Below are 106,947 nucleotides of genomic sequence, written 5' to 3' on the forward strand. Positions count from 1 at the left end.
TGTCCCAGATGGTGTAGTTTTGCTCCGACTTGCTGAGCTTCCTAGAGTAGAAGGCACACGGTCTCCAGTCCCCATGCGGGTCCTCCTGCAACAGTACGGCGCCCACGGCTCTGTCTGAGGCGTCTGTTTCAACCCTCATCGGTTTGCTGGGATTCACATGCAGTAGCTGCCCTTCGGACGAGAAGAGACGCTTAAGGTTCTGAAAGGACTGCTCCGCTTGCTCCGTCCAGATGAACTTCTTCTTCTTAGAGCTGAGCGTGTCAGTAATGGCCGCCGTCTGCATCGCGAACCCCTTGATGAACTTGCGGTAAAAGTTGGCGAACCCCACAAACCGCTGGACCTCCTTCCGATTGCGCGGGCTCTTCCAGTCCAACACTGCGCGAACCTTGGCGCTGTCCATGGCAAGCCCCTTGTCCGACAGCTTGTAGCCCAGGAAATCCACCTCCGTCCTGTCGAACTGGCACTTCTCCAGCTTGGCATACAGCCGATGCTCCTGCAGTCTCTGCAGAACTTCCTTGACGTCACCTTCGTGGGCCTCCTCAGATTCTGAGAATATCAGGATGTCATCCAAGAAGCAGACGCATGTCTTGTAGAGGAGACCCGCCAGGACGTGATGCATGAAAGCTTGAAAACAGTGGGCGCCATTTTGTAAACCGAAGGGCATAACTCTGTATTCATATGTGCCCAGGGGCGTGAACATGGCAGTCTTCCACTCGTCTCCTTCCCGTATGCGAATCAGGTTGTACGCCCCTCGCAGATCCAACTTTGTAAAAACGCGTCCTTTCCTCGCCGTCGCCAGCAGGTCATCTATCTTGGGCATGGGAAAGGCCGCGGGCTTGGTTCTGGAATTTAAAATTCTGAAGTCTACCACCAGTCTTTTTTGGGGCGTGTCCCTCTTCTTCACAAAGAATACAGGACTGCCCCCCGCTGCCTTCGACTCCCGGATGAAACCGCGCTTCAAGTTGAGGTCTATGAACTCCTTGAGCTCCTGCAGCTCATCCTCAGACATGGAATACAGTTTCCCGGCTGGCAGCGTCGCTCCTGGCAGGAGGTCAATCTTGCAGTCATAGGACCTGTGGGGGGGCAGCTTGTCCGCTTCCTTCTCGCAGAAAACCTCCAAAAACGCTGCATACTTGCGAGGCACTGCTTGCAGCGTGCCTAATTGTAGCTGCGGGTCGTCCCCTCCGTCTTCCGGGCTAGGAAGGATGCAATGTTCCGCGCAATAGGAGGAGCCGAAGGTCAGTTGGCGTTGGTACCACGCCAATGCTGGGCTGTGCCTGTGCAGCCAACTCATGCCGAGGACTACAGGCGTGTCCGACAGGTGTGTGACATTAAAGCTGATGACTTCTCGGTGATTTCCAATCCGCATCACCATTGGTTGCGTTTGTTGCACCACCTGCCCCCCTAACAAGTCTCTGCCATCCACCGTGACAACGTTCAGGGGCAGCGTGGCTGGTAGCAGTGGTATATTGTGCTGCTGAATGAATTCCAGTCCTATAAAGTCAGCGTTGCTGCCGGAGTCAATGGTGATCGGCACCTCCAGAGTGCGTCCATTGGGCAGTTGGAGAGACGCTGTAAGCTGCACCACTGGTTTGGGTGGGAGGGGGTCTGTGGGTTGCAAAAGTGCTGGGGATTGTTTCATTGACTTGTCTGACTGGACCCCAGTGCCTCTTCCTCCAGCCAGACTCCGTCGTTTAACTGTTGCTGCGTTTTCAATTGAGCTGCTTCAGCGACTGTTGCGGAGGCTGCAGTGTGCTTGTGGAGCCTCTGGGGACACTCTTTCGCCATGTGTTGAGCACTGTCGCAGATGTAGCACTTCCTGTTCCCTCTAGGAGGCTTCGTTTTGGCTGCTCCCGGTGTTAGGGCTCTGTTAGCTGACTGAGCCCTGGCACCTCCTATCTCCATCGGCTCTTCTCCCCCTCCCTGCGAGGGTGTGGAGTGCGCACGCGCTGCTTCTCTGGGCAAGAAGGGAGGTGCTCTGGCTGGTGCCCTTCCCCAACGCCCTTCTTCCCTGTTGCAAGGACGTTCTTCCAGATGCACCCCGATCTCCAGAGCCCTCTGGACTACCTGCTGGGTGCTCCTTGGTCTCTCCCCTCTTCCAATCTCCGCTTTTACATCTGCATTCAACCCCTCCCAAAAGAGGTCTCTGACTGGCGCAGAATCTTTTTCCCACCCTAGGGCATGAACCAGTCCGAAAAATCGAGTATGGTACTGCCGCACGCTGGCTTTGCCTTGTTTAAGTCCATGTATGTCCCTCCTGGCAATATCGACGTCTACCTTTGATAAAAAGCATGAGTCCATTGCTTTAATAAAAGCCTTCGCATCTTGGAGCGCTGGATCATTGTCCCTCCATAGATTCCGCAGCCACGTTTTGGCTTCCCCATGCAAATGGGACAAGATAAACCCCACTCTCTCTCTCTCATCTCTAAAGTCTTTGTCAAGTAAATCCAGCGCAAACAGCAGGTCTGCTCTGAAGTTGGGGTACTGCTGCAAACTCCCGTCGAAATGCGATACAAGGCTTCCTCCCCTTCTCCCCAAACCTATGCCTTCTGCCTTGGCTCCCGTTTGCCCCTCTTTGGAAAGCACGTCCAACCTGGCCTGGAGATCCCGGCAGGAGGTAACCATCTCCTCCTCTCTCTTCCTGGATGCAATTACCTCAGTGCTGAGTTGTGTCACCGCTTCTTGCAGGGCTTTTATCTTCTCTTCCGTCGTCATCTTGCCTGAGTTTTGTGAGCTCTGTAAGCACCCCTCCTCTGTCCTCGCTGCGCCGACTCACGTGGCGAGGTTCTTGGTGCCAAAACTTTAAAATTATGAGACAGAGCTTACTGTCAGGGCTGGCTCCGGGTCCCAGCTCACCAAGGACCAACGCTAGCCGATAGTACAGTATCAAAGTCTTTATTGAAGAATAGTCTCCATTTACAAGTCTCAGCGTCCCAGCCCTACGTCTGGACTTTAGACCGGCGAAGCTCTGTCTGGATCTCCACCCCCCGTGCACCAGTTCAAGACTCTAATCTTACTCCACCTCTTCCTTCTTTCTCTCTTCCTCTGGGTCTTACTACCCCCCGGGGTCTCATTCCTCCTGGACTCTTCCGACGCGGAGCTAGACCCCTCTGACTCCTCCCCCTCTCTTCGGCGGGCTTTAGGACCTGGCTCCTTACCCGGGCTGCCCACCTTGCCGCCCTCCTGTACATTTGAACTTGGCGCGCGCGCGCGTTTTACTTTCCGGATGACCGTTTCCTCGTTCCCTGACGAGGGTGTGGCCACTCCTGCCTCACGTTCTCCCTCTGCCTGCGCGCTCCCTGATCCCGATGCCTTAGACTCCTCCCCCCTACTGCACTCTGGGGGGGACGCTGGTCCGGATTTCCAGCTGCTACTCTCTGAGTCCCCTTCTTCCCGAGGTGTCCCCCTGGGCACTCCCCTTGCCCTGACCATGGGGGCCCCTTTCTGTGAATCCTCCGAGTCACTGGAGAGACTCAGAGATCTTGGACTACTGTCGCCGCTGACATTTCCTTCCGACTCCTCCCCCTCGCTCTCTGTTTCTTCCCTCTCCAGTGACTCTGCTCCTGAACCCCTGACAATATTAATTTCGTGACCATTTGTTAGAAATGATGGGAAATCCAAAATAATTGGCAACAAAGAAACCTCATGCAGGTAAAATTCGTTTCCTGCAAATGAGACCTGCAAGTTTTGCCAGCTGCACGGGGTTTTCCCACAAGGGCAGCCTTTACTGCCCTTGGGGGTTTGGGGGTTTATGGCTCTTGGTTGGCCTGGAGCAAGGCCAAAGACAAGTCTAGGTTTAGATGACTAGTAAGCCATGATCTCTTCTCCATTGTTGGCTTAATCTTAAGTGCAAACCGGGCCATTGTCTTAGTTCTGTGGTTGGAACAATTTCCTCTTTTCCAGTTCTAGAAACCCCCAAATTCTATACATCTATCCGAAGGAGAGAAAATAGCTTTTGATTCTGAAGGTATGGCAGGGTGCCAGCAGCCAGCCTCTTCTTCAAACAATTTTTGTTTCATTATTTGTGCATACTGAATGCCTGACAAGGCCTATAGCGAATCGCTGGGCTTAACAGTCTAGCTATTTTAAAAATCACAAAGAGATTTACCCTCACTGACAATCTGAGAGGCCCTTTATATGGGGGCTGAAAGGTAGTCTATTAACATTTTAATCAATGCATATGGAAAATGCTGCAGGTAAATCCATCTCTACTTTTGATATACATTGCAAACTGTGGCTGCAAAAATAAAATGTTAAGCAATCACTCCCGGAGATTCTGCAAGAAATATGTACTCCTAGGGTTGCCATATTTCAAAAAACCACAAAAAACCCCACGATTTTTCGATTGATTTGCCTAAAATCCAGGACAAAAAAGTGCCACCTTTTGGAAATCCCCCCGGATGTCCATTCTGCTTTTAAAATCCCGGTAAATGGATGCCAAATAATTTTTATTCGTTTCCCAAGTTTTTAACCAACAAATAGCATCAATGCAAGAGTGAACGTGTCATTTGCCAGCCTTCTAACTCGCCAAAACTTGGATCTCCAGGTAAAACGGATGCAGTCTCACGCAAGTGCCTGCCAACACAACCTGTTTCCCCCCCAGTTCCCCAGAAGAAGGCAAGTATATTTAGCAAGCAATCAACAGTCTGCAATGTACATGTGTGGCGGGCCATGTTGTTGTTTTTGGGGTGGGGTGAGTTGCGCTCCTCTGACCTGCATTGACAGCAACCAGAGCACTCCTTGCGCAGCTTGTTTGCTCTAAACAGAGAGAGACTATTGCTCCTTTCCTTCGCAGCGTAGTTCTTACAAATCTCTTTTAAATCAGAATAAAGGTGCTTTCTCAAAGCACTTCATCGCTCCCCAAGAGATGGCGCAAATCGATAACCTGTGTAAAGCACCCCACCTGCTGAACCGATAAAGAATTGCAATTCCATCATACTGAAATAATGCTCAAGGACCATCACCGTTAGTTTGTTACTTAAAAGAAGAATTTCCCCTCCTGTTTCCAGCCAAGCAGGGAGAGGGAGTAGCCTCAGCGCTGTAGGTGAATAATACTTGTGCCTGATTTTCTTTTTAACATAGGGGGAAAGTGACCTCAGGACGGACTGATCTCCTGAAACAGGTATTGCTGCAACTGGTATTTTGTGGGCAAGTCCCTGATGTTTGCCTCCAGACCTGCATGCAAAGGAAGGGTTTAGAGGTACAGTATGTGATTTCCACGAGAAATCCTCAAATTCGGCCTCCAGCCAAGGCTGGGAAAGATTCCCATTTGAAACCACGGAGAACCAGAGCCAATCTGGCTTAGGACTGCAAAACCTCAAGGATCACCTCTCTCTTTATGAACCAACCCAAACACTGCAACCATCATTGGAGGTCCTCCTTTATGAGAAGACTACGTATCCATAACCACACCTTGATTACTGAGATGACAAAGTGCTTTTGAGTTCTTCCAAGCTTCATGATAAACGCCAAACATCCATCTTAATGCGGCTGCTCTGTCTCTGACAATTGGAGAATCTTTGGACGCAAAGTTCCTAGAAGATCATGAATGATGTATTTTTTAATTTTCATGTATTTTACTTTTAGGGAAGTTTTTAATAGTTAATGCTGCATTGTTTTTAACACTCAATTGGGAGCCACCCAGATTGGCTGGGGAAGCTCAGCCAGATGCGTGGGGTATAAATAATAAATTATTATTATTATTATTATTATTATTATTATTATTATTATTATTATTAATCTTTTGCTGGAAGCCACCCAGAGGGGCTGGGGAAACCCAGCCAGATGGGCAGGGTATAAATAATAAATTACTATTATTATCCAATGCTCGGGAGAGAATCACTCTCTCAAAGAAATATAATTGAGCAGTTGCAGAAGCGAGGAAAAAGCAGCAGCAACTTGGCCTGGCACTTAATCTAGAGTTGTTTTGATGTCAAGGAAAGATGCCAATGAGCCTTATCTGCCTGCTAGACTGAGAGAGCAGCAGCTTGGCTTTTTATTTACCCGTTTTTAAAAAATTAAAACTTCAGTGTTATTTTTGGGTTCTTTTTTGTAGTTGTAACTTTTTGATGATACTGTAAGCCATCCAGAGAATATTACTGGGCAGCCTATATATGTGGTAAACAAATAAATTAATGATACAGGAGTAGCAACTTTTTAAAAAACATGTTCTATAATATAAATAAGAGGCACTTGCCTGTTGGCATCTTTTACACTTCTAAAATTAAACCATACGTATTCGCCACAAATAATAGCAGTTTACTGCCACACTTTGCAACCTGCCCTCAACATATTTAGGAACAAAGCCTTGCCTCCTAGCATGAATGCTTAGGTAAAGGTAAAGGGACCCCTGACCAATAGGTCCAGTCGTGACCGACTCTGGGGTTGTGGCGCTCATCTCACTTTATTGGCCGAGGGAGCCGGCGTACAGCATCCGGGTCATGTGGCCAGCATGACTAAGCCACTTCTGGCGAACCAGAGCAGCGCACAGAAACGCCATTTACCTTCCTGCCGGAGCGGTACCTATTTATCTACTTGCACTTTGATGTACTTTCGAACTGCTAGGTGGGCAGGAGCAGGGACCGAGCAACGGGAGCTCACCCCATCGCGGGGATTCGAACCGCCGACCTTGTGATCGGCAAGTCCTAAGCTCTGTGGTTTAACCCACAGCGCCACCCATGTCCCTAGCATGAATGCTTAGGGTTCCAGAAAACATAGATGCCAAAAAACTTGAATGTGTCAGATGTGAACCAGTGTGGCAAAGAGGATGGGATGTTACACTTAAGACATTTGGATTTAAATCCTGTTCAACTGGGTGCTCTCTGACAATATATTATTTCAGCTTGACCTACACCACAGGGCTGTTGTTCGCAGAGTAACATGAAGGCCAGGCCAAGATCCTTTGAAAAAGCGTGGGAAGGAAATATGAAACTATGTTAAGTTATTCTAACGGGAACAGAGGCACACAGCCAGGATAGTCACCGCTTCCAAACAAACGGCAATTTATCTTGAAGCAGTATTTTCAGTTACAACTGACTGGGAAAATGAATTCAACTTATGTTAAAGCAAAATCTCTTCCTCAAACGCTAGGCTGGCTTAGTCCGGAGAGACTCCTACAGGAATATCGGAAGAGCCATTTCCCAGTCATTTTTCTTCTTCTAGGCAAACCCAAAAGGCATTGACGCGAGGATAGCAGCAGAAAATTGTATTGAGAAAAAACAAAACAAAACAAAATGATCTGCGTGGAGATTATCACAAGCGCAACTCAACCTCACAAGCAATCCTTTGTCTGCTTCCAACCGGATCCCATGGCGCAGAGAGAGAAACTATTTCGGTTGTTTTTGCTTCAACCGATCACGCTGTTCCAGCGGGACAGGGATTTTCCAAGTACTCTAAATGAACTTCCAGGTTGCCATATGCCAGGCGAAGAACATTCAAGACCTTTTCTTGGATGAGCTGAACTTGTTCTGCGGGGCAGTAGTCATCTAAGCTAGACCTGCAATAATAAAAAAGGAGGGATTGCATGGCACAATGTTGTCGTTTAATCATCCCATTCTCATCGGTCTCTTTTCCAAGTCAGAATTTCAACGCTCGCACTAACGTTCCTTGCTCCCCAAGGTGACTTGGACCATAACCCCAACACATGCTTTTCTGGGCGTGCACCCCAGTGAACTCTGTGGCCCATACTTCTGGGCACACATGCAGTAAGACTGCGCATTTGGGAACCAACGATCATTACAAAAGAATAGGGCCCTGCGGGGCTTGACATCTTTCCGCAGGGCCTGCAAGACAGAGCTGTTCCACCAGGCCTTTGGCCAGGGCACAGCCTGACCCCCCTCCTTCTGTGATCCTCATAGAATTCTAGCCCAATGGTTGCCATTAATTTGATTCTGAATTGATTTTAGAATGAATTGATTTTAGAATGTATTTCAATTAATTGATTGTGATTTTATGTAAACTGTGCTATTTTTACTGTTGTTAGCCGCTCTGAGCCCGGCTTTGGCTGGGGAGGGCGGGCTATAAATACATTTATTATTATTATTATTATTATTATTATTATTAGGGGCTGGACTGAGGAGGAATGGTGAGGGCTGCCCCCCTTCTCCCAAACCCTCCTGAGGAGGAAAGTACAGTGGTACCTCGGGTTAAGTACTTAATTTGTTCCAGAGGTCCGTTCTTAACCTGGAACTGTTCTTAACCTGAAGCACCACTTTAGCTAATGGGGCCTCCTGCTGCCACTGCGCCGCCGGAGCACAATTTCAGTTCTCATCCGGAAGCAAAGTTCTTAACCCGAGGTACTATTTCTGGGTTAACTGAGTCTCTAACCTGAAGCGTATGTAACCCGAGGTACCACTGTATAGATTTAGAAGAGTGGTTTGCAGAAGGACATAGTTCAGAGGCGGCAGAGGGGAGAAGCTGGGAAATATTGGGAGAGAGGCAGCAAGCAGCAGCAGCAGGGGGGAGACAGTTGAAAAGACTCAGTGTCTTTGGAAAGCATTCCTGACCCCCTCTCTCCCAGAACCAGGCAGGCGTTGAAGGTGATAGAGCAGAAAGCTCAGAGGCAGAAAACTCAGCTTAGCCGATGCAGGGATGACAAAGAAGAGAAGTTATGGAGGGGCTTTACTCAGAGCAACCACCATTATTCAGGGAAGTCGACCTTCCTTCGTCTCTCTCTGTGAATGCTAATTATGTGGTAGGGACTATTGTTTCTCTGCTTCTTGGCTGCTACTGTGGGAGGGATCAGATTCCCTGAAGCTTGACAATTATGGGACCTGACACAACTCATTCTTTGAAATTGAATTGAAATACTTTATTGTCCCTTGTATAACTTGTATACAGTGAGATTACACAAGCACCCCCCACTCAGCTCTCTTAGTCTTAATTCCCCTCGTTTACTGACGCACACCCACCAAACCTGAAAGTCAGTTGCCCTGTTGTTATCTTTTCCTTCAGCAGTCTAACAGCCCACGGATAGAAGCTGTTCTTTACCCTGTTGGCGCGACTAATCCTGCTTCTCTATCTTCTGCCCGAGGGCAGGAGATCAAGAAAGTGCCGGCCAGGGTGTGACTCATCCCTGAGAATTTTCCTCACTCTCCTGAGGCACCGTTCTTCCGCTATTTCATCTAGCGGATCCACAGGACAGCCCATAATATCTTGTGCTGTATTCACCACCCTCTGTAGGCATTTCCTATCAGATGATGTCAAACCAGCATACCACACCATGATGCAGTATGAAAGGACGAATAGCAAACTAATATTCTAATAGCAAACTACTCCAGTGGGCGAGGGTCAACAGGATTCGGGCCAAAACAGTACCCCCACCGTATCTTACCGGGCTATCGTCACAAGCGTGGGCTTCGGCAAGTTCCTCAAGAGTCGTTCGACAGCCTGCACCAGACTCTCAATTTCTTGCTCTGTGCTGACGTGGTGAGGAAGTTCGGAGTAATCGCACGTGAGCCCAGCCTGGTGGACCTGAAAGGTGGATTGCACAAAGGGGCTCAGCGCAGTCTCCCTGAGCTGGCCTGTGGCACTAGTTCTGATACCAACGCAAACGGAAGACTTGGTTTGCAAATTCGGGCAAAGGGGCTGCATGCCCAGGCAGTGTGGTATAGTGGTTAGCGTGTCGGACTAGGATCTGGGAGATTAGGGGTGAAATCCCCACTTGGCCACAAAGCTCACTGGGCCAGTCGCTGCCTCTTAGCTTAACCTACCTCGCAGGGTTGGTGTGTGGGGTTAAATAAAGAGGAGAAGAACTGTATATGCCACCCAGAGCTCATTGTGGAGAAAAGGGTGGGGTAAAAATGCAATAAATGAACGAATGAAACACAGTTCAAAGTGTTGGTGCTGACCTTTAAAGCCCTAAATGGCCTCGGTCCAGTATACCTGAAGGAGCATCTCCACCCTAATCGTTCAGCCTGGACACTGAGGTCCAGCACCGAGGGCCTTCTGGCGGTTCCCTCACTGCGAGAAGCCAAGTTACAGGGAACCAAGCAGAGGGCCTTCTCGGTAGTGGCACCTACCCTGTGGAATGCCCTCCCACCAGATGTCAAAGAAAACAACTACTACCAGACTTTTAGAAGGCATCTGAAGGCAGCCCTGTTTAGGGAAGCTTTTTATGTTTGATGCATTACTGTATTTTAATATTTTGTTGGAAGCTGCCCAGAGTGACTAGGGAAGCCCAGCCAGATGGGCGGGATAATAATAATAATAATAATAATAATAATAATTTATTATTATTATTATTATTATTATTATTAACAAAAAAGCTAAGATTTTCAGGTTGGGGCCCCTATCTGGTTCCATGGGCCCAAAGTACAGCCCTGAAATTTGATAAAACAGACTTACCATTTCATAATCGGGCGTTTCCATTCGATTTTTCAAACTATGCACAAGCTGGACTAGAAGTTTCATCCTGTGATAACAAAACACACATGCACCATATTCTGCAAATGTTATGAACGAGACTAAGAATGAGCCATTATACAAATGAAGGTTGTTAGATTTCAGGGGTATTTCCACCCCCAGAATCTGGATAACTATTGCTGAATTCACCCATATATCTGTGTCAAGAACCAGGCAACAGCACACACACAAAAATCACTCAAGCACAATAATGTAATTTAAGTGGGTGTAAAATTGTTGTTACCCAGGACTCGAAGCCCATCTCTGCAGGTTCTCCTCCGTGTCATCGTCGCACAGGTCAGCAAAAGCTGCTTCGAGGTCTTCCAGCTGGTGGACGCGATTCTCGACACAGTCTAGCAAGTCCTCCTTTAAATATAGAAACAGAACACGCTTGGGCGACAGAGGCTCTTCACCGGCGACTCAACTTCAGGGCCAGTTTGATGGTTCAGCAAAGTGTAATCTTGTTTGGATCTGGTGTAAATTTATGCTGGCTTGCTTTCTGCCACCTTCTTACATGTAGGATTACTCCCCTAGTTACCAACCACCTGCCAGGCGTGAAGTGATAACTGGCTTCCCTGGTGCAGAGATTGAAAATTAAATCAGAAATTACCGTATATTTTGCTCTATAAGACTCACTTTTCCCCTCCTAAAAAGTAAGGGGAAATGTGTGTGCATCTTATGGAGTGAATGCAAGTTGCGCAGCTATCCCAGAAGCCAAAACAGCAAGAGGCATCGCTGCTTTCGCTGCGCAGCGATCCCTCTTGCTGTTCTGGCTTCTGGGATTCAGAATATTTTTTTTCTTGTTTTCCTCCTCCAAAAACTAAGTGCGTCTTGTGGTCTGGTGTGTCTTATAGAGCGAAAAATACGGTAAATTATCGAGGGGGCAGGGCCGCGAGTGGCCTATAAATGCTCCTGAAACAGGAATGCCCTAAAACAAACGACTACCCGATTGAGCATAAACCTTACACAAATAAATAAAAATGCCTCAAAATCCAAAGCAATTCGGGTGAGAAATTGCCTTGCGGGAATTAAAAAGGCGCCTCTTTATCTGTTTCCCCTTGGCAAACGGACTTTGGCAGATTAAACTCACAGCCGCGGCAAAACTCTGTGAAAACTGAATAAACATTTTGCGAGGAAAATGTTTCCTAGGCCCCACTTCACAGCTGTCAGCTTGGCATAATCGCAGTCCGAGTTTGCCAAGTAATTTCCCCTCCTGTCTCTCTCCCTTCTCAAACACGTAGCTTATAAACTGAGGTAAAACGATACAAACTGCCTTTCACCCCTCCTCCTCCTTGAATGCATTGGATAGAACCACACATAGAATCACAGAATGATAGAACTGGAAGGGAACATGAGGTTCATGTAGACCAGCAGTTCTCAACCTGTGGGTCCCCAGACGTTGTTGGACTACAACTCCCATCATCCCTGAGCTCTGGCCTTGCTAGCTAGGGGTGATGGGAGTTGTAGTTCAACCCACAGGTTGAGAAAGGCTGATTTAGTCCAACCAACTGCAATGTAGGAATCTTGCTCAAATCCACAACCCTGAGATTCAGAGTCTCCAGCCACTGAGCTATCGCAGGCCCATACCTCTGACAAATTGCTGTTAGGCTTCTTAAAACTGTACAGTTCTTGTAAGATCTTGTATTCCTCCTATTTAAAAAAGGAAAGGAAAGGGGGGAAAACAAGAGCGGGGGGATTATTCATAGCACCAGTCTGCTGTTATTGCTGTAATGTGAAGAGCAGTTTTGCCTTTAGCACCTTCCTTTCACACCTTAAACATTTCTACGTCCTGAGGAGAAAGCACAACAATCAAGCAAGTGAAACTCTTTTGGCTAATGTCTGCTTCCCAGATATGAAGCGAATATTAAGACAGCACTTAGGATTTCTTTCTGTGGATGCTGCTACAAATCCCTACATACAAACGAGATGAGATCTAGTCTTTCAAACACTATTATCTATTTTCTGCTTGTTTTTCTTCCTGGCTGTATTTCGCCTGCCAGTTCACCCATGCTTTTCCAGGAGCTGTGGTTTAAACTACCAAGCCTCTTGGGCTTGCCAATCAGAAGGTCGGCAGTTCGAATCCAGGCAATGGTGGGGAGCTCTCGTTGCTCTGTCCCAGCTCCTGCCAACCTAGCAGTTCAAAAGCATGCTGGTGGAAGTAGATAATTAGGTATTGCTGTGGTGGGAAGGTAAACGGCATTTCCGTGCACTCTGGTTTCCGTCAAGGTGTCCCATTGTACCAAAAGCGGTTTAGTCATGCTGGCCACATGACCTGGAAAGCTGTCTGCGGACAAACGCCAGCTCCCTCGGCCTGAAAAGTGAGATGAGTGCTGCACCCCACAGTCAAATGTGACTGGACTTAACCGTCCAGGGGTCCTTTACCTTTTCCCAGGAGTCTTATCTGAGCATTCATTGAATCATGAGTTGGAAGCGACCCTGAGGAGGATCTCGTCCAACTCACTGCAGTGCAGGAATTGTTACAAGACTGTAAACTGTGAGGGAGGGAAGCATCTTTTGGTCTCACCCAGACCATCCCACTGTCCTTAGCTTTAACCCCACCCACTCCAGGTTCTAAATCACCGCATTTTTCGCTCTATAAGACGCACCAGACCACAAGACGCACCTAGTTTTTGGAGGGGGAAAACAAGAAAAAAAAGATTCTGAATCTCAGAAGCCAGAACAGCAAGAGGGATCGCTGCGCAGTGAAAGCAGCAATCCCTCTTGCTGTTCTGGCTTCTGGGATAGCTGAGCAGCCTGCATTCGCTCCATAAGACGCACACACATTTCCCCTTACTTTTTAGGAGGGAAAAAGTGAGTCTTACAGAGCAAAAAATATGGTATATATAGTCGTAATTTGATTCTCGAACGCCTTGCGACTCGAACATTTTGGCTCCCAAACGCTGCAAACCTGGAAGCAAGTGCTCTGGTTTGTGAATGTTTTTCGGAAACCAAACGTCCGACGCAGCTTCTGCTTGAGTGCAGGAAGCTCCTGCAGCCAAACGGAAGCTGCGCCTTGGTTTTTGAACAGTATCAGGAGTCAAATGGACTCCTGGAAAGGAGTAAGTTTGAGAACCAAGGCACCACTGTACGAGCAAGGATGGCTGAGGAGAGGAGCCAAGAAGCAAGAGACAAGGGTTGGGTGACGTTCGACTTTTGAAGTCACCAGATGAACCTCGCAATCCGGTGATACAGTACAATGTTGAAGCAAGCTGCCTTGGCCCAACCCATGGGGAGTGGGGAGAAACTGCTCCAGCTCTCTCTCCCGACCCCCCCATCACAGTGAGCCCTATTTCTCCATTGAGGGGCAGGCATCTGCGGACCCCTGAACAGATAAGTTTAAAGGAGCCCCCAACCCACAAGCCAGAAGCGATCGGGCGGCTGTGTTTCACTAGAGGGAGCCCTGCGAACGGAACAGGTCAGGCTCCATCTGCAAGGACCCCTCCATCTTTTTTTGGGGGGAGCGGGTGAGTGGGATGTCTCTTTCTCCTGGAAGAAAGAGGCAACTCGTCCGCCCCCTGTACTGGCGAAGGCGGAGAAAGCCCTGCAAATAGAGCCCCTCCAAAATACTCTACTGTTGCCCCCCTCGGCGGTCACCCCCGAACACAATTCAGGAGGGTTTTAGGGGGGTTACCTTTCCCCCTCCCCCTTCTGCTGATGTTCAGGACTTCGGCAAACTCAGGCGTCTCCCAGAGTTTGCCAACCCGCCCCTCTTGCGTACTGCTTTGCCCCCACAATTAGTGGTACCTGAGCAGCAAAAATAAGGTAAAGGTTAAGGTAAAGGTAAAGGTAAAGGGGCCCCTGACCATTAGATCCAGTCATGGCCGACTCTGGGGTTGCGGGCTCATCTCGCTTTATTGGCCGAGGGAGCCGGCGTACAGCTTCCGGGTCATGTGGCCAGCATGAGTAAGCCGTTTCTGGCGAACCAGAGCAGCGCATGGAAACGCCGTTTACCTTCCCGCCAAAGTGGTACCTATTTATCTACTTGACGTGCTTTCGAACTGCTAGGTTGGCAGGAGCAGGGACCGAACAACGGGAGCTCACCCCGTCGCAGGGATTCGAACCGCCGACCTTCTGATCTGATCGGCAAGTCCTAGGCTCCGTGGTTTAACCCACAGCACCACCCGCGTCCCAGCAAAACTAAGAGGGAACCATAATTGAACACTGGGTGCTTTTAAAGGTATTTCCTCCATCGTTCTAACAAGGTTAATTGACCAAAGGCTGCAGTCTGGTAGTTTTACCTGCGTGTACATTTCTTTGAAAGGGTTCTTGACGGAAAAGAAATCCAAGTCAATATCGAGAACATAAGCAGAGCCCTTCTGTATCGCTTGGAGGATGTCTTCAAGGAGCTCTGGCACTGGGTGGCCATCCTTTCGACCCGGGAGGCTGTCCGTTGTCTCCCGCACAGGGGTTCTGTTTTTGAATCCTCCAGCCTCTTCGCCTGTGCAGCTGTGGGCGAGGGGAGGAACGTCCTTCGACGAAGAGGCTGCTGCATCGCCCCCGCTCAACCTGAGCTTCTTAGCAGAAGGCACAGCTCGGCTTTCCTCCCGGGTGCCGGCAGCTTCCAAAGGATCCACGAGGCAGACGCTGAGCTGCAAAGACTTCTCGCCTTCTAGCTGGCCGGCAGGGACGTACAGACCATCGGAAAGGAAGTAATCGTCTGGGCAAGTAACCCTGGAATAGCGACGACAGCGATTCTTAGCAAGGATGAGGATGCAAGAATGCGAGAAATACTTTGCTGGAACAGGGGGGCTTTCCCTTTCCCAAAGTAGCCAAAAAACTGTGAAATTGCTTCAAGATGTTTCATAGGAAGCAATTCATAAATGGAATTCAATAAACAAGTGAAATAATAATAATAATAATAATAATAATAATAAAAAAAAAAAAAAACAGGTCTGGAATGCGCCTGAGAATGAAATTATTTCCATACATAACCCTTCCATACATAACCCAACTCCCATCTCTTGCGGGGGCGCAATTAGTGCCAGCACCGTCCGTTAAGAGTTTGGGTGTAATCTTCGACACCTCCCTTTCCATGGCGGCGCAGATTGCAGCTATAACAAAGGCGGCAATTTTTCATCTCCGCCAAGCTAAGCAGTTGGCTCCTTACCTCTCTCGCCCTGACCTAGCCACTGTGATCCACGCGACGGTCACCTCCAGACTGGATTATTGTAACTTGCTCTACATGGAGCTGCCCTTGAGACTGACCCAGAAACTCCAGCGGGTGCAGAATGCCGCAGCGAGACTCCTTACGGGGTCCTCGCTGCGATATCACATTCACCCGGTGCTATACCAGCTGCACTGGCTCCCAGTGGAGTACAGGATCAGGTTTAAGGTGCTGGTTTTAACCTTTAAAGCCCTATACGGCCTAGGACCCTCGTACCTACGGGACCGCCTCTCCTGGTATGTCCCACGGAGGAACTTACGATCTTCAAACAAAAAAATCTTGGAGGTCCCAGGCCACAGAGAGGTTAGGCTGGCCTCAACCAGAGCCAGGGCTTTTTCGGCTGTGGCTCTGATCTGGTGGAACGCTCCGTCACAAGACACTAGGGCCCTGCAGGACTTGACATCTTTCTGCAGGGCCTGCAAGACAGAGCTGTTCCACCAGGCCTTTGGCCAGGGCACAGCCTGACTCATAGAATCATAGAGTTGGAAGAGACCCTATGACTCCCTCCTTTGGCAATCTTCACAGAACTCCACCTGACTCCCTCCCAATGGTTGCCATCAATTTGATTTGAATTAATTTAGAATTAAATGATTTTAGAATGTTGTATTATTTTATTGTTGTTAGCCACCCTGAGCCCGGCTTTGGCTGGGGAGGGTGGGATATAAATAAATTATTATTATTATTATTATTCCAATGGCACAGCAATAAACTGCTGGCACATTTACAAAGCTAAGCAGGGTCTGGTATGGTTTCAAATTGGATGGGAGACCGCGTGCAGAGATTCCCACATCCCTGCCAATTCTATAATAATTCTATAATTCCATACCAGCAGTGAAGGCTGATCTGGTGGGGCAAATGGGGCACTGCCCCATCACATTCAGTCAGCCCTCAGCCAGTTCCCAACTCCCTGACTTCCAAACTTCTTGCAACCAAATCAGAGTGCGGATCTGCCTGTCACTGGCTCTAACGCGAGACCATTAAGATGGAACCACATAACAGCAGCCTCTGTATCTAACACAGCTTTAGAGAGGCGCCGGCAATAGTTACCTTATGGTCGTCGTGGAGGTGTCTTTACCTACTAAGAAACGATGGGTGCCTTCTTCAATTTGCTGAGCCCAAGGCGGGTGCAGCCACAGGACGTGCGAAAAGTGCCCAGCATAGACGGCAGGCATAATCCAGTTTTCAATGCTTAGCTCACTGCAAGATGGGGAGAAAGATGGATTGAGAAGATAAATTATAGAACAAAAAATTGAGAAAGATGGAAAGGATTTGCTGAAATAGCTAATTGAACTAGAATACAAAAAAGGGAGGTGTGAGGAGGTCGATGAAACAAGTAAATGAAAGGTAAAGATATGGAAATATTGGATGTGTTTTTAAATGTTTTTGTTTTTCTTGTTGTTCTGATGTATTTTTTTATGTTCATTTTTGATGTATTGTTTGTTAAATTTTATTGTTTCTTTTCCTTTTTTTCTGTAACTATTAAACTTCTAATAAATATTATTTTTTAAAAAAGAGAAATCTGCTGCTCTTTGAAAAGGTTGCGTACAAATGCCGTTGTAATAAAGGTGAGACACAGCCTGTGTTCAGAAGCAAACATTACTTAAAATGCTTCCTTATATAATTTTTATCAAGCTTTCAATTTTACATTTCAAAATAAACATTTCCCATACTTTAAAATATCCAATGACTTCCCTTCTCCTCCTCTCTCAGCCGCCGTGCTCACTGGGTGGGCTTGTTCTCGTGTTATATTTCCTGCCCCACCAAGACAAAAGCATCCCAAAGTTCAGGAAGCAGCTGGACAACACTCCGGCTCCCATGCAAAATGAAAACCGCATTTCCTCAAGGAGATGGATTGTGCGAACCTACCTAAACAGAGACTCTTTATCGAATACTGTATCCGCAGGCATGTTCACGGGTATAAGGAGGTCTGGATGAGAATCCAAATGGACAAAGCAGACGTCACTGGCAGGAAGATGCTTCGAACCGATGGCTCGGTAGATGAAAGGAAGAACCTGGAACAACAGGAATAGAAGCATCTGCAGGAAAGCAAGACTGGGGTGCAGAGTTATTGCAAAACACCCAGACGTTGTCGTTCCGCAAGCATGCAGAAAATTCTATTTGGCCTTCTTTTTAAAAAAAGGATAGCTGGAACTTGTGGCTAACTCATTTGCCTTTATCGCAACCACAGAGTTACTCAAAAGGCATTTTCCACAAGTTTAACAGCTCTTATTTCTAGGTAAGGCTGGCACTGCAGTAATAACCACAATTTACATGCCACCCATCTGACTGGGTTGCTCAAGCACCAGACCTCTTAATGGACCTAATGCTTAGGATTGCTATAGGGGCAGAAAGGGCCCTATGGGGATAGTCTCTGCAACAGAACCGCTAACACATTTACACAGCTAAGCAGGGTCAGGTGTGGTTTCACACTGGATGGGGGCCCGTGTGTTGAGATTTTCTGCATTGAGGCGAGCTGGACTCCATGACCCTCCTTGTCCCTTCCAACTCTACCATCCTGTGATTTTATGGACTCCATAGTGCACCGCATGCAGGATTATTCAACCCCCGGCACGCAGGATTGTCTCCACGTAGAGCTTGCCTGTCAGTACAAATAACTAGATGGACCAAAAACTTATACGCGGGACGGCATAGGTGTAGCCAATGTTTTTGTTGGGGGGCAGTCCTGGGGGGGGGGGGGACAGAACCTGTTAGCTTTATATTTTGTTACTGATTTTTCGGAGGCGGGAGCTCCCTTGACTCTCCCCGATTAATTGCGCCTCTTCAGATCGCACCATCAGCAGTGAAAGCTACGCATCGGATTTCCCCTTTCGCCCGCTAACCGCTTACTTCGTGATGATCCTCCACCACCCAGACAGGCAGCGCCGCGTACGCACGGAGGAGTCCGGCGGTCCCGCCGCCGCCGCGCTCTGCATCCCCGCCGTCGCTGCTCATTGCTTGAGCGGCACCGAACGTTCAGGCGCGCAGGATTCCGAAAGCGAACGCGAAGACTTTCGCAACGTTCGGGCCTCCGAACTCCGGCAGGCGCGACGTTCCAAAGGCCGAACTCGGGCGACCGCGGCGTTCCAAAGCGAGAGGGAGAGCGCGCGCGCGGGGCGGGGGGGACACATCTCGACGTGACACGCGCGAGCATGGCGGGAAAGGGAGGAGGAGCAGAGTCCACCGGCGTCGCAAGCAACCCCGATAGCGAGAGCATTGGCCGGCCGGGAAAAATCTCCGGGATGCTCTCGCCAGTCCGTGCACAGGACCACCCACCGCGTCCCCAACCAGCCGAGTTTCCTCCCCTGGTCGCCAGCAGGCATCTCTGCGAAACTGCCTTTCCGGCTTCGCTTTTGCTCCTCCTCTTAACTTTTCTCTTCCGGTGCGCGTGGTTTCCCACAATTTCCCCCCCACCCGTCTAGATCTGGGCTGCTCAGCCGGTGCCTGAAGTCTTGGAGCGAGGAAGCGACTATTTCCAGGTAAGCATCACGCTTTTGTTTGCAAAGAAGAGACGTGCATATCAGGGGCGGACTCAAACGGGGGGCGGCGGCAGGGCGAGGCAGCTAAATCAATAAAAGCTAAATCAATAAAAGTCAATAAAAATACATAGCTAACGGAGGTTCTACCCTCCCCGCGCAACAAAAGGCCAGCACCTTCCCCCACCCCCAACAAAAACCCTGGCTGCGCCCCTGATGGATATGCGGTGCTCTCGGATCTCGGCTGCGGTCTACCTGCTTTCTGCTTGGAAAGAGGCGACCCATGCATTTCATAGACGGGTTTCTTTTCTTGCTCCCTGGAATGCTTTAGGAATAGAGCCGCTCAGCTCATAGTTAAGGATTTTGGTCCTGCTCATCCCCTCCCCTGCTGCGGATTGAGGCCAGAAGCACATTCAGACGTGCATGGGGGTGACCTGTAAACTACAACTAATCCAGAATGTGGCAGCTAGACTGGTGACTGGGGGCGGCTGCCGAGACCATATAACACCGGTCTTGAAAGACTTACATTGGCTCCCAGTACGTTTCCGAGCACAATTCAAAGTGTTGGTGTTGACCTTTAAAGCCCTAAATGGCCTCGGCCCAGTATACCTGAAGGAGCGTCTCCACCCCCATCGTTCTGCCCGGACGCTGAGGTCAAGCACCGAGGGCCTTCTGGCGGTTCCCTCACTGCGAGAAGCAAAGCTACAGGGAACCAGGCAGAGGGCCTTCTTGGTAGTGGCGCCCGCCTTGTGGAAAGCCCTCCCATCAGATGGCAAAGAGATAAACAACTACCTGACATTTAGAAGACATCTGAAGGCAGCCCTGTTTAGGGAAGTTTTTAATGTGTGACATTTTAATGTATTCTTAATCTTTGTTGGAAGCCACACAGAGTGGCTGGGGAAACCCAGCCAGATGGGCAGGGTACAAATAATAAATTCTTCTTCTTATTATTATTAATTTATCTGAAATAACTGGGAATGAAAAGCCCTTCCCTGGGAAGTTGACGCGGAATGATGGTGCTGTGGTAAGAATTCTTTGGGACATCCGTGGTGCACAGTCATTTAATTTCCCTTTTTGGTTTCTTTTCAGAGCTAGACAATGTCTTTCCATTCCGGGCGAGGGGGCTGCCCCCGAACCCGAGGAGGAGCCACGGCGCGAACTTCGACTCCGACTTTCCGCCCCCAGAATTTGAGGCAGCTCCATCCTCAGCAGCAGCCTTCAGCTCAGTATCAGTACGACCAGCCGACGGTGACCACGACGGCTTACGCAAGCCCTCCCACCACGAGCTACATGCCTTCCAGGCCCGATTTTGTCCCATACCCGCCGCCTATGCCCCCGTCGCCGCAGAGCGCCATCTCCCAGTGTCCCCTGAGGCCGCCTTTTGCAGGCCACCAGGTCAAGCAGACCTTCCCTCTCCCTCCTTGCTTTCCGCCGACTCCGCCCCCCGCCCCCAATCCCGGAAACCCTTCCGTTTCGACCGGCGCGGCGGGACAAAACGCGTTTCCTTACATGATGCCTCCTCCGTCGGTTCCACATCCTATGCCGCCTCCGATCATGCCTCAGCCGATTAATTACCAGCCTATGTACTCCCCTTCCTACTCGCAGCAGTCCTTCCCCCCTCCGAATTTCAACAGCTACCCACACAATGCAAACTCTTACCAGGGTGGCGGTGGCGGCAACAATGCCAACAGTGGCGGCGGCAGCAACAACAACAGTGGCAATTTCCGCAACCCTAGTCAGTATCCGATAGAGAAGTCCCAGCCTGAACGGAGGTCTCCGGAGCGAAGTAAACACTATGAGGAGCATCGGCACCGGGACCACGGGCATGGGGAGAGGCACCGCTCCACCAATCACGGCGATCGGCGGGATCGAGGGAGGAGCCCCGATAGGCGGCGGCAAGAAAGCAGTCGGCATCGGTCGGATTATGTCCGGGGGCGGACGCCCCCTCGTCACAGAAGTTATGAATGGTACAGGTCAGCCAGTTTGACTCTTGCCAGGAGGCCAGGTTTGGTAGGGTGTGTTCGGCTGTGGAGACACTTCTTTCAATGGGAAATGGTTGGCCCGCAGTTGTGCGCCGAGCTTCGTTGCTTAGCCGAAATTGCGCTCAAGGCTTCCCCCTCCAAGTCCCAACATTCACTTCCGGCACACCCCTCTCGTGTACATATAGAGAAGGGCCCCAAAAATTATTGTCACGAGTAAGAAGAGTGGTCTGTCTATAGCAGGGGTGCCCAAACTTTTTTCAAAGATTTGATGAAATGAATGTGCATGAGAGCTGACCAAAGTTGTCAAGCTTTTTTCAGGATTGAACTTGTTGAGCTTTTGTTAGGGTTAGGCTGGGGGCCCGAATTAGGCCCCCAAAACGGACTTTGGACATGCCTGGTCTATAGGTTTACTCATGGTTTGTATGTATTGCACAGTCCAATTGGTGTATTATATGGTTGGAAATCAGAAGTCAAGAGATTGCCTTCCCTTTGGAAAAATAATAATAGTCGTGCTTCCAGCCAGTGCTTTTTTCTACAGAAAGAGGTGTGGGGAACTCCCCCTTTTTTTGACAGACAACCCTAAGTTGTTGACATTTTTTATGGGGCAGCCAAAGTTGTTTTTTTTGGGGGGACAACACTTTTTTGGGGGGTGGGACAATGCTTCTCTGCCTGAACGGCATGCGGTTGCTATACGCCGCAGGTACACTACAAAGAGGTCCTGGAACGCACCAAAGAGATAATGGAACTCAGTTTCGGTGAGTTATGGCTGAAAAAAAGCCCTGCTTCCAGCTACCATGATTTTGGCTGTTGGATATAAAATGCTTAGCCGGAATTTTGTGCTATATGTAGCATCACTTGACTAGAATTGAGCTACAGCGTTCTTTTGGGCTTAATATTTTTATTGAAAAGGTTTCAGTTATAAAGAAATAAAGGGATGCAAAGAAAAAGATTTTAAAAATAAAAAGGCATAAAAATGTGTAGAAGGATGTGTATAGGCAATAGATGAAAAATGCCCCACCTCATACATTCTTCGATAAATTTGATTATATTATCATAATACATATGTAAATACGAATAGTCTACTGCATTTTGTATAAACCCATTCCAAATATGGTCATATGTGTCCAAACAAAGTCTTCGTTTGCAAGCAGTCTGTTCATAAGTTGCAAATGCTATCATATTGCTAATCTATTTATTAAAGGGGATCATATCTTTATTCTTCCTGTTCATCAATAGAGCATGTAGAATCCCATTTTTGTTGTCCCGTTGTTAACTTCCAACACAATAGGTATATAGTTCAGAAGAATATTCTCCGCTGAAAATTTTCGCTTTTTTAGGATGCTCATACTTGGGAAAGAAGAGTTCGTTTCACATGTTTGCCTTAAGTCTCCTGCCTTCTTCTGTGGTCTCTTTCAAATGTGAGCATGTTTGAAGGAGCTTAGTTTACCTGTGGGAAATCCTTTGATGATCCCTTGTGACTGGCTTGAGAAATAAAACCACTTTTCAGCTTGTTTCATTATAAACATCACTTGTCCAGGGCCAGCCCTACTATTAAACAGACTGAGGAGGCCTCCTCAACTCGCCCTTTACCTCGGGCAGCAAAATGCCTTGAACGGGCCTGACCTTGTCTGAGTCAAATGCGTTGATTGTTGCATCTTGTAAAATTGTTTCATTGATTTTTATTTTTTTTAAAAAAAGGTGAGTTGAGAGAAATAATTGAGAACATTCTTTTCTGGAGAAAATGTAGCAGGAGAGGAAGACAGGTTGCATAACATTTGCTGATGTACTTTCTATCTCCTGGTCTCCCTGTCTCCTAGTATCGCTTGCCCCTTTTATTATTATTATTATTATTATTATTATTATTATTATTTTATTTTCATGGAGAAAATAGCCAGAATAAAGAATGAAGCCACTATTTGTTATTCAGCTGATCCTTGGAGAACACCACTAACCAGATACGTCCCAGTGGGCAGTCTGGGGGGAAATCTGTGCTCAGAGATAGGCAGAGCAGCTGAGTAGCTAAGCCTGTACTTGAGTTACGAATGCTGAGACTGAAAACCTAAGCCAGAGTCAGGTTTATAAGAGCAGATGGAACCCTATTGGCTAGGCAGGTCACCTGGTTCCTCCTGGCCTGGCAGCGGCAATATTGTCCTCTGACTGCAACCACATGGTAGAGAATATGGCGGCACTTCCTTCCTCTTCCGTAATGGAGGTTAAGGGGTGATATGATAGCCATGTTCAAATATATAAAAGGATGTCACATAGAGGAGGGAGAAAGGTTGTTTTCTGCTGCTCCAGAGAAGCGGACACGGAGCAATGGATCCAAACTACAAGAAAGAAGATTCCACCTAAACATTAGAAAGAACTTCCTGACAGTAAGAGCTGTTCGACAGTGGAATTTGCTGCCAAGGAATGTGGTGGAGTCTCCTTCTTTGGAGGTCTTTAAGCAGAGGCTTGACAACCATATGTCAGGAATGCTCTGATGGTGTTTCCTGCTTGGCAGGGGGTTGGACTCGATGGCCCTTGTGGTCTATTCCAATTCTATGATTCTATGACTCTCAGGGCTCTTGGCAGTTTATTCAGCTTTCTGGTTCTATTGTTTTGGAACTAGAATTTACTCTTGGCCTAAATCTTCTTTAATTTTTTTAAGGGAACGACAACGAGAAAGACACAGGCACCGCGACAGCCGGCGATCACCATCCACTGAGAGATCTTACAGAAAGGATCACAAGAGGACAGGAAGGTAAGATGAGGGAGTTGATTATTGCTGGGTAGCTGCTGTTAGGCCTGCGTTTCTCAGACTCTGGTTCCCAGCTGCTGTTGGACTACAACTCCCCTCATCCCTAGCTAGCAGGACCAGTGGTCAACGATCATGGGAGCTGTAGTTCAGTGACAGCTGGAGACCCAAGTTTGAGAAACCCTCTGTTAGACTGCGCCTTCCGACCTGGGGCATGGCATAAAGAGAAGGTAAGGCAAGATTTGGTTGGATACGAAGCCAGATTTCAGCACGACCTCATGCATGAGCTGCAGCAAACTTTTGATGAGTATCTCTCCTCCTCGTTCACATGTACCAATTGAGCCCAGCCTTGCTGCCCAAGATGAATTGTTTATTCCCTTGTCTTCTTCTGAGAGCCAGTGTGGTGTAGTGGTTAAGAGCGATAGACTCGTAATCTGGGGAACCCAGTTCGTGTCTCCGCTCCTCCACATGCAGCTGCTGGGTGACCTTGGGCTAGTCACACTTCTTTGAAGTCTCTCAGCCCCACTCACCTCACAGAGTGTTTGTTGTGGGGGAGGAAGGGAAAGGAGAATGTTAGCCGCTTTGAGACTCCTTCGGGTAGTGATAAAGCAGGATATCAAATCCAAACTCTTCTTCTTCTTGTGCAGTCAGTCTCCCGGTCAAGACCGGAAGAGAACCCGCTGGGAAGACGACCGGGATAGGTGGTCAGAAAACGCCGGCAGGGAGAAGAGCTATACTTCCATCAAAGACAAAGAGCCGGATGAGGCCGTCGTCGAAAAGAACGAGGAAGATGACGAGGACCTGCTGAAGCCTGTGTGGGTCCGCTGCACCCACTCGGAAAGCTACTACTCAAACGACCCCATGGATCAAGTGGTACGTTGAGGAACTGTTTATAGAGTTGGAAGGGACCAGAAGGGCCACCTTTTGCCCAAGGTGGGGCTCAAACTCTTGAGATTAAAAGTCTCATGCTCTACCGGCTGAGCTATCCCAAGATCACTTAATAAAGTTCACCTCCTCCCTCCTTTCGCCTTGTAAGACCCTTCTAGGGGGAAGGGGTTGGTTTCTTGCATCATGTAGTGCCTGGGGAGAATTGCCCCAAATTGCGTAGGCTTCCACCCAATTTAAGTTAACTTACCTTGGGACCCAATCTATTCCCGCCCCCCCATCCCGAAACCTCTAGTCAACATTCTGTGGCCAATGTGTATGCTCATTTCTTAGTTAACTGGGTGGGGGTGTTTTTTGGGGGGTGGGGTGGGGCATTATCTATCAATATTTTTGGGTACTTCAAACCTTGTAGTTCCTCTAAAGCTGTTGATGCCTCTGGTATATGGATGATACTGTTTTGGCGACATAAGCACTGACACGTGAAGAATTATGATCACTATGTGATCTAGGTTTGTGTGTATCACACACTGTCTCATTTTCTGAATGTCCAGAAGGAACTAAAGCTTGTTATATCGTCTCTGGTTAAATCATCCCACGAGATCGACGTGTTGCATTTGTGAGTGTGTGTGTGTGTTGCGTCGTGTGTGCAACACACTTCCGAGGGTCAGCATGACTGCAAATTGACGTTGCAAAATATTTTCAATTCAGAATATCCTTTTGACTTTCTTTTTTTAAAAATAAAATTATTTATTTAGTTTTTCAGCTTAAAAATTTACAGAGATATGTCAAACATCGACAATAACAACAAGACTCCAAGGAATTTCCTGGACTTCCACCCTCCTCTTTGTGGGTCCTCTTATTAATCATTTCCTCCCACATCTTTTATGATAATCCAAATCCTTTACCTCTTCCATTATGTCTGGAATTCAACCTTAAACTACAAGTGATATTCCAATCTGACTAAACATTTTAACTGTTTGCAATGCTCTTTAAGATAAGTTATAATTTTTTCCCATTCCTTGTTAAAATGTACACCTTCCTGATTTGGTATCTGAAGAAGTGTGCATGCACACAAAAGCTCACACCAGTAACAAACTTAGTTGGTCTCTAAGGTGCTACTGGAAGGAATTTTTAAATTTTGGTTCGACTACGGCAGACCAACATAGCTACCTACCTGTTCCTGATTTCTGAAATCCTTTTCACTTTTGTTTGGTTGCAATGGCAAGGGCGATTCCACTGTCGTCGGAACGAGCCGGCTCCGAGATTTGTATGAGAAGTTTGAGGAAGAGCTGGGCAAGCGGCAAGCAAAAGCCAAAGCTGCCAGGCCCCCCTGGGAGCCCCCCAAGACCAAACTGGACGAGGATGTCGGTAAGGACTTCTCTGACCCACGCGACACACCCCAGAGATAAATGCTTGCCACTATCCAGGAGGGATCAGCTACTGGAGGCCCAATGGCCAAATCTGGCCCTCAAATATGCCCCGCAGAGGACCTTAAGGTTCATTAATAATCATAGTTTAGAGGTCCCGGGCCCTAAGGAAGTCAGATTATCCTCCACCAGGGCCAGGGCCTTCTCAGTGATGGCTCCGACCTAGTGGAATGCTCTGTCCCATGAGACCAGGGCCCTGCAGGATTCAGCTTCCTTCCGCAGGGCCTGTAAGACAGAGCTATTCCGCCTGGCTTTGAATTTGAACTTAGCCTGATCTTTTATTCCCCTTCCTTCCCTCCCCCTCCCCTTTTTATGAAGATTACCCGGTCTGGGATCCCACAGCTAATTCTCCCCTGGTCTCCTCACTGACCCAAATAGGACTAATCTAGCCAGCTAGCCCTGGTGATCATCTAATGTTTATTGGATGGATTTCCCCCCTAAATTGATTTTTGAATTCTGAATTCATTGTTATTCACGTTTTATACTGTATTTTACGCGATTTTTTGTTGCATCAATTAAGTGTTTTAAATTTGCTGTTAGCCGCCCTGAGCCCAGTTTTCTGAACCGGGAAGGGCGGGGTATGAATAAAAAATTATTATTATATTTATTATAAATGCCATTTGTCCCTTGAAAGATTCCCTGCCACTCTCCTGATCCTTTTCGTGCACCACTGTCTTCTAAGATGAGGCATAGGCAAAGTACTCTTTATCTGTTTCCCCTGTGGCCTAACCTTCCCTTTTTATGTGCCACCTCTGTTCTCTTCTCTGTGAAAGCCCCCTCTGAGATGGAACTTGTGTGCCTGAAGAAAAAGCTTGATTTTGGGGAAGCAGCGGGGTTAGTTAGAAACTTATATCTTGCATGCCAGTGACCAGCACACTGTATTCTTGAGGTGTTGCCAGGAATAAGGAGAGAAACTTTGCTCTTTGCCGTGCCCCTGGGGCATTCGCCGCTCCAGTCTCAGGTCAGAGGTGAATGCGCAGTTTTATGGGAGATTGGGAAAAGGGCAGGTTGGTATCACGTTTTCTCGGGAACGCAGGGAGTTCCAGCGACTCGGAGTGTGACTCGGATGACGACAGCTGCTCCAGCAGTTCGGATTCGGAGGTGTTTGACGTCATCGCTGAAATTAAGCGGAAGAAGGCTCACCCAGACCGGCTGCACGAGGAGTTGTGGTACAACGACCCCGGACAGGTAGTACATGCCAAAAAAAGCTCAGTCTTAAACATTTGCGTTGCGGCTATGCAGCTGGTGACTTAACAGTTCAGGACTGCCTCTTTCCATATAAACCTGCCCGGATCCTGAGATCTTCTGAGGCCCTTCTTCATGTGCCTCCTCCTTGAGAGGTCTGGAGGGTGGCAACATGAGACAGGGCCTTCTCTGTAGTGGCTCCCCATCTATGGAATGTTCTCGCCAGGGAAGTTTACCCGGCACCTTCATTATACACCTTTAGGCGCCAGGCGAAAGCGTTCCTTTTTTAACCAGGCCTTTGTTTGATTTGATTGACACCCTATGCCCTTTTAAAATGTGGGGGTGTTATTGGGTTGTTGTTTTTATTTTGATTGTATATTTTGTGGTTTTATATTTTGATTTTGTTCTGTGAACCGCCCTGAGACCTCTGTTACAGGGTGGTATATAAATTCATTAAATAATAATAATTGGTTATTCCGTATTGAAGATCAAGTCACTTTGCCAAAACCAGTGACCACCAACCCAGTGCTTTACACAAACCAATCTCCTCTCAATCCTGTTCTTGTGGCCGTGTACGCGCACACCTGAAGTTGCCAAAACACAACCACCAAAATTCAGGAGACGGCTCCAATACTATGCATATGTACTTTTTCACAAGCCCCATTAAATCTGGTGGGGTTTACATATGAGTAGACACACAGAGGGCTGCACTGTACATTTCAAAAAGTCTTGGTGTATGGCTGGTGATAGGCTGGTGAAACCTAGGCAGAAATTATTTCTCCCGGCAGAATACTTTCCATTGGTAAAGAATATTTGACTCAGGCCGCATTCAGAGATACTCTTTTGAAGTACTGTGGTCTGTTAAGGTGCTTCAGTCCATGTGCTTTAATTTTTTTAAAAAATGGACTCTTAACTTGTGTATGCTAATTTGCTTTTAAATAACCAAACAAACCCCTGTGTTGCAAAGAGAATGTCGGCAATGTCTAGGCAACACAATGACCATGTACATACGTAATAGACAATCTTTATAGAATTCCTTCAAACCATAACAAGTACAAAATGAAATCTTTAGTCTCAAAGTCTCTGAAAATCTTTAAATAAGGTCTCTGAAAATCTTTAAATGAAGCGAGGTACCAGACTTTGTACGATGAAAGACAAGCTGTGAAGCTTTGTGTATTCAGCAAATATGATGTCCAACACTGGACAGTGATTCTGGATATTGACTACTGTTTCATTGAATTCTTTGTCAGCATGGTGGGAGGATATAGAATTGCTTCATAAACTGAAAATATATTTCAGTTTATATTTCAGCTTCATAAACTGAAAATAGATAATTTTTTTGGGTAAAATTTTGTATGATTGTCTATTTCGTATGTACATGATCATCGTGTTGCCTAGAATTTGCTTTTAAAGGCATTACCTTTCAGGCACTGAACCAGACTGCCTCTTCCTGTTTTTAAGCATCTCGACTCAATAGCCTCCTTTAACATTTTTGACAGATGAACGACGGACCTCTGTGCAAATGCAGTGCGAAAGCCAGACGAACGGGAATAAGACATGGAATCTATCCCGGGGAAGAGGTAATCTTTCTTTAAAATGTTTTTAGGACGGTTGAAGGGATCTCAAAGCATCTTATCAGGTAAAATACAATATGATGGGGGGAGGGGTGGGAAACCCACTTAATAATAAACAAGCTCAGAAATAAACTATAAAACAATCTGCCCCAAAAGATTAAAATCCAATAACAAGCTATGACTAAAACCAGTGTTCAGTAACCAGGTGCATTTTGCGACAGTATTTCATTGGTGCGAGTGATTTTTGAGTTCTGGGCGCAGTACTGTGCCTAAATTTCAGATTAAAACTGAAGGAAATGAGGGTCTTTTTTATGCCTCCCCACTTCCAGCTACTTTCCAAAGATGGGAGAAGAGACTCTCTTAAGAATATTAGGGGGGGTGGTCAGGGGAAGGACTAGACCATGTGAAAAATGAGCATAATAGTTCAGCTGCAGTCCATTTTCAGCTTTGTATAAAAAAGCGCGCCGAGATGTTGTGCCCATAACCTCTGTTTAAGATGCCGTTTAGCTCCTAGCTTTCATATCTCGGTTTCTAATGCTGACTAAAACCCTAAGTCCAATAAGCACACTTCAAGGGAACAGCAAGGAAAATAAGAGTTTTCATAAGGCCTTTAATGAGGAGGGACACCAGCCTTCCCTGGCAGGGTTTGGTCCAAAACATCAGGAAAACATTAGGTTGCTGAAGACTGCTTTCTGTCACCTTTCCTAATCACCTGCCCCTCTTATTTCCTCTCTCGTTTCTTAAAGCCTATTAAGCCCTGCCGACCCATGACCAACAATGCCGGGAAATTATTCCACTACCGCATTACAGTGTCACCACCTACAAACTTTTTAGTAAGTATCATATGAAGCAGGGGAAGCAGCAGACCTGTTTGCTTTGATTTGAAGCTCTTTTTTTTAAGCCCTTACATAGGTGACATAGCTGGATATATTTATTTGTGGTTATTATTTATTGATTCAGTTTATATGCTGCCTTTTACCCAAAGATCTCAGGGTAGTGTACTATATTACAAACGTGATTTACGTAGCATCATCATAATAAAAGCAATAACGCGATCGCAGGAAATGTAATAACAGTCCCCACGCTTCTAAAAGGTGGTAAGGTTGTTCAGTAGCCAAAGGCCTGGGTAGAGAGGAGTGTTTTTGTTTGACATGTAATGAACGTGCCCAGCGAGCCTCTCCAGGGAGAGCATTGCACAGATAGGGAGCCACCACAGACAAGACCACTTCTCCTGTTGTCATCTTCCAGACCTCTTGTGGAGGAGGAACATGAAGAAAAGTCTCAGATAATGATCGCAGGGTCTGGGTCAGTTCACATAGAGGGAGGTGGTCCTTGAGTAATAGTCATTATTATTACAGTGGACACTCGGGTTGCGGACGTGATCCATGCGGGAGGCACGTTCGCAACCCACAGCATTCGCAACCTGCAGCGCCACATCTGTGCACACGCGGGTTGTGATTTGGTGCACCTACGCAAAGCGCGATTTAGCGCTTCTGCGCATGCGCGACTGCCGAAACCCGGAAGTAACCCATTCTGGTACTTCCAGGTTTCAGCACATCCGTAACCCAAAAAAACGCAACCTGAGGCGTCTGTAACCTGAGCTATGGCTGTACAGTGGAACCTCGGTTTTCAAGATGGGTGACACCTGGCTTGAGAGCAGTACATGTGAAAAGGATCTAGGAGTCTTGGTTGACCACAAACTTGACAAGCCAATGCAATTCTGGGCTGCATCAATAGGAGTATAGCATCTAGATCAAGGGAAGTAATAGTGCCACTGTATTCTGCTCTGGTCAGACCTCACCTGGAGTACTGTGTCCAGTTCTGGGCACCACAGTTCAAGAAGGACACTGACAAACTGGAACGTGTCCAGAGGAGGGCAACCAAAATGGTCAAAGGCCTGGAAACGATGCCTTATGAGGAACGGCTAAGGGAGCTGGGCATGTTTAGCCTGGAGAAGAGGAGGTTAAGGGGTGATATGATAGCCATGTTCAAATATATAAAAGGATGTCACATAGAGGAGGGAGAAAGGTTGTTTTCTGCTGCTCCAGAGAAGCGGACACGGAGCAATGGATCCAAACTACAAGAAAGAAGATTCCACCTAAACATTAGGAAGAACTTCCTGACAGAGCTGTTCGACAGTGGAATTTGCTGCCAAGGAGTGTGGTGGAGTCTCCTTCTTTGGAGGTCTTTAAGCAGAGGCTTGACAACCATATGTCAGGAGTGCTCTGATGGTGTTTCCTGCTTGGCAGGGGGTTGGACTCGATGGCCCTTGTGGTCTCTTCCAACTCTATGATTCTATAATTCTATGATTCCATGTAATCCATTCCGGAGGACCGTTCGACTTCCGAATCGTTTGAAAACCGAGGATCAATGGGCGGTCAGCAAAATCCATTGAAAAAATGGGAGAAATGTGGCTTGGAAGCCATTCAACTTCCAAGGCACGTTTGAAAATGGAAGCAATTACTTCGAGGTTTTTGGCCTTCGGGTTCCGAATCGTTTGGCTTCTGAGACGTTCAAAAACCAAGGTTCCACTGTATTATTATTACCCTGCCCAACTGTTTGGGTTTCCCCAGCCACTCTGGGCAACTTCCAATAAACATAAAAATAATAATATTGCGACCCTGAGCCATTTAAGGCTTTATAGCCAGCTCTTTGAATCGGGCCTGGAAACTAATTGGCAGTCAGAGCAGTTGAGCCAGAATCCGTGTAATATGCTCAGTGTGTCCTTCCCCAGTGAGCAACCTGGCCGTCCAATTTTGTGACACCGATGGATCCAGCAGCTGTATATTCAGAGAAAGTGTGAGCCCATAAACAGGGCCTCAGCCTTATCTGGATTGAGTTTCCGTTTATTGGCTTCCAGCCAGCCCATCACCAAGGCCAGACACTGGTCCATCCCTCCTCTGCCCCTAGCATGGAAACTATGGGCTACCAGGGGTGGGAAGCCCAGGTGCAGTCACCAAGGTGCTTACCTGATCTCCCGGCTGCGTTTCACCAGCAGCTCAATGTCTCCTCGCACACCCCACCTCACAACCTCGTGGTAAATCATGGTGACCCCTGTGTCGGCAGGTCTGTGCTGTCCCACCCTGCTGACCGCGATGGGGCTAGCCCCATTGTCCAGCATAGAAATGCAACAAGCTATTGGAGGAGGAATAGAAGTTTGGGTTGCTGCTCTGCTCGTCCCCAGAACACTGGCAAGAATTTCTGCTGGCTACTAGCTTCAATAATGATAATAATAATAATAATAATAATAATAATAATAATAATAATTTATTATTTATACCCCACCCATCTGGCTGGGTTTTCCCAGCCACTCTGGGCGGCTTCCAACAGAATATTAAAAAAACCATAGTCTATTAAACATTAAAAGCTTCCCTAAACAGGGCTGCCTTCAGATGTCTTCTAAAAGTCTGGTAGGTGTTTTTCTCTTTGACATCTGGTGGGAGGGTGTTCCACAGGGCGGGTGCCACTACTGAGAAGGCCCTCTGCCTGATTCCCTGTAACTTGGCTTTTCACAGCGAGGGAACTGCCAGAAGGCCCTCGGTGCTGGACCTCAGTGTCCGGGCTGAACAATGGGGGTGGAGATGCTCCTTCAGGTATACAGGACTGAGGCCGTTTATGGCTTTAAAGGTCAGCAACAACACTTTGAATTGTGCTCGGAAACGTACTGGGAGCCAGTGTAGGTCTTTCAAGAGCTTAGCCTTCTTTGCAAGGCTAGTCTGACCTGCGGCTTTTGCCCTTTTCTCTTTAGACAGACAGGCCAACTGTGATCGAGTACGATGACCATGAGTACATCTTCGAAGGCTTTTCCATGTTTGCCCATGCTCCCCTCACCAATGTAAGTCGCCTTTCTTTCGTGGCCCAGCTAGTTTTAAGGATGGCTGCTGGGGTCTTTAAATTTTCTGTGTATGCTAGCTTTCTTCTCCGTAGTAAAAATCAAACCAATAGCAGCCCTACCATGAAATCTTTGTCCCTTTAAACATTTTTTGTCATCTGTTTTTGGAGATGAGGTGTCCCTGCCTTTTAACTTTGCTTTAAAAATGTTTCCTAACACAAGGCAAATCCACCAGTGGCATAGCTGATCCCGGCTTGTTCAGTCTCTGCATAGTCTTATCTTGACAATAATATACCTATTCAGATGGTCTGTCCCAGGGTGGATTTGATTTAAATCAAATCGATTTTAAATCACCATTTAAATCATTAGTCAGTAAGACTTGATTCAAATTAATTTTTTTACAGAAAGACTCATTCTTGCTGGTATAATCTTAATATTTATAGCCAGATGAAGGTTTCATTTTTGGAATAATAAATTTTCAAAGTAGTTTTTGCAGTTATACCAAAAATTACCCATTTGGTTATGCTATTAGAAATAGACTGATAATTATGAAATTATTGTGAGGTTTAATAAGTTAACTGTTTATATTTGATCAACTTTTCTGCTGTTCTTTATTGGAAGGAGAAAACTAATAACCATTTCCTTAATAACAATTTAAACAATTTGTATAACTAAAACAATAACATTATAGCATATGTATCCATTGTTTGTTAACTGATGTGGTTAAACAATTTTTAAAAAACAAACCTTAAGACTGAGTTTTACCACACATGAAAAACTTTAAACAAATCCTTATTTCCTGATGAATAGCCCTTGGACTATAATGTAAATTACCGTATTTTTTGCTCTATAAGATGCACCAGACCACAAGATGCACCTAGTTTTTGGAGGAGGAAAACAAGAAAAAAATATTCTGAATCTCAGAAGCCAGAACAGTAAGAGGGATCGCTGCGCAGTGAAAGCAGCGGTCCCTCTTGCTGTTCTGGCTTCTGGGATAGCTGTGCAGCCTACATTCGCTCCATAGGACGCACACACATTTCCCCTTACTTTTTAGGAGGGAAAAATTGAGTCGTATAGAGCAAAAAATACGGTAAATAGAAAACTATCTTTAGAAAGATTTTTCCTCCAAAAGCATTTTATTTTAAAAATCCAATTTAAATTTTAAAAAAAATCAATTTAAATTTTAAAAAACCATTGATTTTTATCCACCCTAGTTTGTCCCAAAGAGGTTTAAGCCTTCCCCTTGTAGCCATTGATGCACTGCTTTTTGTGAAATCTGTGCTTGATGCAGTCGGGCCTCCAGCAGATGGCAGTCTCTACCAGCAGATGTCATACGTGCCTTGCTTGTCATGCTATTTCCTAGCTGGCTGTCTCAAGGTTTATGTATTTCAACCCCCCTTTTAATTTTGGATCAGAAGAAAGCAAGAAAATGCAGGGAGGGTGCTGCCTGCATCGCTCTTTGAGACTCAACCTCTCTCGTGCCTGTGTTTCTTCTCGTCTCTCCAGATTCCTCTGTGCAAAGTCATCCGATTTAACATCGATTATACAATTCATTTCATTGAGGAGATGATACCCGAAGTAAGTTATGGGAACGATGATGCACGGCATCTGTTTGCTTTGTGGCTCGTCGAGAAAGTTTAGCTCTTTGGTTCATGCATATTCCGAAGAAGTTCGTACTGTATGGCTGGATGAGCGCTTCTGATTAAAGGTGTACAGTCCTGGAATATCAATATGAAAACATACTATTGAAAGGTGTAAAACAAGTTAAGCAAATGTTCTCGTGAAAGTAAACTTTATTGCCATCTGTCTATTAGTGCCACTAAGTGAATATTGCTGTGGGGGAGAGTAGCATTTAGTTAAAACTGTCCAACAATATTGTTGTTGTCGTTGCTGATTAAATTTATATACAGTGGTACCTCGGTTTACGAACTTAATCCTTTCTGGAAGTCCGTTCTTAAACCAAAACCGTTTTTAAACCGAGGCACGCTTTCCCTAATGCGGCCTTCCGCTGCTGGTGCCCTTCCACTGTTTGGATTCCGCTCTTACACTGAGGTAAAGTTCTCAAACCGGGACACTATTTCTGGTTTTGTGGAGTTTGTAAACCAAATCGTTCTTAAACCGGACTGTTCTTAAACCGAGGTACCACTGTACTGCCCTGTACCCGGGGGTCTCAGGGCGGTTCACAGAATAAAATCAATATATAAAACCACAAAATACATAATAAAAATAAAAACAATAACCCAATAGCCCCCCCCCCCAGGTTCTCGCCCCTGCCTCGCATCTTTAAATCATGCGCATACCCTCTGAGACCACCTCTTCTCCAAACTTTCAGGACTGCGGCCTTTGGATATGTGCGTGTTATCTGTAACCCTCCCTCTGTTCGTATTTTTGCTTCGGAGTGGCACACCCGTTGCATCTAGAGGGGAAAGACACCCTTTTAATGAAGAACGCTTTACTTCTAGATCGGTGCATGGGTTTTTGCTTTTATTTATTTCCTTCCCCGGCCCGTTCATAAGGACAATAATCCCCAGTTTGTGAGGTGCTGATTAGTGACTGCGAAAACGCCTTGTTACAATGCCAGCAGTGATTTATCGGCTTTTTAGCTAGAACGTGGCAGCCTCCGAGAATTATGGGAGAGGCTCTCCTTTCCACATATATCATCTCTTCTGCTTATTCAAGTGAAAGGATGTTGGCACTCTGTAAGTTATGGCGTAGCCCTGAGCTTGTAATTTTTGCTTCCGGTCTAGATTTAGGCTTTAAATAAGGAACACCCAACCCCCCCCAATGTATAATAATAATAATAATAATAATAATAATAATAATAATAATAATAATTTATTATTTATACCCCGCCCATCTGGCTGGGTTTCCCCAGCCACTCTGGGCGTCTCCCAATCGAATAATAAAAACACAATACAGCATTAAACATTAATTTTCCTAAACAGGGCTGTCTTCAGATGTCTTTTAAAAGTAGGATAGTTGCTTATTTCCTTGACATCTGATAGGAGGATGTTCCACAGGGCGGGTGCCACTACTGAGAAGGCCCTCTGCCTGGTTCCCTGTAACCTCACTTCTCGCAGCAAGGCAACCGCCAGAAGGCCCTCGGTGCTGGATCTCAGTATCCGGGCAGAACGATGGGGCTGGAGACACTCCTTCAGGTATACATTATATTGGCAGTGGGGTTTTTCTTCCTGGCAAATTTGCCCTTTTGCAGCAGATTCCATTGCCAGCGACTTCAAAATGTACTCGCCTGTCAGTGGCCAGCTGCTGGAAAAACAGGTGGTCGCTGAAAAGCCCTCGGTTGTACTGCTCACCCGCCTATGGCGAGTGATGCTTGAATTATGCAGTGCTAACATGGCTTTTCTGCGGCAACGGCTAACGCTGGCGTACACACGTAACATAGGAAGCAGCCTTACGCGAAGTCAAACTGTCGGTCCGACTCAATATTATTGACCCCCGAGACATCAAGGGGCGGGGGGGGGGCTCCAGATGATGTCTATTGCATCTCCCGTATGACTCAGCCGCATTGCCGGTGTTCAAGGATCATGGGTGTGGTATTCCCAACAGGCAGGGCCGGATTTAGGTTTGATGGGGCCCTAAGCTACTGAAGATAATGGGGCCCTTTCTATGTCCAGCTGTCCTTTGTCAACAACAAATTGTCGCTTTTTTGTGTTGAATATGCTACATGGTAATTTATGGACCAAAGGTAAAGGGAACTCTGACTGTTAATTCAAGTCGTGGACGACTCTGGGGTTGCGGCACTCATCTCGCTCTATAGGCTGAGGGAGCCAGCGTTTGTCCACAAGACAGCTTCCGGGTCATGTGGCCAGCATGACTAAGCCGCTTCTGGCGAACCATAGCAGCGCACGGAAACTCCATTTACCTTCCCGCCGGAGTGGTACCTATTTATCTACTTGCACTTTGGCGTGCTTTCGAACTGCTAGGTTGGCAGGAACAGGGACCCAGCAACAGGAACCCACCCCGTCACGGGGATTTGAACCGCCGATCTTCTGATCGGCAAGCACTAGGCTCTGTGGTTTTACCCACAGCGCCACCTGCGTCCCTCAATTTATGGACCTAATAGGTATCTAAAGCCATTTGCCCCTTCGCTGTATGTAGGTTTTTTTTTTTTCTTATATTTTGGAAATGTACATCCAGTTTTTTTTTTCCTTTAAATTTTTTTGGGGGCCCCCAAGAGGTTGGGACCCTAAGCTATAGCTTGTTTAGCTTATGCGTAAACCTGGCACTGCCAACAGGTTATATATATATGGGCCAGATGGGCGGGATATAAATAAATTAAGAAGAAGAAGAAGAAGAAGTTAAGTTACACATTAAAATCCTGTGCTTTAGATTCTTTCCACCATAATGGGACTTGCGGGTCTCCCCCCCACCCTGGCCCAGGTTTCTTTTTACTACTGTATGTGCTATAATTTACGTATTATAATAATATGTAATAACATCCCGTCATCTGAACACAATGCGTTCCCTCGTCTGTTAGGCAAGCGTCAAGCAAAACAAACCAGCAATTTCCATTGATTCCTATGGGGAAATTTCTAATGCATTCTCAACCACGGAATTTGGAGCCCAGAAAGCAAGACCTTCTGAAAACCCTCAGCCAACCAGCAAAAAGCAAACCAGGAAGTTAAAAAAAGAAAAAGCTCTCTGTTACAGATACCTGAGTGTGTAGTTTGCATAGCGAGGTTTGGGTACTAATTTGTCGCGTTTGGATAAATGAATTTCTGCATAACGAGTGTTCAGAACGCAGGACCTGTGTGTATTTTATGAACCTGATTGGCATTAACTTGTCAAGTATGCCTAAAGCAGCAACCGTAGGAACTATTGCCAAATTATATCCTGTAATCTCGCCAACCACGTTGTTGGGGTTTAGGTATGTTGCTCATACATTGATCACTGACATTAACATTGACTCATTTTCCTTTTCCAGAATTTTTGCGTACGAGGACTGGAGCTGTTCTCTTCCTATCTGTTTAAAGATATCCTGGAACTCTATGACTGGAATCTTACCGGTAACTTTTGAGTTTGAGAATGTGTTTGTGGATGAGAGCAGGGTATAAAATGAAAATCCAAAAGGTATTTCAGAGCGTCCTTTCAGTACTTGTCCCAGTGGTCAGAATCTCACACACCATTGGGTCTGACTGAGCGACACACAAATCTCATTGCCCATATTTACTGAAACATAAAGGTACCCCCTGCCCGTACGGGCCAGTCGTGTCCGACTCTAGGGTTGTGTGCCCATCTCACTTAAGAGGCTGGGGGCCAGCGCTGTCCAGAGACACCTCCGGGTCACGTGGCCAGCGTGACAAAGCTGCTCTGGCGAGCCGGCACCAGCGCAGCACATGGAAACGCCGTTTACCTTCCTGCTATAAAGTGGTACCTATTTATCTACTTGCACTTAGGGGTGCTTTTGAACTGCTAGGTGGGCAGGAGCTGGGACCGAAAGACGGATTCGAACCGCCGACCATGCGATCGGCAAGCCCTAGGCGCTGAGGTTTTACCCACAGCGCCACCCGCGTCCCATTTTTGAAACATATGCCAGGACATTTCTTTGATGTACGAGAGAATGTTGTACTTAACAAGCTGGGCTTATGAAGTTAAAGAGCAACAACGGTCGCCTGTCTTTTGTTAATCATCGTATGTCCTGATAGTGAACTCAACCGATGAGTTAGGATGGCTTTGTTGCCAAATCGGAGCTACCGAGAGACTGCATGGAGGTACGGGCATGTCTGGTAGATTCTCACGGCTTGCAGAAGCAGGAAAAAAGACAGGCGTCTCTCCAAAGGAAAAGTCAGCTTAATGGAAACTGGGCATGCTTGTTGTTGTTGTTGTTTAGTCGTTTAGTCGTGTCCGACTCTTTGTGACCCCATGGACCAGAGCACGCCAGGCACTCCTGTCTTCCACTGCCTCCCGCAGTTTGGTCAAGAACTGGTAGCTTCGAGAACACTATCCAACCATCTTGTCCTCTGTCGTCCCCTTCTCCTTGTGCCCTCAATCTTTCCCAACATCAGGGTCTTTTCCAGGGAGTCTTCTCTGCTCATGAGGTGGCCAAAGTATTGGAGCCTCAGCTTCCCGATCTGTCCTTCCCGTGAGCACTCAGGGCTGATTTCCTTAAGAATGGATAGGTTTGATCTTCTTGCAGTCCATGGGAATCCCAAGAGTCTCCTCCAGCACCATAATGTTTCTTTGGGGTTGGAGTATGAAATGGCATAACCTGAGAGAAGGCACAGGTTGGCTGGAGCACTGAGCACTGCAACAAATTTATTGTAAATCTCGCTTGTTCTCCGTGACTTTGTTTCGTGGGGGATGCGTGCGTCTGAGATTTTAATTACCGTAAGGTGTGCACAATGAGTTGTGATCGTAGCACCAGACAAAAACGTTGGCACCGTGTAGCTTATAGGAGACAGGAGCATGTGGCTGTGGCGCAATGCAATAAAAATTGTAGCAAACGTCGCAGGTGGCAAGCTGTCCTTTTTGGGGGGTTGGAAATCATCCTCGGATTGTGGCGCGGTCAAAATGAAAGCATCCATGCTCTCTCTCTTTCTCTCCCCCCCCCCCATTGAGCCTTGAGGAAGAATTTGTTTTAAAAAGCCAAGGGCCTCCGAAGACTTGGTTTAAGGAAATGCAGGCTTTGTAATGGAGAAAAGCTGATGAGTTTGAGGGTTCTGCTTGTATGCTTCCCTTGGTTTTCTAGCTCCGAGTGAGAATGAATGATGAGATTTATTTGCATTCTTCTTTTTTACAAAATCGGTAAGGCACATTCCGACGGTGCTATCTTGTACGCTCATTATAATAGCGTAATACAGTGGTACCTCAGGTTACATACGCTTCAGGTTACATACGCTTCAGGTTACATACGCTTCAGGTTACAGACTCTGCTAACCCAGAAATAGTACCTCGGGTTAAGAACTTTGCTTCAGGATGAGAACAGAAATCGTGCTCCGGTGGCGCAGCGGCAGTGGGAGGCCCCATTAGCTAAAGTGGTGCTTCAGGTTAAGAACAGTTTCAGGTTAAGAACGGACCTCCAGAACGAATTAAGTACTTAACCCAAGGTACCACTGTATAATGAAAAACCACCAGTGGCATCCAATCTGGGGCTGCTGGCGATAATACCCATATGCCACCAAAACATGGAGGAAGGCTGTGAACAAATAAATATTCCTGACTCTAGTCGGTTCCAGCCTTCCCACCAGCGTGTCTTCCTTGACACAAGGCTCCTCTGGTGTATTTCAGGTGTTTGATTGGTGTATCTGTCATTGAGGATCTGCAGTTGAGGATTGTGCCTTACATATCCTGGGTGGCGGAGGAGGATGGAGATTTTAATGAGAATTATAACATAGGAAGACAGCAGGTATATGCCTTGCGTTGTGTGTACTGCACCAGGCCAGCCAATTCTGCACTGAGAAAAATCCTCCTGACCTGCAGAAATTAAGCAAAGTTGCATGCATAAAGTAAATATGGGAAGGAGCCTGTGCCACAGCCTCAGTAAATACCGCTGAGCCATGTGCTGGATTTTAAGGCAAACAGGAATCCCACCCACTTTTAATCCTATCTTAACATATGAGGCCTAGAAGTTGTTTTTTTTTTTTAAATAATGAACTATCCACCCTAAATACCAAACCGTTGCATTTGCACAGTCATGGAATATGCCCAGCTCTGTATAAACTTTTATGTTTTTTAAGAATACCAACGTCTATAAGGATTGAGGAATTTTTAAAGAATATTTAGAAAACTATGGAATAAAAGGAAACATCTTGGCAGAATTAGACTGATCCCTGTATTGTATAAATATAAGTTTGTAGGGAGGTAAAAAGAAATTATATAAGAAATATGTAACTGTGCGGTATAAAGTAATGGATAGATAAAATATAGTGAGATTAATGGGAAGTCAGTTTTGAATTTCTTCTCTATAAGTTTTATAATTGTGTTCAGTATCAGGAGCGTACATGATGATAATTATATTAATCTTCTTGTATTTTATAGTGTGGTGGTTTGTTTGATTTTTCTCTTGTTTGTTTGTTTGATTGTATGTTTGTTTACTTGTATGTACGTCTGTTTTTTCATCAATGTATTTATTTTAAATTAATAAAAATATTTTTTTTTAAAAAAATAGAATACCAAAGATGGAGACTTGTGAAATGTGTTGCTTGTGTTTTGAATTGCTTCTAATTTCTCGTTGAAGGTCCTTCGTTAGAAAACAACGACGCTTCCTGCCCCCGGTTTCATTTCATGCCTCGTTTTGTCAGGTTTCTTCCAGGTAAGTTTTTTGTTGTTACTGGTACGGCAGCCAGGTACTGGCCCAGCTCTTGTTGAGATGGTCAGACCTGTGTACCTGGACTGTATCATGTCATCAGATTGCAGGCAGGAAGTTGGCACAATTGAATGTTCCTTCATACCAACAAATAAAAAGGAAATGTCTTCACTTAGGTCCGTGGATTGCTTTGGTACCACTCTCAGTTTGACCAGTGTTGCACATCCCCAATACAGTCGTACCTTGGAAGTCGAACGGAATCCATTCTGGAAGTCCATTCGCTCTACGTGGGGCTACCTTTGAAGGTGACCCGGAAACTACAACTAATCCAGAATGCGGCAGCTAGACTGGTGACTGGGAGCGGCCGGCGAGACCATATAACACCGGTCTTGAAAGACCTACATTGGCTCCCAGTACGTTTCCGAGCACAATTCAAAGTGTTGGTGCTGACCTTTAAAGCCCTAAATGGCCTCAGTCCAGTATATCTGAAGGAGCGTCTCCACCCCCATCGTTCTGCCCGGACACTGAGGTCCAGCTCCAAGGGCCTTCTGGCGGTTCCCTCACTGCGAGAGGCCAAGTTACAGGGAACCAGGCAGAGGGCCTTCTTGGTAGTGGCACCCGCCCTGTGGAACGCCCTCCCATCAGATGTCAAAGCGATAAACAACTACCTGACATTCAGAAGACATCTGAAGGCAGCCCTGTTCAGGGAAGTTTTTAATATGTGACATTTTAGTGTATTTTTCATCTTTGTTGGAAGCCGCCCAGAGTGGCTGGGGAAACCCAGCCAGATGGGTGGGGTACAAATAATAAATTATTATTATTATTATTATTATTATTATTATTATTATTATTATTATTATTCCGAAACGTTCAGAAACCAAAGCGCAGCTTCTGATTGGCTGCAGGAAGCTCCTGCAACCAATCGGAAGCAGCGGAACCCTGTCGGATGTTCGGGTTCCAAAGAACATTCGCAAACTGGAACACTTTGCGGCATTTGGGAGCCAAAATGTCTGAGTACCAAGCTATGTCTGGGATCCAAGCTATGACTGTAATCAAGTTTTGTTTCCGCCCTTAGATGTTGTCTTCAAATATTGGGTAGACTCCTTTTTCCTTTTTAAATGGAGCTGCCTTTAGTTTGCATTTTTCTCCCAACATGTGCTCATGCCGTAGTTAGAAAGTACTCTTAAAATTGGGCTGATTTAACACAGTAGCTCCTTGACCCTTGGTTTTGTGAACTAGTGTGTTGGTGATGTGTCGCAAAGTGATACCGCCAACCTTGAAAGCAAAATTTCAAGCTGGCAGCCGGCACATTTCTCTTTGTACTTCCTGCGCATTTTAAGTCGAAAGTGGCCATCCGTGCCACGTCCAGCTGAGCAGTGTGAAAGAATTTGCACCAAACTTATAATAATGCATGGTGGTCAGTTTGACAGTCTCACCTGAAGTTCAAACTGCTGGTAGCCCCCACAAAATGGCATTTGGGAGCGTGCAAGGACTCTGGTAAGTTTGTGAGTCTGCTGAGATCTAGGAAAAAAAGTGTCTGTCAGACCAGAGCCTCCAGTTAATTCCCACCAATTTCTGAACGTGCCGGTGGCCTTGAACCATCCACAGTCTGCAATCCTAACCCCGCCAACCTCGGAATAAATCCCAATGAATAGGACATGTTTGGGATCGCAGCCGTTGCCTTTCGTTAGAGCCGTTTGCGACCTTGACTGCTGTTGCTTCCTTTTGACGCCTACTTTGCTTCCTCTAGAAACAGTGTTTGGGATCAGAGCCAGTGTGGTGTAGTGGTTAAGAGCGGCAGTGTCGTAATCTGGTGAACCGGGTTCGCTTCCCTGCTCCTCCACATGCAGCTGCTGGGTGACCTTGGGCCAGTCACCCTTCTCTGAAGTCTCTCAGCCTCACTCACCTCACAGAGTGTTTGTTGTGGAGGAGGAAGGGAAAGGAGAATGTTAACCGCTTTGAGACTCCTTCGGGTAATGATAAAGCGGGATATCAAATCCAAACTCTTCTTCTTCTTCTTTTTTCTATGAAGATGGAGGGAAAGAAGTGCTGTCCATGCACCAGATTCTGCTGTATTTGTTACGCTGCAATAAGCCGCTGGTGCCGGAAGAGGAAATTGCCAATATGCTACAATGGGAGGAGCTGGAGTGGCAGAAATATGCAGAGGAGTGCAAGGGGATGATCGTCACCAGTCCTGGCATGGTACTGCAAATGTTCTCAGACTGAGTTTTCTTGTGCTGTGCCCAAATCCTGAACCACAATCAATTCCATCTCTCCCAATCTATTGATTTATTTTGTTTGCGGCCTAGGCCAGCTGCCCGAAAGCAGTGCATTGTTTGGCCATCTTAATGTTGGCTTTTCGCAGTGTAGTAACGCTGCAGAGAGCTTGCTGGGGAGACCTTGCATTAAAAAAAAAGGGACTCAAAAATAACTTAAACAAGGTTTTAATAAGAAAAACAAAAACTCCTTATACACTATATACAACTACAAACAAACACGACCCAACCACCAACCCATCCCCAGGGTAAATGGCAGAGCTAGGTGCTGCTCCTTATATACTGCAGCCAATTCCCAACACAGCTTAATCAATGCAACTCAGCAGCACCTGCTATGCTTCACAGCTGTAAAGCTGGATCTCGTTAGTTTACTCTGGCCCTTGCTCTGGCCCCTTAAAGGTATACACATTGGGTGAAACAATGATGAACGTTTAAAGAAACAATTCAACACTTAGGGACAACAAAACATTAAGATGCAGTGATGATTGTAATCTAGGTAATAATCTAGGTAGATTATTAGGTAGTAATCTAGGGTCGTAAGGCATCTGTGGGTGCAAATAATAATAATAATATTTCTTTCTTTATTATTCCCCCACCCATCTGGCTGGGTTTCCCAAGCCACTCTGTGCGGCTCCCAACAGAACATTGAAAGCACGATAAAAGATCAAACATTAAAAACTTCCCTAAACAGGGCTGCCTTCTAAAAGTGAGATAGTTGTTTATTTCTTTGACATCTGACGGGAGGGCGTTCCACAGGGCGGGCGCCACTACCGAGAAGGCCCTCTGCCTGGTTCCCTTATCACAGTGAGGGAAAACCGGAACACTCACTTCCAGGTTTTGATCGTTCAGGAGCCGATTTGTTCGGGAGCCAAGGCGTTTGGGATCTAAGGCACGACTGTATTATTATTATTATTATTAATTGAATTTATATACCGCCCTATACCTGGAGATTTCAGGGCAGTTCACAGAACAAAATCAAAATACAAAACCACAAAATATATAATCTAAATAAAAACAACAACCCAATATCCCCCCCCAAAAAACCCCCACATTTTAGGCATAGGATGTCAAATCAAATCAACCAAAGGCCTGGTTATAAAGGAACGTTTTTGCCTGGCACCTAAGGTTTTAGTGTCTTGGGTGTCACTAAGGTTGCCCACACTGTCGTCTTCCCCATCTCCTTCTCCAACGACACTGCATAGGGATGCCACAAGTCCTCCAGGAAGCAGATGTACACGCAGATGTACACACAATTCTGCTCGCTTTATTCTGTGGAGATTGGGCTTGGTGTCCATTGTAACGCTGCACAATAGCCGCATATTTTTTCTTTCTTTTTTTTGGAATGATAGGAATGTCCTGGGTTTTGCCGTTGAAAGTTTCACCTTGCGATTGTTGAGCTCAGCAGTAACGCTCTCGTTTGGCACAATAGGGAAAGATCAGGAGAGGCTTATGAGAGAGCTGTTTTATTGGTGTGTTTTGTAGTTACAGCTTTCTTTGTCAGTAATAAGGAGGAAGGAAAAGAATGGCCACACTTTGCTTGTTCCCCCTCTTTCTCATTCCTTCCGTGACAAGGGCACATTTTAATTCCTGCTGGTAATAAATAGCAAGAGAGATATTTGTGTGTGGGGGGGGGTTTCTGTTTCTTTATATCTGAGCGAAGGCTCGGGAAGGAGAAGGGACGTCTTGCAGTACCTAACCTTTTAAATGCTTTTAGAATACCTTTAAATTCTGTGAAGTCCTTCTTCGAACTTCGAACAGTGCTTCTGCGCGCACCCCTTTCGTTGGCTACCTTGTCGCTCTAGAGTTTGGGTTGGTGGCGCGAGGAAAAGCTGAATGGAGCGTGGTATTTTTGTGTGACTGATTTATTTCCTCAGTTATATTCCTCCTTTTAGCCGTAACGAACCCTTAGCAATTCACTCTCGCTTTAAACACTTAGATGTGCAGCGTAGACAGTGGAATCAATCATTGGTAGACAGTTTTCCTGTTGTCTCTCGACTTTGCTTTTAACTCCAGGGAAGTTCTAAGTGGGAAAATCGTCGTCTGTGGTGTGCGTCTTATTGTATCCCATGCAGAGCGAGATAGTCTTTCAATTTGCGCACCCGTCCTCTTGATTTGGGAAGGATGTAGTACATATGGGGCGGAAGGAGGCAGGGGGAAACATTGGCGTAATGTGGGGAGGGGCAGAGCGGTGGTTGCCTTGGGCGCAAAATTCTTAGGGCTGCAAAATTCCAACCCCCGGTGCTGCCTCGATAGAGCTGCACACTTTGCGTTGCTGGGCTCCCTTGAAAACGGCTTCTTCCTGAGAACCAGGGAGTGACCTCTTGACAACGGAACAACTCTTCTTATCTCTGCGGCTGTGATCTCCTGGGTGACACGGTCATCATTAGGCAGTTGAATGTGCATGCGTTCCCCTCCCTCCCACCACCTCGCTCTGTGCAGCCCCGGGCTCCGGCAACCCACGCTACGTCACTGGAGGAAAGTCCTGTTGCATGCACAGAAATCCTTCAGCTAGCAAGGGGGCTGCATTTCGTACGAGCCTAGGTGTGGTCATTCAACTCTCTCTTCCCCGCTAGTCCATAACAGGTCCGTTCAGTGGTTAACGAATCAGGAGCCAGTCTCCGGAACACGTGCTCCCTCCTCCCTTAGCCACAGCTGGCTTGACTTCTCGTTTCACGAGGATTTGAAACCACGGTTGGGTTTCAGATTCGTTTGCCGAGTGGAAACGAGACAGTGGAAGCTGGAATGGGCCCTGCTGTCTCCGGGGCCTGCACTTCCTCTACGGAGAGTCCATTTCCGGAAAGTTATATATGCCTGCGATAGAGCCACTGTTACCTAAATTTAATTGTTTGATCTTTTCCCTCCGCTTGCTCCAGAAGCCCAGCTCGGTTCGCATTGATCAATTGGATCGTGAGCAGTTCAACGCTGATGTGATTACTTTCCCCATTATTGTCCACTTTGGAATACGACCTGCTCAACTCAGTTACGCTGGAGACCCACAGTAAGCAATTATTGTCAAGCCTGGGGCTGAATGCAGTCTTAACAGCCTTGCTCTTGATGGGCAGGTGCTGAAGCAACTGCTTCTGTTAAAGCAGTTACGAACACCCACTGCGATAGTACTCTGGAGAATAGAGGGAAAGGGTGGGGGAGCAAAAAATCAGTCATTGTTCTGTGCTGCACAGTAAAATTCTGGACTCTGAAATGCTTTCTTCCCCCCCTTAAGTGAAAAGGTTTTCCCTTCTGCATTCCTTTAATTTTGTTTCAAAAGCGTGCATGCCTTTTAAAATGAAATCCTTATATTGTAAACCGTAGACCATTTATCTTGAACCAGCGCCAATTTCCCCTCTCTTAATTTCTGTGGGTTCCCTAAAGACTCAATTCCCTTATGTTTTGTGCATTGCATGGTGGATCATTAACATTGTTTTGTTCCCTGGGGAGTAATCTGCGAAATGTTTGGCTGTCCATTCACTATTATTGGCTTAAGAACCATTTTCTTCTGCTTTCGCATGGGCCAAGCAGTTGCCTTTGGCATGTCCATGACTGGGACATGAGCACTCTCTTTCCATTGTGTTCCCCAGAAACTGGTATACCAAGTAGGGCTGGTCAAGATCTGGTTTTCAACTGTGAGATATCACCAGCTAAACATATATCAAAATGTCTGAAATAAGGATGGAGCTGGTTTTCAGCTTTGTGAGATATCACCAGCCAAACATTGCAATATGCTGATATATCACAATATTTGAAATAAGGAGCTGGTTTTCAACTTCGTGACATATCCCCAGCTAAACATTGTGATATACTGATATATCACATTGTCTAAAATAAGGATGGAGTTATGCAGAGGCATTGGCTGGCTTCACCTTTTTTCCCACATTGTGATTTTTGCATAGCGCACACACATCCTGATTCACAATATATTGCCAGGTCAAAAACTACGAAACTGATATCATGATAGGGACTTCAACCTGGTTTGAGGTGATATATCGCCCAGTCCTAATACTGAGGCCATCCTGGTAGCCATGGATAGCCTTATCCTCTGTAAAATTTTCTAATGGCTGCCCAATTTTTTACCCATTACCATTCAAGCTTTTACTCATCACTGCTGCATTTTGTTATAGCAGATCTCCCACCACCTTGATACTTTCTGCAACTCCTCGTAGTTCGCCTCACATAGACACTGTCTCACGTAAAGGAAAAAAAACCTGGTATTGGGAGCATTCCACAGGCCCGAGTCCATAGGCTGTGGTCCAAGCAATGCTGCACTCTTCCAATTGTAAAGAAACAAGGCCCGTCAGCCTTTGTTTAGCTGCAAAATGTTGGCTATGCTCTCTTTTCAAGATAATGCCAGTTTCCATATAAGGATAGGAAGGATTTGTTTCCAGTATGAACCTGAGAATTATTAGGCAGCCGTCTTAACTAAAAACAAAAAGGAAACGGATCAAGACTGATTTATCTCCCATCCAACTTTCTTTTTATTTTAATTTTCAGATACCAAAAACTCTGGAAGAGTTATGTGAAATTGCGCCACCTGCTGGCTAACAGCCCCAAAGTGAAACAAGCGGATAAGCAGAAACTTGTGCAAAGAGAAGTATGCTGCTATTTTATTTTATTTATTTTATTTCATACCCGTCCTAATTTCTCTGTGTGTCTATATACCATGTTTTGTTTCTTTACGTTGCTGTTGCCATTACTCAGACTTGAACCCTGAAGAGGGTGTTGGAAAATATCGCCATTTGCAAATAGCACAGTTCTTGTTTCCAAAGCAATTTAGACCTTTGGCATTTTAATTTATTCCTTTCCTCTGCCTCATGCTCTCTGCCACAGATTTCCAGATACAGGTTTTCCTTTTTTTCAACAACAACAACAGACTAGGGCTGGGCGATATCTGGTTTTCGACATTGTGATATATCAGCAGCTTAATAGTGCAATATGCTGATATATCACGATGCCTGGAATGTATCCTGGCTGCCTCTTCTTCCCCACTTTAGGGGAGCAAGAAGCAACCGAAATACATTGCCCACCCCTACCAAGGCCCGATATTGCTCTGGCTCATGCAAACTGGAGGGGCACAGGGGCTTCATTAAACTCCTCAGTTGTGGGGGCGGTCTTCAGCTGAGCAAGCCCCATACTGCCCCGTCTCATGCAAGGAGCATATGGGGCTTCCTCAAAGGTGCAGGCAGCGTTTGCAGGCCAGTCCCTGCTCCTGCCAACCTAGCAGTTCGAAAGCACGTCAAAGTGCAAGTAGATAAATAGGTACCACTCAGGCGGGAAGGTAAACGGCGTTTCCGTGTGCTGCTCTGGTTCGCCAGAAGCGGTTTTGTCATGCTGGCCACATGACCCGGAAGCTGTACGCTGGCTCCCTCGGCCTTTAGAGCGAGATGAGCACCGCAACCCCAGAGTCGGCCACGACTGGACCTAATGGTCAGGGGTCCCTTTACCTTTACCTTTAATGTATTGCCAGCTCAAATGGCCCGAAACAGGTGTCCCAATCTGAATGCCAATTTATCAGTATATCAGCCAGCTCTACAGAAGGCTGAGCTTCTGGACCAATGGTCAGTTTCTGGCGCATTGCCCTGGGTCTGACAGAAGCAAAAGAAGAGGCCTGCTGGATCAGGCCAAAGCCCGCCAGAGTCAGCGTCCGGTTATCGCAGTAGCCAAACAGATGCCTCTGAGAGCATCAGATTCTGGGGTTTTTGAAAAGAATGCCGGACTTAGTGAAACTTGATCTGACACACCATGGCGCTTTCTGTGTTGGTATGATCTTAAGCCTTTGAGGAACTGCTCAGGTGCTGCGTGTGGCTCCTGTCCACGCCTCCAGTGTGTTATTTGCACAAACCTGGTAGTCATTTTCCCAGAACATGCCTTATAGCAAGCCGGATCATCGGTCCATCTTAGCACTGTCTACATTGATCATCAGCAGCTTTCTAGGTTTGATACAAACCCAGGTTGGGAGTGGAAGAGCAGATTGATGTGGTATTATTTAAGTGTGAGAATGACGTTGGAACTCTAAGGCCAAGCACTAGGGCCCAAAGGCCATTGAACTATCCTAGCGCATAGGGCATGGGTAGGCAAACTAAGGCCCGGGGGCCAGATCCGGCCTAGTTGCCTTCTAAATCCGGCCCGTGGACGGTCTGGGAATCAGCATGTTTTTACATGAGTAGAATGTGTCCTTTTATTTAAAATGCACCTCTGGGTTATTTGTGGAGCCTGCCTGGTGTTTTTACATGAGTAGAATGTGTGCTTTTATTTAGAATGGGTTATTTGTGGGGCATAGGAATTCATTCATTATTATTTTTCAAAATATAGTCCAGCCCCCCACAAGGTCTGAGGAACAGCGGACTGGCCCCCTGCTGAAAATGTTTGCTGACCCTTGGCATAGGGGGTAGGGGGGAGTGGCTATTCTAGTTTTCTTATGGCGTGTTTTGCTCCAGTGTTCCAAGCAGCGAGTGAAAGATGCCCCATTGACTGAAGACTGAATGCACGTAGGGGCAGTTTAGGTTGCTCTGCTGAGCTATCCCAGGTCAGGTCCTACAGAGATAACCCCCCCCCCTTTTGTTTTTTTGCTTTAAAGGAAGCACTCCAGAAGATTAGGCAGAAAAACACCATGCGTCGTGAGGTGACCGTCGAGCTGAGCAGCCAAGGCTTCTGGAAAACGGGCATCCGCTCCGATGTCTGTCAGGTGAGTGGATACCCTTCCGTATCCCTAGCGAACGAAGCATATGCATTTTATTTATGTGTGTAAAATCTGAGGCATGTGGATGAGGCGGCTGGGATAGGGGTGGCGAGGGAGGGCCCCCCACAGGCGTTGCTGCCATCTTCCAAGCCAAGGGCCTTCAACTCTCTCTCAAGAACCTCTGTTATATTCCCTTAAAACTCCACAGTGCAGAAGATGGCAGTGGGAGGGGGAAGGGACATGCCCTGCTCTTTTAGAAATGGTGGCCATTTTGCATTGCGCCACACCCCTCAGTTGTGTTATAGCCCCCTACCCCTTTTGCCTGCTGAATGGTTGGGCAGGAAAAAACTGCCATTGGCAGCAACCAGGGCATTCTGGGGAGCACTGGTTTGGGCCCCTTGAATTTGAATCCAGCCTTGCTGATGGCATCAGGCTCGAGGGCACAATAATCTGTCTGCCCTCTTCCCTTTCTGAGCTGGCCAGCCTGCTCAGCAGGGCTGGAGTTATGGCTCTAGCCCAGGCATCCCCAACCTTCGGCCCTCCAGATGTTTTGGACTACAATTCCCATCATCCCTGAGCACTGGTCCTGTTAGCTGGGGATCATGGGAGTTGTAGGCCAAAACATCTGCAGGGCCACCGGTTAAGGATGCTTGCTCTAGCCCCACAGGGGAGCAGCAGATTCCTGGGGCGTGATCAGGGCCAGATTTAGGTTTGATGAGGCCCTAAGCTACTGAAGGTAATGGGGCCCTTTATATGTCCAGCTGTCCTTTGTCAACAACAAATTGTTGCTCTTTTGTGTTGAATATATGCTACATGGTAATTTATGGACTTAATATGTATCGAAAGCCATTTGCACATGTTGCCTTGCAACTAGTCCATGCAGAATGTTGGCACCCTATATATAGAAATGAGCAAACCAATGATATTTTAGGGAGCAGGCGGGGCCCATTACTTACATCATAGGGGCCCACACAACACAAAACACTGTTGCTGTATGTAGGTTTTATTTTATTTGTTTTTTATCTTATATTTTGGAAATGTACATCCGGGTTTTTTTCCTTTAACATTTTTGGGCCCGCCAAGAGAGTGGGGCCCTAAACTGTAGCTTGTTTAGCTTATACGTAAATCCGGCACTGGGCATGATCTGCATACGGGATGGATGCACAGCCTTGTGCATGAAGAATCTCCCTGTTTTCTACTACCCACATGTGTTTGCGAGCGCATGTGTGTCTCCCCCAAATCCTCCCCCAACCTTTCTTCTCCATGCTTTCGAGTTAACCATCGCATCTCACACAGTAGGGGTTGACCACTTCCCTGCTATTGTCCAAACAGAAGCATTGTACGGGCAGGACGCTGTGAAGCAATCCTGAACCCCAAAAAGTTCTAATGAATTTGAAAACCTGCTTGGCGCAGTAATAATGCACATGGCCTCAGTGGTCCGGAGTGCCTTCTGTCAGCTTCGACTGGTGGCCCAGCTACGCCCCCAACTGGACAGGGATAGCCTTACTGCTGTTGTCTATGCTCTGGTGACCTCAAGTTTAGATGACTGCAATGCATTATACGTAGGGCTGCCTCTGAAGGCGGTTCGGAAACTTCAGCTGGTGCAGAATTCAGTGGCCAGGTTGCTCAAGACGCTTTGAGCATATTACTCTGATCCTGGTCCAACTGCACTGACTGCCGATTAGTTTCTGGGCCCAATTCAAGGTACTGGCTTTGACCTGTAAAGCCTTAAACGGCTCAGGACTGCAGTACCTCAAGGACTGCCGCTTTCCATATGAATCTACCCAGACCCAGAGATCATCTTCTGAGGCCCTTCTTCATGTGCCAGTGTGGTGTAGTGGTTAAGAGCGGTAGTCTCGTAATCTGGGGAACCGGGTTCGCTTCCCCGCTCCTCCACATGCAGCTGCTGGGTGACCTTGGGCCAGTCACACTTCTCTGAAGTCTCTCAGCCCCACTCACCTCACAGAGTGATTGTTGTGGGGGAGGAAGGGAAAGGAGAATGTTAGCCGCTTTGAGACTCCTTAAAGGGAGTGAAAGGCGGGATATCAAATCCAAACTCCTCTTCTTCTTCTTCTTCTTCTTCTTCTTCTTCTTCTTCTTCTTCCTTGAGAGGTCCAGAGGGTGGCAACATGAAAACAGACTTCTCTGTTGTGGCTCCCCATTTATGGAACACTCTTCCCAAGGAAGTTCGCCTGGCACCTTCATTCTATACCTTTAAGCTCCAGGCAAAAACATTCCTTTATAACCAGACCTTTGGTTGATTTCATTGACATCCTATGCCCTTTTGAAAATGTAGGGATTTTTTTTTTGGGGGGGGGGAGTGTTATTGGGTTGTTGTTTTTATTTTGATTATGCATTTTGTGGTTTTACATTTTGATTTTATTCTGTGAACTGCCCTGAGACCTCTGGTATAGGGTGGTATATAAATTCTATTAATAGCAATAATAATAATAATCTGCAGCAGTGTCTCATACCGAATGTAAGCAAGTTGCCAAAAAGACTCCATGAATTGAAAGTGGAGACACTGTGTGCACTTTTCTTTGCTTGCTTGTTGCTTGTTTAAATCATCATCATCATCTACATCATCAAAGAATTAGCTGGGCAGATCCAATCTTATTGCATGACCTGCTGCGTAAACCTAAAAATCAATCTACTGTTCTTGTAGACCATTCTTACAGTGGCTCATGTGCAATGTGGCTGATTTGAACCCTGGTCTCCTAGGGACTAGTCCAGCACTTCAACCACTTCTTGAATACAGTGGTGCCTCGCAAGACGAAATTAATTCGTTCTGCGAGTTTTTTCATAGAGCGAGTTTTTTCGTCTTGCGAAGCACCACGGCAGGGAGGGGTGGGGAGAAGCAGGGCAGCTGCCGCAGCCGGTCCTTGGACTCACCCGCGCCTTGTGGACACCGCGAAATGCGGCTGCTGGAGGGCGGCGGGGCTCAGGAGCGCGACTCCGGCTGCAGCGCTGGCTGCTGGCGGCAACGGCTCCTGAGGGGAGCGCGCGAGGGCGGTGGGCAGCGGCACGAGGCAGCCGGAAGGTCGGAAGGTCGGCCGGAAGGTGGGAGGGAGCCGGAGGAGCCATCAGCAGGAAGGTGGGAGGGAGCCGGAGGAGCGGGGAAGCGAGCGTGCGACCGTCGCCATGACAGGAGAGGCAGGGCTGTTTCGTCTAGCGAAGCAAGCCCTTTGGAAAATCCGTCTTGCGAAGCACCTCAGAAAATGAAAAACCCTTTCGTCTAGCGGGTTTTTCGTCTTCCGAGGCATTCGTCTTGCGGGGTACCACTGTACTTGAAAAAATATAGGGCTAAAAGTTCCAGGTAAATAAATAATGGCAATTCTTTCTCCTAGCATGCCATGATGCTCCCTGTTCTGACTCATCACATCCGCTACCATCAATGTCTGATGCATCTGGATAAACTGATAGGCTACACTTTTAAAGATCGCTGCTTATTGCAGGTAAGGACATAGACCGAAATGCGCTCCCTCCCATGTGTTTGAAGTTGCAATGTGGCTGGGGAAAAAGGAGCAGGGAATAGATGTGCTGGTAAGCTTGCATTAGCTTGTGGGCGGCAGAGCCAGAGAACTGACCAGGCCGACCTGGAGATGGGGTCTGATGGAGACAGCCAATCAGGGAGCCAAAGAATGAGTCGGAAGCACCGGCCATTGGCAGCACATGGTGCTCAGAGAACCTTGTTGGGGCTGGAGCAGAGAGAGGCGCTGGATCTGTACTGATCTGTAAAAACACTTTTTTTTTTTGCTGTCACAAAACGCACCTGGAAGAATGGGAGTTTCGAATTCTGCTCATGTTCCTGGACTATAAGTTGTCTTTGGAACTGAGTTGCAATGTTTAGCTATTGGCTAAACTGAGGATTTGAACAACCAAAACTTCTGAAGTTGCTTGATCGGTTGTGAAAACTGGGGGTGGTTCTGCGCTGCTGAAATTTCACGGCAGCCATCCGTTTTAAAGATTTGCAGCGATTGGAATGAGCAGTGCAGGCTTACAGGGCTGTTTTGTCTTTGCTTTGGGATTCTGCCGCCTTTACAGCTGGCCATGACTCACCCAAGTCATCACCTAAACTTCGGGATGAATCCAGACCATGCCAGAAATTCTTTGTCCAACTGCGGCATCCGGCAGCCCAAATATGGAGATAGGAAAGTCCACCATATGCATATGAGGAAAAAAGGTACGTTTTGCATTCCACAGGGCGGGCACCGCTACCAAGAAGGCCCACTGCCTGATTCCCTGATTAGCCTCACTTTTCGCATAAGGTATACTTATGTGTCATTGCCAGGTGGCCGTGCATCCTGGTGCTGACCAGAGCCAGCCTGCCTTCTCATAAGACCGTTTCACATGTTGCGTTCTCCTCGCCCGAATGTCAATTGCTGTTCTGCAACGAGGTGGCAAAAGCAGGCAGAGTTCTTGTGCTGCTTGCATGTAGAAATCTAGGTTCACAAGCCAAACTTATTTTACTAGCTGCAGGGTGGTTGTGTAAAGTAAATCCCATTGAATTCAATGGGGCACATTCCCAAGTTTGTGGAGTTAAGATGGTCATCTGAGTTGAATGGATAGTTTGCGGGGGGAAAAGGGAGACTTTCCAGACTAAGGTGTGGAGAGGATGGGCTTTACACGTGGTGAATGCCCAAAGCCAAAAAGGTTGGGCAGTGGTCAAAAAGGGTTGGGACTGGAGAAATTGCAGGTGGATTTTGATTCTACAGAGGTACTTGGCTATTGTGATACAGAGGTAGCTATTGCTATACAAACCTATGTTATAAGCTTTTTCCCCTTCAAATTTTATTTATTTTTTTCAGGTTTATACATTTCACTAATTTCACAATCATTTTAACAATTCAAAACGACTTCCTCCTCTTTCTGTGGTTCTTTAAATTTATTTTTAATATCTTCTGCATATCCTGATTAATTTAATTTACTCATTTATTCATCTACTTTAAATATATACTCTTATGAAACTGCAGGTTATTACAATAATCCTGCCAATGCTCTTATCTGTTTACAATTTATCTGCAAATATTCAATAAACCATTTCCGTTCTTTTATTAAAAGTTTGTTATCTTGATTTCTTATTCTTCTGGTAAGTTTCAGCATTTCTGCGTATTCCATAAGTTTTTGTATCCATTCTTCCTTTGCTGGGACTTATTCTTCTTTCCATTTTGGGGCGAGTAACATTATTGCCGCTGTGGTCACATAAGTGAATGTTTCCATATGGTTTAGGTAATTCTGTCCCTATCGTTCCCAATAGAAGAGCTGCTGGGTTTTTTTTTTAAACAAACGTTATTTTCAACATCCTTTTCAATTCATTATATATCATTTCTCAATAAGCTCTAACCTTACTACAAACGTATGTCATAAGCTTAATCATTTACTGTTCAGATAGGGTAAAGGTACCCCTGACCATTAGGTCCAGTCGCGAACGACTCTGGGGTTGCGGCGATCATCTCGCTTTACTGGCCGAGGGAGCCGGCGTACAGCTTCCGGGTCATGTGGCCAGCATGACTAAGCCGCTTCTGGCAAACCAGAGCAGCGCATGGAAACGCCGTTTACCTTCCTGCCGGAGCGGTACCTATTTATCTACTTGCACTTTGATGTGCTTTCAAACTGCTAGGTGGGCAGGAGCTGGGACCGAGCAACGGGAGCTCCCCCCACCGTGGGGATTCAAACCGCTGACCTTCTGATCGGCAAGTCCTAGGCCAGGGGTCAGCAAACTTTTTCAGCAGGGAGCCAGTCCACTGTCCCTCAGACCTTGTGGGGGGCCGGACTATATTTTTTGGGGGTGGGGGGAAATGAATGAATTCCTATGCCCAACAAATAGCCCAGAGATGCATTTTAAATAAAAGGACACATTCTACTCCTGTAAAAACATGCTGATTCCCGGATCGTCCGCGGGCCGGATATAGAAAGTGATTGGGCGAGATCTGGCCCCCGGGCCTTAGTTTGCCTACCCATGCCCTAGGCTCTTTGGTTTAGACCACAGCACCACCCTTTTACTGTTCCGATGACAATACATAATTCAAATTACTGGAAGGTTACTTTTGTGCTGAACCCTTAAAAGAAAACGTGCCTGTTTAAATGGGGTTACCTTCTAAATATCACGTGGTCTGTATTTTTTCCCTCCCAGGCATAAACACCTTGATCAATATCATGTCACGTCTTGGGCAAGATGATCCAACTCCTTCCAGGTACGCAAACAACATAATTTCTGGGTGGTAGTTGTTGCAGTTACGAGCTCGCTGGTCCATTGCAGTAAGTGGGATCAGAACAGAACTGTTAATGACAACAACAACAACAACAACAACAACAACAACAACAACAACAACAACATAATAATAATAATAATAATAATAATTGTATTTATACTCCACCCATCTGGCTGGGTTTCCCCAGTGTGATGAGAGCCAGTGTGGTGTAGTGGTTAAGAGCGGTAGTCTCGTAATCTGGGGAACCGGGTTCGATTCCCCGCTCCTCCACATGCAGCTGCTGGGTGACCTTGAGCTAGTCACACTTCTTTGAAGCCTCTCAGCCCCACTCACTTCACAGAGTGTTTGTTGTGGGGGAGGAAGGGAAAGGAGAATGTTAGCCGCTTTGAGACTCCTTAAAGGGAGTGAAAGGCGGGATATCAAATCCAAACTCTTCTCTTCTTCTTTCAGTTAGGGGAAACACTGCATTTCCAGTGCAGAGCTGCTCCCAGTAAACCTATTTGTGGCCTTTGCACCTTTCGCCTCTTTGCAGTAACCACCTGGAATTCTGCTGATTGTTAGTGATTTCTTTCTAGCCTTAAAAACACACTCGGCTTACCTGCTTTCTGGCAAATGACCAAGCGCTCCCGGCAAGCCTCTTTCCGTGCCAGTGCTGAAAGAGCACGCAGGAAAAGAGCAGGAGGGGTTGCGATGCTGTACCAAACAGAGGATTTTGAACCCCCTGCAAGATGCTTTCTTTTTCATCTTGCATGGCACCGTTCCAAAAGCCTGTAGATGGCCTAGGAGGAGGCTTCTCTTTAAATCATCCAGGGCGATGGCAGGGCACGCGGAAGCTGGTCTCAGCATGCCATTGAACATCATTATCTTTTCCTTTGGTTAATAAGTTGACACAACATTAAGATCAGCCTTATTACCTTTCTGGCTGCCTGTGGTTTTTTTGTGCCGCGCAGAAGAAACCCAAATATCCACTGTTGGGCATCGGAGGCTGGTGTGTTGAAAACCGAAAGCAGTGGGAGCCTAACTCTTTTTTGCTCTATCGCCCCAAGGAATTGGCCGGCTGTTGTTTATCCATCGCTAATTACTCATACACGTAGGGGTCACGTGTAATGATCCTTGCATTTGTCTGTTTGCAGGATCAACCACAACGAGCGCTTGGAATTTTTGGGAGATGCCGTGGTTGAATTTTTAACTAGGTGAGTATTCGGTTCACTCCTAATGCACTTTCTGCTATAAAATCATACCTTACTCATTAAAATAAAACATTTAAAAATATCCTGATTTGTTTTGGGCTATCATGCAGTTGAAAGGGTATTCTGCCAATTAAAACTCCGATGTCATTTATTTATTTTTCTTCCGGAACACCAAAGACCTCTGCTGCTTTTAAAAAAAAATCAAAATCAAAAGTAGACATTTATGTGTCGCTTCCAGTGTGCTAAACATGCCGAAATCTGTAATTCTTCCATCTCCCTCTTTTCTTGCAAGCTAAATTGGCGTCATTCCTGCTTTACAGATGCAGAAGAGAGGCCCTTAGAGAATGAAGTCTTTTTTCGTTTCTTTTTTTTTTTTTAAACTAATTTATTGGCTTTGTTGTTATTCAAATAGGCCACACAAAAGTCTTTTTTTAAAAAGAAAAAGAAACAAGAAGTAATTTAGATGGTGCTTAAAATGCTTCAAGCACGTTCCTGTCTGTATCTCAGTTTGCTTAGGACTAAGCTCAGAATTGGGACGCGGGTGGTGCTGTGGGTTAAACCACAAAGCCTAGGGCTTGCTGATCAGAAGGTCGGCGGTTCGAATCCCCGCGACTGGGTGAGCTCCCGTTGCTCAGTCCCTGCTCCTGCCAACCTAGCAGTTCGAAAGCACGAAGTGCAAGTAGATAAATAGGTACCGCTCTGGCGGGAAGGTAAACAGCGTTTCTGTGCGCTGCTCTTGTTCGCCAGAAGCGGATTAGTCATGCTGGCCTCATGACCCGGAAACTGTACGCCGGCTCCCTCGGCCAGTAAAGCGAGATGAGCGCCGCAACCCCAGAGTCGGTCACGACTAGACCTATTGGTCAGGGGTCTCTTTACCTTCAAGCTCAGAATTGAACCCAGATCCAATTCTAGATATTCTTTCATCAACTGGTACCTTTTGCTCTCTAGTTTGTCAGCAGCCCCAAAAGGTTCCACTGTAGATGCCAAAGGTTTTTGGTCTGCCAAGTCCGTTTCCCCTGCCTCGTGTCTTCATTTGAAGTTTCATTCCAAGCCGAGGGCCTAAAGTGTAATTCTCTGAGATGAAAAGCTGATGACTGTGTCCTGTCAGATGTAATTGAGAGTTGCTCATAACAGCTCTGGAGAATGGCTAGTCTAGGACCAAACCCTTCAAAGTTTATAGCCGGCAAATAAAAGGAATACATCATTTTGGAACGTGTCATCTTCCTGTCACGGAGCTCCTTCATCTTTCTGGCTATAATCTCAAGCAAAAAGTGTGTTTGCAAATAAACTTTGAATCCCACCCCCCACCCCCACCCAATTCTCTCTCCCAAGTGTGGGGTTATTACTCATTAATCCCGACTTCATAATGGCGCACTTGGCGTTCTGCCTTCCGGTAGTTTGCAGTTTCGTGCTCGTGTATTTGGAATAAATCACTAACATATTCCCGGTTAATGGAAGGTGGCTTTCATTTTTCCTGCATAGGCTCTTCTCAGAAAGAAACAAAAAAAAACCCTGGCAAAAATAATGTAAAATTGACATTTTATAGCCTAGTGAAAACAGCAGCCATTTCCTTGGTAAGTGTCATTTGTGACAGCAGGTAGCTCCCAAAACTCCAGGGTGGGAGATTTGAAGCTCATTTCCAGATCTCAGGTGTGTCCGTTTCTAATGGGAAAAGTGGTCTACTTATGTAGAGAGAGGCTCCAAAAGTGTTAAGATGTTACAGAAGAAGAAAAGGAAAATGCCATCGGTGCCTTCCAACAACTACTTTGAGATGAGCGGCTTTTTGCATTGTTTGGTTTGCATAAAACCATATGTGGGCTTTTATCTCTGAAAATAGCAGGGGCTGAAGGAGGACAGATTTATTTAATGCTCAAAAACAAGCTCTCTGAGTACTTCTATTTACGTAAACCTCCGCAGTGCATTTTTACAGGTAATCTTTCCGAGGCTCGAAAATTGGCACCCTGAGCATAGAACTTTCTTCGTAGGGGCAGTTCTGGCAGCCAAAACGCTTTGGTCTTTGTGCAAGTTTGCACAAAAGAGATAGTCTGTCTCGTTGAAGTCAGTGGGGCCTGTATAGGATTGCGCCGTGCGGCTGCAATCCTTTGCACAGTTATCTAGGAGGAAGCCTCGTTGTACTTAGTTGGATTTACTTCTGGGTAAATCTAGGATGAAGGGACACGCCAATCGGAAGGTCGGCGGTTCGAATCCCCATGACGGGGTGAGCTCCCGTTGCTCAATCCCTGCTCCTGCCAACCTAGCAGTTCGAAAGCACGTCAAAGTGCAAGTAGATAAATAGGTACTGCTCCGGCGGGAAGGTAAACGGCGTTTCCGTGCGCTGCTCTGGTTCACCAGAAGTGGCTTGGTCATGCTGGCCACATGAACCGGAAGCTGTATGCCGGCTCCCTCGGCCAATAAAGCGAGATGAGCGCCGCAACCCCAGAGTTGGTCACGACTGGACCTAATGGTCAGGGGTCCCTTTACCTTTACCTTTAAATCTAGGATGAACTCAGCAGATCTTGCTTTCCAGTGAAACTTGCTGCCTTTCTTCCATGGAAGTGCAGCCAAAACAACCAACTTAAAGGATGAACACAAAAAGGAGGCGGCCGACCTAGCTTTGTCTTCAACTACACCTTACTCAGAGTAGACCCGTTGAAGTTAATGAAGCTAAATGAATCATGTCTCTTAATTTCGCTCAATCTGCCCTAAACATGACCAATATGACCAATAACTTACCGTATTTTTCCGTGTATAAGATGCCCTGTGTATAAGACGCCCCCTATTTTGGGGGACTCCAATTTAAGAAAATGACCCAGAATTGTGCAGCTTTTTTAGGGATGCAGTAATTCACCAACCCAACAAATCACCCGTCACCCCACCCACTACCCATGTATAAGACGCCCCTGGTTTTTAAACCTTATTTTATAGTAAAAAAACCCCCACCCTCGTCTTATACACGGAAAGGTACGGTAAGTATCCTCTACATCAGATGTGGGGAACCTTTTGCCCACATTCCCTGCCTATCACCCTTGCTTGCAGGAGCAGATGAGAGTTGTAGTTCAGTAACAACTGGAGGACCAAAGCTTCCCCCACTCCTGTGCCGTATTAAGGACCAAACGCCTAGGTTCATGAGAACGTTTTTGCCTCGTGCATAAGAGCAGACGATGATGGTTTCTTGCGGGAAGAGGCAGCTGCTGAAATAACCTGTTAAGTGTCTCTGCCGTTGAGAGATTTACGGCTTTTGATGTGCCTTTTCTCCTTTCTTTCCAGTGTTCATTTATACTACCTGTTTCCAAGTCTAGAGGAAGGGGGCTTAGCCACATACCGCACTGCCATCGTTCAGAATCAACATCTTGCTATGCTGGCCAAGGTAACTTAACAAATTTTGTCCCCCGCAGTTTGAATTGGCTTTGAATTGCCAAGATAGATTCATTAAGTGAAGGTGGGCGATCCACACTTGTGTTTTTCTTGGGGCCGCACTGCAATCTCCTTGTAGGCAGAAGAGCTTTTGAAGTTTTATATCTTATTAGAAACAGGACCCAACTGGGCGCGCCTTGGAGTCAAGATATTTTGAGAAGCAGCCTCCAAATGAGGGGCCATAATTTGGGTTGGGGGCAGAAAACGCCGCTTAGTGCTTCTGAGGCCTTGCAATGTACTACAAAGGTCTGTCTGGGTGGTGACCAATATGCTTTAGATGTTTTCTTTTCTTTTCTTTTTAAAGGTACTTAAATTAGGAGTTTAATTAGGAGCTTTCAGTGGGAGATGACTATGCTTCGGAATATACATGGAGCGTTTTCTTTTCAGCACAATTCACTTTATGTATGTCCCCTTTTAAACCCAACTTACGAAAGGGGCATTAACAACTAAATTGTTCCGTCTATGTAACATGGTAGAGAAAGTGGAGCGGGGCAGATAATAATAATAATAATATATAATAATAATAATAATTTATTGTTTATACCCCACCCATCTGGCTGAGTTTCCCCAACCACTCTGGGCGGCTCCCAATCAAGTGTTAAAAACAGTACAGCGTTAAATATTAAAAACTTCCCTGAACAGGGCTGCCTTAAGATGTCTTCTGAATGTCAGGTATTTGTTTATCTCTTTGACATCTGATGGGAGGGCGTTCCACAGGGCAGGCGCCACTACCAAGAAGGCCCTCTGTCTAGTTCCCTGTAGCCTCACTTCTCGCAATGAGGGAACCGTCAGAAGGCCCTCGGTGCTGGATCCCAGTGTCTGGGCTGAACGATGGGGGTGGAGACACTCCTTCAGGTATACAGGACTGAGGCCGTTTATGGCTTTAAAGGTCAGCACCAACACTTTGAATTGTGCTTGGAAACGTACTGGGAGCCAATGCAGATCTCTCAGAACCGGTGTTATGTGGTCCTGGCGGCCACTCCCAGTCATCAGTCTAGCTGCCACATTCTGGATTAATTGCAGTTTCCGGGTCACCTTCAAAGGTAACCCCACGTAGAGCGCGTTGCAGTGGTCCATAGACAATGGAGGGCAAAAAAAGGGGGGGAGCATTTGGCCCAGAATTATGTGTCTGCTTAACACGGGTGGCACTGTGGGTTAAACCACAGAGCCTAGGGCTTGGCAATCAGAAGGTCGGCGGTTTGAATCCCGGTGATGGGGTGAGCTCCTGTTGCTCGGTCCCTGCTCCTGCCAACCTAGCAGCTCGAAAGCACGTCAAAGTGCAAGTATATAAATAGGTACCGCTCCGGCGGGAAGGTAAACGGCGTTTCCGTGCGCTGCTCTGGTTCACCTGAAGCGGCTTAGTCATGCTGGCCACATGACCCGGAAGCTGTACACCGGCTCCCTCGGCCAATAAAGCGAGATGAGCGCTGCACCCCCAGAGTCGGCTACAACTGGACCTGATGGTCAGGGGTCCCTTTACCTTTACCTTTTTATGCCACATATATAGCCGCCCAGAGTGGCTGGGGAAACCCAGCCAGATGGGCGGGATATTATTATTGTTGTTGTTGTTGTTGTTGTTATTTAGAGTCATAGAGCTGCAGAGTTGGAAGGAACCAGTAGGATTGTCTAATCCAATCCCCTGCAATGCTGGAATCTTTTGCCCAACATGGGGCTCGAACCCACAACCTTGAGATTGAGTCTTTCATGCTCTGCCACCTCAGCTATGCCAAAATGGGATGCGTAACTCGGTCTGAGTTAATAGTTTAAAGAGGCTTCTAATAAAAAAAAAAATGGAGAGTGCAGAAAGTGGGAGAAAGACAAAAACAGCCATTGCACATTAAAAGAATGTCAATGTGGTTACAGGTAGGTCCTTGTTTCAAAAAAGGCTACCTGCAACCTGCTTTTATCACAGGCTCATAAAAGTAAACGATGGTTTTAAAGAACATTGCAGTCGTGGCACGTAGGAAGGGAAGACCTGTTCGAAGCAGATCAGGTTGAGAAGGTCAGAACCGTCACAATGGGTTTCGGCAATAGGAAAGTCATCCCTAATGGTGACAATGACTAATATTTCAGGCTTCAGAGGAAGCATACAAAGAGACTTTTCTTACCTATTAGCTGCCACAAGTTGACTCTTTTGCTGGTTTTGCACACTTTAGTTGGTGGCATAATAATTTAGCCAGTGCTTTCTGTCTTTCTTCCATGCTTCTCAATTTTAGATCTTTTTTTCACCTTATGCAATGACGTTGTGTGTCCTCCCCAGCCAGCCAATTCAGATCAGCTTTATCTGGAGTTTAGCAGGGAATTTTTTCCCCATCACCACGTTAGGCAAAGCTCCACTTATCTAAATAAGAGCTCTGCTCCCCAGATAGTTTGAGATGTATGTCCCTATTTTTCTTCATTTATGAATTTAGTTTTGTTTTTTGAAAAATAGAATCCAGACCTCTGTTTGTAACCCTCTCTTTTGTACAGTGGTACCTTGGGTTACAGACGCTTCAGGTTACCGATGCTTCAGGTTACACTCTCTGCTAACCCAGAAATAGTACCCTGGGTTAAGAACTTTGCTTCAGGATAAGAACAGAAATCGTGCTCCAGCAGCGCGGCAGCAGCAGGAGACCCCATTAGCTAAAGTGGTGCTTCAGGTTAAGAACAGTTTCAGGTTAAGAACAGACCTCCGGAACGAATTAAGTGCTTAACCCGAGGTACCACTGTATGCTTAAAAATTGTTCCTCGCCAGCGCTGCTTCTGAGCGCAGCCATAAAGCAGAGCCTGCCTCATATTTAAAACTACTGAAAGATTTACAGGTGTGCTAGATGCTCCCGAAAACATAGCAGTGACTTAGTTACTGCCCCAAGGGCTTCCGATTGATCTTTCAATTTACTTTCCTTTAACCAGTGCCACTTAACGCTCCCAAAGATGCATAGTTCATGGATTCCCCTCCCCTTTATTTCTTGGGGACCGCAAAAGTCCCTGTTCTTCCATTTTAATTTTCCAATTGCTCACACTTTTTTGTTCTTTACCTCAACGATGCCCACCCAAGCTTCACGTCTGGGCCATGATTCTCTGGACGTCTCTCAAGCCATGAATATAAAGCAGGCAGGTTTACGTTTCCTCATGGTCTGGTCATCTCTTTTTATCTTTCCCTTTTGGATTTATACCCCTCCAATTCAGCTAAAAGGGACGTGGGTGGCGCTGTGGGTAAAACCTCAGTGCCTAGGACTTGCTGATCGTAAGGTCGGCGGTTCGAATCCCCACGGCGGGGTGAGCTCCCGTCGTTCGGTCCCAGCTCCTGCCCACCTAGCAGTTCGAAAGCACCCCTAAGTGCAAGTAGATAAATAGGGACCGCTTACTGGCGGGAAGGTAAACGGCGTTTCCGTGTGCTGCACTGGTGCTGGCTCGCCAGCTGCAGCTTCATCACGCTGGCCACCGGCCTCTTAAGCGAGATGAGCGCGCAACCCTAGAGTCGGACGCGACTGGCCCGTACGGGCAGGGGTACCCTTACCCTTACCCCTAATTCAGCTACAAAAAGCTCTCAAGACAGAAGCGTCCCCCAAATTCAGGATTTGTTCTTGTAGTCCGAAGTGGCACACCTTAATGAATTGCTTTTGCAGTCCAGAGAGGAGTCGTCGTCTTCTTCTTCTTCTTCTTCCTCTTCCTCTTCCTCTTCTTCTTCGTTTGCCTCTTGTTTGTTGCTTTAGCCGTGCAGAGAGAAGGCACAAATATCTTCCTGCCTTTTTGTAGGGTTTGTGGGTCCGTCTTTCTGGCTCGTTTGAAGTACTTTCTCAAAGCCACTCAAGATTGATTCAGAATGTGGAAAGGGAAAACCTTGTTTGTGAGTTGGACTTGATAACCCAGCTACCATTCCTAGCAATGGTGGCACAGAAAATAATCCCGTTATTTTGCCACTCTGTGCGTGAAGCTTTGGAGAGGAAGGTCCAATATATTACATGGCCTCTGGATTGGCCTCCCATGGGCTGTGGGATTGGCAGAAATCTTAAATTAAACATGAAACACACATAATTCTGAACACGGATGATTCCCTGAGATCCTTCGCTTCCATCTTTAATTAACTAAATAGGCGAATGTATTTATGCTCCACACAGTGTACAGGTGTTTCAACAAACGTCTCCTTCAGGATTTGTTGCTGTTTTTCAAATCCGGAGGAACGGATGGGGAAATAAAGGAGTGATTGGTCAGTAGAAGTCTCCATGGGTAGAGAACGGATTTTTCTGATGCGCCCCGGAAACAAACTGGGGTTTACACAAATCTCCCTTGTCCCTTATTTTTCAACCTGCCTTGCTTTGAAAACTCCTCAGCGGCTTTCTGCCAAGCAGAATGAACGCATTAAAAGGAGAAGTCTAATAACTCTGGAATGTATTTCCACCCTAGAATTAGCATGCATTACATAACGCCTCTGATTTTAAGACTTGAAGGAGATTAGCAGATGACTTGATGTGAGGACATTCACATGTCGGAAAAGCTAGGTGGAGCTGTGGCGTAAGAAACCAAACGGGGTCTCTTTCTCTCCCCCCCCCTCTCCCTCTCTCTTGTGCTCAGAGGCATATGCTTGAATTTGCTGGGTGTTGTTAGGGCAGAGGGAAATAAAATCATTAGGGACAATTTACAGACGCAATAAGGCGTTGTTTAGATTTTCCCTCTTTTCCTTATTCCTCCATTGTGGTGCATATTCTGTTTCTGATTCTTCAGGAGTTAAAGCAAAACAAAAACCTGCACTCCGGTTTATTATAACTAAGCCTGCTCCTTCCTTCTCCTGTTTAAATGGCTGTTTCCTCTCTTCGCCTCTTTAATAGTCCGGGGCCTTGTGCAGCCACGTCACTGTCTCCCCGCAAACCGTGGTTTGCAAATCTGAATGAGCTTCTCCTCTTTCCTTGCTCCTTTTTCGAGCGAGGTTACTTCTCATTTCCCAGGACCAAACCACGGTGCAATGAGGCCGAAGGAGACACTCTGTTTCCCAACATTCCTCGCACCCACAGTTTGGAATCAGGCCTGGGTCAGTGTTCGAAACTCCCATTGTTCCTGGCGCATTTTGCAACCGGGAATTTCATGAGTGTGAGCGGTTTCTGATCTTTGGGCGCAGTCCTGCACCTGAGATTTCAGATTAAAACCGCAGAGTGGAAGGAAAGGAGGACCTTTTTCTGCCTCCCCACTTCCAGCCACTCTCTGAAGGCTGGAGAAGAGACTGAAGAATATTAGGGGGGTGGGCAGGGGAAGGCCTTAGACCACGTGAAAAAGGAACATAATACAGTGGTGCCCCGCAAGACAAATACCTCACAAGACGGAAAACTCGCTAGACGAAAGGGTTTTCCGTTTTTCAATGTGCTTCGCAGGACAAATTTCCCTATGGGCTTGCTTCGCAAGACGAAAATGTCTTGCGAGTCTTGAGATTTTTTTTCTCTCCCCACCCTCGTCTTGCGAGGCACCACTGTATTTTAGCTGCAGTTCCTTCATTTTCAGCTTTGTATTCTTGCTATTAAAAAAGCGCGCCTGGGCATTCCATGGTTTGCACCTATAACCTCGCTTTAAAGGTGCCCTTTAGCTCCTAGCTTTCTCGGTTTCTGATGCTGGCCCAGGTGTACTGAGGGATTCCAGGGCTCAAAGAACAGAGTCGTGGAGAGAGGAGTTAGTAGCCACAGAGACAACAAAGAGTGGGGTGGGGTGTGGAAAAGATGTTAGACTGTTTCTGTATGCCACAACTGCAGCAAGAATTTTGTTAGCCATAAACTGGAAACAACAAGAAATACCAACAGTGGAGGAATGGCAGATGAAGATGATGGACTTTTTGGAGCTGACTGGAAGAATCCACGAACAGAAAGAGGAGGAGTACCAAGAAGAATGGAAGAAATTTAAGGACTATTTAGCTAAATACTCTAAGATAATATAAGTAGAACTACTTGTAAGTACCAAACTGGCCTAGGAGTTAAATATGTTAAATTGTATAACATTATGGATAGAAGATAGTTTGAAGAGAAAGACAGATGTTAATCGATTAGGTTAATTTTATTTGAAAGTAGTATTGAAAAACTGCTACAATGAGCTATATGGAAACTCAGCTAGGGGGATTCAAGGAAGCCATCTAACAATGATAACAAAATGGATTTTAATAGTGAGGATAAATGTTTGTTTGTTTTTCCTTTTTTATATTGTAATGTTTTCTTTTATGTTTGTTATAAATTTGGAAAATTAATTATTATTTTTTGGGGGGAAAAACAAAAACAAAGAAGGGGGGGGGGAGGACATAGGGCATGCCAAAGAAAGATCATGAGGACAGTCTGAGGTTGCAGATCAGGGAAAGCTGACCTGTATGTTTCCTGATGGTGAGCTGGGCATTTTAGGTCGAAAGAACAGCTCTCGGCCTGCAGAAGACCGAGAAAACCCTGCAGCTCTGCAAAGAATATGACACACGGTTTCACATGACATCCCTATCACTGCAAGCCCTGGCTTCCCCCCAAGGCTGTTTTCTTCATAACCATGGTGTGCAAATCCATTTCATTCCAGGGATGCAGTGCTTTTTGTAAGCAGCCAGTCTGCTCTAAGCCTGGGCGCCTGGACGTGTTTCCTGCTCCTTTTTAATTTTCAATTTATGATTTTCAATTTTATACATTCCGATAGTCATTTTAACATTTCAAAACTCAACTTCCTTCCTCCTCTTCCTGTGGTTTCTTAAATTTATTTTTTTATATTTCCTGCCTATTACAAATTAGCTGAACTGAATCATTTATCCATCTCCTTTAAGTGTGTACACTTTTATTACAATAATCCTGCCAATGTTCTTATCTGTTTATAGTTTGTTTGTAAATATTCAATAGACCATTTTCCTTCCTTGATATAAAAAATGTTGTCTTGATTTTTCCAGGACGTTTCACCATTTCTGCATATTCCATAAGTTTTGGTATCCATTCTTCTTTTGTCGGGACTTCTTCTTTCCGTTTATGGGCAAATAACTTTCTTGCCGCTATAGTCGCATATATGAATAAATTTCTATACAGTTTGGGTAGTTCTGTGGATGCATTTTCTTCAGACTTTTTAAATGGATGTACCTCTTGTTTTTGTTCCGTGACTCAGGTTTGAATTGCTGCGGTAACATTCACTATAAATGGAACTTTACTGAAAAAATACAGGTTTTTTTTAATTAAAAAAGGGGTGATAGTTTAAACTCAATAACAGTTGAATGCACATTCTTTCTAGTGCCAAATCACTATGGAAGCAGTGTGTTGTTTTCTAAATGCGTGACTTGGCACTGAAATAGACCAACATAGATTTCACTGTTCTGAAGTTAAACGTGACCCATCCCAACCGAAATGGCCTGTGAGAGCAAAGCTATAAAAAATAACTTGGGAAAAGATCTTCGCTTTCTTTTCTTTCTCGGATAAGTGAAAGGATTTTGATTTCAAAGCTTTCTAAAGTCTTTCGCAGGCATTCAGTGTTGACAGAGGCCCAGGAAAAAGACTCGTGTCAGCTCAGCTTCAAATATGTGCATGGGTTGTATTTAACTAATCTTCACTCAGACTAGACCGACTGATGTTAATGAACCTGAATCAGTCATGTCCATTAATTTCAGTGGGTTTACACTCAATAGGACTAACATAGTATAGGTAAAGGTAAAGGGACCCCTGACCATTAGGTCCACATGCGGACGACTCTGGAGTTGCGGCGCTCATCTCGCTTTATTGGCCGAGGGAGCCGGCGTACAGCTTCCGGGTCATGTGGCCAGCATGACTAAGCCGCTTCTGGTGAACCAGAGCAGCGCACGGAAACGCCGTTTACCTTCCCACCGGAGTGGTACCTATTTATCTACTTGCACTTTGATGTGCTTTCGAACTGCTAGGTTGGCAGGAGCTGGGACCGAGCAATGGGAGCTCACCCCGTTACGGGAATTCGAACCGCCAACCTTCTGATCAGCAAGCCCTAGGCTCTGTGGTTTAACCCACAGCGCCACCCACAATCTGTGCAGTTCTTACCCATAAAAATTTGTTCTGTGAACTGCACTGAGACCTCTGGGTATAGGGTGGTATGGTAATTCAATAATTAATAATAATAATAATAATAATAATAATAATAATAATAATAATAACATTGGTGGATGTGCAAATAGTGATGTAGATACTGGGCTCTGGGATACTGGATTCTATTGTATGTAACATCCAAAGTATGGGTATTGGGAAGGCCTGGGAACAGGGTGGGTATTCTGGGAGTGTGATTGGGGCAGAATGGTGTGGTCCTGATTCTCTACCCGCGTAGAGAATATCTGGATAGGGTTAACATCAGAACCCAGGAGGCAACTTCAAAATACGTTTATATGAAATACATTTCAACTTCCAATTTCTGTATCCTTTTCTAAAGACCAGCGTTTGAAACTCCCATCGTTCCAGGCCCATTTTGCAACAGGGAATTTCATCAGTGTGAGCGGCTTCTGAGCTCTGGGCGCAGGACTGTGCCTAAGATTTCAGATTAAAACTGCAGAGTGGAAGGAAAGGAGGACCTTTTTCTGCCTCCTCACTTCCAGCTACTCTCCGAAGACAGGAGAAGAGACCCTCTTAAGAATATTAGGGGGGTGGGCAGGGGAAGGACTAGACCATGTGAAAAATGAACATAATATTTTAGGTGCAGTTGGTTCATTTTTAGCTTTGTATTCTTGTTATTAAAGAAGCGCGCCTAGACATTTCGTTGTTGTGCTCTTAACTCCTGTTTAAGGTGCCCTTATCTCCTAACTTTCGTATCTCAGTTTCTAACACTGCTAAAGACATTTTAAAAGGCTGGGCTTCATTTTCATTCCTGAGGATACCATTCTTCAGAGTGTGAGTACAGTGGGATTAATGCAACATTTCCATCAACTATAATTTGGCATCTACTACATTCATCAAAATGTCATGCAAATCATAATAATTATGTGCAAGTAAATTGGCCAGTTAGCTTTGGCTCTCCCGCCCATTGTGTGTTTCCAGTTTGACCTTCAGCACTAAACAAGTTGTCCGAAGATGCCCTAACGTTTACATATCCCTAACAGTGCGTGTTCCATGTATTTCTTCATAGTGGGTTTGGTCTGTAGTTTGGGGCCTCTTTCATCTTACAGAAACTGTCTTGGTCTTTTGTAGAAGCTGGAGCTGGATCGATTTATGCTTTATGCTCACGGGCCAGATCTTTGTCGAGAATCAGATCTGCGTCATGCAATGGCCAACTGCTTTGAAGCGTTGATAGGTGAGATACCTGCGCTGTGGCTTTTGTCATGCTAATTGTGTGTTTTGTCCAGCATTAATTCCCCTTATCTGTATGAATTTCTGCTTTGGAAATAAGTCCGCAAATGGCTCTTCGACGTGGTAGCAAAATGAATATCAGATTCTCGAGACAAACTTTACAGACAGGGTGTCATCTTTGTGCTCTGTTTGTGTGGTTACCAGGACCTGTGACTTGCTTCTCTTGGACTCTGAAGTCCAGTTCAAACAAGCCACAGTGTATGAAGCCAGGAATGAGCATTGAGGCGAAGCGCTTCTCACTTCGTGCAACAGAATCAGATCAGGTCTTATCAGCCTAGTTTGTTGACTGACATTAAGCCAGTTTCCCAGTTTGGACGTAACAGGGCCTTAATACATCCCAGGGATGAATAACAATAATAATATAATACTGTATTTTTCGCCCTATAGGACGCACCGGCCCATAGGGCGCACCTAGTTTTTTTGGGGGGTCCCCTGACCCCAGCCCCCAGAACAGGCTGCTATCCGCAAGCCTTGGGAGCCCGGCAGAAACTCCTGCTGAGCGCGCCCCAGGCTTCGGGATGCAGGCTGCTATCCGCAAGCCTGGGAAGCCCGGCGGGAACTCCCGCCGAGCTCCCAAGGCTTGCGGATAGCTTCCTGAAGCCTGGAGAGCGAGAGGGGTCGGTGCGCACCGACCCCTCTCACTCTCCAGGCCTTAGCGAAAGCCTGCATTCACCCCATAGGACGCACACACATTTCCCCTTCATTTCTGGAGGGGAAAAAGTGCATCCTATAGGGCGAAAAATACGTCAATTTATTATTTATACCCCGCCCATCTTGCTGGGTTTCCCCAGCCGCTGTGGATGTCTCCCAACAGAACACTGGAAGAACGATAAAACATCAAACATTAAAAACTTCCCTAAACAGGGCTGCCTTCAGATGTCTTTTAAAAGTCAGATAGTTGTTTATTTCCTTGACATCTGATGGGAGGGCATCCCACAGGGCAGGCACCACTACCAAGAAGGCCCTCTGCCTGGTTCCCTGTAACCTCACTTCTAGCAGGGAGGAAACCGCTAGAAGGCCCTCGGAGCTGGACCTCGGTGTCAGGGCTGAACGATGGGGGTGGAGATGCTCCTTCAGGTATACTGGGCCTTTGTGGCACACTTTTTCAGTGGATGATCCACTGTCCCTCATACCTTGTGGGGGGCTGGGCTATATTTTTTGGGGGGAAAGCCCCACAAATAACCCAGAGATGGCATTTTAAATAAAAGGGCACATTCTACTCATGTAAAAACACTCTGATTCCCGGACCGTCCGTGGGCCGGATGTAGAAGGTGATTGGGCAGATCCGGCCCCCAGGCCTTAGTTTGCCTACCCATGGTTTAGGGCTTTAAAGGTCAGCACCAACACTTTGAATTGTGCTCAGAAATGTACTGGGAGCCAATGTAGGTCTTTCAGGACTGGTGTTATATGGTCTTGGAAACGTTGAAGTCAGTGCCCGTCTTGGAAAAGAGAAGGGAGGAGATGAAGGCGGAGCAATCAGCCGTGGTGCTCATTCCCAGCTACATAAATTGTGGTTTATGAAGCCAGGAAAGAAAGTCCAACCTGAGACAGAATATGGACCAATATGACTGTGGTGTGGTCTATCAAGTCAGTTCTCCGGTTCCTACTGTGAGGAATTGCATCTGACTTCTGTCATAAGTACAAATACCAGGTCATCAAAACATTTATGAGGTAAACTGAACGAAATGAAGCTAAATTATGCTGGTGGAATTTAAGGTTACAAGCCCAATACATGTTTATTTGGATTGGGGCTCTGCTGACCTCTGTTTAAGCTCTCGTTATTCTGAGTAGCAGTTATGGAATGGTTTCCAAACTGGTTTTAAAGCAAAGTGCTGTTCGGTATAAGGAATTAAGTAGGCCTTGTCTGCCGGCTTGCAGTCTCTTGGACATGATAGAAGGAAGAACATAATAGGAAGGGAAACTGTGACAGGGGAGGGGATTAACTAATGGATAAAGACCAGAGGTTAGCACGCCTGACTCAAAAAGCTATTTAAAAAATGACATCTGATGGAGATGTTCTAGCAACAAGAGGGATGGCGTTGCAACGATCTGGAATAACGAGAAAAACAGTGTAGGTGAGGAGAAACTGCTGAGATTTTGGGTTTGATGAGGAGGGACGCGGGTGGCGCTGTGGGTAAAACCTCAGCGCCTAGGACTTGCCGATCGTCAGGTCGGCAGTTCGAATCCCCGCGGCGGGGTGCGCTCCCGTTGCTCGGTCCCAGCGCCTGCCAACCTAGCAGTTCGAAAGCACCCCTGGGTGCAAATAGATAAATAGGGACCGCTTACTAGCGGGAAGGTAAACGGCGTTTCCGTGTGCTGCGCTGGCTCGCCAGATGCAGCTTGTCACGCTGGCCACGTGACCCGGAAGTGTCTGCGGACAGCGCTGGCCCCTGGCCTCTTAAGTGAGATGGGCGCACAACCCTAGAGTCAGACACGACTGGCCCGTACAGGCAGGGGTACCTTTACCTTTAATGGGCCTTTAGAACATAAAGAACAAGGAAGAGTATAGAGGAACGAGAAGCAGGAAGATGAGACGTAGCCGTAGCATGGAAACGTCCACGTAAATAAGTTTAAATTGGCTTCCATTTCCCTATAGGCCTTAGGCTAGACCAGGAAGGTGATGAAAACCCTTGGTAAAAAGCAAAGGAGCTGCAGGATGTAAAATAAATGAGAGTGGCCAAAGTTATGAGAAAGGATGACCAAGTGTTTTCCGGTAAGAGAAGTAAGGAAGGTATTTGCAGTAGCAATGGAAATAAAGGAATGCTGGGAGATGCTTAAATGTTGGGTCCAGCGAGAATTAGCTCTAGCAAAAAGACAAGGAAGATCAGTCGAAAAGAAGCCTCCAGTGCATACTTCTTCAGGAGAAATAGAGACAGAACCAATAAAAGGGAAAGATGAGAGCCAGAACTCAAAGGATAAATCAAAAATTCAGTTTTAAATGAATTCAGTTTCAGAAAAGGAGCAGGCATCGTTCATTAAGAAACAGCTGAAAGGCAGGCAGAGATCTTAAACTGGGAAAGAGTGGAAAAATACAGTTGTAGGCTACCGGCTTGAAAAAGGAGCAGTAAAGGAACGAGTAAGGGAGTCCGACAGAAGTAAGGTAAATACATAGCTGGGAGTTAAGGACAAAATCTTCTGGAACGCCAGCAAAAAGAAAGAAAGAAAGAAAGAAAGAAAGAAAGAAAGAAAGAAAGAAGGAAATAAAACTTTCAGTGGGGAGTGATAGCCATCTTCAAATACAGTGGTACCTTGTGTTACAGATGCTTAAGGTTACAGACACTTCAGGTTACAGACTCTGCTAACCCAGAAATAGTGCTTCAGGTTAAGAACTTTGCTTCAGGATGAGAACAGAAATCGTGCTCTGGCGGCGCAGCGGGAGGCCCCATTAGCTAAAGTGGTGCTTCAGGTTAAGAACAGTTTCAGGTTAAGAACGGACCTCCGAAACAAATTAAGCACTTAACCCGAGGTATCACTGTATCTAAAGGGCTGTCACGTGGAGGATGGAGCAAGTTTGTTTTCGCCTTCTCCGGAGGGTAGGACTCGCACCAATGGCTTCAAGTTGCAAGAAGGGAGATTCGGACTAAACATCAGGAAGAACTTTCTGATGGCAAGTGTTCAACAGTGGAACAGACTCCTGCGAGAGAGAGAGAGATGGTGGACTTCCCTTCCTTGGAGTTTTTAAAGTAGGGGTGGGGTAGTGTCTGTCATGTATGATCTAGTTGAGATTCCTCCACTGCAGCGGGTTGGGCTAGATGACCTACGGGGTCCCTTCCAATTCCACAATTCTGTAATTCAGCGAGAATCAAAGGTATTGAAGATAAGAGAAAGAGAGTCGGCAGCAGACGAGGAAAAAGAAGCAGGGCATCTAAGTGGAGATTGATAGGGAGAAAGCCGAATTGTGCCATTTTAAAAACAAACAAACAAAAGTAGAAGTATAGAAGAAACAGACAAATGGGAGGGGAGAAATAAAAACCCTATCATATCCGCTGCTGAAAACCAATTGGTTAAGCCGAGTGGGGAAATGAAGAAGGAACTGCATGAAGGAACCACAGGAGTAGCATCATCTAATGGGGAAATCCATGTTTCAATAAGAGCAAAACAAGAAAAACGATCAGAGATAGCAAAATCATTAAGTACGACAGCTTTATTAACTGCGGGGCGACGGTTTAATAAAGTGCAAGGAAGGAAAGACTGCCACACAAAGAGGGGGAGGGAGATTAGCATTGCAGCGTTGTCGAGAAATGGGAGGACCCTGGTCACCAACAAAGGAAAGGAGAAACAGAATGGATCAATTACAGTGGTGCCCTGCAAGACGAATGCCTCGCAAGACGGAAAACCCGCTAGACGAAAGGGTTTTCCGTTTTTCGATGCGCTTCGCAGGACGAATTTCCCTATGGGCTTGCTTCGCAAGACGAAAATGTCTTGCGAGTCTTGAGATTTTTTTTCGCTCCCCACCCCCTTTTTCTAAGCCGCTAAACCGCTAATAGCCTTTTAGCAGCTAATCCGCTAATCCCTTAAGCCTTTAATAGCCGCTAATAGCCGCTAAACGGCTAATAGCGCTAATCCGCTAAGCCCCTAATAGGGTTGCTTCGCAAGACGAAAAAACCGCTAGACGAAGAGACTCGCGGAACGAATTAATTTCGTCTTGCGAGGCACCACTGTACTCCTAAAATAGTGAAAAGGGGGGGGGGGACACCCTGGGATTCCAAAGCAGTCAGAATAATGAAGGGGGTGGGGGTGGAAAAATGCTAATTGATAAATGTCGAATGCTAATTTATATATATAGTTTTATTTCTTTATTAACGTTCTTATGTTACATCGGTAGACATTATCATATTACATCGCAAGGCTTATTATAATATAATTTTTAGCATGTATACAAAGTTTATATGCAAAGTTTATATACCTAAAGAAAAGAAACAAGGACAAAAAACTATTCCAAAATCATTTATGTACCAACACTTTGGACTTTCTGTCTATCCCGTTGTATATTCTTTTTTTACAAATGAATGTACTCTTATTATTGTCTATTTCGAATTCCAATTGATAAATGATACTTTGACTTGCTGCCTTCCTAAAGGGGCTTGTTGTGTCTGATGATGACAACTATGATGGTGTTCTCCAAGGAGGTGTCCGATTTTTAAATTTCATATTATATTTATTCATTTAATTTATATACCGCCCTATACCCGGAGGTCTCAGGGCGGTTCACAGAATAAAATCAAGATGTAAAACTGCAAAATGCGTACAGTGGTACCTCGGGTTAAGTACTTAATTCATTCCGGAGGTCGGTTCTTAACCTGAAACTGTTCTTAACCTGAAGCACCACTTTAGCCAATGGGGCCTCCCGCTGCTGCCGCGCCGCCAGAGCACGATTTCTGTTCTCATTCTGAAGCAAAGTTCTTAACCTGAAGCACTATTTCTGGGTTAGCGGAGTCTGTAACCTGAAGCGTATGTAACCTGAAGTGTATGTAACCTGAGGTACCACTGTAATCACAATAAAAACAACAACCCGATAGCCCTCCCCCCTCAAAAAAGCCACATAGGATGTCAACCAAATCAACCAAAGGCCTGGTTGAAGAGGAATGTTTTTGCCTGGTGCTAAAGGTGTATAATGAAGGCGCCAGGCAAACCTTTCTGGGGAGAGCATTCCACAGGCGGTGAGCCACTGCAGAGAAGGCCCTGTCTCGTGTTGCCACCCTCTTCTGGACCTCTCAAGGAGGAGGCACATGAAGAAGGGCCTCAGAAGATGATCTCAGGGTCTGGGTAGGTTCCCATCAGCCCCAACCAAGGTAGCCCAATGGTCAGATATGAGAGTTGTAGCCCAATGACGTCCAGAAGGCTCCCTGTCAGCTACCCCCGCGCCTGCTGCTGTACCCCCACTCTGTCTTGGAAGAGGCTGTCCCCATCACACCTTGCCCTTGCAAGTAATAATGGCAGCGGCAGCTGGATCCATTCAGTCCTCTTCTTCTGGTCTTGGCCTCCTAGTTTGATGCTCTATGGACCTCTCGTTAGTCTAAATCTATCTATCTATCTATCTATCATCTATCTATCTATCTATCTATCTATCTATCTATCTATCATCTATCTATCTTTATTACGGTCCAGAGACCCAACAAATAGTTACAAAGCAATGCACAATTCAGACAGCCTACCTCCAGGTTAAACAAGCAGACTTAAAGATAGGGATCATTGGTTCTTGCAACCACCGATAAAAACTTTGCTGCTGCTAATGTTCTAGCGTTTGTCCGTACTTCCAATAGGAACCCGACAGAGTGAGCCTCTGATTTTCCCGGGAAAGGTACCAGCAAGGGTAATATCAGTTGAAATCCCTTTGTTCCTCAAGGGGACGGGTAGTCATCAGGGAGACGAGATAGAGGGAATTGGAGGAAAAGGGAGGCGAGGAGAAAGAGGGGTGGAAAAGAAAAGAAAACTCGCAAGCGATGGGCTGACGCAGAACAGAACCGCCTGAATCTCATCCTTATGCATTTTGCCTTGCCTTGGAAAATAGATTCTAGCTCTTTGGGTTCTGCCTTGGGCTATATTGCGTTTCGTCAGATCAAGATAAGGGGGTTGTGGGTGGGGGAAGCTGTGCTTTCCAACTCTGCTTCGCTTCTTACACACGCTTTGATGTTCAGCGTTAAAAAAAATAAACGGGATGGGGGGGAGAGGGGTTTGATTCCAGCACTTTTGGAACAAGGAAGGGCCCGGCTGTCTCTCCTAGGAGCTAGCTGCCATTTATTTGGCAAAGGGAAGCCAGGGCATTGTGTGTGTGTGTGTGGTTTTTTAATTTTAATTTTGGTCGTCTGTATGCATCATGAGCCTAGAACTTGCCGATCAGAAGGTCAGCGGTTCGAATCCCCGTGACGGGGTGAGCTCCTGTTGCTCAGTCCCAGCTCCAGCCCACCTAGCAGTTTGAAAGCACGTCAAAGTGCAAGTAGATAAATAGGTACCGCTCCGGAGGGAAGGTAAACGGCGTTTCTGTGGTTTGCCAGAAGCGGCTTAGTCATGCTGGCCACATGACCCGGAAGCTGTACGCTGGCTTCCTCGGCCAATAAAGCGAGATGAGCGCTGCACCCCCAGAGTCGGCCACGACTGGACCTAATGGTCAGGGGTCCCTTTACCTTTACCTATGCATCATGCTACGTGGGGCTGTGGTGGAGCGTCAGCCCCAAGCATAGCAAAGGAAAGCTTGGGTTTCGTTTGGCATTTGTAGGGGTCGTCGCAAAGCAGCAGACTTTCACAAACCAGGACTGAATAATAAGGAAGTGCCACTCAAGTACAGTGGTACCTCGGGTTACAGACGCTTCAGGTTACATACACTTCAGGTTACAGACTCCGCTAACCCAGAAATAGTACCTCAGGTTAACAACTTTGCTTCAGGATGAGAAAAGAAATCGCGTGGCAGCAGCGGGAGGCCCCATTAGCTAAAGTGGTGCTTCAGGTTAAGAACAGTTTCAGATTAAGAATGGACCTCTGGAACGAATTAAGTACTTAACCTGAGGTACCACTGTACGTTCTTATGTGTGTGTCTGGGTCTAAATCCCTTTGTTCCTTAAGGGGGATGGTTAGTTAGCAGGGAGGTGAGATAGAGGGAACAGCGGATAGGGATGAGATAGAGAGGATCGGCTAAAAATGGTTAGTCTTTGGTTATTTTTCAAGCTGTTTAAATATTCCCTTTGCAGCAGGTATGAAGAACCTTTTTTTCTTTTTCTTTTGAGGGGTAATCCATTGGGGGTAATTCTGTCAGGGTTTGTCTGATGACTGTAGACAAGGCTCAAGCCAGCAGTGGATCCTGCCACAGAGAAAGAAAAAAAAAATACCTCTGGGTATAGGGCGGTATATAAATTCAAGAAATAATAATTATAATCTCATTCTGTCCTCCTGCTCTCACCAGAACATCTAGGCATTTTCTTTCCTCCTGGCTCAGGCTCACAGCTTGCGTTACCGGCAGTCTCTTGAATGTTAATGCGCATCTTACGGCAAATTTTGTCACGCAGGGGCGGTTTACTTGGAGGGCAGTCTGGAGGAAGCCAAGCAGCTCTTTGGACGCTTGCTATTTAACGGCAAGGTATGACTTTATCCATAGCCTCGTTGCGCCTTCCGACACGTCTCTTGCTTACAGAATCAATTTGAGTTATGCTGTGGTTCATTAAAGGGAGTGTTTCAAAGGAAAGGCTTCCTGCTTTTCAGAATGTTCTGGCTTTATATAGCAGCAGCATTTATTTTTTTATTGCCATTAAGTGTGCTCTGCTGCAAAACAGGGATGCACAGGGTGGTTTTCAGAAGCAGCGCAGCGAGTGTTTATCCCTTCTCCCCCCCCCCCCCCATGCGCTGCTTTTATTTTATAATCCCTCTTTCCCCCGCTTGCCGCAGCAAACACCCATTCAGTCATTCGTTCAATTGGTTAGAGCAGGGTTTCCTGAACTCGGGTCTCCAGCTGCTGTCGGACTACAATTCCCATTATCCTTAGCTCCCATGGATGGTGGGAGTTGTAGTCCCAAAACAGCCGGGAAGCCAAGTTTGGAAAACCCTGAAGAGTATTTAAATGCCACCCTGTAATGGAGTTGGGACGCGGGTGGCGCTGTGGGTTAAACCACAGAGCCTAAGACTTGCCGATCAGAAGGTCGGCGGTTCGAATCCCCGCAACGGGTGAGCTCCCGTTGTTCAGTCCCTGCTCCTGCCAACCTAGCAGTTTGAAAGCATGTCAAAGTGCAAGTAGATAAATAGGTACTGCTCCGGTGGGAAGGTAAACGGCGTTTCTGTGCGCTGCTCTGGTTCGCCAGAAGCAGCTTAGTCATGCTGGCCACATGACCCGGAAGCTGTACGCTGACTCCCTTGGCCAATAAAGCAAGATGAGCGCTGCAACCCCAGAGTTGGCCACGACTGGACCTAATGGTCAGGGGTCCCTTTACCTTTACTTATAATGGAGTTATCACCCGGGGGGGGGGGATCAGAACCAGAAATAAAGCTATTTAATATTCAGCGACAATAAAAAGCAACATAAATACAGCATAGGAACCCGTGTTGCAGAGGCTAAAAACAGGCTAAAGGGCTTGGGAGAATAAAAAGGCCTTTGTGTGGCACCCAGTGACACCAAGGCAGGCACAAGGTGAGCGTCTCTGGGGAAGACATTCCACAGCTGGGGAGCCAACACTGAAAAAGGCCCTGCCCTCCCCTAACTCAGTGGGAATGCTCAGAGAAAGGGTTCCAGAGAAGATCTAAAATTCCAAACAGATCTATTCTGGTCCCAAACTGTGAAGGACCTTAAAGGTCATTTGGAGTAGAAAGTGTCTAGGATTGGGGGAAGTGGAGCAGGTGACAGTGATTGTAAGTGAAAAGCAAAAGGCATGGAGAAGGATATGGATCAGCTGAGGCAAGACCCTTCAGGTAGCCAGCCTTCCTGAGCTTCCTCAACACATGCATACAGTTCTTCTCCTTTACCCCAGTGGTGTAGCATGGGTTGCCAGAGCCCAGGGGATCGGAGGGAGGTAAATGGACAGAGCACGCATGCGCCACCCAAGAGATTGCAGGCACGGATATAAGAAAAGAAGAGTTGTTCAGTTGCCTGGAGAGGACACTTTCTGGTTCACATGCAGAAGATGTTTCCAGCAGATCCCAGTGTTGGAAGCACACAGCTGTATTGAGGCAGCACCGGGTGTTGAAATTTGGTGCCCCCTAACAATGTTGTTCTCAAAATTTGTGTTCTCGAAGCTACTAACATGAGTTTGACCAAACTGTGGGAGGCAGTGGAAGACAGGAGTGCCTGGAGTGCTCTGGTCCATGGGGTCACGAAGAGTCGGACACGACTAAACAACTAAAAAAAATTCACCACTGCTCTATCCTGGCTCTGATCCTGCCAGGGCTCACAGCTTCTGCTGTTCACTGACTCAGCTGCCTGCATCCCAGCCCTGAAACATAAGTGTTAAGATGTAATTGGTTTTGTGCATGCATCTGCCTTCGAGTATAATAGAATCCTACTGTATTATGTGGTCGCATTCTTTGGGTTTGTGTTGAGGGTTCCCCTCCCTTTCAGATGTAAGATGTCCCTTTCAGGCTGGGGTTCTTATCCTCTTATCCTTTTTACTAAACTTTTAAGCAAAAAAAAAAAAAAGGGGGGGGGAGAAGGTAACCTGTTACACAGTTCAAGAATTGTGTGTGTGTTCGTTTTCTCCTTCCACCTAATGGATATGCACTAAATGGATGCGCTACAGGCAGTTTAAGCAGAGAGTGCCCGCTTTCAAAAAAAAATTAGCTTGCTGGCACTATTGAAATCGCAAAAAAAAAAGCAGAGTCAGCATCTGAGCCCATTTCAGTACTTTGCAGAATGACATTTTATTTAGCAATGTGGAATTTGTTAAACGGCTCCCGTGAGCTTTAAAAGCGTCTCTTGGTGTTTGCAGGACCTGCGGGAAGTATGGCTTAATTATCCACTGCACCCTCTCCAAGTAAGTATCTCCCTTTTCCGTAAGGAATTTCAGAGTGCTTTTCTTCTTCGTCTTTCTCTCCCCCCCCCCCCCCGTTCCCAAGGATGCCTTTTTAGCTGTATTCAGCTGCGCTGACATCTCTGAACGGCTAGCAGGCGCATGGCCTTTGTGAATTTCTTTTGTGGCTAATAACTGTCGAGAGCTCGGGCTCAAGGGGGGGGGGCAGGGACTTCAGAGTGCCTCAGGCAACAGGCAGGCAGTAATTTGGCAGGTGGGTGGCAGACACAGGACAGGTGAGCGGCAGATTTATAGTCTAGTGGCAAAAGGGGGGGAAATAACCAGACCGTCTTCCTTGCTAGAAAATCTCCCCAAGTGGAAAAGTACAACAAAAATGGGAGCTTTGTAGCATACATCATCAGGACCGTTCTGGGCTGTGGAGTGACTCACCCAGGTGAACCTGGGATCCAGTACTTTCCCTGGACAGCAGCCCTAGTAGTGAATGATCCGCAGGGATTCCTTGTTTGAAGTCATCCTTGCTTTGGACAGTAAACTTCCTGGGAAGAATGCCTATTCATTGAGCATAATGGCAAGCGTGCCATCATGTCAAATTTAACAACACCGTTAAATAATAAATGTGTCCGGTGTTTATATTTTTTGAACGCCTCAAACGTACATTATGGAGGTCACCAGGAAATCTGTAACCACTGGCAGTGGTCTCTCTTCCAAATAGTATTAGAAAAGAATAGTACTTTCAGTATTTTTGTGAGAACAAGTGGCATGAACATGTACCGTAAGTGATTCGTGCTGAAATCCCACCGTTCTAAACTACCTGGGTAGGTGGTCCACATATTATCAGTGTTGTGAAAGGGCCACAAAGAAGTTGAAATCCTCTACCTTTTCCCGTTGCGAAAACTCAATCTAAATGATGGCTGAAAGAATTCTCTGTACTCGGGATCTGCCCATAGAAAAGCTACTTCTCAGCAAACGGGGACAAAACCCTTTTGAAAAATGTTAATTATGCTCCTGCAAAACCCCAAAGTATGAGCATTGTATTATCACTTAGCAAGCGTTCCTGCTAGCTTCTTGCTGAAATAATTTAATCTGAAATTAGAGAAAGAAGGGGGAGGAGTTGATAGTGAAATACTTGCTATACACAAACACAGTTACTTGCTATACACACACACACAGTCGTACCTTGGAAGTCGAACGGAATCCGTTCTGGAAGTCCATTCGTCTTCCTAAACGTTCAGAAACCAAAGCTTCTGATTGGCTGCAGGAAGCTCGGACATTCAGCTTCCGGGTTTTGGTTGTTCAGGAGCCGATTTGTTCGGGAGCCAGGGCATTCAAGATCCAAGGTATGACTGTATATAAAAGAAACATTTGAATCAAGACTTTTTCTTTAAAAAATTATTATTTATGTTTATATCCTTCTAATCCTCAGCATACAATTGCTGTCAGGACAGTGGGACAACAGAAAATATGAATAGGGCCAGTTTTTTAAAATAAAAAAATCACAAAAATAGCAAAAGGTGTAGTCAATCCACTGAGAAAAGCTAATAAAAAATAGCATTGTTGAATGTATGCAGGAAAGGCCGGAGAGCTCAAAGGCCCCAGTGACGTTGATCTTTTTGCTTCAGACTTATCTGCTGCCTTTCAACCTGTTAAAAAATAAAATTGTGGTCCAGGCTTTATTAAGGTAATGTTCAGTAGCCACTGAGAATCTGCTTCGTTGTGTTTCCTGCCCCATTTCTTCTCGGTAATATGCAAAGTAAAAATCACAGTGTTCATTATTTTGTCAGCTCCAGCTTCCTAAATTGGGCCTTAAATCTTTCTTCCAAGTTCACGCTGTTCTCTGCGTTCATATTTCTTTACAGCTGCAAGAGTCCAATACTGACCGACAGCTGATTGAGACATCTCCTGTGCTCCAGAAATTGACCGAGTTCGAGGAAGCCATCGGAGTAATTTTCACTCACGTTCGGCTTCTGGCCCGGGCTTTCACTTTGAGAACTGTCGGATTTAACCACCTAACCCTGTGAGTTTGTTAGGCGTTTCTTTCTCCCCCCCTCCCCAGTAAAGTTTATGATTATTTCATTTTAGAACATACCGTATTTACACGAATCTAATGCACCATCAAATCTCACCTCAGTTTTCAAAACCTTGAGACCCCAGAAAAGTATGGACTGGCACCATCAAATCTCATGTGCGCTCTAATTTCCACAGCGTACCGTATTTTTCGCTCTATAAGACGCACCAGACCACAAGACGCACCTAGTTTTTGGAGGAGGAAAATATGAAAGAAAATATTCTGAATCTCAGAAGCCAGAACAGCAAGAGGGATCACTGCGCAGTGAAAGCAGCAATCCCTCTTGCTGTTCTGGCTTCTGGGATAGCTGCGCAGCCTGCATTCGCTCCATAAGACGCACACACATTTCCCCTTACTTTTTAGGAGGGAAAAAGTGAGTCTTATAGAGCAAAAAATACGGTGCGCGTTGCTCCTGAATAAATACGGTGTATGAAACAGAGAGAACAGTTACAGCAACCAGCGAAAATTAAAATGCAGAAAGCTAAACTGTAAAATAGGCCTGGAGAATGCGTTGAAAAGTTTTAAAACGGATCTCAGGCGTTCTCTACAAAACAGGCAGCTTTGTCCGGTTTGCCAGCTATGGATGCTCCTGGATAGGGATCGTCTGATCACGGTAGACCAACCTCGTGACTGGATCACTGTAACATGTTCTGTGACTGGATCACTGTAAGACGCTGCCCAGAAGCACCAGCCTGTGCAGAACGAGGCGGTCAAACTGCCGAGGAAGGAGCTGTGCCAACATACGGACCAGTTTTCCCTCTTCCCTTAAGTCTTCACCCTTGTCACCCTCTATGAGTTGGGGGTGGCTTCCAGAAGTGGGGAGACTCCCGTTCTTGTGGAGATGGGAAGGTCAGGGATCTAATAAAATGCGAGGGAAACCACCATGAGACCCTCACAAGTCATGTTGGGCAATAGGAATGGTGATCTACGAGGACAAAAATATTGTAGAAATATTTGAAACCTATTTGAAATGACTTGCCTGTTTAGTGCTTTTTTGGGGGGGGGACACACAGGGGTCTTTTTATAGATAATTATATTATATATTATAATATAATTATACAGTCATACCTTGGATCCTGAACGCCTTATGAGTTGAACGTTTTGGCTCCTGAACACCGCAAACCCAGAAGTGAGTGTTCCGGTTTGTGGATGTTCTTTGGAACCTGAACGTCTGATGCTGCTTCTGTGGCTTCCGATTGGCTGCAGGAGCTTCCTGCAGCCAGTCGAAAGTTGTGCCTTGGTTTCCGAACATTTTGGAAGTCAAACAGACTTCCGGAAGGGATTCCATTCAACTGTCAAGGTACGACTGTGATATTATTATAATATTATTGTTATAATATTATTAACTGTAATATAATTATAATAATTATGTATACTTTTATATATTATATATTATAAATATTTTTATTACATTTTCAAATTTTATATCACAAATTAAACATTTTTTTATTTTACCATACATTTAATGACTCCCCTCCCCTTCCAGGGTTCAGTTCTCTTTCCCACCATTCCTGCATATTTTGATATATCCATCTAGTTCTCTTCTCCTGTCTTCAATACAGTGGTACCTCGCAAGACGAATGCCTCGCAAGACGAAAAGCTCGCAAGACGAAAGAGTTTTTTGTTTTTTGAGTTGCTTCGCAAGACGATTTTCCCTATGGGTTTGCTTCGCATGACAAAAACGTCTTGCGCCTTTTTCTTAAAACCGTCAATGCATTCCTATGGGAAACCATCAATGCATTCCCTATGGGAAACCGTGCTTCGCAAGACGAAAAATTCACAAGACGAAAAAGCTCGCAGAACGAAATAATTTTGTCTTGCGAGGCACCACTGTACTTATTATACTGTCAATTTTACTTTAATTCTGCCAGTGTTTTCAACTGTACACAATTGTTTCCCATATGCTCGACAAAAAATTCCCACTCCTCTTTAAATGCCTTGCGCAGGAGGCATGCTAAATCGTTCCAATTTTAGCTTACGTGAGCCCAACGCACATGTAGTTCTATAGCGAGGAAAGGCTTGTTTTTCTGTCTTATCAACTTTATTAATTTCTACCTCTTTCTGTTTCAGGGGCCACAATCAGAGGATGGAATTCTTGGGGGATTCCATAATGCAGCTGGTGGCCACGGAGTATTTATTCATACATTTCCCGGATCATCATGAAGGCCACCTAACGGTGAGATTGCCACCTGTCACTCTTCTCCGAGAGCAGAGTCAGAGGGGGAAGGAGAGACAGAGGGCAGGGGGAAAGAGAGAAGGAATTGTAGAAGCAGCGAGTGACTTATTCTGGGCTTAATGCAGATCCACAACCTCAGTGCCCTGCCTGCTCTTAATAAGGTTCTGTTAATTTGAAGATGTGAATCCAGCCGCAATCAACAAAGTTTTGATTCATGCCACCCAGGCATGATGTCTTATCTTCTTTAAAGCAGGTCAATAGCTTTAATAACCGCTGCGATTAACTTGTTCCACCTCAAAACTACAAGTAGCGCTTGTTTCATTAGCAAGCACTTGGGGTAGACAGATACTGTGAACATGAGGTCTGTAGGAATGCTTTGGGGGAGCGGTTTCAGGGCTAATAGGTAGCTCAAAGCAACAAACAAATCAAGTTTGCCTTTCTTTTGAAGAATAGCTGCTTCGTTTCAGTAATACGCAAGTGTCGGGTGGTCTCTCGACTGTTCAACTAGACATTTATTGCAACTTGCTTACCGTGCCCCATAGAACTTAATGGGAGCCCTTTAGAATCAATCCTTCTACCCTAGCCGAATACCCCCCGCCATAGAAAGGCTTCCTACTCATGCTTCTCCCCCCCCCCCCATCACACGTGGTCCCAGGGCATGGCACAATAAGCCGCTTAAAACAACGACAAACCAATCTCTGAATAAGTACCATTGTTATTTGTTGTTGTTTAGTCGTTTAGTCGTAACCTACTCGTCGTGACCCCATGGACCAGAGCACACCAGGCACTCCTGTCTTCCACTGCCTCCCGCAGTTTGGTCAAACTCATGCTGGTAGCTTCGAGAACACTGTCCAACCATCTCGTCCTCTGTTGTCCCTTCTCCTTGTGCCCTCCATCTTTCCCAGCATCAGGGTCTTTTCCAGAGAGTCTTCTCTTCTCATGAGGTGGCCAAAGTATTGGAGCCTCAGCTTCAGGATCTGTCCTTCCAGTGAGCACTCAGGGCTGATTTCCTTCAGAATGGAGAGGTTTGATCTTGTTGCAGTCCATGGGACTCTCAAGAGTCTCCTCCAGAACCATAATTCAAAAGCATCAATTCTTCGGCGATCAGCCTTCTTTATGGTACAGCTCTCACTTCTGTACATCACTGCTGGGAAAACCATAGCTTTTACTATACGGACCTTTGTTGGCAAGATGATGTCTCTGCTTTTTGAGATGCTGTCTAGGTTTGTCATTGCTTTTCTCCCAAGAAGCAGGTGTCTTTTAATTTCGTGGCTGCTGTTACCATCTGCAGTGATCATGGAGCCCAAGAAAGTAAAATCTCTCACTGCCTCCATTTCTTCCCCTTCTATTTGCCAGGAGGTGATGGGACCAGTGGCCATGATCTTCGTTTTTTTGATGTTGAGCTTCAGACCGTATTTTGCACTCTCCTCTTTCACCCTCATTAAAAGGTTCTTTAATTCCTCCTCACTTTCTGCCATCAAGGTTGTGTCATCTGCATATCTGAGGTTGTTGATATTTCTTCCGGCGATCTTAATTCAGGCTAGGGATTCATCCAGCCCAGCGAGGGCAAATCAAAGAGATAAGACGAAACACAGCTAACTTCATCTCAGTGCTCAGTCTAGAAATGATATAATCTCGTCAGTGCCTGTGCATTGCCAGAAAGAAAAAGGTCAGCCATGGTTGCAGCGTTCGAAATTCTCCAGGCGCTTTTTGCACCTGGCTATCGGCCACTTGCAACCAAGCGAAGATGCCCCGGGGGCCAAGAGGGCACTAGTTGCCTCCACCATCCGGAGATGCGTGCCCAGGGATCCTTGGATCTCGAGTGTTTTCACACACCGATACCCCACCCTGTAGAATCCTATCCGTTATATGTTAGCTGCGCAATCAGGATGAATTTAAGGAACCCAAAGGTTGTCTTGGAAAACACGGCTTTTGAACTGCTTGGCCCCAGAATGGCAACCAGGCATTTTGTTTGGGCAACTGTAACCCCAGTTTAAGGAATCCTTTGGCGCCAAGCTTATACACCTGAGTTTCTGCATAGTTAGGACGCCATTTTGCTACACTGACTGGAGTGTGACTACAATCCAAGAAACTCGCTTTTATTGACATACAGTGGTGCCCCGCAAGACGAATGCCTTGCAAGACGGAAAACCCGCTAGACGAAAGGGTTTTCCGTTTTGGAGGTGCTTCGCAGGACGAATTTGCTATGGGCTTGCTTCGCAAGACGAAAATGCCTTGCGATTCCTGGGTTTTTTTCCTCTCCCCCCTTTTTCCCAAGCCCCTAAGCCGCTTAACAGCTGTTCGCTAAGCCGCTTAACAGCTGATCTAAGCCGCTTATCAACTGATCTAAGCCGCTAATAGCCTTTTAGCAGCTAATCCACTAATCCCTTAAGCCTTTAATAGCCGCTAATAGCGCTAATCCGCTAATGGGTTTGCTTCGCAAGACGAAAAAAACCGCAAGACGAAGAGACTCGCGGAACGGATTCTTTTCGTCTTGCGAGGCACCACTGTATAACGATCCTATATCAGTCGCCTTTGTGCTAGCCAGAAGGAGAAGCCTCTCCTAGAAATTTCTTTCCGAATGCGAATGAATCTTTTTTTTTAGGAGTTCTGCAGCACAAAGAAGATCCAGTTTTGACTTTATGCTGTCCATCCCTTCCAATCCCCCCTCTCCCTTGCTCTCTTCTGCATATTTCCACTCGGCCAGTAGCTCCAAGGAAGGCTAACCCCTGATTTCAAAGACCCGAGTGCTCTTTGAACTTGCAGCTGAAGTGCAGGGCATTTTAATGTTTAACCAAAGTTACGTTTTAAGCAGCGAGCGCGTTTTCCCTCTTTCACCGCTTTCTCCCTCGGTCCCCTTCCTCTGCCTTCTGCCCAAGACCTTCTCTTAAGCATAATTTGAGCCTGTCTCCCTTCTGTCTTCTGATGAATAAATATGACATGTTAAATTTCCTTATCAGCGGGCCTGCCCCCTCTCCCGAGCTCCCTTTCATCTGATCAGACTGAAATAAGCTTTCAAAAGTTGCTTTTATGTTCCGGGCGCGCCTTAACGTTTCGTTTCGCGCCGCTCTCGTGCTCTGCCAGCCCCCGCCCGTATCGTTCCATCTTTCACAGAAATTTCACCTCAGCTGTTCACCCAGCCTTCGCATCCTATGCAAATTGCAGTGTGCCGTTAGGTTCTGCTTTCCGAGCCGCTGGTTCGCTGCGGACGTTGCCCCAACAATAAGTTGCGTGCTTGTTCTTTTGGAAAGTGGCTGCTGTTAATTAAAGCGCTGGGCTCCTCTCTTCCTGTCAACCGGCTCTCGGTTCTCATAGTACTTAATTCTTCGTCGCCACAGGTGGCTGCATTTTTTGACAATTAACACTGCAGTCCTCCTGCGACGGACACATTGGGGACCAGCTCGCTTTGCCCGGTGTGAGAGGATTATATGTTGCCAAGTCTATTTACGTTAAATTGGCTGAAGCCGTAGTAATATTCACGGATCCAGGATGAGAGCGATAAATCGACCGCCTGTTACCACGGCTCTTGCAACATCCTTTAGACAATTGGAGAGGATTATATGTAAGCAGCACCTTAGGCACCTCCATCATTAGCGAGTTACACAGAAGCTCTCTCTGCTTTGTATGCACAGTGGAAGCAAGAACACACTTCTGTCGGCAAGAGAAATTGAGCTTGGCATATTTTCTGCCCATTAGCTTGCTTCAACAGGAAGCTGGACACGAGTCGGGTGCTTCTGACCTAAGACAAATTGTAGTATAATCTCAGGATAAGCACAAACCGTGGTTTGCCAGTTTGGACCAAATGATAAACTACAGATTGCCTCAAGCTAGCAAAGGATGGAGAGAGAAGGAGAAACTCTTCTTCTGCGTCACTTTGGGGGTGAGGGACCGAGCAGTTGACCGTGTGGGTCATACAGATCAGCATCAGAAGAAGTGGTATTAAGTGGTTAGCATGAGCAGCAACTTGGTGTAGGAACAAAATCTAGCAGAGGTGATTCGGTTTCTTCTGTTTTGCCAAGCAACGGCTGGGGAAATGGTTCCTCCCCAGAATTTTGGGGATGTTCTTACCTGAGCGCTCTCTGTTGTGTCGGTAGCTGTTGCGGAGCTCCCTGGTCAACAACAGAACGCAGGCCAAAGTCGCTGAAGAACTTGGCATGCAGGAGTTCGCCATTACAAACGACAAAACCAAGCGCCCCGTGGCCTTACGGACGAAGACGCTGGCGGATCTTTTGGAATGTGAGTGCCACCATCTTCTGTTTCCTCCCAAAGGAAATTAGGGGTGACGTTAAAGGTGACAGCAGATAGCAGAAGCGAGAAAGGCAAGGTTCTGTGCTATAAGAGATATTTGGTTTAAAAAACAAAACAAAACCCCCCAAAAACACCAAGCGGGTTTGGTGGATTCTGGAATCCATCGAGAATGCACATGTCGTTAGTTCAAGGTACTATTTGGAGGGAGATATTGTTTCTTTAAACTGTGGTTCTGTTGCATTTCTTTTGCGTTACCCAAAAGGTATATTGAGCTGTGTGTGTGTATTGAGGTATTGGCGTGTGTTTGTACACTTACTTACATTTAATCGATTCATCAAGTTACAGCACCCGTCGATTAATGTTGGTGCCTACATTGGCTCCCAGTACATTTATGAGCATAATTACGAGTGTTGGTGCTGACCTTTAAAGCCCTAAACGGCCTCAGCCCAGTAGACCTGAAGGAGCATCTCCAGCCCCATCATTCAGCCAGGACACAGGTCCAGCGCCGAGGGCCTTCCGGAGATTCCCTCACTGCGAGAAGTGAGGTTGCAGGGAAACAGGCAGAGGGCCTTCTAGGTAGTGGCGCCCACCCTGTAGAACACCCTCCCATCAGGTGTCAAGGAAATAAACAACTATCTGACTTTTAGAAGACATCTGAAGGCAGCCCTGTTTATGGAGCTCTTTAAAGTTTGATGTTTTATTGTGTTTTTAATATTCTGTTGGGAGCCGCCCAGAGTGGCTGGGGAAACCCAGGCAGATGGGCGGTGTATAAATAATAAATTATTATTATCATTATCATTACTATTAACTTTGGCCATAGCAAACCACATTGGGGAAGGGCTGTGCAGGAGTTTGCACCTGAGGGAAGGAGGATTGGAGAGAGGGAACATGTGATTCTGCCACCTTTTCTTGATCTCTTAAGATGGGCAACCAACATGGTGCTCCCCAGATGTTGCTGGACTACAATCCCCATTAGTCTTAGCCAGAATTTCCAATGGTTGGGGCGCTGGAAGTTGTAGTTCAACACCTGGAGTGCAGGCACCATGTTGGGTTATTCCCATCTTAAAGAGATCATGAGCATTACATAGCATGCGGCAGAACAGCAAACATTCAGTAACACCTGCTTTTAGGTGCCCCTTTGCAAGTACAGAAATAAAGGGGAAATAGTTCTTTATTATTTTATTTTAAATACAGTCAATTTGCAGTTTCATAAATGGCATTGCTTCTGAAGGTACGGTAACATAAACCCCCATAGTGAAGTTTAAATCCCCTTTCAGCTAATTTTTTTGAAAAGTTTATTTGTTTTTTTAAGGTTCTGCTTCCAGTGCAAGTGAAGTGGCAATAAATAACAGGCCAAGGAAGTTAATCTCTATCCAGAGCATTTTAATACATTTTGTGAGTTGAGCAGGTCCCGTGTCTCTTGCCAAATCCTTTTAGTAAATGGAAGTTGTTCACAAACAATCGTGATTGATATCCGAAGCACTGGGAGTGTATACTTTGCAGAGATTTATTTCTTAGAAGTTATAGTCTGCTGGCTAAACCACAGGATTTAGAAGTCCAGACTCTGTCCCCAGCTCTTCAGAATGCTTCATTAATTTGTCCAGATGTTGACAATTCAGTGACTCAGTTTTCAGCTCTTGTCAAGGAGAGGTTATAGGCAGAGCCCAGGATTTGCTCTTCAGTGACCTTGTACTAGAGAAGGGATAGGCAACCTGGCGTCCTCCACATTTTCTAGAATACAACACCAATCAGCTTCTGCCAGGATTAGCAATGGCCGTGGATGATAGGTTTTGTAGTCCCTCAACATCGGGGGGGGGGGCACCAGATTGTCTATTATTATTATTATTATTAGACCAACTGTGGTGAACTGCATGAGGAAAGGAAGGAATTGCTTAGAGGAGCAATTGCTTTTAAGGAGCAGTTGGGATCTGTCCAGTTAAAGCATTTAGTGGGTCTGGGGTTGGGGAAGAGAGTGAATGGGGTTCTTAGGAGTAAGTCGAGGAGATGAGGTCTCCTGTTTCATAAAAAGGAGAGCACTGTTGTTCTTATTATTGCTTTCTATTGATTTATTGGTTGGTTGGTTTGTTTCCTGTGTAGGATATTCTGTTTTTTAATGTTCTATTTTTATATATCCTGTAAGCGGTCCAGAGTGCCTGGGGAAACCCAGCCAGATGGGTGGGAAATAAATAAATAAACAACAGCAACAACGACCAAAAAGGGGTTCATACCATAATTCTGCATTAACCAAGAAACGTAGCTTAATATTTATTTGCTTTCCATTTTTCATGAACAAAACTCACGACATTGTTAATTCTAGTCTGGTCTCCCAAGGGATTTATGTTTTGAGAGTTTGAACACCGACCCAGAAGCAAGGGGGGGGCAGAGTGGACACATGTAAATCGATGGACAACCTTGTTCTTGGTGAGACCCTGCGATGACCATCTGCTCAACTGTACGAAGGACGCCCATAGCGTAATGCAACTTTAAGGGTCTTAAGGAGGGAGAGGACGCGGGTGGCGCTGTGGGTTAAACCACTGAGCCTAGGACTTGCCGATCAGAAGCTCGGCGGTTCGAATCCCCGCAACGGGGTGAGCTCCCTTTGCTGGGTCCCTGCTCCTGCCAACCTAGCAGTTTGAAAGCACGTCAAAGTGCAAGTAGATAAATAGGTACCACTCCAGTGGGAAGGTAAACAGCGTTTCCATGCGCTGCTCTGGTTCGCCAGAAGCGGCTTAGTCATGCTGGCCACATGTACGCCGGAAGCTGTACGCCGGCTCCCTCGGCCAATAAAGCGAGATGAACGCTGCAACCCCAGAGTCAGTCACGACTGGACCTAATGGTCAGGGGTCCCTTTACCTTTTTTAGGAGGGAGAGGCTGTTGGGAATGTGACCTGCTTCACATAAGCAATTCCCGACTTAACAAGCCAGCATGTGGAGGGGGGCGCGTGCTGCTCTGAGCATCAGATGTGCTTATTTGTTGACCGCAGATTTGTCGATGTGGCCTCATGCCTTCATCCCACATTAGATGGAAGCTGTAAATTGGCAGATTAGACATGCGGTGGTGCAACACTGCTATGAGATTGTTCCACAATGGCCAGCCCACGCCTCCCACTTTGGAATTAAAAGCAAGAGACACTTTCATGGAGCTATAACCCATAGGAACCTTTTCCCCAAAGGAGGTTGGTTGACCCTCGCAGCCGTTGAAGTGGCTAGAAGAATCACACCCTCTACAACATGACCTCCCTAAGCCTTTTATGTGCTTCTGGACTGGGCTGAGTTCCTTCCGCTCCCCCCAAAACATGCAATTTCACAGACTGAATCCCATTCCACCCGTGTTATTTGATGATACAGACAATCGGTGGTCCACCCCTCTGTTATTTCATTTTCTTTTCCCTTTTGGAGACTCTCACCTTTCGGGTGCCCTTTGTGCTTGGGAGCCAGTGTGGTGTAGTGGTTAAGAGTGGTAGTCTCATAATCTGGGGAACCGGGTTCGCGTCTCCGCTCCTCCACGTGCAGCTGCTGGGTGACCTTGGGCAAATCACACTTCTCTGAAGCCTCTCAGCCCCACTCACCTCACAGAGTGTTTGTTGTGGGGGAGGAAGGGAAAGGGGAATGTTAGCCGCTTTGAGACTCCTTCGGGTAGTGATAAAGCGGGATATCAAATCCAAACTCTTCTTAACAGACCTCCTAACTCTTCGTTATGTTTTTCACCTTGTTCCCAAGGTGGTCAAAAAACTGTATTCGCCAAGCCATCTTTCCCCCCTTAAGACGCATTCAAGCAGCTGAGCAGCCCGGGTTCTTAGCTCAGAAATATTTGCCATGAGAGACCTTGAGAGCACCAGAGATTCTCTGCAAGTGTAAACTTTTTACCCAGAGAATAACATTACTCGCATATTTGGTTTTCCTCCCTTCCAGCTTTTATCGCTGCTCTATACATAGACAAGGACTTGGAATATGTCCACACCTTCATGAATGTCTGCTTCTTCCCACGACTAAAGGTAGGACAGCTTGGAGTTTTATACTTAATGCAGCAACCAATCTGGGTTTGCCACAGTGTCCCATCTTTATGGTAATTAAAACTTTTGTTCTGTTGCATGCTCCTGCCGACCTAGCAGTTCGAAAGCACGTCAAAGTGCAAGTAGATAAATAGGTACCACTCCGGCGGGAAGGTAAACTGAGTTTCCGTTCGCTGCTCTGGTTTGCCAGAAATGGCTTAGTCATGCTGGCCACATGACCCGGAAGCTGCACGCCAGCTCCCTTGGCCAATAAAGCGAGATGAGCGCCGCAACCCCAGAGTCGGCCACGACTGGACCTAATGGTCAGGGGTCCCTTTACCTTTACCTTCTGTTGCATGCATGTACTTTGGTATAAACTTCAAAAAACAACAACATTAACTTGGGGCAAAACTCCTGTTTTTAACCCTGTTTCCAGCCTCTTCCTGCTCCTCTAATTGGAGCCTGCTGTTATTTCTCTGCATTATAGGAATTCATTTTAAACCAGGACTGGAACGATCCAAAATCCCAGCTCCAGCAATGCTGCTTAACTCTCCGAACAGAAGGGAAGGAGCCAGACATCCCTCTCTATAAGTAAGAAGCCTTTCTCCTTATAACTTTGTGAGCCGATCTCTCATTTTCAGCTCCACACTTGGCGTTTATTTTTGTCTCCATATCCGTATGACTCGGATTAAGCACCCTCTGCCTTTTGTTTAAAGAAGGGATTAGTTTGCCGTTTCCCCTTTCCGATCTCGAACTCAGCTTCAAGCGCCACAAATGTAGTCACAAGAGCCGTTGCGTGTGGAAGATGGGATGGCTCTCAATTCAGTGGATGGTGGATCATTTGATCCTCATGGATAAGTTCGCATTCGCCCACCCACAAAATAGTTTCAGTGCCTCCCTTCGCACGTCAGGGGGTGGTAACTGCTGCTTTAAACAGACTCTGTAACTCCTGCAAGTGTAACTCTCCGGAGTCATTTGGGATCGGTAGCAGAGTTGCTGCTTGTCTGCAAAAAGCATGATGTTTGATGGAGTGGGCAGACTTCAGGCTTGCAAGATCTGCTTTGTTGGGTGTTGTTTTTTCTAACTCAGTCCCTGAGATCCTCCAACTAGAAGTTGTGCAAAAGACATTTGTTGTTGTTTAGTCATTTAGTCGTGTCCAACTCTTCGTGACCCCATGGACCAGAGCACGCCAGGCACTCCTGTCTTCCACTGCCTTCTGCAGTTTAGTCAAACTCATGCTGGTAGCTTCAAGAACACTATCGAACCATCTCGTCCTCTGTCGTCCCTTCTCCTTGTGCCCTCCATCTTTCCCAACATCAGGGTCTTTTCCAAGGAGTCGTCTCTTCTCATGAGGTGGCCAAAGTATTGGAGCCTCAGCTTCACGATCTGTCCTTCCAATGAGCACTCAGGGCTGATTTCCTTCAGAATGGATAGGTTTGGTCTTCTTGCAGTCCATGGGACTCTCAAGAGTCTCCTCCAGCACCATAATTTAAAAGCATCAATTCGCTTATGAATACACAGTGGAAGTGAGGAACAGGTTTAAGGATTTAGACATACACTTCATATTAAAGAATTTGGAGCCCAGGAATCTAGAGATAGCATATGTGTGTGAGAGAGAGAAGGAGATAATTATCATAGAATTGCAGAGTTGGAAGGGACCCTGCGAATCATCTAGTCCAGTGTTGGCCAAACTTGGCCCTCCAGCTGTTTTTGGACTACAACTCCCATCATCCCTAGCTAAGAGGACCAGTGGTCAGGGATGATGGGAATTGTAGTCCCAAAACAGCTTGGCCAACACTGATCTAGTCCAATCCCATGGAATGCAGGAATATGCAGGAATCGAACCTGCAACTTTGGCATTATCAGCGCCACACTCCAGCTTAATGGAAGAAAGCACACAGGCCTTTCCGAAGATCCACTCACGGCCACCTCAATCTTTCTTCATTTTGGCAGCTTAATTTTGTGAGGTGCAATGAGATCTTTTGTTGCTGTTTGGCCGTTGGAAACGGCAGGGATCTCCAGATCTACCTTCTGCCTGCTCCTGGGGCAGAGCGCCCATTGCAGAGGGCAAGAGGAATATTCTGGCGCAGGGCAAAGAGAGCCAGAGTGCAGCAGGTGTTCATCTCTCGATGGACTCAGGGAACAGCGAAGAGGCAGTGTGAACCCTCCCCTTTTCCTTCTTGTTCTCCGTTTCTGCCGTTCTTGAGCTGAAGCAGGATGAGAATGGAGAAGCTCCTGTTTGGCTGGCGTGTGATGCCAGAGCGTTTGCACAGAGGCAGGGAGGACGTGCTTGCCAGGGTGAGCCACTCAGTGACGCATTGCAACGTGCACCAGAGAGGACCCGGGACTCCAGGGCCGGTGAGCTTTAGCCTTCACGGGCTTTAGCCTTGACTTCTTCCCACAGATGTGAATGATCTACAGTCCTTCACCAGGGGCTCAAAGCAGCCTTCCCAAAATCTAGTGTCCTCCAGACATTTTGGACCACAACCTCCATTAGCTCCAGGCAGCATGGACTGTAGTCAGAGATGTAATCATATACAGTGGTACCTTGGGTTACAGACACTTCAGGTTACAGACGCTTCAGGTTACAGACTCCGCTAACCCAGAAATAGTACCTCAGGTTAAGAACTTTGCTTCAGAATGAGAACAGAAATTACGCGGTGGCAGCAGCGGGAGGCCCCATTAGCTAAAGTGGTACCTCAGGTTAAGAACAGTTTCAGGTTAAGAACAGACCTCCGGAACGAATTAAGTTCTTAACCCGAGGTGCCATTGTATATCTGGGGAGCCCCATCTTGGAGAATGCTGGGGGGAGGGAGGAAGGGAGCCTTCGAGGACAACACTAGAGTTTGCCCTAAGCTGCTCTGAGCCCCTGGTGACTCCTGCCTGTGTTGGTTAACAGAATGGATTACATTGGATAATGCAGACATCCTGGACCTAGAAGGCCACAATTTAAAATTTGGCGGGCATGCATGTCTGTGGTATGGGAAGGCGACAATTTACAAAAGTTTTACAAACCATATTCTAAGGAAGAATTTGTATGGAGTTTGGGAGAAATACACAAATCTGCTGGAAAGGAAGACACCTCTGTGGCTATCTCCTATTGAGGCTATTACAATAAAGAGAATTAATAAGGATAGACAGTGGACAACTTACAAGGAATTGCTGTGCTTTACAGAGGGGGAACCTAAACTGGAATTAATGGAAAGTGTAAGGAGCCCTGTTAACAGACTGGCTACAATATCATCAGTTACAGGAAATGTTTAAAATAAACAGGGAAACTGTTGGTTTTTTGGACCGAAGCTCACAATTTGAAAAAGAACTCTTACAAAATTAAGAAAAACTTTTATCTAAAATGTTATTAGAATGGGAAACAAAAGACGATCTTGTCAAAGTCTCCATGACACGCTGGGCAATAGATATAGGACACAATATAGATTTTAATCTCGGGGGGGGGGGGGAACGATCTGAAATTTTTACATCATGTTATTCCTTGAAGGAGAACTACCTGAAAATGATTCACAGATGGTCTCTAACTTCGAGTAGACTTGCTAAGATGTATAAGACTGAATCAGATAAGTGTTGGAGATGCAGTGAGACTGGTGACTCCCATTTTTGACGATCCATCTGAGAGCTGCCCCGCCTTTTAAGTTGTATCATTTTCTCCCAGACCCTGTTTCGTGGCCACAGGAAAGGGACAGAAAATTGGGATCTGGCACGGATGGAAGGATTATTGTAAACTGTTTTAAAGTGTAGCTCAGTAATGAAACTTTGACATTCGAATGGTCTAGCACCTCTCTTGCAACAGATCGTCTTGTTTCGTGGCGGGCGGAAAGAATGTTTAAATCCATAGGCAATTTGGGATGGGCTCTTTGGTTGACTTGAAGCCGCCATTTGTCTATTTCCGCTGTAAAGCGTTTCCTAAATGTACCTTAACCGCTGAAACTGCGTAGAACCAATACTCAGCGTGACATTGGAGATGGATCGGAGGGGGAGATGGGAATGAGAAGCAAATTTATCGTTTGTCTGAGAACTCGTGTCTCATCTTAAAATGGCTGCAGATTTATATCAAACTCTTCGTCCAAAGGGAAAGCTGCCTGGTTAGTAGTGACAGATCCTGCAACTTTCCGTTACTGATGGGGCAATTTGCAGTAGTTGCCATTTAGAGCGACAGCATTTGTCACCGTACCTTATATTTCTATCCCGAAGATCTGAATTTGCCAAAAAGTGTAAATGCCTATAATTCTACACCAAGCGTACATAAATACTTCACTTTTAAAGCAATGACGTGTTTGCAGTGCCTTGTAAAATAATCCATAAAGTGCTGTTCGTCTGCAATCCCGTGATTAATCTTTGCAAACAGGGGGGGCATTTCTGTTTAGAGGCCTTAGTAAGTCCTGCTTTCAAAAGTGTGACTTTTTTTGTGTGTTACTGTCTTTCCTGGGACTTAGGACTCTGCAAACAGTCGGACCCTCTCATGCCAGAACATACACCGTAGCTGTTTATTTTAAAGGCGAAAGAATAGGATGCGGTAAAGGACCAAGGTATGGTAAATTTTTGAATACACGTTTAATTAAACAGGTGTTTTGAGAGCTACGGGAAATCCCTTGGTGATTTAGATGGTGCTCCTTAAGAAAGTGAATGCTAGAATTCCCACTACTCCCATTTAAGTCTGTATCTAGCCAAAATAAGATGTTGCAGAGAGCCTCTATAGTTCCACGGTTAGGGTGCCAGGGACAGAAGGCCTGGGTTCGAATTCTAGTTCAGCCATTGCCTTTCTGAGCAACCTTCAGACAGATTAGTCTCTCCCAGCCTGCATTTCCATTAATGGAAGAACAGCAACACTCTTTGTAGGTTTGTATTGAAGATGAATGAGAAAAGCATCTTAGGGACTGCACAGCGAGGGTGCCAGCTGCATGATAAATAATATTTAAAGGGTTTCTCCCTCACCATTGATCACCTCCTTGTCCGGACTGCACTGATTCTAAGAATAAGAGAAAAATAATTCCTAATAAAATATTAGCGGGAAAGTGTTCTATTTGCTGTAATATCGCCATCCATTTTTCTAGAGCTGTAGAGTTTGCCTGTTGGTTGGTTGGTTTTAAATTTAATATTTTCATTAAAACAATTCGCCGAAGAATTATGAAAGGGGAAGATCTTAGTGGTATTGATCTGAAGTTTTAAAAACAACTCGCTGGAACGGGTTTGTGTGTGTGCCTGTGCATGAAGGGTTTTTATGGGAACAAGTGCCCAATGATTATTTGAAGAATTAGTCTCAGCAGAGCCATCAGAGTGGTTGCTTCTCGGAAGCTGTAGTTTACCTCATAAATACATTTGCCATGATTTCTCCCCCTTTCCTTCCCTTTATTTTCTTTTCTTTTTTTAAAACAGCATTCAGCAAGCAGAGATGTGCGCAGCAATGGATGCCTTGGAAAAATGTAAGAGGCTTTCTTGGATTATTTTGTTCCGGGGGTTGGGGCAGGGAATGTACAAGCGTTACCTATGAGAGAAAGTACAGATAAAACAAGCAAATGACAGTCAGCACCAGCATCCCCATCCACCTTCCCCTTCCATTTCTTTTAGACGATTTTGAATTGAAAATTTGCTTACATAACACACACATTTGGATTAAATAAAAAATGTTCCCCTCCCCAGTGAGGCAGAGCCATTATACAAGTTTCCTGGTAAGTGGGTCTCAACAAGCCAGCCGTGGGAAATATTTTTATTATTATTATTCTTTTAATGGCCAGGGCTTTTAAATCGCTCTATCATTAGACCACAGCAACAAGGTTTTCTGGGCTAGAAGCAGATATGGCTATGTGGCGCCGTGTGAAATCAGAGGTCTTATTTCCAGGTAGGGAATAAACCAGACTCTGTTATGACCCAACTCAGATAGCCAAGAAAACATTGCAATCTGAGTCCTTTCTGTTGGGAATAATTCAGGCTGAAATTCCCAGGGGTCAAAAAAAGGTTATGTATGCCACTGCTGCAGCCCGTGTTTTGTTAGCACAAAAATGGGAAACGAGCGAGGTCCCAGCCAAAGAAGAATGGCAGCATTTGTCCGCAGACAGCTTCTGGGTCATGTGGCCAGCATGACCAAACTGCTTCTGGCGCAACAGAACACCGTGACGGAAACCAGAGCGCATGGAAACGCCATTTACCTTTTCGCCAGAGCAGTACCTATTTATCTACTTGAACTGGCGTTCTTTTGAACTGCTAGGTTGGCAGGAGCTGGACAGAGCAATGGGAGCTCACCCCGTTGTGCAGATTCGAACTGCCGACCTTCCAATTGGCAAGCCCAAGAGGCTTGGTGGTTTAGACCACAGCGCCACCCGCGTCCCTTGGACAGTAGAGATGTATCACAGCTATCGGAGTGAATATTTTCACCCTCCATTAATTTGTCTAGTCCTCTTATAAGGCCACCACAAGTTTGCAGCTGTCGCTTCTCATGGGAGCAAAATCCATTGTTTCACTATGCACTTTGCGAAGAGGTACTTTCTTTTGCCTGTCCTGAATTGTCTAATGTCGAGCTTCACCGGATGATGCCCAAGTTCTAGTGTTAGGAGAGAGAAAAGGAAACACTTCTCCCAACGTACGCCATGCAACAATTTGCACGCCCTCTGCCGTGCCTCCTTTTGCCTCCTCTAAACTGAAAAGCCGCAATTGCTGTAACATTTCAGCCCCTTGATCATCTTTCAGCTCTGGCCACTTGATCATCTTTTTTGCCCTTTCCCAAACCTTTTCCAATATCCTTTTTGAGGTGAGGTGACACATTATTCCAGATGTGGTCACACCTTGGAGTTGTATAATAGTGTTAAGAAACTTGGAGGAAAATGCCTTCTCGGCAGTGTAGAACATCCTCCCATCAGATGTCAAGGGGATAAAGAACCATACGTATAAATATTAAATTATTATTATTATTATTATTATTATTATTATTATTATTATTATTATTATTATAATGCAACTTTTAGAAGACATCTGAAGGCAGCCCTGTATCGGGATGCTTTTAATGTTTGATGTTTTTATTATGTTTTTATATGTGTTGGAAGCTGCCCAGAGTGGCTGGGGCAACCCAGTCAGATGGGTGGGATCATCATCATTATCATCATCATCATCATCTAGGGTATTCAGAAACCTATAATTAAACATATAGGAAGTCTGTGCGGGTCATTTTTATTTTTCAAAATGCAGTGATGGTTCTTGCTTTCCCTCTCTGATATGGACATAAGTTGGAAGGTTATTTGTGGTAAGGGGACCTCAGGTCATGTAGTTTGGGTCTGAGCGCATTGCGCTTTACACTCTTGGCCTTAAACAAATGCGGTGTCAGTTGCGTAGGCTCAAGGAGAGATGTGGCAGTAAGCAAGTAAGCACAAAACTGGCCCTCAAGCGTTTGCTTTGAGCATATTTGTTCAAGGTAAAGCGATTTAGCGTGCAGTTTCAGCCTTGAAAATTCAGCAAAGCGATGGCAGGTTTTCCATTCTGCGTTCCCTCTGTGTCTAGCCCTCTCCCCCTTTGTAAGCATAATCCCTCCGAAAAGTCACAATATTTCAGGCCTAGTTGTCGGGGAGTCGGTCAAGTGAAGTGCTGAGCTCTCTGGCCTTGGTCCAGCGAAGCACTTAAGCCCATGCTTAAATTCAGGCACACGAGTCATTCCACTGACATTCATGATCTAGGCATTGTGATTAAAATAAAGTCGGCGCTTTGCTAGATGGGGGCCAGAGCGCTCACCTTGCAGGATTGATTGCAAAACCCGCAAGCCGCTGCCAAACAGGGACTTAAATCTTTGTGCTACAACCCCAGATAACTCTTAATCTCGTTGAAATCTCTGGCAAAAGTCGCCGTACTTTTATCTATCAAGAGTTGAGCTCATCTGCTTACATCAGCCAAACAGTCGGTAGCCTTCAGCCGCTGTCGTGGAAGAATTAATACCATTTTTTTAAACAGGTGCATTTAAAATGTGCGCTCTTGAGAGAGGTCCATTTTTACGGTATGATTTCTTTCCATTATTTCCTTTTGTGTACGAATACGGAGCACGAATGTGGCATGTGAAGTCTCACCTCTCTGCCCCACATGCAAGATTTTCACCTTCTGTACTCCCCTGGGTTAATCTGAGAGCCTCCGAAATACGGAAAGGAAAACAACGAAATAGCAGAAGAGCATTCTCTCCCCCGCAAGAACCTCCGTCTAAAGCCATCAGAGGTTCTTAAACCCGCCGTGTGTGTCAGGGCGACTCAGATCTTACGAGAACAAGGGCTTTCAAGCGATTCTGGGGAAAACACAAGCGGGAGACTTCACCGAACTTTTGTCGTCCACAAGTGGCACTTAGTCTGGTACATCAGATCTGCAAGAAGAGTACAAAAGGACCACACTTTGCACAGGAGTGCCTTTGCGGTCCCAGAGACTTAGCGGCTGGCGGCATCTTCCCATCTTTTGAGGAGAGAGACCCGGAGAAGGGGAGGGAGAGAGAGAATGGAATCGCTTCTGCAAGAGGAGGTTGTTTGTTTATGGAGACGGCCTTGGGTTCAGAAGTGGCTGAGCCCTTCATTCAAGCCTCCTCCTCAGCCTCTTGCATCAGCTGTGTTTCCTATAATGTCCCCGAAAGCCTCATCTTCCCAAGGACAACAGCTGTTTCTGCGTCAGCACTAGCAAGTCAATCACAAAGAGCAATTTCTCATCTGGCACCACATCCGAGGGAGGCGACGCTTTCGCCGGCGACCTTCCACCTGGCATCGCCACTACGGATGATGTGTTTGTCTACCTTATCCCGCACCGCAGTATATATTAACTCCCGTTGGCTTCTCAATTGTATATATTGGTTTTTAAGAGCTGAACAGCTTTCCCCCCCTCCGCCCCTCCCTGATGCCCATTATGGTGGTAATGGGGGAGATTATCTTGATTAGCACCAGATGGAGTCCTTCTTGTCCTTGATGAAAAATGATAGTTTCCCAAAGTACAGAGACTTTCCCAGCATAGTTCACTGATCTGTTACAAATTTTCCATAAGGATACTCCATTCTGCCCCCCCCCCCAAATGTTACATGGTAGAGGCTCGCAAAATTGCTCAACAAGTACATTTGGGTAGCATCTTCAAATGGAGGAATAAATAGCCAGATTCAAATTGTTGATATATACATAAATATATACACACACATACACAACCATTTCTATTGGGTAACATGATTTCCCACTCACCCACTGTTTGACTTGGCAGCTTTCATTAAAATAATCAAGTTGGCTCTGCTTTTGTCTCCAGGGTGTAGCATTGCACTGAAGTAGCATCACCTAGGCTGAAGCTACACATATATACAAAACGCTGTGAAAATGTTAAAAAACACATGTTTAAAATCTATATATGGAATTTGCCATTAGCTCACCAGCACCATCAAGGGTCACATGTGTATAATGGGGTTGCAGCGCTCATCTCGCTTTGAGGCTGAGGGGGCCGGCATTTGTCCATAGACAGCTTTCCGGGTCATGTGGCCAGCTTGACTTAACCGCTTCTGGTGCAACGGGACACCCTGATGGAAGCCAGAGCGCACGGAAATGCTGTTTACCTTCCCACCACGGCGGTATCTATTTATCTGCTTGCACTGGTGTGCTTTTGAACTGCTAGGTTGGCCAGAGCTGGGACAGAATAGCAATTCGTGGGAATTCGAATCGCCAGCCTTCTGATCAACAAGCCCAAGAGGCTCTGTGGTTTAGACCACAGCGCTGCCCGCTGAGGCCCTAGGCAAAGTCCTGTGTTTGTTAAGTCACTGGCTCCCAACCATTTTGACACAGCAGGCACACATCTTTTAAATTTTTATATATGGATGTTTTATGATGGCCTATACCAGCGGTTCTCAACCTATGGGTCCCCAGATGTTGTTGGACTACAACTCCCATCATCCCTGAGCTCTGGCCTTGCTAACTAGGGGTGATGGGAGTTGTAGTTCAACAACATCTGGGGACCCACAGGTTGCAAAAGGCTGGCCTATACAGGAGCTTCCTGCAGCCAATCAGGAGCTTCCTGCAGCCAATCAGAAGCCACACTTTGGTTTTCGAACGTTTTGGAAATCGAACGGACTTCTGGAACAGATTCCGTTTGACTTCCAAGGTGTCTGTAATGTTTAATAAAGGTTTGGCAAAGTACAATTTGGGGAACGTTTTGGCTGGAGAGAATGCTCTATTCACCCTGACAGAAATTTTGACTGTGAGTGTGATAAGTAAACGTATTACATGACCGTAGCTGGAAATGTTCCTTATCCTGCCTCGTGTAGTAGAATAATGAACACTCGGAATGCCTGGCCTTTATTTTAACGCACGAAACATTTTTTCTTCTCTCAGATAACTTTCCTCAGATGGCCCATCAGAAACGATTCATTGAGCGGAAGTACAGGCAAGAGCTTAAAGAAATGAGGTGGGAACGAGAGCATCAGGAAAGAGAGCTGGAGGAAGCGGACGACATCCGGAAATAAGTACAGGCCATGGAAGCAAACGGTGGATTTGCCTGCTTAATAACTTTGATGTGGGCCTGTGGAGACATAGCCTAGTTTTGCGTAAAGGATGAACGAAGTCTGCTCATTAAATCATGTTTCATGTTAATTGTTACTTTTTACATGAAAAAAGAAGAATGTGTTTTATTCCATTTTTAGCTGGTAAAGTTTTATTCACGAGGCTTAACGAAACAATTTCTTTTAACATTCTTTCTGAAGAATTGTGCTTTTTTATTTTCCATCTTGAGTTTGCGGAATAATAAAGTGTTTTATTTCAAAACGGGTAACCGTCTCCGAAAAAGGAAAAGCTTTGTGTTCGTCGGAGTCTTTAATCATGGGAAATAATAAGGCAGAAATGAGATGCTGCTTCCACCATCTCACCTTGATCTCTGTCTCGGTCGTGCTACCACTGGAAAGGCGTGGGTTAATCTGTGCTGGGGTTGGATCCAGGGAGATGAGATGATCTAGCTCAGAAATGTTTCCTCAGTACAGCACCTGTAAAGGTAAAGGGACCCCTGACCATTAGGTCCAGTCGTGACCGACTCTGGGGTTGCGGCGCTCATCTCGCTTTATTGGCCGAGGGAGCCGGCGTACAGCTTCCGGATCATGTGGGCAGCATGACTAAGCCGCTTCTGGCGAACCAGAGCAGCGATCGGCAACGCCGTTTACCTTCGGCCAGAGCGGTACCTATTTATCTTCTTGCACTTTGACGTGCTTTTGAACTGCTAGGTTGGCAGGAGCAGGGACCTAGCAACGGGAGCTCACTCTGTTGCGGGGATTCGAACCGCCAACCTTCTGATCGGCAAGTCCTAGGCTCGGTGGTTTAGCCCACAGCACCACCCGCATCCCTGACAGCAGGATAAATGAGGAAAATCTAAGCATCATTCACAAGAGATGAACCAAAATGCTGGGTTCCATAAACAGCATCATCCGTAAGCGAAATCTGAAAAGTTTTTTATATTGTGCACAGTGTACAGATTGTGCATCCTTTGTCCTGTATTTTCTTTAAGGTATTTCCATAATCAGTACATACGTACATATATACATACATACAGTCCTACCTTGAAAGTTGAAGGGTTTCCGTTCCGGAAGTCCATGTCCATTTGACTTCCAAAACATTCAGAAACCAAAGCTTGGCTTCTGATTGGCTGCAGGAGGCTCCTCAGCCAATCGGAAGCCCCATCGGATGTTCAGGTTCCAAAAATAGTTCCCAAACCGGAACACTTCACTTCCGGGTTTACAGCATTCAGGAGCCAAAATGTCCAAGTACCAAGGCCTTTGGGATCCAAGGTACGACTGTAATTTTATTTGTATGCCGTCTTTCCATAGTTCAAACCAGAGTGGTCCAACACTCAGCCCAAGGGTTCATGTGGCCCTTAAGGTCTTTTCCAGTGGCCCTTGGCAACATCCTCCCCCAGCCCTCACACTGCCTTCCCAAAGCCAGGTAATCACTGGGTTTTGGGAAGGAGGGGTGAGGGGGTAGGGTTACCAGACGTCCCCGATTCCTGGGGACAGTCCCCGGATTTGCAAATCTGTCCCTGGACAAATTCCGTCCCTGGAATGTCCCCAGATTTGCAAATCTGTCCCTGGGAAATGTGGCCACAGCAACCCAGAGCCAGAAGTGGCAGCTGCCATGGTGCCCACCATTTTTCCTGCGCCATGGCAGCAAGCAGTGAGCAGCTCCTGAAGCCAGCCAGAGCCAACTGCACTACCAGGCTGGCCCCTCCTGGGCAACGGCTGCCCGCCCGTGACTCCCGAGCCTCCCCTGATTTGTCAAAACAAAGGGGGAAGGAGATCGGGAAAGACTTGGGAGTCACGGGCGGGTAGTGCGCCGATGCCTTGTTTTTAAAAACATTTATGTTTCGCAGGGTGCGAAAGAAGGGCTTTGCACCTTTATACAATATGCATACAGTGGTACCTCGCAAGACGAATGCCTCGGAAGACGAAAAACTTGCAAGACGAAAGAGATTTTCGTTTTCTGAATTGCTTCGCAAGACGGATTTCCCTATGGGCTTGCTTCGCAAGACGAAACGTCTTGCGCCTTTTTTTAAAAACCGCCAATGCATTCCTACGGGAAACCGTCAATACGCAGTGGTGCTTCGCAAGACGAAAAAACTCGTAGAATGAAAAAACTTGCAGAACGAATTAATTTCGTCTTGCGAGGCACCACTGTATATGCTTAGGCCCAGGGTCTTTTGCCTCACTTCTTTACTGCTGTATCAAGTATGGCGAAATCCACTTGTTCAGTACGCACTCTGAACTTTTAACTGAACTTAAAATGGTGCTTGAGAACCAGATGCGGTGCTCAAATGGTAGATGGAAAATGGGCAGAATCACTCCTGATTCTAGGTGGTGGCTCACGTGGTTGACTGCTCTTTGGCGTGCGCACAAAAACAACACCACAAACAAAACAGGTAAGGGTTTTGCTTTGTTTTTAATTCGTACTGCAGTCCAGTTAAAGAAATTTTAATTGTATGACTTTAAAGTACCTGTCTCTCCCCCCCCCTCTTTTATTTTAAAAAAGCACCCCACAATCTGCCTGATTAATCAGGGGCCCTTTTTTCATTCATTGAGCATTTTTTAATTGGTTAATCTTAACAATTACTCAGCTAAGCGCTGCTGTCTAATGTGTTTTCATTCAGGAGCATTTCCCTGCAGTTTCAAGTTGTACCAGCCAAATACGCGTTTTGCTTATTAAATTATCAGATTTTTATTCTACCCTTGAGTATCGCGTTATATGGGGTGTTGATAAAAACGAAAACAATAAAAATACAATAAAGCATAAGCAAATTAAATTTAAAACAGCAGGATAAAAGCAGCGATAAAAATTGGGTGATAAAAGCTGGTAAAAGTCTTTTTTTTTAGAAGAAAAAAAAAGTCTTTACCTTGCGCTGAAAAGACATTGATGTAGGCACTGGGTACGTTTCCTAAGAAGACATTTCCATAAGCAAAGTGCCACAGTATTGGTCACAACCTGAAGATTTATTAGAAATAATATGTGTAGTTAAGCCACTTATCTGATTTCAATGAATAATTCAAATGCAAAAGATGACTTTTCATAATTACATCAAAGAAGTCTGTCTTCCATATAAATCTCATTAATAACACCATTATTACTGGGGAAATATCTCAATATTTATCACAAAACGCCACTGATAAAGTCATAAAATTCCTTTTTAGCATCCTATTAAGGAAAGAGACACTGTTGGTATATGTTTAATCTACATCGTAAGTGACATTTGTCCGCATTTATCTTTTAATTTTCCCTGTTTCATAATAAGCAGTGCTTGAAGGGAGACCTCCAACGATTATCTCAATGGACAGGCTGGTTGTTGCTAAGGCAAGTGTTCCTGTAGGTCCCTAGGTCCTAAACCGTGTAGGTCTCAAATGGTAAACCCCAGTACAGTGGTACCTCTGGTTATGTACTTAATTTGTTCCAGAGGTCTGTTCTTAACCTGAAACTGTTCTTAACCTGAAGCACCACTTTAGCTAATGGGGCCTCCTGTTGCCGCCACGCCGCTGCTGCACAATTTCTGTTCTCATCCTGAAGCAAAGTTCTTAACCCGAGGTAATATTTCTGGGTTAGTGGA

The 106,947-nt window shown here is 46.0% G+C and overlaps 2 protein-coding genes across 3 annotated transcripts; one reads left to right on the forward strand and one right to left on the reverse strand.

The window, feature by feature from the left end:
- Positions 1-5,735: 5,735 nt before the first annotated feature.
- On the reverse strand, positions 5,736-18,536 carry LOC310681564 (UPF0489 protein C5orf22 homolog). The gene is made up of 9 exons (XM_083449547.1): positions 18,413-18,536; positions 17,432-17,577; positions 16,613-16,762; positions 14,640-15,072; positions 11,989-12,051; positions 10,646-10,767; positions 10,345-10,411; positions 9,332-9,471; positions 5,736-7,495 (listed from the first exon to the last, which is right to left on the reverse strand). Exons 1-9 carry the CDS (start codon positions 18,515-18,517, stop codon positions 7,354-7,356), a joined length of 1,368 nt encoding a protein of 455 aa, XP_083305673.1. The 5' UTR covers positions 18,518-18,536; the 3' UTR covers positions 5,736-7,353.
- Positions 18,537-18,950: 414 nt separating this feature from the next.
- On the forward strand, positions 18,951-103,644 carry DROSHA (drosha ribonuclease III). Of its 2 annotated transcripts, none has more exons than XM_083449294.1 (32): positions 18,951-19,041; positions 20,128-21,011; positions 23,671-23,763; positions 24,405-24,630; positions 25,869-26,010; positions 27,106-27,257; positions 28,754-28,834; positions 29,575-29,661; positions 32,577-32,663; positions 34,167-34,238; positions 37,606-37,687; positions 40,858-40,932; positions 42,959-43,128; positions 46,076-46,200; positions 47,688-47,787; positions 49,771-49,878; positions 53,220-53,327; positions 53,917-54,055; positions 56,006-56,066; positions 57,218-57,277; positions 60,542-60,641; positions 69,799-69,901; positions 77,958-78,028; positions 80,361-80,405; positions 82,259-82,416; positions 84,538-84,643; positions 88,738-88,879; positions 92,804-92,886; positions 93,371-93,474; positions 97,332-97,424; positions 98,272-98,318; positions 103,209-103,644. In XM_083449294.1, the coding sequence occupies exons 2-32, from the start codon at positions 20,137-20,139 to the stop codon at positions 103,337-103,339; spliced, it is 4,026 nt and encodes a 1,341-aa protein (XP_083305420.1). In that variant the 5' UTR covers positions 18,951-19,041; positions 20,128-20,136; the 3' UTR covers positions 103,340-103,644. The 2 variants fall into 2 exon arrangements, with proteins under 2 accessions (XP_083305420.1, XP_083305421.1); XM_083449295.1 differs by having other exon boundaries at positions 20,128-21,005.
- Positions 103,645-106,947: the final 3,303 nt, after the last annotated feature.

Source organism: Podarcis tiliguerta, assembly GCF_965153285.1.
Source record: "Podarcis tiliguerta genome assembly, chromosome: 7".
In the NCBI taxonomy this organism is placed as follows: domain Eukaryota; kingdom Metazoa; phylum Chordata; class Lepidosauria; order Squamata; family Lacertidae; genus Podarcis; species Podarcis tiliguerta.

Excerpts from the sequence above, each read along its gene's own strand:
- DROSHA (XM_083449294.1), top strand. The coding sequence starts at position 20,137 with ATGTCTTTCCATTCCGGGCGAGGGGGCTGCCCCCGAACCCGAGGAGGA. Across the intron at positions 34,239-37,605 it reads TTGAGGAGATGATACCCGAA|AATTTTTGCGTACGAGGACT; the intron begins GTAAGTTATGGG and ends TTCCTTTTCCAG. Across the intron at positions 88,880-92,803 it reads GCTGGCGGATCTTTTGGAAT|CTTTTATCGCTGCTCTATAC; the intron begins GTGAGTGCCACC and ends CCTCCCTTCCAG.
- LOC310681564 (XM_083449547.1), bottom strand. The coding sequence starts at position 18,517 with ATGAGCAGCGACGGCGGGGATGCAGAGCGCGGCGGCGGCGGGACCGCC. Across the intron at positions 15,073-16,612 it reads ACCTCCACGACGACCATAAG|GGTTACTTGCCCAGACGATT; the intron begins GTAACTATTGCC and ends TCGCTATTCCAG. Across the intron at positions 9,472-10,344 it reads AAACGCCCGATTATGAAATG|GTCCACCAGGCTGGGCTCAC; the intron begins GTAAGTCTGTTT and ends TCCACCTTTCAG.